The sequence below is a fragment of the Sylvia atricapilla genome, chromosome Z (assembly GCF_009819655.1).
Source record: "Sylvia atricapilla isolate bSylAtr1 chromosome Z, bSylAtr1.pri, whole genome shotgun sequence".
Taxonomy (NCBI): Eukaryota; Metazoa; Chordata; class Aves; order Passeriformes; family Sylviidae; genus Sylvia; species Sylvia atricapilla.
Genome location: NC_089174.1, coordinates 11,499,247 through 11,622,592, shown reverse-complemented (window position 1 = coordinate 11,622,592; position 123,346 = coordinate 11,499,247). Strand labels below are relative to the sequence as shown.

Genomic DNA, 123,346 nt, shown 5'->3' with positions numbered 1-123,346 from the left:
TTTCTTTTTTTCCCCAACTGATTTTCCCCAATTGATTCATGTTGCAGACACGAATCAATTCTGAGATGATGATTGTCAGGGGGCTCAAACAAACTTGAAGCGATTTCTGCTGCCCCTACATTTACCAACCCCCACGTACAGAGTTGTGTCCAGCAGCCAGGAGCTGGAACAAGCACCAGTCACTGTTTCAGTTCTCTTTGAAACTGGAAATTTCAAGCAAAAATCTGGTCTTCTCAAATTTTACTTCTTTTATGCTATGCAGAAATAGGGCCAGAATACTCGAATGTAACTTTCAAGGCATAAGTCAGTCTTCACAATTCTTATTCATTATCTTTGCCTGATCAGGTAAAGCTAATTTCTTCACAGAGCTGAGGTTTTAGAACAGCCTGTAACCACAAGCTTCCCCTGCATCTTTCGTGGTCAACATCAATGAGGGTTGGTTGCTCTCAGATCTATTTGGAGATTCCAGGATGGCTTCCCAGTGCCAGAGGGCAGGGATGGATGGGATATTGGGAAGGAATTGTTCCCTGGGAGGATGGGGAGGCCCTGGCACAGGGTGCCCAGAGAAGCTGTGGCTGCCCCTGGATCCCTGGCAGTGTCCAAGGCCAGGCTGGACACTGGGGCTTGGAGCAGCCTGGGAATGTGCAAGGTGACCTTGCCCATGGCAGGGGTGGGACTGGGTGATATTTAACATCCATCCCAACCTAAACCAGTCTGTAATCCTACAATCATGGCCATAGAATAAAGACGTAAATCAGCCAACTGTTTGGCATAAGTACCATGAATGCTTTAAAGTGTTAGGAAAACAACATGAAATTAAATTATCCTGCAGCACTTTTAAAGAGATCTGCTTGGGAAGTATTATTTTTTTTTTCTTCCATTGGCAGTAGCTGATAGCTTCAAGGGTAAGTTGCTCTCTCAGTTAATTTCAGCTTTTATGTGAAACATCAAAAATGTAAGCAGCATGGAGATGTGGCCACAAGGTCACAAAGTACTGAATAGAAGCTGATTTTATTATGTCACTTACTTTATCTTCTTCTAACACAGACCTGCTGTGCCATTGCTGTTTACCTATTTAAAATGTCAGTTCTTGAAAAAAATTTAAGAGGAATCTTTCTGTTTTCATGAAATTACTGAGTTCAACGTGGAAAAGCTGTAACCAGTGATTAAAGCATGTAACACCAGCTGGAGACCTGGTTTTGTACTCCCAACCTCTGTCCACTATTTTTCTTCAATTTGTAAGTAGTTTTATCTCCATGTGACTTGTTTTCCTATCACAAGGAGAGGGACACGACCTACTTACAAACCACTGTGTTTTCTTCCTTCTCCTGTGTATAAAATGTGCCTTTACTGTTTTTTCTTAAATCAAGGGCAGAATACCAGCGCAGAGAAAGCAAGGGATGTGTAGACACATGTCCAAACCCAATGTCAGTTATTACCAGTGATGCCAATGGCAGCTGCAATGCATCATGAGTCAAAAAGAATACTAAAATGCAGTAATTCAAATAATTTGGGAAAAAATTTCCCCTATTTTTTCCCCTCTTTCATGACTTGCTTTTCTAAGAGACTTTGTAATTCCGAAGGAGCAGATTGAGTTATTCATGATGGGGGGTAAAATAATAAATTCCAGTGAGGACTCTTGAAACTGGGGAAAGAAAAGAATGTTTATTAGCACACAGGCACAACACCTTGCCTGGTATGCCTTACTAACAATACAAAGCAATAACCTCAGGTCAAAACGGAAGTTGCAATACATGCAAAAACATCTGGATTGTGCACTAAGCAACACATTTGATATAGGTACATCTGTCAAATAAACACACATCTACTGCCCTAGGTAACAGAAATTCAGAGATTACCTCAGGGGTAAAGGTACAACAGAACAACCATCACTGAGCAGCATTTTGGACATGAAGCATCCTAGACAGAAACATTTGAACTTTGGAGGCAAAAACTGTAACAGGCAAATAGCTGAGAGCCAGATCCCCAAAGACTTATGAAAAGCTCTCGGTGAAGCCTAAGGTATTATCAGAATGAGGTCTGAAGGGTTTTGCCCTTGGTGAGTAAAATTATGAGTGGGTAAAAACATCTCAATGGGAGAGAGTTTTAAATCATCAAGGTTTAATGTTGTTGTTAGGAGTGAAAGGATGAAAGACTGAATGTCGATACAAGCAAAATAGTGTTTTTGTAAAACCCTTAAAATAAATAATACACATGAAGGAAAATTTGGGATAATTAACATGTCCTGAAATCAAAATCAACATGGTTTAAGTTAATAAATAATTAAAATAATTAAGTTCCTTTTTATCCTACAGAACAATAATCAGTATTAAAAACTAGGAAAGCAGAAAGAGGATGGGGACCTCCTCCTTACTCCAAAATCAGGGTGATCAGTGCCACTTGTCACCTCTCACCAACACGCTAGGTGTCTGTGTGTCAACAGACTAGCCAGAGGAAAGGGACAGAACGAACATACACTGCCACTGTGAATTCTACAGGTTTTCATCTACAGGATGAGCACTCGGGCTCAGTCACGAACAACAACTGCTGGGTTCGGAGGGAGAGGGCTGGGGATGAAGGCTGGGGGTGAAGGCAACTCTAACCCTGTGTCAGCGTGTGACGAGCGCTCTCCGTCGCTGAAGGGGACGTGTCTGTGCTGCTGCCCAGGGTCCCGGGTCACCACGGTCACATCTGGGCTGCTACTGATGCGGTACAAGGTCCTGCGGAGCCGCGGGCGTGGCTGGCAGCGCGCCCACCGCGGAGCAGTGGGTGAAAACGCTTTATCCCCATCGCCGCCAGCGGCTGGCCCCGCCGGGCTGGGAGCAGCCCCTCGCCCGCTGCAGGCAGGCTGGGGGCTCAGAAGGCAAGTGGAGAGGCGCTTCGGCCCTTCTCTGTCCAGGGCATCCTTACTCGCGGGGCTCGCCCAGCTCCCTTTGAGGCCAAGCGAGTCTGTGATGCTCCCGCGGCGAAAAAGCTGCGAGGGACAGGATCCTAAAAGACAGCGAGACCCCAGTGACAGAGTCCTCACCGGGAGCCGTGCTCCCTGAGACACCAGAGGCAAAGAGTGGGTGTGTGATGAATGAGATCTCTCTATGCGATATGGCTGTGATGGGGTGGCACAGGGAGCGAGGAGCTCCGGTCCCCTGTGCCACACAGAGACACCACTGGGCTGAGCTGGTCACACTGGAACTAGGCAAAGCCTCGCACAAAGCAGATTGCTGCTGCCTACTGACTATTGCCATAGCCCAAACATGCAGCAGGGCTGCAGCAGAGGCACTCGGGCCACTCAGAGGTGCAGCACTCAGCGCACAGCCCAGCTGCGAAGGGCTGCAGAAAACCTCCTTTCCAGCTGTGGTCACGGGGCTGCAGCCCTGGCAGGGGCTGTGGGTGACAAAGTGCATCCTCACTTCTTCCTGTGCTTTAACAAAAACATTGTATCCCCAAGCAAAAACACCGGCATTAGCCATCAGCAAGTCAACCATTACTGTGACTATAATTATTTTTAAACAATTTTGTTGTTGCTGCTGCTGTTGCTACGAACGCAGATCAAGCATCCAGCTCTCCTGATTCTGACCTAAACTGGCCACTGGGGCAAGAGGCAACCTTTGGCATATGAGCAGGATGTGCTTTTCCAAAGGGGTTGAACTACCATATTTCCAGTGATTCCCAGCTCAGCCCCTCTGGCAAATCCCAGGTCTGCCCCGTGTTCTCCTCTCGTCACACGAGCACAGCACAGCACAGCCCTGCGAGCCAGCGCCGAAATGCACTGACCAACACACACGTGTGAAGCACAGAACAAGGAACTGTGACAGGAGCACAATGAAGATTTGTACCCTGTAACCCTAAGAGCATCGAGGAGATTTGGTAAAATGGGGTACAGGCAGATAAAGCAGCACTTTAAAGTGTACAACAGAGATGCCCATTTACATTGACAACTGTTACACTTTTTTTTTTTTTTTTTTTTTTTTTTTTTTGTTTTGTTTTGTTTTGTTAACAAAGAAACAATAAAGCCAACGTAACAAATCACTTTTTGGACCAGATTTTCCCTGTTGCTCAATTACTTCAAAGTGTTTTATGAAACTACTGAATGGTAACTGCTTTTGTACAGAAAATATGCAGTCAGTTGGTTTTGTGGTCCAAATAAACCATGCTGTTTTCTTTTTCTCCTCATATCATGCATTGGGATGCAATCAGCTTCTTGTCAATCATTAGTCAAAAGAAACAAACACATTTTTTACAATAAAAAAAAGCTTCTATAAGCAACATTTCTACAGCAATCATTAGCCAGAACTGTTAAAAGTGTTCATAGCATTTCCTTCTCTCCTGCTGTCTGCTTTTCTAATGGAGGAATTTTCCAGTGTCAGTGACACCTCCCCATGCAGTTATTTACAAGGAGATGGTCCTTGTGGAGAAGGACCTTAATGAAATTTACAGTTGCTAAGGTACATTTGCAGATGCTGGTGGTCACACTCAAACAGAATGAATGGAACTCATTGTGCAGCTCTGGGCCAGGCCAGCAATGTAATTAAAGTGCAAATAAAGACAAAAATCACAAGCCAGGCAGGACCATTTTTCATCTCCAGCATTAAGAAGCATCACAACTGTGTAAGATATGTCCGATCAAATAGGCCTAAGTCACAATCTATTTTAAACATCTGTCTCCCTGAGAGGATTTAAGGGAGGTATACGGTGATATAGCCCTATTTCTTCAACTGGCTGAGTATCATTGGAAAAGTAAGGACACTTTTCCAGCCAATTTTTGTTTTCAACAGTGCTAACACCTATGTTTTATACTATGATGATTTTACATCATTTGAGCTCACTTCCCATGCAGCTACAACAGGCCACCCTTGATGAGGAAAATACAAGAAGTACCAACTACTGTAGAAATGACATCATCTACCTGGTACATCACAAAAGCATAGGCTCTGGAAACATTTACAAATAGCACATTTTCTCGAACATATGCAAATGATAATTACAAGCTCAGATAAAAATACATACTTTGTGTTGGCTGGCATTCAATGTTTGCCACTGACATGTTCACATTTACAGCTAAGTCAGTGCCAAATGGCTGAACAAAAAAAAACCCCACAAACAACAAAAGACATTTTTCAAACCATCGATTCCATGTAAAATGAAACTGTCACTCCAGCTCTCAGTGTCCACTGCTGATCACCACCTGCTGCCAGACAGACATGTATTTCTCTCCACAGTGTGTCTAGAAAGTGCTCTGTAGCCTGACTTGTCAGAGAAGCTGCAGGAGGTGCAGGAAAATAAAGTGCCTCTTCCAGGGCTATGTGCAACGTGGCTCTCCATCCTCTGCACCACCCCTCTGGGTCCTCACTTTCCCAGCTGGCAACTATTTACAACTATTGCACCAGTCCATTTGCTCCCCATGCTGTAAATACTCTCACTGATGAAACAGATATTTACAAATCATTTTATAGATACAATCAGTCACCTTAGAAAAGGCTAACAAGACATTTAAAAAAGAAAATGTGTTATAAGGAGTAGCATTAAATGTATAGTACGTGTTTTGCACAACTGCAGATCTGAAGTTACTAGATGCTGTTTTAATATCACTCCAAAGTAGTAGATGAGTGCTAAAATCCAGGTTTTTCAATGAATTTAACAAAATGAGAACACCACAGCCATTACTGCCTCAGTGAACACATAGTTAGCCATCAACCCAGCCACCTCACTTTGCTTATTTATTCTAATATACCTGAGTATATTACTACCATTTAAATCTGTACCCTTGATTTGTCATGTGAGATGGCTGCAATGAGTGCCTGTCCACAGGAAAGTCTCCTGTTTTCCATGAAATCATGGTCCCTAATGCCAAACATGACCTTTGCAAAGCAGAAATCACTTAAGCCAGGTAGGAAGGGTCTTTGTCTTTCACCTCCAACAATTATTTGTGTTGCCTGAGAGGGAAAGGCTGTGAGACTCTGTATCTCTTATTGGAAAAGAGAGCTGGCATTCTTCTCAGGGTTTCTCTTGCTGTCTTTAGGCGGTGGCATGCATGGTTCTGTTCACTGTCCCAGAGCTGTCTGCAGGCGTTGTGCAGAGCGGGCGTGTCAGGCTGGGAGCCGGGGCTCGATCTTCAGGGATAGCTCATACAAGGTGTCCTCGTCGATGATGAGGGTCTTGTCCAGCAGGTAGTGAGTGACCTGGAATGGGGAAACACAGATGGACAGGCTGCATGTAGAGGCCACAGAAGTCTCCCAGATTTCTTTCCCATTCAGCACATTTTGGATTCTGAGATCACCTCGTCTTGTTTTCTTGAGAAACCCAATGGCTGCTGGGAATGCAGCTGGCATAAAGATGCACCTGCAGCACTCTGAGAATTAGGATCAATTCCTCTTAGGAACAGGTATATCCTTTGCCAGGTTACCTCAGCCCAAGCTGTTATTCTGGAGTCTGAGATGAGCCTTCTCTGAAGGCACTGACCAGCTTTGGTAAAGCTGCATCACTCCCAAGAAGGACAAAAGAAAAAAGAATTGTAGGATGCCTCGGCAGGTGCTTGGGGGCACCTCCTGACCCTCATCCCAAGATCTCAGGAGAGGGAGAACATATCTTCCTCCGAAGCCCTCGTACCCTTGAAGGCTGCAATCCCCAGAGACCTTCCAAAGGAGCAAAAAACTTCTTTACAAGGCATCAAACAAAGAGTCCCTGCAGGGTGAGATTCTCACCACCCCAAGGACCCATCCACATGTCTGTCTGTCCTCTCCTCCAAGTGTGGGAGCAGAAGACACCAACTTCAGCTTTCAGTGACAGCTAAATAATCGCTGCCACAGCCTGATTTCAGTAGTAGGCAGAAACCTTACCTTCTGCTGGTGCTCGATGCGGTAGGAGGTCTGCTGGAACTGCCGTATTTCCCTGATAATATGTGAGATCTTTCAAAAGAACACATGGAGGTAAGTGCAACCACAGTTTGACTTTAGCTAAGCCATACAAGGCAAGAATTCTGCAACAAATAATTCCATTTAACTTGGGAGGAGGGAAGGAAAGGGTAATGATCATCTCCCAAAGCTCCCCAGGACTTCACATTCCCAAATCAAACATTTACTCCTCAGCCAGCCCCAAGTGAACCACCCTGTCTCTCCTCTGCCCACAATGAAACCTCCCTGTTCTCTGCCTCGAGTGACTGCTGCAGAGTGCAGCCCTAAAATGGGCATTTAGCTGAGATTAGAGGAGAAATTTTCATGTCTCCCTCTGAGGAGCTGTTACAAAACACCATTACATGGCAGTGGGAGAGACATCAACTTTAAAGTGCTTTTTAGATAGACCAGAGCACATTTTGAAAAGAACGTTGTGATTACTGCTTCCTGGTGAATCACTTCATTCCTGTAATTCTGGCTATTTAAAAAAGCTTTTTCTTGCTCCTTCACGAGCTTCAGGCAGCTGCTTTTGGTCTCCTTTCTGAGAAAGTCAACTGGGTACAAATTCAGCCTGTGAAAATACCCAGCCTGCCAGAAGGTGGTGATAGAAGACCGGGTCAATCACTTGTGCCTATCTTGCACAGCACCAGAGCACCCTCTCCAAAGGTAAATTCAGGGGAGTTACAATGAAATCAATAATTAACTCACACAATTAAACACCTGTTGGAGAAGCATGTAAGAAAATTACCATTCTCATTTTGGAAAAATTGACAAGGCCTTCCTCAGTGAAGTTGGGTGTTCCTTCCTCGATAAATGCCAAGTCAGTCAGGTACATCCCAAGGTAGGGAACAGCAGGTGGGTTACAGCTGTAAACCAACAAATCAGCTTATTTGCCTAAAGCTACACTTGCAAATGCTTTTTTATATAACTTGCACAAACTCTTTATTGCTTTTCCCAATTCTAATCAATGGGTTGCATTCCTTTCCAGGACAAACTGCTCCACTGGCTCTGCTTGAGTCATGTTTGCTCTGCCTGTGATAAATTGAACGCATTCTGCCAGATATCTAATATTAATAGTATTTTTAAAATATATCATTAATTATTCTGGATGTTCAGTTCTCAGCTTCTCTCAGGATCACTTCTCAGCTTCTCTCAAGATCACTTGAGGTAGTTGTGCCACTCAATTCTGAAAAGCCTGCTTCCTATTACAAAACTCACAAGAATTCAGGTTTTTGTACAGCTCGAATCAGTGCATAAATTGTAGAACACTTGACATGGAATATCCTGGATACCAAAATTACAGAATGCCAAACACAATCCTGCAAATCAATTAAAGAAAACAATAATCAAGGACTGCTGCACAAAAGAAGCAGGCTGTTTTCCAGCAGGCTGGGAGGCCACAGGAGAAGAAACATCCCTGTGCCTTTGTTCTATCTCTATATAGGTTCTTCTCATAATTTATTGTCAGAAACATAATTTATTGTCATATGAATGGGTCTGTGCCTGACACATGTTTAGTACCCAAGCCCTAAAATTCTTAACTAGGACAACCCTGTTTTTCATAAAAACTTTAATTTGTAAAGATGGCTTTACACTTACTGAAAATGTTTATCAGTGTAAGTCAAACCCCAACAGGGAATGTTCACACAGAAAAATAGTTTAATTTGTTTCAGTGATTCTCTGGAGCTACTATGTTTACCCATCAGGGTATTAAATCACAGCATATTCAGCAAAACAATAATGCCAGATAGAGCCAACCTAGAATTTAAAAGGTTATTAGGCAAAAAATATTAAATATTAAAGCATAATCAAAACCAATTAATCTTCAACATGAACTATCCACTGTTTATAACAAAACATAATCATATACTGTAGGGAGGCATACTTTTTGAGCATTTCTCTCAGGTTTTTAAATCTTCCTTCAGATGACACAGTCTTCTGAAGCTTGTCCATGAGTGCTTTTGTCTAGGAAGAAAATTCATTACAGATGTCACTGGTGGTACATGTAAATGACTGAAATTAGATTCTATCAAAGGTATAATTCACTTATCATCCCCACCCCAGTTTCAGGAGTAGTACAACAGGCATTAGGAATTTAGCTTTATTGCAGTTCCTCCTGTCTTTCTGAAAATGGAGATTAGGCAGCATTAAAACTTCCTTTGAGTGATACACAGAACCTGTATTTATGTTAATATTATTATCCTGCAAATGGAGGAAAACCCACGCGTTTATTACATTAATGGTCTGGAATTCAGTTTGCTATGCACACAAGAATATAACAGATCCTACATGTTGCTGAGGCTCCTCAGCTGCATTGACTGAGGTTGGTGACAGCAATGGATGGTCACTGCCTTGGAGCTTGCACTGAGCTGATTTTGCCTCCAAGTTCCAGAGAAAAGCTGAGTATGTAAATGAGAATATATTCATGTCTTACACAAAGCAGTGTCAGTGGGCATCACCAGACCCTGGTTCCTTCTTAGGTGAAATAAATTTGATTTTCAGCCTGGTAATGCTACTGGCTTGAGACTTGAGTGTAGAGAATAATGAGAAATTCATCATATTTGATACTGAATTTTCAATTAAGAGAGAGCTGTAGGCAGACAGAGTCACTTTTTTCTACACAACAGTCTGATGGAAAACCCAGACTGCATTCCCAATAGGCACCAGAGGACTGTGCCACAACATCAATCTGCTGTGTGTTTGATTTCTTCTTTTTTAATTGAAAATTTAAAAAATCAAACCAACTCTATCCATAAAACCTTTCGGAGGTAAACTTGCTTATAATGGTTGGTATGGAAAGAATTTTTAACAGATTTTTAAATAGAAGAACATAGCACCAGCTGTGAAACAGTTGAGAAAAAAATGACTGGAGAAGGTGGTACAGTAAAAATGTTTTTAATTGTATTTCTCTGAATCATTTAGAACACAAAACATAAAAGACTGGATTATCTTCATCCTGACAGGCCTTTTTTCATGTGTGTGTCTTGTTTTTTTGGCTGGCAGTCATTCTCATAGTTTTTGCTGATATTCTCAGCAGCCAGGCAAGGGTTCAAGGGAGGTGTTTGCTGCACCTAAACTTGAGCTCCTAAATGAGAAAGAGGACTTTTTATCAACAGTCTCTTTCGGGGCAGAAAAAACTCAGGAATTTGGGCGGTTCTGACCTTCCTAAAGGCTTCCTGCACAGGCAGTTCCTATTTTAGGTACCTAACTGGACTTTAACTATAGCTTGTAACCACCCAGACGTGTCTATCAGAAAATTTAGTTTACTTGAACATTTCAGCAGTTCAGGCCAAATAGTCTTTGGCACCTGCCAATTATGTTGAAAACATTTTGTTCCTGCAGATAAAAAAAATCACATACAAAAGTTCTGAACAGGGAACACCAGTCCCAGGTGGTGGAAAAGCAGAAATATTCACAAGAGGGGTCCTGTCTCAACCACTGGGCATGGCGACTGAGGGAATCTGATTTCTTCTTATCCCGAAGTGATAAGGAGAAATCGGATGGAATCAACAAGTAGGAATTGGATGGAATCTGATGAAAACCACCTGTCGTGGCTGTGTCCCTCTCACCTGTTTGGACACCTTTGCCCAGGTTTTCTTGAGCCTGTAGATGGCACTCCTGTTGAGGGCTGAGGTGATCTCCAGCACACCGTTGTAGTTGTGCAGGCAGCGGCAGATGTCAGCCACTGCCACCCACTTCTCGATGGCGCTGGCCCTCGAGGGCACGTCAGCGTAGCTCATGATCTGCGAGGCCACCAGGTTGCTCATCTGGCCATGGAGAGAGGCAGGGACTCAGGGAACTGAAGCACAATCCTTTCTAACATGTCATGAATTAATGGGAAAGGCAGAAAAACTCCCAACTAAGTATGGCAGAAATGATGGCTCCTCACAAACTCAGGGAAAGGACATTGGAAACAGAGCTCGAGGCAGCTGGAGGGGACGGGGACAGGGAAGAAGGGTTGGGGATGCAGTGGGAAGATCTCCAAGCCATCAGTGATAAACCTGATTGGAAAGTCTCTCAGTAAAATTCAAGGAAAATGGTAAGGGAGAAAAGCAAGTTTAGGGATACAATGGCATTAAACAGAATTTGTGTTACGTTTCTCTGGAGAAATTGCAGTTTCTTCAGTAGTCTGAAAGGCACTGTGCTACACTTTAAAATGTTCTAATCTCTTAAATTACCACTGAAATGCTGAGTACCAATTATTGGAAATAAGAATCTTCATCTGCTTTGATTTAAATGGTTAATTACAAAGAGGCTGCAGCATTCAGTAACTAATAGATAACATATTACATCACATTGCAACAAAATCCAGTATTTTTGTTCCAGAGGTCAGAGACAGTCCATGGGGTTCCTAGAGAGCAAATCAGTATTTGAGAGTACTTACATCATTAAAATGTTGACTGGTTTTCATAATATAGGGCGTTCTCTCATTTTTATCCACTTTCATCCAGCCCTGCCCAAGGAACTCTCTACACATTGATGGGAGAGAAAAAAGCAAACAAAATCTTCATAAACACACTACAGAGTCTGTCTGTAACCAAAACCTAAGCAGATTTCAAGGATACCTCAGTTTGCTGGAAGCTAATAACACAGCTTTACACTAATTCCAGCATCTCACTATACCATTTTTAATGCTGTCTGAAATGATAAATATTGTAAAGAAGATTTATTTTTCTCTTAATCCCCTCTCCCATGTCACCCCATCCTAATTTTGAGTGCTGTGGCCCTATTTAAACCACGTTATCCTTTTATATGTGCAAACCCTTTTGTCAGGGGCTGAGTTGGGGATGTGGTGGCCACCCCAGTCTGATGGCCACTGTCCCCCAAGGGGCACTCTGTAGCAGGACATGTCCTCCCATTCTTTACCACAGACAGTTGGTGCAGATATGGAAGAGGTAACCCAGGGGCTGAAAGGTCATCTCTGGCACCAAAAGGGCTCAGGCCTCAGTTAAAAATCAACATCTTAGTCTGGAGAGCACATGTGGGAAGAGATAAAGCAAATATTTTTGACTATAGAAGACTGATGAGTTATCACAGAGGCAAAGCCTTCTACACCATGAAAGTGCTCAGGACTTCTCCCTGGAGTTTGGATGCAGATTCCATGGTTACTTCCTTGGGAGTTGAGGGAAAGGATGTCCATGTGTGACCACCAACAATGGGATGGTAAGATACATTGAATCCTAAGTTATATTTCTTCAGTAGCTGTAGTATTAATAAGGTACCTTTAACCTCACAGTGATTTATCTAGCAGTAGTTTCTCTTTTAGTCCTTAATCCTGTGTAGTATTAGTTTGTTTTAAGTCTTATGTCTGTTTTCTATTAAATAAATAATGCATTCTGTAACAGACCAAATCGGCCATTACTAAAGAACTTGCAAACAAAGGGGGGGGGGGTTTGGGGTGCTGGCCACTTCAATAAAGCTACTGCCTGCTGCCAGAGGCCTGGGCAAAAGACAGGTACTGAAAATAAACCCCCACATCTATTCATAGCACACTCACTCATAGGGGATGCTGCGGAACACGATGTGGTCCAGCAGGGTGATCTGCTCCGCCAGCTCCATGGCCGACAGCGTCTCGAAGCACTCGGGCTTGGGGCAGTCTGGCTGCAAAAGCAAAGGGAACACTGAGGGGTCTCTCTGTGTGCCACAGGGGTGAGCGGCTTCCTGGGAACCTTCAACACGGGGCTGTAATTAACTTTGGGATAAGGAGAAATCAGGATTAATAACAATTGCAGACAACACATAGAACAGGCACACACCAGCTCAGAAGTATGAATGTAGGTTAATTAGACCCTGCATATTCTGCACTTATAATTACATATATATTAATATCTCCCCCTTTTTTAAAAATCTTGTGATTTTATCCGAATACTAAAGTTTTGACATGTTCATTTTTCATATGGGTTCAAAAATCTCAGAATCTCTAAACTGAAATGGACATTCCTGGTATAAAAGAACAGTATATCTGTCTAGAAATACTTCGCAAGTTGCAGTTGTGTTACTGCACAAACTTGATTTTATTGATTCAAACACACAACATTTCTATAGGAGTATTTTTGTTTAACTCTCAAGATGAACTTACCATCTGAATGATATCCTCTATTTTCAAATGGTTATCATCTTGATCATCCTGAGAAAGAGTCCTGAAAAATAAAGTAGCAGAACATCCTATATAAATAAAATTGTCCATGCTTATGATAAAACCTTGTCATAGATCAGCAAAACAGTTTATCTAAAATAGTTCCTAAGTCTGCAGTTGAGGAAGTAAAGAAAAAAATCTGTAACCTAAAAAGTCATGTCTTGCTTTAAGTAAAACTGTATAAACTGCTACAAGGCCAGAGACATGTAAGGCAAAATTTTTCCATGGAGGTTTAGCATCGCTCACCTAACAAATCCTGGAAATTGTCCTATTCAGTGTCCCACAGTAAAGTCAAAATGTGGAAACTCCAAAAGCAAACTCCAGCTTTTACTTGTAGCAAGGACATTATTTTCTTTCAGTACTAAAAGTGTTAATGAATGTTTCCAATTCTGCTACAGAAAACCTGTGATTATTGTGGTTATTTCAGAGTAATGGGTGAAAAATTAACTAGGCAAAAGTAAGTATTGATCAAACACTACCTACCCTAATGTAGCATATTGCACATAATTACAAGATCTTACCCCTTCATGTGGAAATTACAGACACAAAAAAAAACCTTGAAAGCATTGGATTTATGTATTATAGAAATGAGAAGATTTTGGGAGAAGGAACATGAGTCAGAATGCAAAAGCCTGTCTGAAAGGACACAAGAACGTGCCCAGAAGTCACCGTGCTGGTTCCCATCAGGTTTAGTTTAACATCAGGGTGAAGGTACAGGTACAGGTGGGCCCTGATCAGGCTCTCTGTGGGGGGTCCTGCTCAGCTGAATTCCCCAGGACAGTTCAGGTCACTATCCCAAAATTCTGCTGGTGACTTCAGAAGCACAGCTACAGGTCCCTCCAGTTCCCTGCTACTGCACTCTGCATTGCAGACTCTGCAAGCACCAGGGAAAGAGGTGAGGGGAAAGCATCACTTCTGCAGAGCTCAGTGAGTGTGAGACATGAACTTGTACCAGGTGGATGTGCAGGAAGCTTTAATGCCAGCACACCAAGGTCTTCTGCTGAGGGCTGCTGCTGTTTCCTCTTGGTTTGCTCACCTGAGGGCTAGGCTAAAACTAAATGCAGATACACACAGACAGGATCTCAGAAACCTCTTTCCTTTCATTTACAGCCTTCCAAATCCACACAGAACGCTTCTCTTCTTTTTCTTTTTCTTTGTAAGGGCTGGAAACACCTTGTGTCTGACAGGCAAGGCATGTTTACCTCTCCAGGAGAACCCTAAGCCTCTTGCCCAGATAATAGCAGAGCACAGCTTCAGTCCCTGTAAATAGCCTGGCAATCTGTCCTGCAGAGCAGCTTATTTTGTGCTGTTTCTCATGCCTGGGGCCTGCAGGAAGGTGTTCTGTGACAAGAGCCTCTGGCAATGAAAACCACACAGGCCTTGTCCCTCTGCCCCAGGCATTCTCATCAATCTTGTAAAACCCATCATCTGAGTTGCCTAAATATAGCTTCATGTTGGATCAGGTTCTCACGTTTGATACAGATATCACTGTATTTGCTTAATATGAAATAAAGTATGAAACATGGGATTCTTAAAAGACTGAAAACAGTTAACTTTCCCCAATCTTTGCCTCCTGATACTCTCTATCATGACATCTCATGTTTTATGTAGACTTTCAAACTGTCACTCTAAACGGATGGTTTTTTCCTACCACAGTGGTCTCATTAAAAAAAAAAAAAAAAAATCTCATTTTATTCATAAATATTCTACAGTGAAATCTGCGAAGGCCAACAGAGTGGATAATGGAATTCTTTTTGATAGCATCAATAGCAGCTTCCATTTCAGTCTGTTCTGTTGTCAGCCTTTGGACACCCAGTCTCAACAGAGGACTGGAGACACTCACAGGCTGCCCAGCCCTGCTTGGACAGCTCCCACTGCACTCCCTGGGGAGTGGAAAGAGTCATAAGAGACAGCAAAGGCATAGAGGGGCTCTCGTGAGCAGTGTCACCCTTAGGGAGGACTGAACAGGTGACACCTCCATCTTCAGAATCAAAGGAAGAAAATATAAAAGAAATATCTTTCTAATTCATAGAATCACCAGTTAAGATTCTGTCTCTCTCTGTCTCTCTCTCACTATTCATCATGCCTGACCAGGCCAAATATCAAAATAATTTTCTACTTGAAAATGTTAGCATGTGTCTTGTCCTTTTTTTGTGGTACATAAAACATACTTAAAAATATTTAAAAGCTAGTGCAAGTTAGAAAGCCTGAAATGTGTTATTTGGTTAGATCATACAAGGCAGACAAAAAATTGTTCATCCATCACATTTTGACATCTGCATATCCCTTGATTTCATTTATGTTTAGTCTCAAGAAGGAAGAGCTGTTTCTTGAAGCAACCTGTTTATCTCCAGATAGGATTATCTATCAAAGTTATTCACTGATGTTCAGTCTGAATTTATACCTTCCTGCTCCATTATCAATTAAATTTTTTCTGGATTTCAGGGGTTAGTAAATAAGGCTGATAAAATCTCAAGCAAAGCATACATTGAGAGCTTTGCCTAGCTTTCAGAACAGATACTGAATATAAAAAAAGCTTTTTTACCCTGAAGAGAAACCCTGTCAGTCCACACAACAGAAATCCCATCATGCAAGGAAGACCAGCTGCTTTGTTTGATGACTCAAGGCATGAAGCAGTTCAGCATCTCCCATCAACATTTTCCTTGTCATTCATATTCTAAACAGAGCCTTTCCCAGAGCTGACTGTGATGTATCTTTGGAACACAAACCAACTTTTCCTGCTCCTCTCATCTCTGCCAAGAAGGGGATGGATTTTCAAAGGATGTGCACGCATGCAAAGGTTGGGGCAGTTTGTAAAAAGACATGTTTTTACCCAAAATCCTTCAGGAAGACATAGAAAATATCAGTGTTAAGCCTCAGAAACCATGCCTTTTTTTTTCATCACTGTTTGAAGTTGAATTTTTGACAAGAAATTTCTGTCCTAAGCCCATTCTGCATTTGTCAACCTTTCAGACTTAAGAGCAGGCTACAAAAACTGAGATGTGGGGAAGCCAGGGCCTACAGTGACAGCTGACAGGCAACCCAGAATTCTGATGGAATGTATGTTTTAGATAAAATGCCTGCAGCAAGCACCTCTGCAGAACAACAAATTTTTATAGCACTCACTTAGCAAGTGGGTGAGTGACTATTTTATGAAGGGCACATCAACTGGATTACTCCTTCTTCCCATTTTCAACCCATCCCAGAGAAACCTTTTGAATGAAAGTATCATCAAATCTTCCAGTGACGACAGATCTGTGCTTTCCTATGAAAAGCATGCTGTCAGAAATCTTCAAACAAATTGGTTTGTAACAACAGTTTAAAAAGCCCTTCAGTTCCAGGTGATTTGTATTTCCCCTCTAGGTAGTATTAGATAAAAGGTCTCAGTTCAGAAGGAAACCAGAAAGATGACATCTCTCCAAACAGCAGGGCACAGGCTGAGCAGATTTTCTCCAAGCCAGACACTGAAAAGGAGCCAGGAGAGGAACACAAAGCCTGGGAGCACCTTTGCACGTTCTGCAAGAGGACAGGCCCTGGATGTCTTTAGAGCATCCAGGGGGACTCACAACAAGTCTCTGCCTAGGTTCTGTCATTGTCCATGGAGAAAGAACCAGGATGCCTAAATTCAGAGAATTTTGGTGGAGATGGTCACCTCTGTGGCAGGGAGAGGCTGTGGCAGGAATGCTGCATTCCCTGCCTGCACTCTGTTTTGTGGTTTGGTGCTTCAGGTAAACACAGGGTCCCCCCACAGGGTTCTCTGATAATGAAAACCCTTCATAATGGCCCTTAGACCCTATGGAAGGCTGAAAGAACTCAAGAAATAATTTCTTCCATTGCAGGCCCTCTCTCCACACTCAGAGCATTGGCTGTAACCTGACATGATAGAAAATCCCCACTGCAATGCAGAAAATGGAATGATGCTGTGGGAGGGACCCTGGAGGATGTGAACCACCTTTTCAGGGTGGCTCAGTGGAGCCTTGTCCTGAAGCTGAACAGTTCTGGGTTGGCAGGAGCATGGTTCCTACACTAAACAGTGATCTCTGGAGACCAGAAACAGCCAGAGCTCTCCAGTCTAGGGCAGAGCAGGTTCAGTCCTTGGCCTGACCTACTGAACCAGCCAGAGCACCATGGTGCAGAGAATAAACCCCATGTCATCACACCCCTCTCCTGCACCACAGCCAGCACTTCTGTTTTTAGTGGAAATATAGAAAAAGCTGTGTTCCTCTGGCACTGGAAATCAGTTTGTCCTCTGGGTTTGTGCAGTTGTGTTGTTAGAGAGGACACAGGCAGGTCAATGTCACCTCTCCTGACACTGTCCGTTTCTCACTCTTCACAAAATCAGTTCTTGAATTGTACAACGAAGTTTTTAACCTGCCAGGAAACCTAAACCCCCTGACAGAAGCTATTCCTCCATTTTATATTCTGATTATTGCGAAGTTGAGTTGTCAAAGAGCAGCTGGTTCTGCCTCTGAATCCACCATCACGCTGAGGAGATGGAGGAGCAGAGGGACCCCTAGATGCCCCAGGACTGAGTGCTCACAGTCTCCAAAGAGCAGCAGGTACCTGTTCCCACCAGCAATTCCATCAGGGTTTTTTAAAGCTTATAAATATTTCTATTTTAAGAATGTGCAATAAAAATTAAGGACTGTGGAAGAGCAAAGGAATGTGCACTCTGATGTCAGCATCACAGATGAAGTTACACACAAACAGCTGCAGACTATTCCTTATATCCTGTAATTCCCTTTACTCAGTTAACTGTATATAGTCTTGCTGAGAGTCTGTGTCTCCAGCAGCAATTACAGTGTTTGGTTAAACTCTGGAAATCATTCTTAATTACTAGACATCTCCCTGAGGTGATTGGAACACCTCCCTCCAATGAAAGGGTGAGAAATTGTATTGAAATTTAATTCCCATAGAAGGAGGACTGAATTATTTCACATCAAGTTGTCCAGCATCATATATGCTTAGCAGCACTGCTAGTCTTGAAGAGCAATAAAGGAATTTTTAGCAAAGGCTAAAAGAAAAATCTAGTTTTCCTTTCTTTTTCCTTAGCACAAAAAAACCAAAAAACCCAACCCCTCCAAACAAACAAACAAACAAACAAACAAAAACCCAAACAAAAACCCAAACAAAAACAACAACAAAACCCCAAACAAATAAACAAACAAACAAAAACCCAAAAACCCACAACCACAAAAAAACCCAACCCTATGAAATTTCAGAAAATGGTTAAAAATTCAGTGTAAATTTTTTAAAAACTTGGAAAAATGAAAATATCTGATTAACTGTATTCATTGGTGTATCAGACAGTGTGCTCAGGTACTCAGTAATCAGTTCTAGGAGGGGAGAGAGGACAAACAATAACAATCATTTACTAGAACAGCAGTAAAAAGACAAAAATGGAGTGAATTCATTGTTTACACATAAATACACAGGTTCATTTTTTTATGCAACTGCTAGTGGAAATTGGCTAATTTGAAACTGGGTACAGGGAATTATTGACCAGCTTGTATGGTATAGGCCTATAAATCCATCCATTACTCTGCCAGGAACAGCCAACTCAGGCTTGTTTTCAAAACATTTCCTTGAGAAGCTGAAAGCTTTAAGGTAATTTTACCCACTGTGAGTAGAACCTTTGCTGTCACACACATTATCAAAACCCACATCATCCTCATCCTTCTTGCGCTTTTGACTTGCTGTCTCTTCCAAAGAAACATATAAAACAAATTTAATATTTTTACTTGGAACAGCAGCTCAGACAGTATTATTTAAAGGAGGATTATTTTTGTTTATATAAGAAGGTGCTTTTAGTAGGAACTTAGTTGTATTTCTTATCTTTTGTTTGATATTTGTCCTCACAAGTGAATTTTTCAGTCATTTTTTTCACATATCTGTTGGAAACCTGTCAAATGGTCTTAGAAAATTCAGGCATACTCTATTTATTGCACACTTACTGGCTTACCTGTAGAATACTTACATAAATGTTAACAAAGTACACTGTAGATTTATCTGTGTTTTTCATGATATTTTATTTTAATCACTCCATAGTCTGTAAAATTTTCTATTTATTTATTTATTTATTTATTTAATCATTGCTTGGCCTTCAAAGGTTTACTGCTCCTCAGGATTATAGAACAATATACTTGAAGATCAGTTGCTATAAAATATTCACATTTTGTAGACAGAGCTGTTTTACTCATACTTGAAGGCTGAGCTCATGGCTGTCAGCTGTTCTGCAGCAAAGCTTTCCAATACAGGTATTTTTATGAATGAAACTTAAAACAGGTTCTGTTTTATGGCTCATAAATCACTTAGTAATCCTTCAAAATTAAATACTCTGGAGGAAAACCCAACCCTGTGAATTCTATGATTCACAGTCTATCTCATTCTGTACTACGGTTCCCATGTGAAATAATTAGAAATGCATTTACCTCAGTATGTTTGCAGTAGCTTTTCTTTCTTGTGGCAGAAGGTCAGGGTCTCTTAAAACTTCCTCCAGCAAATTTAACACATTCATTTTCAGTTCATTGTTCAGCTCAAAATCCTGAAAAGGAAAAGAGTTTTACTACCTTTAGTCTTAACAGTATTGATCAAACAACTGAAAGGATATACTTTAATGGGTTTACCCTTTTTTTGTTCAATTAGGTTAGATATATATATATATATATATAATTTTTTTCACTACTATGTTTGAAAATATTTAGAGAAAGCTGTGGTAGCAAAACTGGCCACAAAAGTAGGATCTCCCAGAGGCTGAGATTCTTCTCCTTTTTGGCCTTTGCCTTCTGTGTGGAGATGGGATGATCATGTAACCTTCCTTTTCTTAATTATCCCTTGCATCTGGCCAAGACCCACAACATCCTCTCTCCTTCTCTGTGTTTCATTGCAGTTCTGGCACCTGCAGAAGCAAGCCAGGACCCTCGGCTTCCTCTCACTGCTTTCTGGAGTTTCTCTGTTCATCTGCCTCACCTCTGGTGTTTCTTTCTCATATCCACCCTGTTGGAAACATCTGCTTTTGGTGAAGTACTCAAACGAATAAGTTTACTAAATAATCTGGCCCTGCACTGAAGTGCTTCAGCATTTTAGTTACCTCTGGGGCAGACTGATACCTGATAGAGGACTGCAGTTCAGTGACATGCAGCAACCACTTACACTGATCTCTCAATTTGGAGAAGTCACAATGTAATTAGACATTCTAGAATCACGGAATGTACAAGCTCTGAGGTGGGAATTTACAGGCAAGTCTTGGGGTAGACTCCAAAAATTCTTGTATTTAGCTCAAAGCTAGCATTTGGATAGGAAAACTAAATCCAAACCCTTCAGCTGCCTGGTGCATCACAGATCTTCCCTGATAACCCACAGCTACTTGCAAGCAGGACCATGTGTGTGCAGAGCTCCCTCCTGTTTCCATGGCAACAGCAGGCACAACGTTACTAGAAATGGGGAATATTTGGCACCTTGGCACAAGAGCGTCGTGTTTCATTCCCAAAGAACCCCCAAAGCCCCTCCAGCAGTGAGGGCTCTGGAGACATGTGCCTCTGGGAGCAGCAGAGGCAGCCCAGGTGAGCACACCTGTGGGAGCATCTGAGCACTGCCACAGCCACCCAGACAGGTGGAACCTCATCTGGAAAGGGGAGGGAAGAGTTCAGGCCATGAGGGGAATCAGTGCTCACCACAGGACATGCCATAGCCACCCTTACTGCATTTCTGAGAAAAGTTATTGCCCCAATGTCAGCAATCAGAAATTACCTACCCTGGGCATTTCCCTCCTGTTACAGCACCTCCTCTTCACTCCTCCAGAGTCTCCTCACCTGGGCCTCAGCTAATTAATACTCTGGAAGCAATTAATATCTGTGTCTTATTTTTCTGGAGAAGTTTATCTGTATTTGAGGATGTTGAAGCATAGGAAGCTGCAGCATTAACCTTTGGATGGAGTATATCAAACATTCAGCTCAAAGCCAAGCAAAAATTATTTCTGGGCACTGCACTCTGTTTGTTTTCTAAAACACATTTTGTATAGCTGTGCTCTGAAATGCCTCCCTTAGGAGCTGTTTTAGCCTGCTTGCAAGGAAAGACAAGAGAACCTTTTCAGATATTTGGGGTATGGAAATGGGACTAATTAGAGAAAACATGAGGAATGTAACTAAGCTACAAGACAGTACTGTGCACTCTGGTGATTTCAAAAAGAAAATAATTTGAAATACAAAACTATCAAGATTTAGCGAAAGGAGAAACCTTGAGTCTGCACAAGCCTAAGCAACCAATGTAATTAATGTCAGAGTTTGTCCTGCACCTCAGTGGCAGATACTGCATTAAAGAGGACAGGTATCTCTGCAACCTGTGCTACAGAAATATCCCAAATGCACAGAACGGGTGGCAAGGAAGTGACACATTCCCCATCCTCATTCTGCATTGCTGGGTAAAATCCTTGGGCAGATCACATCATCACGGTCAGGACTCCATCTCCAAGCAGAGCTTTCAAACCACAACTGGTTGATTCTTGATTCTTTTCCTTACAAGGTACTTTCTCTCAAAGTTTTATTTTGTTTTACTGAAATCAAACCTAGGATTTTAAAAGTTCTTTCATTTGCAAATAAAATGAGGAAACCTCTAATTATCAGATTCAGCCAAACCAAAGCATTTCCAGTTTTGCATGTTTCCATGCTAATTCTTATAATAATGGGATTTAATAATTTGGTCATTAATATTAAAATTTGTTTTACTGAGTAATCGCCATAAGATAGTGCTGGAATTACTAGGGAAAATCAAATTTATAGTTTTCTTTTTTAAAGCAATGTCATCTGTTTCTCATAGTGTGATGAGGAAAAAAAACCTATGAAAAAAGGTGAGAATCAGAAGAAAAACAAACTAGTTTCTTTTTCTACTGAAGGTCATTATCTAAATGGTACTGAGATTCCAGTGTGATGAGCGATAGATTACAAAAATAGAGAAAATACTGCGTTTAAGCATGTACATGTACTTAACTTTTGTGGAGAAATGTTGACATAAGACTGACACAAACAAAAAAATACATAGCAACCAATTCTAAATATAATTTTAAAATAACCAAATAGCTCTACATAAATGCAGATTATCTCTATCTGTATTATGGGTGTCACATATGAATATTTATCTGTATATACTATAGGACACTTAGATCTACAGGTAGCCATTTATGGCCCTACATGTGTATGTATCACAGCTCTCTACATAATCTTACACCACTTTTTTGACTTCTAGTTCTAATTTGCATATCAGAGAAGGAATATAGTTGGTCAGATAAGAATCCTTCAATTTTCCAGCAGGCACATTCAATCTGGCAGTGGTTCAGTTCTCCCTGAGAGGGTCACATACCTCTAATACATTTTAGAGTCTACAGTAGCCCTAAAGATTTGTGAGTATTACTTGGATTTGGAATGATTGTCCAGAAGAAAAGAAAGTGCAGCAGAGGCAGCAGAAAGCAAGGAAAAAAACTTTACCATGCTAAGATGCCTTTTTAAACTAAAAACAGTAGATTTACTGTCAGCAGTCTATGCAGAGAATATATTTTCAAGATTTGACATGAGCTCAGTGAAACCCCAGAAACTTTTCCTCTTCCCTTTCTTTAAATGTCCCTCAGTGAGAGGAAACATTCTTCATCTGAACAATGTGGGGAACACTAAAAAATCCAGTGCAGGATTCAAGCTAAAACATGGGAACGTTATTTATGTTTGAGCAGGCCAGTGAGAAGAACTACAAAAGGACAGGAGGGAGGGAAGAAAGAGGAAGGAGGGGAAAGAAATGTACTGGAAGACTTTTTGCAAGGAATTTGGAGTATTTGTAAGTAGGTGGGGATTGCCTGACAATTTTCATGTATCTGTTCTCATGGCAAAAAAGAAAGCAGGTAATTCTTTCAATGGCAGCAGATGAGTGAGTCCTAATCCTGTGCACAACAGATCAAACACTATCAGTGTTAAGTGAAGTTACTCCAGTGCTGCAGTTCTCTACTTCCATTTTGAAGCATAAAAAGACACTTCACCTACCACATACAATTGTGTCAAGCAGAATCTGTGTAAATTCATATGCAACAAAATATTGACACAGGTGGAAGGCAGAGATAAATGGAATTATAACTGGCTTTCAGGAAAACTCATCCCTGAGCTTGATATAAGTGTGATTTACTTTAAGAAACAAGCTGCTTCAAGGCAGGGGGCACAGGTCCTAGAAGTCAATTTGCAATATAGTCAAAATACAGTGTATCTTGCTAAGTGTGGCTTAAGTGTAGTTTGTTCATATTTCTACAAATAACCTAATATAAACTCACCAGATATCTTATTCTTTACTTTATACCATTTAATATGAGCTAAATGGGGCTCATATAAAGGATTTTCTATCTATTTTTTTATTGCAGTGAAATGGAAAGAAATGGAATTGGCCAACTTATGTGACCTAACACTATTTTTAACTAACTGAAATAATCTTTTCTTGGACAACCCTCTGTCTCCAGGTGTTCTCCCCAGCCCCCAAATGCTGTCAGTAACTCCCTGTGGCAATCCTCCTGCTGGAAGCCTGCCACAGCTCTGTGGGGATGGCCAAGAGCACAAGCTGCAGTAGATAATGTCACATCTGGAGCTGGGTAGGCATCGGACACACATCATGACCTATATTCTCAAAACTGAAGCCAAGGTCCTCTGCCCAGGCCTTATGGTTACTCCGTAACTCAGGTACACGGTCTGGCAGCCAAGAGGCTGTGAGAGAACTGTTCCAGCTGAGATCTTCAGAGATGGCAGTGGGAACAAGCCCTCATCTGTCACTCAAAGCTGGGAAGACCGGAGAGGCCAGGTGTGAAAGCTTCCTCCTTCGAGCTCCACTTCAGTCTGTTTGCCACAGGACCAGAAAGAGCTTCACTTTGCAACACAAGTGGTTAGATAAAAGGCAAGGAAATGTTAAATTAAACAAGGCTGCAGGGCCTCACTCAGGTAGTGAAAGTTATACTGAGACTTTCTGCCTCTGGCCCCCTTTTGCCTTCCTAATTTTCCACCTCTGCAGGAGCCAGTGGGAGTTTTATCATCGGGAGCCCTTTCTGTCCCCACCAAGGCTCCTGCTCCCAGTGATCCTCTGCCTCGTCATTTGTGTGTTCATTGTTTACAGCAGGAGAACCCTGCTCTGCTCCTCCCAGTCATGTTTCAAAACCAAAATGTAAACACGAGCATTCTGCTCTTATTAAGGGCAAAAAGAAAGCTTTGCTGGCTGGCAGGTGTCTGAATGAAAGAAAAGAGCAGGGGTATTGAATAAAAAGAACAGAAAAGTAAACAAGACAATCTGGAACACCTAAAGCTACCTTTCATACTGTGCTGGTTTGGGCTGATGAGCAGCACAAGTTTGGCTGCTCTTGCTCAGGGTGGAAAAAACAGGGAGCTATGTGTCTGACCTGGGGATGGCTTGCTCACAAACTTTTATCTATGCCTTGACAGCTACTCAGGACATTCATTAGCTCCTTGTGCCCTCGACAAAGAGCTGCAGATCTGGCACTACCATGTGTACATTTACTTGAAATTTAAGTGAGGCTTCTACAGTGTATGACCCAAGTTTTAACAGCAATTAATTAAAGAATTCTTTAGCATGATTTCAAGATAACAAAACCACTTTATGAAAGCCCATTCTCACTGTATAGGCTGATTTGTTAATTTTAATTATTCTATTTTCTGCTCACAAGCAATTCTACATATTAAATGCTGTCCATGCTTTAATAAATTTAAAAATAATAAAAACAGAGCAATGCTAAACCATCCCCAAGTGTGGTTTTGACACAGCTGCAAGACAGTGGAGGCTAATTGAATTGATTCCATAGCCCAGCACAGACCTTCCAAACCCCAGCCAAGGATTTTCTAGAGCAAAGTGAGCAAATACAAGGACCTGAACCATTTGTTTGGATAATTCCTGAATCCCTCGGTTCATGCACTAACCCTGACCCATGCTCTTACACACATGAGAGCAGCAGGCTGAGCCAGCCAAAGGGTTCTAGAGGGAGGCAGGGAGGGTAGGGAATAGTGAAGTGGGATGATGCGTGTCAGAGCCCTGGAACAGATGGCTGTGTGTGAGTCTTGCACCAGTGCACAAGGCATCGGGACAACAATTTAGGCACTGGTGAGTCAGAGAGCACCAAGACAGAGCTGGTTGTGCTGCAGAATTGCTCACAAGCTGAAGCATTAAAGCAGGTCTGTAGCATCATCTCACAGCCGACAGAGGAATACACACTTTACACATCTAGTTACTGTGATCCTCTTTGCAGCCAGTGATGAGGATGGCATTTTGCCAAAAAAAAAAGGGGGTGTGGTTGGTCACCTTTAGTAGTGGTGTGGGCTGCTGATGACCACAAAGATTTCAGGACACTGCAAGGAGAACAGTCTCTGGACAGAGAGAAATTGCTATTTGGTGCTGGGAGTTTTTGCAGCAAAACTAAATGTGAAAGAGGGAAAACAATCAAAAACGCACTTTTATCTTTGCAAACATCCACTTATTTTCACTTATTTTGTAAGTTGGGTTTTTTGGGGTTTTTTTTGTGGAGCTGTTTTAGAATAAAACCTACTCTTTCTTTGGAGAATCAAACCTGCTCTTGGCTGAGATGAAGGATGAAGGAAGTCACAAACAAGGTTGCCGAGTATCCAGAGAACAATGCAAATACCTTAAAACATATAAAAGTTTTGGGCAAGTCTGTTGTTCTTAAAGAATTTCAATTCTTATATTGTTTTGTCATTTTGGAAATTGAAGAAGGATTTCCTCACTGCACACTGGTGGCTCAGGATCTGCAGTTAGTTAGCGTAAAATAAGCTTGGAGCTACTTCTTACCCAGGAGTCTACATCTTTACTGACAACATTTCACATTGTTTGGCCAGACAATAACTCTTCACTAATCCTCCTTAAAGTAGTTCTGTCCCATATTTTTTAGTCAGTCTTTTCTGGTTTGCTCAGGTCTGTCCTTTCTCTCTCTCTAGTTTCACAAGTAAACAACACAAAAAGCTGATTATATGCTCTGCTGCTGTAGCATTTCTTACTTTTCATGTCAAAGCCCTTGCATTTTAAATTATATTGGAAGAACAATGGACTAGGAGAGCTAAAGAATTAAAATCTGACACCTTTGCCATGGAAAAAATAAATGGCAGTGAGAGACCAGGGATTGCAGTTAACAGCTTCCACTTGGAAAATGCACAATGAATTCTTTTTCATTATCTTTGTCCTCTTCATATTTTGATTGGTATTTTTACAATACCAATTGTAAACATGATGCAAAAGCAACTGCAAGAGTTCAGTGAAACTACTTGTAGACATTGCCTAATGTAGATAAAAGTTTCCACATTTCCACAATCACATAAATTTTAATTAGCATGGAGGATCAACTCATGTCATAGAAAATATTTAATATGAACTGGAACACAATAAGCACCTAGAGTAACACAAAAACTGTAATAACAGTCTGCTGCCACTTCTGTTACAGCTCAATATTTGCTTGATTCTAATTTTAATTTAACAGGGAGTCAAAACTTGGTGTACATAGGCTGCTCCCATTAACTTGAAATGATTAACCACTCCCACGATACCAAGAAAGAATTCTTGTAATCTCTTCTGAGCTGTTCAGCTCTGCAAACAAACCAGTTTTCCCACTTACATCTCTTAATGAGTTAATTCTCTCGCAAACTTAGGCTCTACAAAAATTAGACCCTTTACATGGGAAAAAGGGAATTGATTTCACATAATAGAGTTTGACAGTGCTGCAGTTAGCTTTTGAGATAAAGTATCCTTTATTAGCAGCATGAAGTGACAAAGCAGTCTTTAAGTGCCATGATGCACCATCTGCACAAGGTGTATAAAAAACTCTCATCCCTCCTTTCTTCCTTCCCTTTATTTTCTCTTTCTCTCTTTTTTCTCTCTTTCTCCCTTCCCTTCCCTTCCCTTCCCTTCCCTTCCCTTCCCTTCCCTTCCCTTCCCTTCCCTTCCCTTCCCTTCCCTTCCCTTCCCTTCCCTTCGTTCAATACTCTTCTGCATCCATGTCAAATTCTCCCAGCAGGTTTCCCATCTGTCAGCCCAAAGAATACATTTTTTTCTGTAATATTGCACAAACCACTTGGATTTCTTCCCCACCCATTTCTTCCAACACCATTTTGCCATCACAAACCAGACCCATGGTCCTGCCAGGCCCATGGACGTGTTTTCCCATGTACAGTTCACCACAAATAAATACATGAATGAATGTCTGCATGAAAACACAAGTACTTTAACACAGGCAGAGCAGCTGGGCCAGGCTGCCTGTGGCCCAAACAGTGTAAAATATTGACCCCTGTGTGCCTGAGGGATACCTGTGAGTGTTTGGAGACCCAGTGGCGCAGGACGTTGAGGACGCGGTTGGTGGCGGCCCTGCGGATGATGAACTCCTTGTCACATGTGCGCTCCGAGTTGTTGAACCCTGCAAACACCAAACCCACGCTGGAGTCAATGGGATAGAGAAAATTAAAAATAATAATAAAAAATAAATTAAAATACAATAGAGGTGACTTGGGTAGACTGAAGGCTTACGGGATATTTATGTCCAATAAAAGGAAAGGCTCCCAACAGACAGTGAAATATGAACGTCTAGACCAAAGAAATTCTGCAGTGCCAGTGCAACACAGCCTTGCTCATCACAATACAGACACCTCCTGGCGTCAGCACTCAGCTTTAGAAAGGTGAAGAAAAATTGCCTGTACAATTAAATTTCAAGGCCTTCCTTCAGCGTGGAAGAAATAAAATAAAGTGTATCAAGAAATAAAGTGAATTTAAAAACAAAAAACAAAGAAGGATTTTTTTTTCAGTATGGAAGAAATTTACAGCAAGGAAAAGGACTGGACGAAAGCTAGACCTGTAATTAAGCAGATTTTAAAGGTCAGTATGATTTAGAAAAGGGAAACAGATAAATTTCAGAACTAGTAAAGAATAAGGGGAGGAGAATAGTTTGAACACAGAGGAGAAAAAGGTCAGCACAAGAAATCTTCCTTCACAAGAGCAACATTGTACAGGCTCTACTAATCAACAGTTCAAATAAATTTGGGGGTTTTACCACTGGGATGGCAAGAAAATGGGAATATATATGGAAAATACATTTATAGACTCAGTTACCTGAAAAGTAAGATTTTCCAGATGCAATATTTCCCCACTCATCTTTCATGGACATTTTTTTTTTTTAATTTTAATAACAAACAAGAAACTTTCTCCCTACATTCATATTATTGCTTCTCTTTTCATTCCAGTGTAGCTTTATCAATAATAAAATCCATATGCTAAAATGATTATTTTATTATTTTAATAATAATGAAATCACTACACTAAATCCCTGAATATCTTTTTTAAAATTGTAACTCTGAAGATAGACTTGAGAAGCATGCATTTTTCTAAGTTTTTGTCAGATTTGCTCTTGCACTGTGCTGCTCTCCATTCCACTCAGTGCAGAGTCCAGGAACAGCTGGGAACACCCTCCCATATGACCAGTACTTTACTATTTTTTTGGCATATAAAAGCTGTTCAAAAGCCCATGTTTTTTTATAAATAGCACAGGCAGATTAAACTTCTATTTATTCTCTGATATACCCATTGGAGGGTTTTCTAGAGGCTTGTATTAGTTTTGCGCTATTCTTACAACAGACAATCCAGAAAGTCCAAATTGCTGCTCTGTATTTTTGGTAAGATAAGCAAGACAGGAAGTGTTTAATTGCAGTCTCACATCTTTTACTGCAGGTTACACTCAAATCCCCAAATGTATTTTCTACCTACACCTACATTTCATGAGCATGTGGCATATTACAATGTAGATGGCATGTAAGATTCAATATCAAAGAAAGTTTAATTTTGAACATTTTAAGCAGTTTCATTTGCCCATAAAGTGAAAAACAAAGAAAATCTCTGAGGCTTTTCTCAGCAAAAGGTAACACAGGCAACATTTTGCGTGTTAATTTTCTATGCCTTTCACAGTTAACCTGTTGCAGAAGCAATTAGGAACAGACATTATAAACTGTTCAATTAGCCACTTAATTGCAGTAATGAAAGTCACAATGAAAATTATATATTAAAGCAGCAAAGCCTTTACCAAGGTAACATTAAGGAAAAGAAATTCAGTAAGCTGGGAGGAAAAGAGAGAGAAGCCTACAGAGACAGTTTTCAGTGAGTTACCAAAAAAACCCAAAAAACACAAAAAAACCCCAAAAACCCACCACCACCACCACCACCACCACCACCACCACAACAACAACAACAACAAAAAAAAATAAAAGAGGGAAGGAAAAAATGAAAGCCTCCAGATATAACTTTAGCAAACCCGTATGGTCCTCAAAATTTCATAAATTTTTAAGCAGTAATTAGCTTGTTGCAGAGAATAAGCAACGTGTTTACCCAGATCCACATTCTCTGTACTTAGTGTTGATGTGTTGAAACAACAAATGGAGATCTCCGTTTGTGTGAGAGAAGGACTGAGGTGAGCACAGCGGCCTCCAGGGAGTTGTGCAGAGCCAGAAGGTACCCCCAAGCATCTTTTTCTCCAGGCTGAACCCTCCTGCTCCCTCCACACCTCTACAAATCTGGATGTGTAAACTGACAAATAATTTAATTAGGATTCTGGATGGATCTGCTCACATCCAGACCTCATGGTGAAACAACCTGAAACACTCCTCCATGGTAAATATCTGTTCCTCTCCTGAAGGAAGGAATCTTTCCATCTTTGAAATACCAGCAGTATTTCTAATTATTAATCATCTAAGTGGGCAGCTGCCTCAATGAGTTCTACTTTCAAGCAATGTTTTTCACCATTATCTGTTGAAATTAATATGTACCGGTTCCACAAATAGTATCTTCACATAATGGTGATGCAGAACTTTTACCACAGGCTGTCAAACACAAAGTTAACCTGACAGCATTGCTCGTTTCACTGAATTACTTCTTTCAATATTATTTAATCACTCTGTTCATGTACTTGTCTTCAGACTGTGTTACGCAAAAAATTCAGTCTCACCTTCACATGTTTTCTTTTGTGCACTTCAATAAAAACCTGGTATTTTTATAGCTTCCTCTATTACCTAAGATTAAAAATATAGGTGCTGAATAGACATAAATCTCCACATTAAACACTTTATTAAAAAGGTAATACTTTTATAGCTTCCACTATCACAAAAGATTAAAAAAAGTATGTACTGGATAGAGAGATAAATTATAGTACTGCACCATTAAAATCCACCTCACTTCAGAGGAACATTTGAAACATGATAAATTGTGGACCGTCTACTCTAAAGAAATTAAACATGCACATGTTCTTTTCTGTTTCAGCTAAGATGTCAAAATCTTGACTCCAGTTACAGTATTTCTGCATCTAAGAGGTGCCCCTGTCCATGGCAGGGGGCTGGAACAAAATGTCATTAGGGTTCCTTCCAAACCAAACCATTCTAAGATTATTCTGAGATTAATAAAACAGCACATGATTCCTGACCATAGTAATTAACTTGTCCAAAGTTTTGATGGTATAATAATAATCATCATCATCATCATCACTTTTAAGGGTTTATCTATGCAAAGAGAAATCTGTTCACAAGAACTAGTGCAAGTTTTTCAGAGCCATGAGGTTTCTGGTATCTTTCTCAGCAAAAAAATTCATTTCAGCGACTAATTTGATGTGATTGATTGATTGACTTGATCAATTAACTACCCTGGAGTCTCACACTGAAGGTATGTTAGCATCCAGCAATAGGAGAAAATTGCACTCCAGACTTAGGGGAGATCTCAGCAAGCCCCACAGAGTCCCAGGGATGTGGAAGGAGAACATTCAGGGCCCATCAGGCACATGACAAATAATCAAAACTGATGGATACATCCCAGAGTTGTAGACCAGCTTCACCACTCAGCCTGGCTTGAATCCTGACACCTTAGCAAACATCAGTGCTGCTTTCTGACCTGCATAAAGAACAAACACAAACCCCAGGCTTGGGGCACAGTACTTTTCATCCACAGATTTAAACTGAAAAAGCCTCTCCAACATAAGAAAAGGCTTCCCAATGGTCAAGAAGCCCCCAAAAGGGATTCTATTTTTTTTTTTTTCATCTCAACATACCTAAGAAAGTTTGCATGAGTGTTTATTGATTCTCATCCTTATTGATCATATGCTCTCAAGCAAGTAAATGGGTTTCACACATTTTCACAGAAATATGCCAGAAAGTGAATATTTTAGTGTGGGTAAGAAATCTAAACTGCCAATGATCCTGCCCTCCTCCATTTCTTTATTTATGATATTGGGCTGTCATACATTAGTCAGCCAAAGAATGGCAGAGCTGGAAAAGGAAACCATATGAAGTGTGAAGAAAAGAAGGATGAAGGTGATGAGATCCCATTCATTGTGGAAAATAAAGCATATTTGCTCAATAATACGGTCCTTCCCCCTTTTTTTTTTTCAATTATTATCAAATGATCTTAGACTTCTTTCCCAATCTAAACCATTCTGTGGGTTTTATATGAGCAATCTGAGGCTTAAGAGCACTAACTGTAACATTTAGCAACAGTCTTTTGGCTACCTCAGTTTATAAGAGAATCATTCACTATGCCAGGCTTTGAGTTTGTTCCACAAAGGGTTACAAACTAATTCAGCATCAGAACTGACTGTTAAGAACCAGGAGCAATCCAGGGTCCAATGCATTTCAGGCATTTAATTTCACTTTCAGTGGTCCTTGGAACATATGAAATCATTTTGTTCTAAGAAATATGCCTCTGAAAATCCCTGTTGCAACCACCCACGTCAGAAATAATTCCAAGTATGTATTTGATTCTTCTGCCTAAAGCCTCTGCCACACATACAATCTAACTATCAAATCAAGTCAAGGGATTATGGTTTTAGTAAGGTAAATCCCAGAGATTCACATGGACCAGCTGATGTACAACAGTGTAACATAGATACAGACCTAGTGACTACATTTAATTTCTGCAAAACATTTAAGGGAAAGGTTGGTAAACTATTTTTAAATGACCCTTGATTTAAAAAGGCTTTTTCTAATCAGAGAAATTTAAAAAACTCAGCACTGAGATAAAGCAGTCATGTCAAGATTATGCAGTTAACTTGGACTAAATCCAGAAGTCTAAAAATACATCAGTCCAGTGAAATAATTTTAGTTAATGGATGAAAGAGAAAGGTAAGTGGCTAAAGAATACCTTCAAGATCAAGATAGTATTCTACCTCGTTGTAATAACACTAGGGTTGCTCTGAGAATTATTATAATCTATGAGATTAAATGCTTAAAACATGACTACCACAAAGAATGAAAATATTCCTTTAAGCTCAAAGAAGTGTTCAAATTTGAAGATATGCCCTTCAAAAGTCCTTAAAAACAGGGTTGCTGCTATAGCTGTAATTACCACACGCTCTTAGATTTCAGGGTTTTAAATAGAAATATTCTCTCAGGAGAACACATCAATCTCACTCTTGAAAAAGAAATTTTTTGAAGTTGCTAAACACTGAAAATATACTTCCAGTTATGAGTTACACAATTTATTACTAAAAATCAATAACATCTTAAAGTAAAATACTGTGCATTTTTGTAAGCTAAAACCCAAGAGCAATATGAGATCAACCTGTCCTTTTCTTCTTTCAGCACCAGCAAAGAGAGAGAACAGTATCTGGTTAATGTCATAACAAAAACCACTTGTATATATTTTCAAAATCACATTGTTCACACACAACAAGTGTTCATGTGTGCATCCACAGGTAAACTCACAAGCCCTACTCTTCTGGTGAAGTCCTAGACAAAATCACCCAAATCTTGTGCCTTTGTTTATCTGTAGGAAGGAGCAGATCCAAGCAGATCCCGAATTTCAAATCTGTTGCTGCCAATTGCGTTTTTAGGTTGCTGAATACCAGGATAAATTTGCAATGTGACAGCCCATTTTTTCCTATGACTTACATAAAAAACTATAGGGAACAACTGACAAAAAAGAAAAGCCTTTCTGAACAACCCTTAGCAATTATATTGGCAAATCTTTAGTACATCTTAGACATCTTTTTTTCACTTCAATAATGTTTGAATTATCTCCTCTGAGCAGTGACAAGAATGGCAACACTGCAGCTGATATTTCTTTGCATCTGTCTGTGTTGCTGCTACATCTCTTAACTTTCTGGGAGGAGATTAGCAATTTTTACCTATTGATGCTTTCCTGCATTTCAAATAATCCCTAGCTCTTGACTTCCTTAATAACATCTACACTCATAACTTGCTCTATCATCAATAGGAAGAGTACAGGAGATATTTATTGCATAATGTTCAAGTCTTTTCAAGAACTATTCAAAGGAGGCTTTCAGATGCTTAAAATGCTCAGTGTGCCCTACCACAAAGAAAAGGTTAAAATACAGGCTGTGACAATGTACAGCTAAAAAGAGAAAATCAAATAAAATGGCTTTTGGAATTTTTACCTTTAGTTCATTAAAGTTGAAGGAAGTAGTTTGCGAGATTATTCATATTTTTATAATGCCAATAGGAATAAAGGTTAAATTGAAAGGAGGAGATAATTGCAAGGAGCCAAATGCATCATTTTTCAGACCATCTGTGAACAGAGTGTTTACTGTCACGAAAAACAAAAGCTGGCAGGATGTACACCAGTCACCAAAAAATCTCTGAATAAAATGTCCATCTTTAAGCAGCTTTAAGACCATTTAGGACTGGGTCATAATGGAAGCTTAAACAAACACTAATTATGCATGCAACACTTGGGCGCAGGTGGAATGAAATGAAAGAAAAAGGGCATAAATTACTCCCCAAACTTCTCTCCCCACACCACTGCAGCTGCTCAGGACTTCCTGCAATAGGTGAGGAAACAAATGTTTCACAGCTCTGTAACTCAGGAAATGTCCAATGAAAATACTTATTTCCTAAGTTGCCAGCTCGTCCAATAAACAAGGGTAAGATATTAATTCAAAATAAAGAAACGCATAAGTAAAAGCAGGAGAGCCTAAATTTCTGCAAAACTGGAGGAAAAAATATTAATAGTTTTCTCCTATTTCTTAATTCCCAGAGCAGGGATCATGTGAAGCAAAACTTTCATTTTCAAGCCACTGTCTAAGAAAACTGCAAATAAGATTCCACTGTTTAGCCAATTATTTAAAATTGCAAAGCAAAAATTTTTTGTTAAAAACTGTGAATGGGCAGCCTGGAACAGCGATCCCATTTGCCCCTGCCAGAGCATGGCCACCATCCCCTGATGACCCCAACCCCAAAGAGATCCCATGTCAGGCACAGCCCTGGTCACTCTGCTTTGGTAACAACCCCTGGGCAGCTTGTGACAGCCCTGGAGCCGCAGAAAGGGACACTGCTTGGGGCTAAACTGGCTTTATTTTGTCACACAACCATTTTCAGCAGGGAACAGCGTCAGCTGTGGAGTAACTCAGTGAACATTTCCCACACAGAGTTTTTTCAGTTGAGATGGGAACTTTAAGGAAGTTCAGTGTGCAGGCCTCAGTATCTCTCAGACTTCTGAGAATCTTCACAAATGGGTCTGGGAATCTCATTAACATGTGTCCCCGAGAGGGAACAAGTGCTCACTTCCCCAGTTCCCGCCTAGAGCCATTAGTTACACAAAAATGACACGGAAAAAGGCTTGGTTGTCCTGTGTAAAGGACATGGGGAGGCTAACAGATCCTAGATCTTTATTTTCTGGGAACTAAACATGTTAAATCCCTGACAGAAGAGGGGCACAGGGAGAGTCAGAGCACAAGCAGGACTCATAAACTGGACACAATTTGATGGCATCTTGTCTCTCTGACAAGCAGATGAGGTGCCTCTGGACTCAGTCCTGGAGTTTCACATGAGAATCTATGGCCTGAAGAAGAACAAATAAAATTACAGTCTTCTACTAACTGTTTAGATAAAGTCCCATCTTAATCTTTACTTGGTATATCACTACCAAAATAGTTTTCTTTCATATCTGGAGTCAGAAGAGGAAGTTCCACAAAGCTTTCCCAGTAGAGGAATGAGATGTTACAGAAAATTACTGAAGTGCAGAATTACTATTATAAACAGCAATGTTTATGGCACCACACTGAAAATCAACTACAAAATTACACACATTTTCTGGTTTTGCTTCAGACATGGATACTTTTATACAATTTCAGGAAGAAATATACACCTTTCCAAAGTCAGCATGTAGCCACTGATGCAATTTGAGGCATTTAGCACAGCACAGGACTGGATTACCCAGCCAGCCACATAATGTAGAATCCAGCTTGAAATCACATCAGATATTGTTTGCTTGCCTTTCACGTAATACAGCATAGAAATCTCTCTCTTTCTCCCTGTGTCTCACAATGGAAAAAAAAAAAGACAGAAAATATTTCCCTTACAAGCCTTGCTTAATTCTAATATTTGCCAAATCCCATATTAACTCAGCTGCGTACACCAGAATCTCCATCTCAGGAAACATGATTGTATAATGCCACTTTATTATTCTTGTGTTCAGATTCAGGGAAATTCTCCCTGAACAGGACAGCTGATACCCTTGAAAGCAGAACTATATATGTCTCTGTGTACAAGACAGTGACAGCTAAGGAAATTCTGCATCTGTTTAAAGCATGATGTGTGTTTGTACAGAGTTTTCCATCTCAGGGCCCAGCAGGATCCTGCTGGGAGTGTCTGCATTGTGCTGCTCTTCCAAGTCACATCACTGAGCTGAAGGCTGAGTGCACCTGGCAGCAGCAGGAGCAGCCACCATGCCCCCTCCCAATACACACGGGGCCTGAGCTCCCTGCCATCACTTGGCAGAAGCTCTGTTGTTCCATTACTCCAATTAGTGCTTCTGCCAGAACAAACAAAACAAAAATATTGTTGCACTGGGAGCTGGCAAGTTGTTCAAATAACTGCAGAACAGCTCTGCTGGTCACAACCCAAAATTAGCCAAGCAGCTCTCCTCAAAAACTTTCGTGAAACTTTCTCATGATATTTTGATGTTTTAAAATAAGTAGCCTTAATCAAGCTGTGCCTGATTTATCAGAATGAAAAGATCCCACTGTGGATCTTTATGAAACATGAATTACTACTTCCAGCTGATTTTCATCCCTCTAATATTGCGAGAGTAATCAAGCAGGGCTAAAGTGTGTCAGACTGAGAGCTCACAGGACTCATCTGGCTCAACCTCAGTGCTTATATAGCTTTCTAGAGACTTGTCATGCTGGAAACCACAGCCATAATTTACAGAGGTCCATTTCTATTTGCTATTGCTCTTACAGTTGGGTTATGTTACAGATGACAAACTCCTATGGCACCTCTGAGGAGAGAAGAACTTTCCATGTTAATTCCAGTGACTACTGAAGTTGACGCTTTCACAAAAGTATTTCCACACTGCTTATCTTCAATTATCTTATCTTTGCATTCAGCTGCTCTAAAATTGAGGTTTGGCAGATCTCCATCCCAGCAAGTATTACAAGGGCCTACAGTGTTTAACTCCAGGCAGTGATCAAGAATACAGTAATAGCCACTTCAAAATAAAACAGACATTTACAATGTAAAAGGATTACACACTTCCCTTTGTACATCTCCTTTAACTAATGCACGGGTTATGCATATAGCTAATGCACTAAAAATCAGTGGAATGCATCCTGTAACTACCTTTTCTTACAAAGTTTAAGATTCAGAAAAGAACTTGATCCCTCCATAGACAGTGACATGAGGGAGCACATGGCAGAAGCACGAGGAGGGACTTTTGAGCGCCCAGGTATTGAATTGCCCTGAAGGATGATACCACTTGCATTTAGCACTGCAGCAAATTAACAGAGCAGGTTTTGCACTGGCTGCAGTGAGAATCTGCTGCAGCTAGAAAGGCCTTGTTGCTTCTGCAGGTGGACTGTGAGAGTTATACAAAAGCAGGGGATGCCAAAAAATGGTCTAATCAACAGTCAGATCAGTTTTTCCAGCCTAAAACTGTGGGAAATTTAGATTAAGATTTTTTTCCTTTGTGAAGTGAGAGGAGGTAAGTAACTCAAGCCAAAGGTAATTTAGCACCAGAGATGTGTGCAGTCAGTTAATTGAAAGGGGTTGTATATATGCAATTCATTTTTGTGTAGCAGCTTCAAGCCATCATTTTAATCACTCCTTTAAATCACTGAAATTAGAGAGATTAAACCTAACTATCCTTCTCATTAGTCCAGGGCAGATTTTCCTATATGTAGATCATCATTTGTCAGAGATACTCCCCCAAAGACTTTTTTTCCCTGCATCTTTCTCACCCTCTGCCTCTCATATGTGCTTTTAAAAAAGCTTTTGTGCTTTTACAAAAGCTTGTACTGAGGAAGCCAGGCCCTCCTGCCAACCACAGCTCCCATCCCACTCCCATCCTGTCCCATAATGTCACCTTCTTCTGGTGAGAAATGGGACCTTCTCTGCAGTGTGGTGGGCAGGCTGGAGGAGGAGGAGGAAGACAGCTTTGAGGCACACTGGAAATACAATGTACCAGCTAAAATCGTGTGACAGAGCTGTTGAAACGAAGCTGCTGTGTTCATAAGGGAACAGAGAGTTTGTTTGGGTGGAAGTATTTGCTTCTTCTCTAACATTACTTGTCCAAGTCGGGAGATCTTGACCCTCTAGCTTGAGCTGAGGAAGACATAAGCTTCTCAATGTTCTTTTAACCTATCTGGTACAAATGTTAAAGGAAAAGTACCCTAGATTAGTTTAGATCTTGAATTCAAGTTTTTGTCAAAACAATCTCCTTGAAGCTCATGTTCAGTAGAACTGTTTCAAAATAAAATGACTGATTTTGAAATCAATGACTTTCCATCAAGTTGTGTTAGACATTCTCAGGCAAGAAGAAATCTGTAGGCTTCCTATGCTTATGCAAGTACTTCTTACTCTATTAGTCATTAACAAAAATGGCATTATTTTGCTAACTTGGCTTCATCCATATAAATGTTCAGAGATTTTAAGTAAAACTCAAATCTCCTCAAGTCGCAGAAAACACCTTCATACCTTGTAAGTGTTAACAAGTATGAGGGCCTGCAGAGAGAGTGGTTTTGGTAAATTAACACCAAAAGGTATTTTTTCTTTAAAAATCAGTGCATGATCTCTTACTAATGCTGGGACTGTGCACTAATTTTGCACAGAACAGATGTAAATAAAAAGTTAAGGAGTAGGAAAAAAAAAAACCCCAAACAATAATGTATTTCAAAGAATCATACAAAAATAAACCAGGGAAATTCACAAGTTCTAGAAGGCACAGGTGGAAGAAATAATTCTCCATGTAAATTGTTTTTATCTAGTGCCAGGGTTTGTGTGGGTGCTGTGTAGATTACACTGCTGTTGCTTAACTGCTGTAACATCTGTAGGATTTCTGCAGCAAGACTACAGATGATTGGTGAGTATTTTGGCAAGGAGGTTCCTCTCCCACGTTTCCAGTCCCACTGCTTGTTTTGACACTGGCTGTGTGACAGACTTGGAAAGGGGAGAAATTCACTCTTAAGGAGATGGGCTCCCTGCAGCTGCAGCTCTTCTCCAGGACTATTCATGACAAAGCTGAAACAAGGGATTAGCAGGAAACCTGGTAGGATGCGACCAGTCACAATCAAACTTTTGTAGGGAATTTTCCATATTATAAGGCAGACATGGGAGCAGCTGTAAAGAATTTCTGTGTGGATTTTGGTACTGATCAAAGCAGAAATCAAGAACCAGTTTTATAGAGGTGTACAAATAGAGGGAGAAAAAACTGCTGAAGTCCATTCCTATGCTACAATCTGTTAGTATTGCTACATTATTTTTATAAATTAGGAAAGGAATAAGGTGTGCAACAGCCAATTAATGGTGACAGAGCACTTCAGCTGCAGCAAGCCATAAGCCATCCCTCACATTCCTCAGAAGAGAAATGACATGTAAAAGACAGAACCTACTCTGTTTATCCCCACTGTGAATATTATCATCCATGCAGGCCCCAAGCTATGCACCTGAGGTGCCCTATTTAACTTTCTGTACTTTCACTTCATGTTTCTTTTTATCTTTATCATGCTGTTAAAATAAACAACTAAGATGCAAGTTTTCTCAAACAGAACAGAAAAAATACGTTTATGATAGGTAGAGATTAATATTCGACCAAGCAGATGAATTAAACAATAGGAAATGTAGCACAGCTTGGTTGGCATCATCAGCAAAATATGTGGAAATAATAGCAATGAAATCAGTAAGTTAAAAAAGCACTTGTTAAAAGGCATGAGAACCTGAATCATCCTGATTTAGAGAAAGGTTTCATTCACAGTTTTATTTCACCACCACAAGCAGTACTCCCCTAGGTGCTTATGTAAAGAGAAGTAAAGACAATGCACATCACATGAGAGCTGTCCAGTGCTTTACATATTTATCAGTTTATAAAGTTATCATTGCATGGGGACTGTAATGCTGAAATACTGTGGCCAGAACTCTCCACAGAAGATAACTTCATGTCCTTCATGGCTAGTTCTGAGTGAGTGTGTGAGCACAGGCCCTTGCTGTGAGTCTGGTACGCAGCTTGTTTCAGTGCTTCCTAGTCAGAACTGGGAGATGGAGAATGGAGAACTAAGGCCTTATACCACAGAAAAACAAAATAAACCAATCAGCAATATACCCCAAAGATCCCCAAAATAAAAATAACTAAATAAAACAATACATAAAATTTTTAAAACAACACCAAAATACAAAATGGTCAGAAGGCTTCAGGGAAAAATGAGGACAGAAGACACAGAGGTAACTTGAACCACCTCATATTCCCTCACAACCTCCAACTGATTTCACCTGTTGGTCCTGTTCTATTTTGCCAGCCTGGTAACCTCAAATGATCCCTGCTTACAAGTAACTTTCCACTCTGGAACCCAGGTGAGTCTGTTCGCTTTGGAGTGCCCCTCAGCAAACCTCACTGAGCTTCTACTGACTGCACAAAGAGTCACAAAGTTCTGCTCTTGGCCCCATGAAAACCATCTGGTGTGTCCTGTGTCTTGCATCAGAAAAAGGCAGAAAATCATAGAGTTATGGAAGTGATAGGGTTGGAAAAGGCCTCTTAGAGCACTGAGTCCAATCTTTTACCCACACCACCATGTTCACCACTTTGATAGCCTTCCCTGGCATGCAGCCTTCTACACAATGTTCTCATCAACTCTCCAGCCCTGTCTTTTCTAAACTTCACATGCACAGAAGTCATTTCATACCTCACCTCATCCTTGACTGCAAACTCCCAACCTTTTCCAGCTCTCACTCTCCCACTTCAATCAGGATTGTACATACCCTTGAATATTTGTGCAAATTCTTCATTTGTATGTGGTACCATGTTGCCTCAAGTTTGCCTGCTTTTCACTGTTTGCATTTTGTTCTCATGCAGCTTCAAGTAAACTATGTATATTTTTAGAATTGTTTAAATTCTTCTCCTCTGGGAGGAGAAAGATGATTGATGGTGATGTTCACCAACAAGGTCAAAGAGGTGGCTACCTGTGTAGCCAGAAAAATAAAGTGGAAGCTTTCCTACTTGACCTCCTGCTGCCTGCCTGGTCCTTTTGTGCTCCTAACAGCAGCTGCAAGTGTGATCCTCCGTCACAGCACTGTAATAGTCTTCCCTGCTCCTCTCCACACAATTCCTGATGCCTTCTTTACCTTTCTGGCTCCTGCTGAGCACCAAGATAATTTCAGGAAATTACCTGCTCTCATCCTCAGTCCTGAGCCAGTCTTCTCAGGTGCAGAGCTCAGACTGTTTTGCCTCATGTGCATCACTTGGTATTAATCAACACTGGATTTTATCTGCCACTCTACTCATGTTCCACGTAGGAGTATTGTAAATGACACACGTCGCAGTGTCTGTGGCAGGGAAGCCAAGGAATGACTGAACAGAAAACAAAAAAAAACCCACCAATGTCATTCACTGCCCAGAACTGATTCACTGACTGGTCATGTCCATCCTACGAAACAAATGACACCAGAAACCACCAAGGAAAAGAAAGGCATTCTTTAAAAAAATTCACAATCATGATAACACACATGGAAAATAAATAAAATTTGGTTTAGCCAATTTTGTACTTCATGACTCTATAAGTTTAGTACTATCTCTACCTTGAATAATTGCATCAAGCTACAAAGCAGGTGATTCCATGGTTTAAGATCTGGTTTGTAACCTTCAGTTATTCTACTCCTTACAGGTGGACACTGGATTACTCTAACTTGGTCTCCTGAGACTCAAAACTACACACTTTCTTGTCAAATCTGCTGCACAGCCTTCTGTTTTTTACATCACTTGGGAGAATGACCTTTAATGAAGAACTCTCTTGAAAAGCAACATGAAAAAGAACATATAAATGTTAGGAATGTTGTTTTTCCCTTTCAACATTCCCAAGCTTTGATGTTCCTTCCAATGACTGTAATTGAAGACTGTATTTTCTCTCATACTTCAGGATTATGAATATTGAAATGCAGTGATTTTAACAATACAAACACAGTATTTTTTGATTGAATTAGTTCCTACTGGGAAAACCTAGTACTTTTCATCCTTACTTTGCTTTCTAAACAATCTGTAAATGCACTGGATTAATTCATAAAGCAAATTGTGTCAGCAATTTCATGCAGAGTCTGATTCCAAAGGCAGATAATATTCATCATTCAAATAAAAACTGCTAAATAGAAGTTTGTGAAGGTACGCCACACAGTGTGATCACACAGCACATACAGGACAAGCACAGAGCCAGATCCAGCCAGGAATGTAGGAAAGACAGGCCCAACCTGATCTCTTCCTGTGACCATCTGGAAGGTGAGGGGAAGTTGTGGATGTCACCTGTACTCTCACAGCATCTCCTGGAAAAGCTGCATCCCAGGTCCTGGAGAGGGGCATCTCCCCTGGGATAAGGACTGATGGTGGTGGGCCCAGGGACAGTGGGGACAGTGCTGACCAGCTGGTGTCTGGTCACAGCAGTGACCTCAGGGAGCAATGTTGGGCCAGTCCTGTTCAATACCTTTGCTGATGACCTGGGGGAGGGGATCGAGTGCTCTGTCAGTAGATTCATGGGTGACACCAAGGTGGGTGGGAGTGTGGATCTGCTGGAGAGCAGGAGGCTCTGCAGAGGGGTCCAGACAGGCTGACCATGGGCCAAGGCCATGGCTGTGAGGCTCAAAGAGGGCAAGAGTCAGGCCCTGCACCTTGGCCTCAACAACACCCTGCAATCCTGGCTGGAGCAGAGGGGCTGGACACCTGGGACAGGCCCTGGGGCTCTGGTGATGGCAGCTGACATTAGCCAGGGGAGGCCAGGTGGCCAAGAAGGACAATGGCACCAGGGCTGATCAGGAATAGTGTGGCCAGCAGCCCCAGGGCAGTGACTCCCCTGTGCTGCCACTGCTGAGGCTCCATCTCCAGGGCTGTGTCCAGCTCTGGCCCTCAGCTCAAGCACAACCCTGAGCGGCTGGAGCATGTCCAGGGAAGGGAAGGGGCTGGAGCCCCAGGAGCAGCTGAGGGAGCTGGGAAAGGGGCTCAGCCTGGAGAAAAGGAGTCTTGGGGGGACCTTCTGGATCTGCACAATTCCCTGACAGGAGGGGACAGCCGGGGGATCGGGCTCTGCTCCCAGGGAACAGGGACAGGAGGAGAGGGAACAGCCTCAGGCTGGGCCAGGGGAGGCTCAGGTTGGACACCAGCAGAAATCTTCCCATGGAAAGGGTGGTCAGGAATTGGCAGGGGCTGCCCAGGGAGGTCTGGAGTCCCCATCCCTGGTGGTGTCCAAGGAACGCTTGGATATGGCACTCAGTGGGGGTCAGGCACAAGCTGGACCCTATGATCTGGGAGGGATTTTCCAACCTAAATGATTCTCTGATAAAGTTTCTAACACAGAACATCACTGCCTCAGTACTATCTCTACTATGATCATAGGAAGTACACAAGACTAAGAGAAATAGTGATCCATGCTCATGCAGAAATAATTCTCTTCTCACCCATCAATGACCAGAGCTCTAAACATAGTGGATACAAAATCCACTGAGATCCACAGGGATCATTTTCTATCTTTAACAGATTTTCATGGGTGATTTTGAGATTGGGTCTTCAAAGCAGTTTTTTAACGTTTCAGTGGGAAAGAGGCAAGTGTGAGTTTACAGCCAGTTTGTGCATTGTCACACATAATCAAAATGAACTGTGGATTTAAGCATGTCAAGTCAAAAGGAAATTGATTTTGTAGACTTCAAAAAAATTGTTATTTGCAATATCACCTATGAGGGGACCCTGTTAGTGGAAGATATTAATATGTCAAAGGGTACACAGCAAGATAAGCTGCACATTCAAAACTTAAGTATTTTATGTTGCACTAAATACCTTCAGTCAGTACTCGCTTTCCAAAGAATATACAGTATACACTCACAACAAGTAAAACTGCATGCCACCTTTGGACACAGAAAACTTCATTTTAAAAAATAAAATCTTAAATTATAAGTGAATTTTTAAAAAAATATAAACAAGAAAGGTATTGTATGAATGCTTAGCAGATCACATACATGTCAAATATTAATCTTCCAGTAATAAGTTGGATTAGAAACATAAGGAAATCAAGCAGTAGGTTTGGGAAAGGCCTTAAAAATACCCAGTTCCAGCCCTGCCATGGGCAGGGACACCTTCTTTCCACTAGACCAGGTTGCTCCAAGGCCCATCTGACCTGAGCATTTGCTCAGAAGAAACAGAGGTCTGCTCTTGAGGAATGTTCACCTCCTGGGAACCTGTGGGTCACCTGTCTGCGCAGCACACCGCCTCACCTGGAGGGCTCCCATGCCCGGCTGCAGCTGTGGCAATGGCAAAAGCAGAAGCAGGAGACACTGAGCAGTGGCTGTTGTCAGCAGTCTGCACTGTAAAGGGGAAAGACAGGAAAGATTAACTTCTACAAACTTTTTATCAACCAACAACAAGACTTAGAATCTTCATTAATTTTTGTAACTTTGTGAACACTGTATTTATTAACACTGTCAGAATATTTTCTGTGAAGAACAATAGAAGTATCATAATAATATTTGTGGTTTATATTTCCATATAATTATAATTAATGTTGCTATAGAAAAAACACCTGAGACTGCCAAGGTGAGGAACAAGATATTAACCAAATAAAAGGGCAAAAAAAAAAAGAGATCCAAAAAAACAATGGCATAGAAAATTAACCTAAAAAAAAATTATGTTAGAGAATTAAGCATATTCACCACCTTCTTCTGATAACTGGATTCTCACATTTTCCCTGGTCACTGCTCCCGTTGAGCAGAGTTTCCAGATTTTATCCAACTTTCTCTACAAGGAGTGCTGTGCACATTGTCTCTAACTAGGACTCAGATAATTTGACACTGCCCACAATTTCCAGCCCCCAAATCTTGCCTTCCTGCCAGAAATGTGCCCAATCACAGAAAATTACTATTGGTTTAAATCTGAAGTGTCTAGGCAACTTATTATCCAGAAGACTCTGCTCTGCTTTTGTTTTAGTCCCAGATACGAAACACCTGCCCAGAAACCTGGCCTGCAGGAGCTGGCAGCATTTTAAGTCTTCACGGATGCAGCCCTGCTAATGATTTCAAAGATCCACGTGAAAACTATTTGAGGAGCTCCAGCTCTCTTTTTCCTCTTCAATTGAGCAGCTTTTTCAAATTTTGGAATAAATAATGTGAGACCATCTGTAAATGTTCAGTGTTACACAAAGAAACAGACACAGTCACTCCCCATTGACAACAATGGGTGCTGTGTGTTTCATGATTACAGATGGTGCCCAAAATATGTCCCCTCATCAGCTGAAAAAAATATGTCAGAGTCTTGAGAATTCTGTGAGAACAGGACTGATTCAATATTAGTCTTGAACTTGGGCACATCGTGCTTGCGCTATTTCAGAACAATGAATCATACTGGAGTCTCAACATGCTTCCATTCCTCATTATTGCTGCTCAAATTTAACAGGCACACTTCACATTCTTATGGCTTTATTTATTTTTAACACCTGAGAAACAAGAAAAATACAAGCAAACCAGATGATTCAAACATTATTACTGCTTTCTACTGTCCTGCACAGATCACAGGTACAGTGATTAAACTCTGTTTGAAGTGATTGGCAGAGCCAGGACATGTCAGCTCTCACCTCCTGGCTGACGGTATCGGAGGTGACGCGGCGTCGAAGGGGACCTGCACGGGGACAGCTCTGCAGTGTCCACCACTGAGGTGCTCTCAGGAATGGTCCTGTCCACTGACACAGATTCCAGGACTGCTGCTTTAAAAGAGAATAAATGTCAGTACTGATGATCATGCATAATTCAGTTTACAATGGTTTCAAACAGTACTGCTCCTGTCACTTGCCATGAGATTTTACCATTAACTCAGCAATAATTGTTCTCTAGATAGAGTTGAAGGAGTGGGAAAGTCTTGTACCAATGACACAAAAGCTCAAAAATAAAGAACTTGGTGAAAACCAGCAAGTTGCCAGTTTTAAAGTATGATGGATAAAACTGGATTTCAATCAGGAGAATATGCAGTGACATCCACATATAATAAGGGTACTTGAACTAATAAGTTTTCTATGACCTAGGGAAAATAATCCTTGTTGAATAACAAAGTATAATCAAAATCTGTCCAATAAAATTGCCAAACAGCACTGGAGAGGAGACTAGTCCATGGTGGAGTTCTTTTATCAAAAGAATAAAAAAAGGAATGGGATAAACACTACTTCCAAAATGAGGGAAAACAAGCTGGTAAAATACATCCTGCATTTGATGTGAATGACAGCTCTGCTTGCAGCATAAGCATTGTGTATATAAAGCTACACATAAACAAAAACTTTGGGAAACTAAAACTCTGAAAGCAAACAACTTTGGAAGTAGGCAAAGAAGGTGAAAAATCCCAGCCTGTAAATGGGCAACAGTCATAGAGAACAGCAATCACCATAATAATATTTCCTGGGAAACAGAATTTGTGCAGTTGTACTGGACTTAGAGTAAGCCAGAGCTGATTTTTTGGAACTCTGGCAGTATCAGAGCAACAGGACTACCCAGTTCCATCCCCCTTATGAGATTTCTTTTTAAACTTACTTATGTTCAGCAACATGCTGCATGCCCCTGGGCAACAAAGGACTCTCTATTGGAGGACAAAGCTCTCTACCTGCAAATTCCTCCAGACCAAGCTGTTCAGCAGGAGATCTCCAAAGGGGTGGGAGAATGCACTGACAGCAATTTAGCATTTATATGAGCTTCTGGCCATTTACAAATATTCCTCATGCTGTCCAGGTAATGCTTCCAACTTTGACAGACCATAATTAGGAATGTGCATAACTCTCCAACAGTGCCAACTGCTTACACTTGGGCAGAAGAACCTGTTCTTTACCAGTTCACTTGACAGTGTGTAGAAAAAATGTTACAGCTAAGACAGCAGTTATATGTCTGCAATTAATTTTGATGCACGGCCTATATATGATGTGCTATCATCTCATTGGTTTGAATGTGGCTAAAGTAGTGCACAAGAAGAATTTGCTCAATGTTGCATAGAATAAACTCTAATATAAAGTCTGTTATGCAATTAATGTAAAAATGTCCAGTATACTGTATATATAATATTCATGATTATGTACAACAGCTAATCAGTGTTTTTTGAAAGCATAAAGCATGAGCAAAGATCACAGAATCACAGAATATCCTGAGCTGAAGGGACCCACAGGATCATCAGTCCCACCCCTGTCCCTGCACAGACACCCCAACAATCCCCCCTGTGCATCCCTGGGAGCAGTGTCCAAACACTCCTGGAGCTCTGGGAGCCTCACGGCTGTGCCCATTCCCTGGGGAGCCTGGGCAGTGCCCAGCACCTTCTGGGGGAAGAACCTTTCCCTGACCTCCAGCCTAACCCTGCCCTGACACAGCTTCAGCTGTGGATCCTGTCCCTGGCATAGGGAGCAGAGATGGGAGCTGTCCTTTGGGATGAAGCAGCATCCCCAGCTGAGATCTGCCCTCAGGTTCCTCTGCTCCAGCTGAACACAGCAAGTGCCCTCAGCTGCTCCTTGTGCGGCCCCTCCAGACCCTTTACCATCCCCACGTCTCTCTTTCAGACACACTCTAACAGCTTTAGCTCTTTCTCATATGATGGTGCCCAAAACTGTCCCCAGGACTCAAGGTGAGGCTGCACCAGCAAGCAATGCTAGGTCTGGTACCTCGCAAGACAGGAATGTCCCTCCTGGCTCCAGGCCACTGCTGACTCAGATCAAATTGGACATGGAGCAGGATCCCTGTGTCCCATCCCACAGCTGCTTTCCAGCCCCTTGCTCCCTGGTCCATCCACACAGCCAGGGGTGCCCATCCCAGGTGCAGAATCACTTGTTAAACCCAACACAGTTAGTGATTTCCTATCCCTCATTTGCTAAACTCTCTCTGCAGGTCCTCACTGCCTTCAAGGGAGTTGACAGTTCCTCCCAATTTACTGTCAGCAGCAAACTTACTTAGTACCCCTTAGAGTCCTGTGTCCAGGCTGCTAATGAAGATGTCGAAGAAGACAGGGCTGAGGACAGAATCCTGGAACCCCAGAAGTGAGTAGTGCCAGCCTGCTGTCACCTCAGTCACTGACACCCTCTGTGCCTACCTCATGAGCCCATTGCCCAAAATGTTTTTATCCACCTGTGGGCTGGACAGTTTATCCAAATGGATCCTGGGAGAGTCTGTATCAAAAGCTTTCATGAAGTCCAAAAAGACTACATTACTGCCTCTCCTGGGTCATCCAGGTGTGTCACCCTGTCATAGAAGGAACTCAGGTGTGACCAGCAGGACCTTCTCCTTGTGAAACTGTGCTGACCTGTTGTTGCCAGATGAACACCTGTTTGCTCAGCTGGTAGGGAAAAAGACAACCATTATTTTGTAAAATCACTGGCCTGTGGAACTGCATAATAGGAATCACGTTAAACATCAACCAGAAAGAGGAGTAGGACAAATATACTTTCATCTCCAAAATAAAGAATTACACTAGTTGTGCCAACATGGCTGCAGATTTGGGAAAGTAACACCAAACTCATGGGGTGGTCAAGTGTCACTTCAGGGCTGACAACCACCAGAGACCACTGTACAGACCCCTGAGACAGACAAACTCACGTGAAAAGGGAAGGAACATATGTTGATGACTTAGGGGGAACGATTATCATAGGTATGTTTGTTATGAGAAAATCAGTGAGCATGCACGTAAAATACAGCCTGGGCACAGGAGCCTTTCAGTGATCAGCATACACAGTATTTCAGAGGAGATAGCCCCCCATGCCTCCAGCTGAATGAAGAATGGCTGCTGCTTAATGCTGCACTGGTGTCAAGGAGGGTTTATAGGGCGGTTTTATTTTTCAGTGACACAATGCTTCCAGGTGTTTCTCAACATCTCCCAGAATAATTTTCTCCATTACCTTACCAGGCACTGAAGTGAGACTGATGGGCCTGTAGCTCCCAGTGTCACCTTTCCTGCGCTTTTTGAAAACTGGGACAATGTTAACCAGCTTCCACTCAACTGGGACCTCTCCAGATTCCCAAGACTGTTCAAACATCTAGAGAAGCCTCACAGTGATGTCAGCCAGCTCTTTGAGTATTCTCAGATGAATCCCATCAGGCCCCATAGATTTATAGGGATCAAGGTGGTGCAGCAGATCCCTACAATATCAGGATCAACTTGAGAATGAGTTTATCATTCTCAAGCCATGGTCATTCAGCTCAGGGCACTGGGACTCCCTTAGCCCATGCTGAAGAGAGGTAAGAAAACAACAACAAATATCCCTGTCTTGTCAAAGTCCTTTTTTGTGAGGTGACCACCCTCATTCTGGAATTGGCCAATGTAATTTCTGCACTGGTTTTTGTTGATGTATTTTAAAACCCTATTTTTATCGTCCCCCACAGTTCTGGCAAGTTTCAACTCCAGTTAAGCTTTGGCTGCAAAAACTTTCTCCCTGCAAGCACCATCTCTGTGTTCCTGCCATGTCACTCAGCCCTCTCCTGCTGGGCATACACCTCCCTCTTCTGCTTTACCTCCAAAACAAGATCCTGCTCAGCCAAGCCAGCCTTCTGTCTCATCTGTTTGACTGTCAGCATTTTGGAATTGCCTCTTCCTGTGCCCTTAGGAGGTGATACCTAAAAAGTGACCCACACTGATGAACCCCAGCACCTTTGGAACATTTAACCCAGGGATCTTGATCACTATTTCCCTGAGAAGTCTTAAGTCTTCTTTGCTCATGTCCAAAGGTGAAAATTTTCTGACGTTTTTCCTCCTAGCAACAGAGATTTTAAACTCAATCACTTTGTAGTTGCAGTAGCAAAGATAGCCACCAATCATGTCACTCATGCAACCCTCTCTGTTAACAAGCAACAAATCAAGGAGAGAAATTTTCCTAGTCAGCTCTCCTAATACTTGTATGTGAAGTTGTCATCCAGGCGTTTCAGTAATCTTAAACTCCAGAGAAGGGACTTAACCTGGGAGAGAATTACATCACCATCTGTCCTCCCAACTGGTGTTTTTTATCAATTATCCTAATTTCCTAACACCTATAAAATGCACTCACCCCTGTGGGGATGAGCTTTTGTGGACATCTTTCCATAACTGCCTCTGAAGGCTTTCAAATAAAGATCCATTCTTATATTACCTCCTTACTAAAATTATCCTGAATTTCATTTTCAGGTTGGGAAAAAGGCAACAGTCCAGGCTGGGAGATCTATAGCAGTGATGCCCTGATAACTCCCAGAGACAACTGCATCATTTGACTGCTGCTTGATTCTTACCAAGAGCCTCTCAGTTGTGCCCTCCCTACATTTTAGCCATCCTGTTACATACAATGCCTCCCTCTGCCTCATCTGCCCTGCCTCTTCCTCCTGCAGAGCCTGTAACTGTTCAGTAGGGCACTTCAATGACAGGACTCATCCCAGCAAGGTTTCACTTATGCCAGATGTCAAATTACTGGGACTGGGACAAGGATTCAAGCTCCTCTTGTTTGTTCCTCATGCTGTGTGTGTTGGAACAGAAACACTTCAGCTGTGGTCTGTTGCAGCCAACACCTCCCACCAGTGCTCAGTTCCTCAAGTTTTGGTGCATCACCCCACTGCCTCTCACTACCCAGCCTGGTTTTGTCCCTACCCCCTTCCAAACTACTTTAAAGCTCTATCAATGAGTCCTCCTGGTTCCTATCCTTTTCCCCTCTGAGAAGGTGCATCCCATCAGGTGTCAGCAGATCAGGTGTTGTATAGACTACCCCATGGTCAAAAACCCAATGTTATTCTGATGACACCAGCTCTTGATAGGCAGACTCCTAGAATCCTACAGTGGATAACTTGCCCGTTGAATAGAGATTTTTTTGTTAAACAATAGGCAACATTCTGTAAAACCAATCCCTCAGCATAATGAAACATCTAATTTATTAGCAGGGCACCGATAATTCATCAGTAGGGAGCAGACATAACTTTTCAATCACATTTGTCTTAATTTGTACTTGGTAATCTTTTTATTCTTTCCTCTCATTAATTTTTTGTTATTATAGAACTAGAAACTAAAATTGAACTACATTTTGCTCAGATTTACAGATCAAGTTCCTCAGACTGCAAGCCAGGCCATGTACAATCAGTTTTAAATATTGATTTTAGGAATAAAAAAAGCATTTTTAAATGGCATGGTTTTCTGTTTAGTGTAACAACAATAAAAAAGATTACTGCAAACTTCTATTCCAATTAAGAAGATCATTCCTGTGTCCTCAAAGGAGAAATAATGCTGACTTCTGTTTCCTATGAGACTGGAGCTACTTTCTTGCTTTGCCATCTATAACTACAATGCTCCCTACCCTAGATACTCACACTGAACGGTTTTTATCAACCAACTTCAGGCCTCTGGAAGTAAAACTTATTCTGAGGCGCCTTATAGCATCCACAGAGGAAACAGGCTTTTGCTCAGGAGCAATTAATCTATTTTAGATTTGTACCTTCTGGAGGGATATCCAGGTGACATTCACACCACCTGGTGCAAATGTCACCGATGTACCGAGAACATCACAGGCACTATTTGTTTGCATTATAGATGGAATCTTCATGGAAAACCAGCCCTCTATGCAAACAAGCTAAAGCTGTTAGGTCCTTCTTTTTAACTTATATTTCACTTCCTGTAGTACATGGTACAACTCAAAAATCTCTCACCTCAGGAAACACAACTAGCATAAAATTTTCTCTTATGCCTTTCTCCTTAACACTGCACTGAAGTGAAAACAAGGTGCTGTGGGTTGGAAAGAAATGAGCTTTAAGGCCCCTTCGCACCCAGACCATTCTGTGATCCTACAGCTTTGTCATGCTGCTGTTTCTGGAAAGGAACAGTAAAGCACTGGGAACAGAGAGCACATCATCAGAGAGCTCCTCAACCAGAGGAGCAGCAGTGTGGCAGGACATGTCCTCCCATTCTCTACCACAGACAGCTGGTGCAGATATGGAAGAGATAGCCCAGGGACTGAAAAGCCCAGCAAACGGTCAACTCCAGCACCAAAAGGGCTCAAGCCTCACTTAAGAATCAACATCTTAGTCTGGAGAGCACATGTGGGAAGAGATAAAGCAAATATTCTTGACTGTTTTACAAACAATAAAAGACACATGAGTTATCACAGAGACAGAAGCTTCCTACATCCTGAAAGTGTTCATGACTTCTCCCTGGAAATTGGGCTCAGATTCCATGGTTACTTCCCTGAGGGAAAGGATCTCCATGTGTGCCCCAACAACAATTGGATGGTAAGATATGTTGAATCCTAAGTTATACTATTTCTTCACTAGCTGTAACCTTAATAGGCACTTTTAACCTCACACTATATACATCTACTAGCAGTTTTCTTTTTGTCTTTGTTCCTGTGTAGTATTAGTTTGTTTTAAGTCTTATGTCAGTTAGTTTTCTGTCTAATAAATAAATCATTCATTCTATAATAGACCAAATCAGCCATTATTAAAGAACTTGCAAACAAGGGGCAGTTTTGGGGTACTGGACACTTCAATAAAGCTACTGCCTGCTGCCAGAGGCCTGGGCAAAAGACAGGGGCTTCTCTAAACTCACACATCTATTCATAACAATCAGCGAGCAGCACGCTTGATTCCAGCGCTCTGTGGGTATGGAATACCTCTGCGGATGCTCCTCCTCAGCTTGTTGCAGAGGTCCAGGCGTGGATTCTCCAGGCTGTCCTCGGTCGAGCCTGGGCTCTGCTCGGGAGACGACAGCCCCCGGCTCAGGTCCAGCGGTGCCTTGCTGCCTGTGGGCGGCGGGGACGTGGCCGGGCTGTAGTTTGAGGTAGGACTGCTGGCCACAGAAGAAGCTGAGAGGTCAAGGGCACCGATCCTGGAGTTCAGCGGGGAGGTCAGGGACAGTTTGCGGGTCCTGGCGGGTGAGGAGGTCCTAGAGAGTGACAGGGGAGGAGGAGAGGAAAACTTGCGGCAGAGATGTGGTGATTTCCCGTCAGCCAGGTACTCCCCTCTGTTGTTCTGACTGGTGGCAAAGAACAGCTCCAAGGACCTGAGAGTCAGAAACACGAAAAAAGCAACACAGTAGCAAACACTGAACAAACTTGAGTGAAAACGCTCAAGTTTTGAGCAAATCTCATGACAGTGCCAAAATCTGTGTGACACTTAGTCCTCAAAGCTTGGGCATATAGCTGAGACAGACCCTCCTTAAAACTCCTTCTTTGCTCACTAATAACCTTTTTCTTAGATCATTTACAAGCAGAAAATAATGAGAAAAACACCCACAAAACAAACTACAACCAAGGCCATGGTATCTCTTCCAAAAATCTGTGACAGAAAGGTCCCAGGAAGGTGGGGACCCCTGTGCTCACCTGACAGGAATGGAGGTGAAGGGCCGCCTGTAGATGTCAGAGAGCTTCTCCAGGACCACGGCTGCGGTGGTGAAGATGCGGTATGTGTGCAGGAAGGTGTTGAGGAAGTCGATGCTCAGGAACCGCAGGTCCGTCAGCCGCTCCAAGAGGCGCTCCACACTCGCGTAGCGGATCTGTGGGACTTTGCAGGAATTCAGCGTTTTGCTGAAGCAAATATCAATGTCATCTCTGTGAAGCCGAGCATCAGATCTACACAAAAGTCAAATTTAAAACACTTTATCAACGAGTGATCATGGCTAAGGAGTGGTACACCTTTAGCTGTTCTTGTCAACATAAAAGCAGCAAATATTTCCACATTATTGTGTTTCATCAATGCAGGAAGATTTTTAATTTGTGGTGATACCTGTTACCATAACTAAGGGAGCTTAAATTTTTTCTGGCAAATTAGGGCTTTTCAAAGCCCTAATCATGCTTAGATTTGAAAATCTGAGTCCTGTTGTCCTGAAATGGAACAGGTGGAAGAATTGTCCCCTCTAGTCTCTTTCAGGCTATTAGTGGCCCATAGATCTACATTACTAAAATCTCTGTAGGGAATAATTGTTTGCAATGTTTTTTGCTGGGATCAAGCTTTGTCTAGATTAAAATAATGGACCCTAAAACAACCCAGCAAAATTAACCCCTTAAGCCAGGTTTAAGGCTTCCTGCAAATTAACACCTGCCTTCAGATGCAAGAATTAATTTTTGTTTGAAAAGAAGAAAGCGGGAACAGCATAAAAAAATCTCAAATTTCAAAGCAGAAGCCAAGAAGAATATTTGTTTTAGTGAAAAAAGAAAAACAAAAAACAACCAGTTTTTGTTCAGCAAGAATCATTTATATATCCCTACCCATAATGGGGGGGCTTTCCCTTCAAATTCCGTTTTGCTTGATTTGTAAATAAACAGGATGAATACTAAGTAAAGCATCTCTCAATACACCTCATCTTTTTTCCTTAAAAATTATTGGATTTTCTCGGAAGAAATATCAGGATATTTCACACAATTTTACACTGTATTACGTAAAAGAAAGAACAACAACAGAATCTTGTTTCCTAAACTGGGCCCTTCAAAAAGTGGCAATTTTTTCTATATATCATCCAATGACATCTGACTCTGAAAGTCAAACTGTGCTGCAAATCAGGCAAGTAAAATTTAAGAAGGAGAACATGAAATTTGTGTCTGTTGTGAAGGTCAGTATTTTCTTTAGAATAAATATTCCTTTCTGTTGGCACTGGGACTGAGGTCCTGCTGTACTTTGAAAGGGGACAAATGTACTTTTAAAACTCAGCAGGTGACAGAAGTGTTTATGTACTGGAGAGTTCCTGGAATAAAGCTGAAGACAATAAAATGCATTATTTCCAGGGATCAAAGGTATGTGCCCTAAGAGTGCATTCCCAGATGTTTTCTCTCTCCCATTTCTAAGCACAAAGAGAGGAGAGGAAACACTACAGAAGAGGCATTCAAGAAACCAAGAGATGTGACAAATAATAGTGAGAAGAGAAATGATTTTATGCCTATCCCTGTTTCATTCACTTATATATTCATTATTTCCTAATAAAGAAAACTCATGTAAATTGAGGTATATAGAAGATTCAAGTTGTGTGGAAAATCTGGAATCATATACTGAAAATATCTCACTAGAAACAAAAATTATTTATTATAATTAATAACCGAGAGAATCTAAAGGTAAGAGAAGCAGCCTTATAAACAATGATGCTACTTTGATGTGATCAGTTAAAATCATGAGAGAAAATAATTTTTTAACAGAAATAACAGAAATACAGAAAACAAAACCTTTGGCTAATATAACAAAATACCTTTGATGATTGTACTTGCCTGCAGTCACAGAAATTCTAAAGACATTTTTTGAAATCTCCAATAAATTTACGAGATGACAAAGAAAAGATAACTGAGAACAAAATCATTCATTGGATGCATAACTGAAGCCAACTACTCAAAACCCAGAAAAACCTAGGTTGTGATCCAACACTGTGAATTCAGAGTTCACCACTCTGAGTGATCCCTACAATTCCAAGAAAGGAATTTGAAAATATATGTTTTGGGATATAGAATCAGCTCCATTCAACCTAAAGGTTTGCATTTTCTAAACATATGCTTTATCTTGTTAATTTATTGAAGAAACACAACAATCTGTTTTGTGCTCTGTTGCACTTACTTGATCATATGTGGCACTGTGACTTTGGAGTTTTCTTCAAATACTATTGTCATTAATCCATTGCACCTTATATTATCAATGCACTGTGAAAATAAACATTGAAAACTGTTAAAATCAAAACACAGGGTTAGGAGACTTATTTCCACACTTTCCATATCCCTATAAGCTCGAAGCACAGCTTTTGCAGGGTATGGGCTGATTAAGACAAGGTATTTTCTCAAATGAAAAGCAATGATGCAAGAATTAGAGTCGACATGCTTCTCTAGCCTTTGCCTCTCAGGGTATTCCATTTAGCAACCTTTTTTTTCCACATGATTAAGTATTTTGAGTTGGAAGTGATTTTCCTTTGAAGCTCCTTTGAAAGGGAACAAAACTCATTATTCCTAGTACTTCCTGAAAGAGTGTAAGCTTGTGAAATCAAGACCACAAGAAAGTCAGAATCCTTTATACTCCAAGGGGTATGGTAATACCTCAACCTTTACTCTCTCCAAAAGACCAGAAGGGAATATAAAAAGCTTCCAGAAACACACTTGTAAAAACAAATTCAAGTGCTGCTCCTTGTGAAACACAGCTGCAAGGAAGCTGTCCAAGCTGTTCTCTGCAAACTCTTGTATAAATGTTTCAGGCCTGAAATTAGGAGGTGTTTTATGTAGTTCAGATGAGCTCAAAGAAGGGAACAGAGCTGGGGAAGGGGCTAGACCTGCTACCAAACCCTACAGGGCTCTTGTCTTCATAATACTTTCTACTTTTATATGTATATACATATACATATACATAACATCAGTAAAAAGGAGTCTCAAAAATTATCATACACATTTATCTTGACTTCAAGAATACATGTAGCCTTCAGGCTTTGGAACATTTTATGGCAGAGCATTGATTGATATTGGATTGCTCAAACCTGATAATCACAGGCTTCTTCAGGTTTAGATCACATCTATAGCTATAAATTTAAAATATCATCTATGTAGTTTCATGTGGGTTTCAATTCAGGATTTTAAGACTATTTGGAAAGTGCAGCTACAATAATTCACAGCATGATTTTATCAAATTATTACCTAAAAGCAATGAGAAAGACATATGGTAGAAATACTTACTCCCCTATTTGACCTTGAAATGTTTCAAAGAAGACCTTAGCTCCAATCATGGTATCAGAAGACTTTAAATAATAAATTATTATAATTTAGGCTAAGAATGGACTTACTCATGCTCTTAAATGGTCTTTGCATGTCAGCAAATAACTCAAATAATTTAACATGTCAATGGAAGAACATAATTCTCTGAAAATCTATTTTGTAAAAAATTCTTCTACCAGGTCTGCCCGTAATACAGCAAGTTGCAGCTCATACTGTATTTTGAGATTTTTATTTTCCTATTTTTGTTCTTTCAAAAATGTTAATCCAGCACAAAGTAAGTCAGAACTCTTATTTTTAAGCAATTTCTACTCATTATGATGATGATTCATCTGGAGATGTTGCCAGCAATGATAGCAACTTTGGAAATGCATGACATTCCATGCTGATATTCCTCTAATCAGCTATTTCTCTCTAAATTAATAGAGGATAGGACCTGAATTCAGAACTATGAGAGATCTTTGTTCTTGTTTCTGTGCATAAACAAAACACAAACAGCCTTGATTTAGCTCTGGTTAGCTGGAAGTTCAGGGTTGGTTTTTTTTAATTGCATTCAACTTCTTCCCTCAAATAGAATATGACGAAGTTTGTCTATTATGTTTTTAACTAAAAGTGATTTTAAAAAATCCCAAACTTATTCCTGACATTTAAAAAAATTTAAATACCCTTTTTGTTCATTCACAACATAGGCAGTTCCTGCACACTGTCAGAATGCTCAGCAATTATTTATCATGGTTTGTTAGTACTCATTTTCGGTGGACAAAAGAGTTTATCCCATTTTCTTACTTCATTATTGATGCGATATGATATCATTTTCCAGCTAGGAAAATGATAGATGGTTTTTGATCCGTATGAAAATCATGAACAAACCAGTGCTATCCTTCTTCTTAAATCAAAATATGTATCTGCATGGGCTCTCCTTAAATGCTTACCACTATGTCTGTCCATGGACAATTTTGAAATTTATACCCCATCTGATTTTGAGAAACGTATTTCCCTGGCGACTCAAATGCAATGACAGAATTTTGAGGAGAATGGGCAGCACTAAGAGTTTTTCATACACAACACAGCAAATCAAAGATATTCAGCACCTCTGTGCCAGGCTGGTGTAGAGAAGCACAGAGTGAAGACCTCACTAAAACCAGGTGAGAAAAGCACTGAGGTACCTGACTGATGTCACTTGTCCACGCAGCCTTCTCCTGCCGTGATGGGGCCAAAAGGACAACAGTGAAAGGAGGAGCATCCGTGGGCTCCACAATGAGCTTGAAATCCAGGTGTCCAAACACCTGCCCAGAACCTTTTGCTTTACAGCCAGAGGGAGAGAAAAAAAAGTCACAATGTGAAACATCAGAGTATAAGACAAAGAAAACAGTGGTTTCATTTACAATGGAAATAGCTTTAAAACATCTTCCTGATAAAGAGCAAATCCAATTAGGTATCTAACAACTTATTTTGTGGTTCACACATGCCAAGCACAAAAATACTGGGATTTGCTCTTCAAGATAAAGTTTCTTATAACACTTGTATGCTAATACATCCTCACCCTACTACAAGTATTACTCAAATTAATGAAACGACTTTCACAATTCAAGTGCAAAACTTGACAAACTGCAGGATGGAAGCCAAAAGGAGTAATAATAAAATCAGCCTGAGACTGTATTTTGTAATTCCATTTGAACAAGCTCACGGTCCAGATTTGCGGGGAATCCAAGACAAAAAACTTCCCATTAATTCTTCCAAATCACTCAACCCCTGTGTATTTTAGAAAGTTAATTATCTGCTGCTTACTTAAGGCATTTTTACTTTTTCTTCCATTTTTTTTAAGTTTTTATTTTCCAAGATGCTCTGGGTGAGCTTTAACATGAAAGTCAGCAGATAATTTGTCACATTTCTCCAGTCAATCCTCTTGAAAATCCAGTAAGGGGTGTCAACAGCAGGAACAAATACAACAAACAACTTCCTATCTGAGCCACCATGTCCATTATTGGAACAGCCATTTACTGAATCAGTTTTACACTTTATGCTACTGGTTTCACAAAAACATATCTATTTGCTCTTAAAAAAGAAAAAAAAAAAAAAAGTACTAATTTTAGGAAACTAGAAACTGTACTTACTACTGACAGCTGAATTTAACTTACAATCATCATCACTCGCTTCTGTCTCCTCGACCAGTGTGCACTCTATTAGAGACAGAACACCACCTGTCTGTGGAAACAAAGCACATTTCACACAAGTGTTATTTATTCCCATTTGTCACAGGTGCTTTTAAATGTTGACATGCCTTACTCAAACATTTTACATTACTCAGAGCTCCAAGGAAGATACATCAATTTCATGATGCACATTTTTTCCTTAAAGAACTAAACCCAAACAGATTAAATTAAATGCTTTTCTTAATCCAACAGATCAATAGCACAAAACTTATTTCACTTTAACTAAGCTGTAATTTATGGCACACACAGACTTGTTCACAAGTTCCAAAACAGTTTACTAGAATTTCATCCTCTGAATTTAAGTGAAATACATACAAGGTTTTTTAAAGGTTCCATTAGATTTTATTCATTTAGCATAAGTACTTGAACTATTTTATAGGTGCAAAGTGAGAAAGCACAAGAACCTTAATAACCTCTCGCCATGCTAAATTAAAATTCCATTCAACACAATCCACTCCATGAACTACCCATAAGCCAGCACTATAAAAGCCTGATCCCCAACAAATATAACTAGATTGTTCTTAGATGACATTTTAGTTTAAGAGAACATGCTGTTCAGGAAAACAGAAATGACTTTGAAAATTAATTTTATTAGAGCACTGGAAAATGTTCTTTGGCAATTCTGCAGGGTTGTACTGACTGATTTATGCACTAAAAACTGACTTAAATTCAGTGCTACATACACTGAATTAATTCACTACTTCAAACAAATAGATCCATCAATGCCTTGTTTCTAATGCCCAGTTTACTAGAATTAACTGGGTCTAAAATAAAGAAAATTCTTTTTTTTCTTGCAATTTCATTGCAATTCTATTATTTGCAATGAAAAGACAAAGCATTTAAACATTGTGCACCACTCCACTTTTGTTTATAGCCACTAATGCAAAGCTCAGGTGAAAACCCTAAAACAGTAAAATGTTGACAGCTCACTAAACGTGTGTTTTCATTTTAAATCATAATATAAAGTCCATACCTTAAGAAGATGCAGTTTTCCTCCTGAACTTCTTGTACAAATTAAAAAGTGTTTTGTAAATAAGAAGCATTGTCTTTCTCCTTCTTTCTTCAAAGACAATGAGCCCAGGCGAACCTTACTCAGCTTTCCCCTCTCAACTGAGGGGACTTGGATAAGGGAACCTGGTAATGAAGGTGCAAAATTTACTGTATTACACTAATATTTAGCGGGCAGTGCTCAAGTTGTTTTTTCATTGAACACCATTACGTTAATTAATGCAGCTCTTCATTCCAATATAAATGTGTATCAGCGTCTCTTTTAAGCACAAGTAAATCTCTTTTTTACTGCACAAGTTCCCTTTGTTCTTATCATAAATAGACTCAAGTACAGTCTAAACTAACACTTGTGAACATGGCAGGATTAGATCTAGAGCTGATTAGGCAATTAAACACACTAAGAGGCAATTGATCAGAAAATGTGACTGAACAGCACTTTGTCCACTTTGACAGCCACTACACTTGCAAAAGACAAGGCACTCCCAAACCAAAGAGACAGAATAGAAAGAATATGGAAAAGTTCTTTTTGGTGGAAAAGAGTTTGTGTGTGTGCCCATGTGCAAGAGAGATGGAAATGAAGCACATTTCTTCTTCTTATCTTGTACTGCATAATTGTCAGTGCTCCACAGCTCATGTGAAATGCGTTACCAGTAAAACACTCCCGAACTAAATTGAACCTGCTTACATAAGCCTGAATTTTGCTTTCCAGAGCTCCAGGCTGGGGACAGCTCTGCTTCTTTGCTGTTTCACATCTCAGTCTGTGACCAACTTTTCCAGATTGATCCCACCATGTGTATCACCTCCAAATTTGGAGCAGGAGTTAAATTTGGTGGTGAAGTGCAACTCCTTTGTAGATTAAACAGAAAGATTTCTACCATACAACTTGCTCTTAGCAGACAGGGCAGCCAAGAGACCTCCTAGTCTCATTCCCACACATCTCTCCTCACTATTACCTTTACACTGGCTCTTGCCTTGTTCCAGCATCAGCTAAACCAGCAGGAAAATAATGCTGGGAAGAGGCAGCTGACTTAGCTCCCTGATAGGAGCAAGGTCAAAAAAGCACTGAGAAACTGATGATGCAAACGGAGCTGCACAGCAAAACAAGCAGGAGGAGGTTTTGACCTGCCTCTTCTAGATACGAACTAGCACAGCTGCATCAAAGCCCAAAGTAGTGGCAGCATCCTCACACAATGCCAGCCTGACAGAATTTTCCATGAAATATTAGATTAGCAATTCTTACTCCGTGTTGTCAAAAGAATTATCTTTCTCAAAGTTCACATACACAGTTTTAAATTAACAAACAGAGAAATTGCAGTAACTGAGAAAGCTGCTATTTATCTACATTTTTTTTCTACCCCTCTACCTCTCTCTATATATAAGTAGCCTTAAGTTATTAATATGTAAACTTCTATTGACACGGGAAAATACACAGCAGGAAATTCACCAGAGAACAGTGTTCTCTGACAGACATTTCACATTTACATTGAACATGTATAACACAACTCATGTCACCAAAACAGAACAGTGAAGTTATGCTCTAGAATTTTGCAAAGGAATTTGGAACATTTCAGATTCACTTACATTCTGACTCAAACCCATAAATATTTATTGGCTGCTGTGCATTTCCCCTGGACAAACAGCTAACCTGCCTCAGCTGTAAGAGAGAGGGAAGATACCATTTCCATATGTTAGAACAGTGACTTTTCCATGTTACACTGACTGTCCCTCAAGCCACACTGCAATGCCAGCATGTTCAAAATAACTCCCAGATAAAATTCAAGGGTACTTTTAGTCCTAAAATTTCATCTACACATTTAGGGTAGCAATATTCAATCTGTACATTGTGTTTCTGCTTTGCTGAGTAGAGTAATAGTACCTATAAATATTATATGCTTACTGGACCAAATTTACAGTTAACTTCTGTTTATTTATTTGTTTTTATTTTCATTAGAATTCTTTCAGGACTAACATACTCTGTTCTGCCATAATGGGCTGAAGGTTAAACAATGTTCTTGCATGGAGCTGAAATACTGTTTAATAAGGTACAAGAGAGCAAACCTCTCTCTGAAAGCAGAAAACAGAGACTGCATTTTCTCTCTTTCAAATCTGTGGAGAGGAGCACACTTACACATTCTGCATGGCTCATACCAAGCAAGGACCCTGGGCATTTTCATGAGGCTTTAGTGGTTAACAAAACTGGTCATTGGCTCTACCACAGATTTCCCCTTAAGGAAAAAAATGGTCACAGTTGGCCGACATACAGATGCAATGAGCAAGTGAAGCTAATTTTAGAACATTAACTAACAGTATAGTTTGGATAATAGTGTAAACCCATGATTTTTTATCCAGCCACAGTCCTAAGCACTTTCAGCCCTTCAATGCTTCAGCAGTCACTCTCTCAGCCTTTGCTCAATCCAAGGAACATAAAAGGGTGTATTTTTAAACAAACCCAAACATTCAGAAGTCTACATTGAAGTGTCTGATTTTCCAACTCAGTCTGGTTTTCCCCACACTGGAGGTTTTGGGGCTTTTTGCACTTTTTTTGTTGTTTGTTTTTACTGCTCAGAGGGTTAAATACCGAATACTTCATTAAGTGAGGCTGTGCAGCCTCTGTCTTTGGAAACAACAAAATACTGACTGGACACAGCAGAAAGCAATCTCCTCCAGCTGGTGCTGCTTTGAGGCTGGAATGGATAATTTCCAAAGTCCCTTCCAACTTCAGCTATTGTATGATTTTGTGGTTATGGTACCTTTATCAGCAGAGGTAAATTCACAGCAGCTGATGGCAGAAACATCAGAGCGTTTGAAGGCATCAGAGGAGCTCAAGGTGCTCAGTTGTTTGGATGTCAACAGATTTGAGACTCCACGAGTGTCCTTTAGCCTCACAAAGAAAATATTCCTCACTTGTTTGCGTGATTGACTATAAAATCTCTACCTAAGTAAGAGGCAGGGGAAATCAGACCCCAAGAAACTCAAATGAGAATTCACAATCTGCATTGCAAAACCCTGCCAGGGACAGTTCCTATGGTCTAAACATGTACAACTCAACAGAATAAATCTCTTCATAAAAATGTAAAGTCTGTAACACACACAAAAAAAGAAGTTGTTATTAACATACATGAAAAAAACAAAGGTAGTGGCACCTCTCTCCTGTTTTAAGCTGAAGAGGTTCCTGTGCCCATCTACACTAATCAACACAGCAAACAGAAGCCTAGCTGAAATCAGAGGAGGTGAACATCACCTCTGCCAAAGTGACCCCACTGTCAGATATAAAAGGGAAAGAGGCTCCATTACTTCATTTGCTTTATTCAGATTTCTGCCCTTGCAGAGAATCACATGCAGTGGATATTCTACCAAATAAACTGATACAACCTTGTTTAACACACACTCCTGTTCACTATCCTCTGACTGTGCGCCTAGAAATAGATCTGAATTTAATTTACTGACAGGGTTTGGCCTGGGCCTAACACACCAACAGTAATTTGTCCAGACTGATTCCAATAGAAAAAAATTCTAAGTTTTACTGATCAATCAGTGCATACACAGACAAAACTTTATCAGTCAGTCTTAATGGGAAAACCCCAATTTAAAAAAATACATATTTGTATTACATATTGTAATAATACTGAAAAAAATCTTAAATTTAATTAGTTTTCATGGTACAAGTCAATCTAGGATAATCACAGCATTATAATTTTTTGGTGGTGGGTACAAAACAACTTGTTTTCTTTCTTAAAACCATATTCATAACTCTTAAAACACCTCAAATACAACAAATGCATACATTTAATGAAGAATCAAGTAATTCAATAGCATTTGCAAAAACAATGTTGTTTGTGTATTGTAAAAAAAAATATTGGAAGATACTACAGAAAATTTAATAGTTTGGCCACATAACTAGAGAAGCAGCACAAAATGCATTTTAAAATGTACAGAAATTATTAATTACCAGGTGCAATATGGCCTCATCAAATACCAGATGTTCTGCTGAGGTTATCTGGAAAAGGTTTTGTGAAGGGATGCACCTAAATTATATTCCTAACCTTTCCTTAGTATATTTCATGCTTTTCAAGACAAAGGCACAAAACCTGTCAAAATCCTGCACTACAGAGCTGTTGTTACTGTGTACAAACCCAGTAACTTGCTTTAAGAGATCCACAGGTAAAATATTCTATCAATGGGAGAAAGGTAAGCAGTTAAAGTAAACACCACCAAGTAAGAACTGTAACTAATTTGCAGTTCCTGGCAAAAAACTGTCCCTTATTTAAAAAGGAAATATGATTCTAGCATAGTTTTTTGAACTTAACAAATTCCACCTCTGCTATTAAGTAATTTTCAACAGAAAGAGTTTCCAAAGCTAACATCAATAGACAGAAAGAAAGGAGTGCTGCTCTTCCCCTGCTCCATCCCCTTGGGACCAAAGTCCAGGCAGAATGTGAATTACAGTCCCATGGGGGCTTTGCCACTCACATGCTGGTGCTTTTCATGGTTCCTGAAGAAAAGAGAACTGAGTCACCTGTTCTCTGAGCATTTTGTGACTTGCCCTGCAGGGACCAGGGGCAGGCTCAGGATGCTGACAAATGCCCAGTGCAGTACCCAGCCCAACGATGGCTGTGTGAGCCCTGCAGCCTTTAGTCCCATTTTTTTCATACTTTTTGGGCAGTTTTGCAGAGGAATGTCTTACCTTGGCGTATAAAGGTTTGGCTGGTATCTAGCAATATGTCACAGCCCTCCACTATGGTCCTCTCTATGGCCAGGTTCTTTCGGATGTTCTCTGTGTCACTCACCTCGTCGTGCATCACTCTGGTGGGGACAAAGCAAAATGCACTTTATCTCCCCAAAACGTGCCTCACACCTGCTGTGTCTGTGAAGACACACAGTGCATGCCCTTCACCACCTGCTACAGACCAGATCAACCCACCCAGTGCCTCATCACTCCAGAGCAGGTCTCTTCCCTTTTTTCCTCATCTTTTCAAATCATTCTTGTGATCATTTTGATTTTTCAGCAGTGGAGCCAATTTTGTGACTCCTTAGTGACTGTTCCTGAACACATCTGACAGATGCCACCGAGCTACAAACACTTCACAGTTGATAGAAGAGAACCTGATCCTTAATATAGGCTGGGCTGCCATAAACAGGGAAGTCTTGCCTAGAATTGTGTGAGGAACATGGTAGATTTCCTCTCGATGACTTTAGGGTCCCACTCTGTCCCTTCATCTTTACATCTCAATGTGTCAATTCCTTTCCTTTCTCCTCTCCTTTCCTCTCTTTTCTTTTTTCTTTTTTTCTTTTTTTTTTTTTTCTCCTTTTTTTCAGTGCTGAGACCAACCCAGGAGTTTATATGATCTTGAAATTGTATTTTCCTAAAGTGGGACTGGACTGCACTTTCTAGAATCTCCTCCTCCCTCAGAGTCACATTCAAGGAATAGAAATGACCCATTTTATTTTATATTTACAGTCTATACTGACTTCATGAGCAGAGAGGATCAGTCAGTCTCAGACTCTAGTTCCAAATATTCAGTGATGAATCAGCTGGACTAGCAATGAACTCTGACTTATGAGATGAAGCCAGCCCAAAGCTGATTTATCTGCTTATGCAGAGCTCTTACAACTAACTATTCTCCAAGCCCATCTTTAGTGAATACTCCAGACACTGAATATTTATATCCTGGAGTTCACTCATGGTCTCTGTTCACAGCAGAAAACTGTCTTTCCCAGAGAAGAGAACCACATTTCTCACTGGGCTGATGAGAGGAACATCTGAGAAAGGTCTAGGGGTTCAGGGAAGAGCTTTATTTTTCAGGTTTCCACAGGGAGCATCAGTTCTCAGAATATATCTTTAGTTCCTGCTTATCTGGCATTATTTGAAGCATATATGAAAGTCGATTTTCACATTAGCACAAAAATTATAACACAGATAGAGAACTAAGTACTTTCCAAGACCAGGATTATTTAAAATGCCCTTCTCTCTTTAAATTAAGAAAAATAAAATTCCTTTATGCAGAGAAAACGGCTCTGTTCATAACCCAGGAGTAGGTGGTTTCTATAGTGATTTTGATTCTCCTCATACAAAAATAAAAGAAGACACTTGTAGATTTAAATTTGCCAAAAAAAATAGAACAGACAAAATATTACACTGACATATTTTTGTTATTTTTCATTATCTTCTGTTTTGGGTTTTATCCTTTTCTTCAAAATACAAATCTTTTTTAAAGGAGCAAAACCAAAGAAAAATAAAGAAAATTTTGAAAACCTTTAATTCAAAATTATCAGACACAAGGTAGAAAAATCTTACCTTGAAAGTTCTTCTAGTTTAGATTTAGCAAATTCAAGGCTTTTTCTCTCAACGTGTTCGTGTGGTGTGTGAGCCAAAAGTTCATGAAGTGTTATAATATATCTGGGAATCTTGAAACCAATAAGGTATAATATCAGTAAATCCATATATACCTTCCCTCAATTTTAATAGATTATGAGCATGTAAATTTCTTTTGACATTGAAAATACCAGGTGACCTGTTTGCATTCAGATAAAATTCACATTGCACAAAAGGAGATTGAAGAATGTCCAGTATTTGACTGTGAAAGGCTACAGGGTAACAAGGACCCTTCAGAGCTTTTAACCACAGAAAGAAGGACCCTTCAGAGCTTTTAACCAGAACCAAGTGATGGTGCAGCATAACTCGTCTGACACAACAAGATTTATGTAGGAGGAGAGGCAACATTATGCTCAAGTGGAAAGTCATCAGCAATGACATAACAACATTCCTCATCACACAGGAACAGGACCATCTCTTTCCCTCCCTTGACCTGATTTCAACTCAACCCAAAAAAACCCCAAACCCATAAAAACTTTAAAGTCTACCACTTCAAAAGTTAAAAAACTATTGTTGCAGGTGTTAAGGGTTCCTTAGCCTAATATGAATAACTACCACTAACATCGTCAGTGATGCCCCTTTTAAATTTTTTTTCTCTATCTGGCTGGCCAATAACTACACAATCTGAGGGGGTTCACTATTCCTTTGATGAGTAAAATGTCAGGTTAAATTTATAAAGACACAAAATTCTCAGGCCAGTGCTTCACAGACATCCTAAAACAGATGCAAATGTCTATTCCAGGCAGATCACAGTAAAATATGAGGAGGGTAAGTACAGTTTTCAAAACTTTTGCCCTTTTTTTTTCATTTTCTGAAGACCAAATCGCTCGGGAACAAAGCAGGGAGAAAGATACAAAACGTATTCCCAGTAAGGTGCTTACAGCTGCTCTAAGTTACTGAATATCATCTCTCTATGGACTTTATAATCAGGGGTACTAAGTCAAGGAACTGCTCCTTAACAATTTTCTTTGGTGCCATCCTCATTCCACACTCCCCCTCAACATTCTTAAGACTGAACAAAGATGACCCAGAATAGCTGGGGAAGACATCTTCTACAGGCAGAATCTTGGTGAAGCAACAAAATAAATTAAACTGAACTAATTTGCAGGAGAGTATTTCTAGTTAAGCAAGAAGAACCTTCAATCAATTTCAATGTCAGTAATATAAAATGAATGAACCAAACAGTAAAACCAAATATACACAAAAAGTACAGAGGGAGTACCTGAAACATGGGGTAGGTAAGGAAAGTTTCCAGCATTCGGCCCTCACATGCTGGGTTGGCTTCATATTGCTTCAAGAGTTTGTCAAAATCTCTGTTTTGCTTACAGTTTGCCAGCACTTGTAGGCTATACTGATGATTCCGAACAAATTCTTGATATATGTTCAGCATTGGCAGCAGAATGTCAAATAAGTCAGCTAGAAAAAGAAGAGAAATGCCTTTTTTTTTCCCCAGCTACCCATGGATTGAAACGTATTTTTAAAGAAAGCAGTGTTTTCTCTGGAAGTGAATTACTATAATCAGCTCTGTTTCCAATATACTGACAATTTAGAAACATTAAACATAGCTCTTTCACCTGCCCTGTGATGGTTATTCTGATTACCTAATGGTCAGATAGTATTACCAAAAATACAAGTCTAATCAATGCTTAGGGCAGAGGAATTCTCATATACAGACCATTACTGCCCATATGGGATTCCTACTACACCTGACCTTGTGGTTTTAATGCTGCAAATGCATCCCCTTCAAAAAGGACTTTTAAGAAGTCAAGTCTTTAGGAAAAAAATAATCTCCACTGAATTTCCAAAAATAAATATGAAAGTTATACCCCTACAGAAAATAAAGTAACTTACCTAGAATTAAGGTAGGCCAGTTAGCTATTCTTGCTTTTAAGCCTTGGTGAAATATCTCATGAAGAAACATGATTGTTTCACTGAAAAACAAGTATTAAAACAATCAAAAAGACAACTCTGGTTTTGTTTTCTAATTAATAATTCACAGAGAAACATCTATTCCTCTTTCACACTTTGTTAGAAAAAGACCAGAAGACAGTTATTGTTATGGAAATAAGTGCTTCTTTTTATTGCATTGTTTAAAAATACTAGCTCAGTGCTTCTAAAAAATGCGTAGTATTCAATATAAATATTCCAACATTATATTCATATTCTAACAAGGGAAAGGAAACCTGCCTCATGACTAAAGGAACATATTCTATTTCTCAGAGGTTTGGGGCAGGCTTGGATGCAATCCCAATCCTGTATCTAATGTTAGATGCCTCCTGGGCTACTTGAACATGCTCATTACAGCAGTACTTGGATGCCTAATGAAAGAACAATTCTTTTTTTGCAGGATATGAAAAGACAAGTGAGAGGGAAGGAGGCTCCTTAGGCAGGACAACAGAAAATAGAAGCTTTGACGTTCTCATCCTTGGGGTCTTAATCGGGATCATATGAGGCCACTAAGTCCAGTTTTGCTCTCTTTAAAGAAAAAAAGAAACAGGAAAGGTGACAGAAAATTAGGAGAACTGCCCCAAGAGGCACCATCTGTCCTTTTTTCCCTCTAGCAGAGGAAGACACAGAATGCAGGAAGGCAAAGAGGTCATGCTGGTTTCTGACAGCATCACCTGCAGAACCTTTGCCTTATAGTCCTGGAAACATGTCTGGGTCAGTGATACCACCTGCACCAGTGATAAAACAAGGGCCAGGATTCTGCCTTCAGCTGAACCAGAATGGGAACAAGTAGTCAGGGAAATCCACAAAAAAAAAAGAAAGAAAAAAAGCCGCAAAACCCTCCCAAAACAAACAAAAAATCCCAAATAAATCCCCTATACCTGTTGAGGAAAATGCTACTGACGTCGTCATGGCTGATGGGTGGCTTCTTGGAGCTCGCTGCCATCCTCAGGGGCCGCAGGAAACAGTTCACCAGGACATAAAGCTGGTGCACATACTCAGACTCAGCCTCCACCATGTTGAAAACTATCTGGTTCCTCTTCCTCATGCTTTCTGCATGAGGAGAACAAATATAATCTTGGACAATGGTTTTCCATTTTCTTCTGCACAACCAGCCCCGCATGAAGCTCTGAACCTAAAAAGGGATCATGTAGAAAATGAAAGTAAGAAAAAACACATTACATGACTTATCATAAGCTCTTCACTGTAGAAATAACCGTCAAAAATAAAAGTGTTTGCTCAAAAATAAAAACGTTCCCTTATTGATATATAATTGTTCTGTAATTAAATGCATTTTACATTTCTGTTTGTTAAGGGTCATAATTGTTGCCAGGAAACAGACTGTAAAAACATGGCATACATAGAATGAGAATTTTATACTGCAAGTTGGAGTGTTGTTCTCTTCCCTTCAGCATGAGTGCAGTTCCTTCTTCCTCTCCCAAAACATTTCTCCTATACCCCAAAGGTATCCTGCAATGCCTTCAGGTAACACATTCCAACACAGACTCAATATCATTATTATCAATATAATTTAAGAATTCTCAAATTATTTTTTAAGCTCAGTTTGCTTTTCATTTTGAACAGATAACACTTGGTATGTGTATTTAGAGATATGTATCAATACATTGCTTGGTATCAGACACCAAGGCAACAAACATGGTATTCAAAAAGACAGATTTTTGGCATTCTTAAAAAGCACCCCCATGCCATGGAAAAATCTAACTAAGAACAATATCTATTGAAGCTGCAAGTGGATTAAAGATTAGGGAGGAGGTCTACATCTGATCACTGGAAATTTTATTATGTCTGTGCCCTGACCTTGATATGAAGATCATTCACCTTGAAAGAGAAGTGCAAAATTTCATTGGTATCAGTTTACTTTGAAAAAATAACTTAAAAAAAAAAGGGAGGCCAAGTGTCAAAATGACCAAGATGCAGAATGCAATTAATTACATACAGATTCAAAGCTCTCTTGCTACTAAAAGGGGCTCCCAGCTTCTGTAAGAATGGTTAATCTACATGAAAAGAAAAACTCACACCAAGTTACCAGCTCAGTGCTGACCCTGGGTCAAACTGCACACCCCAGAAAAAGACAGAAACTTGACATGTTCCATGAAGGATTTTATGCTAATACATCACAAGATTATTGTAGCATTAAAATATAAACAATTGAAGAGATTTAAGTAGGAGCAGGGCAAAGGAAGACATGCTATTTGACTATACTTAAAGAGCAAATAAATAAAACCAGACTGATCAAAATACAGAAGTACACCCCTCATCCCACCCTCTTCCCTTTAAGCACAAAAGACTTCATGTTTACCTTCTTAATTTTTTTAATATCTGGATCTTCATCTTCCAGGTTGCCTTGATAAGGTCGCATTTTTTCCTTTGTTTTATTCAGTGCTACAATCTGACAAAACCAAACACTCATTAAATGCTTCCTCGAATTAATGAAACTCTTGGTTGAACAACAATTTCTGCTTCCCCCAGCCCAAGGACCAGTACACATTTGGGGACAGGGACTGGAGCACTTCAGGCCAGTATAGATCCCTGTCCAGCTGGAATGGGGAACCCAGAACAAGCAGGTTCTGCCCCCAAAAATAACTGTGTCTTTTGGGCTTTACAGCCTGGGACTACAAGGTTTTTAACAACATCCAGGGAATCAGAGCAGTCTGGAACAGTCTGTAACACCATCACTCAAATCCAAACCTGAAGGCTGGGAGGAAACAATGCAATCAGTGGCAGCCACTCTGCAAAGCAGTGTGACATCTTAAACATCCTGACAGGAAAAGTAACCCAACAGGCCCAAATATTTCAAATAAAATTATTTATCTAAGGAGTCATTGGAGTGACTGTTACATTAACCTCACCAGGTTCTGGCATTTTCACAGAATACTACAGAAATACTGAACATCAGTGGATGCCTTAAGTTTTAGCTTTCATAATTTCCAGATTCTGTGCTGCATTGGTATGTAACTCTAAACTTCATATAAAGTGTTAGCAAGTTCTCTTCGCAGCTTAGTTGGACAAAACAATCCTTTTCCAGCCCCAGAACCAAGGACACCATTGCAGCTTCAGGCCCCACAAGGTGTAAACAACAGCAAACTGAGGAGAGCAATCTGGGAGCAAACTTCATAACCTGAAGCTGTAATTGGACAATTAACCCAATATGTAAATGGACCAAAACTTATAAAACTGTGAAACCTCATGAGCCAGCATCCATCTCGCATCCAACTTGGGTGTCGCCTTCGCCGGGCTCATGTGCAACCCAAGGTATATTCTGTGAAGGTCTTTGAATAAATACCCACTTTATTCCTTTAACACTGTCTAGCCTCTGTTCTAAGTAGCCTCTCAAGGCATCACCAGAGCCATGTACCCAGCAGAATGCTCTAATCAGTGATTGCTTGGTGGGCCTGGCACACACCTCTGACTTGAGCCTCTCAATTTCCGTGTCCTGGTCCTCCAGCTGGTGCCGGAGCTGGTTGGCCGCCACCTTCTCAGTCTCCACGATCTGCACCAGGTGGATGTACTTCTGCATCAGCACCTCCCGCTCAATCAGGATGTCTGAGTAGCTGCCAGAGAAAACTCAGGTAACTAAAAACAGCCAGATACTGGGTTTTAGTGGTTTTAGTATAAGAAGGCTTCTGCTCCTGAAACAACTGAAAAAACAGACGAAAATGTTTTGAATTATTCCTCTTCTGTGCCTAAAGAACTGTTCATAATAATCATTATTCTTAGCATGACAGCTGACTGTGCAAAACATTACTACTGTTAGATACTTATTATTGTTAGATATTTACTGTTGTTAGATACTTACCTATTATTAAATACCTATTATTAGTAGATATTCAGAATAGAGACTTGACAAGATAGAGGCCTTGTCTAGCCTCTAAAGGAGGGGAATGATGCCTTAAGTTTTAGCTTTCCAGATTCTGTGCTGCAGTAGTATATAACTCTGAACTTCACATAAAATATTAGGAAGTTCTCCCCACAGTGTAGCTGGACAAAACAATCCTTTTCCAGCCCCAGAACCAAGGACATCATTCCAGCTTCAGGCCCCAAAAGGTGTAAACAACAGTGAACTGAGGAGAGCAATCTGGGAGGATGGGACTTCATAACCTGAAGCTGTAATTGGACAATTAACCCAATATGTAAATGGACCAAAACTTATAAAACTGTGAAACCTCATGAGCCAGCATCCATCTTGGGTGTAGCCTTCACCGGGCTCTTGTGCTGCCCAAGGTGTATCCTTGGAAGGGTTATTATACTTAATAAATACCCATTTTATTTCTGTAGCTCTGTCTAGCCTCTGTTCCAGGTAGCCTCTCAGGGCATCACAACTCCCTCATGGGACACGGACAGATAACACAGCCTCAGTGGCAATAAGTTTGCAAAGCCACATTTGTTTGGCTTAAATTATAATGTAGCCTGATCATAAACCACCCAAATCATAACCACCAAATCATCCAGACTGAGAGAGTTTAACATCCTTTTTTAGACACAAGTGCAACACTACCCAGTTTCACAGTATCCAGATACTGAGAACAAGATAACCGCACTTTTTATGAGCTTCTAATTCTCACGCTAATCCAAAGAATTCAGTAAATTAAAATTTTTTTATTTAATTTAAGGTCCTGATATTTTCCCATCTTTTGGGAGGACTTGGGGGAGCATGTAGCACTTCATCAGAACTATTTCTCTCCATCTGCCAGATCTGTTTATGGACGAATTCCCATCAAAACTGTCATTTTAGAGTGCTAACACATGTTTTTATCCTTTAGGCCATTTTAACATTACTGAAATAAATGCCTTTAATCTAATCAGTATCAGGAACGACGGTATCAGTCTTTCTTTTAGCTCTTGGGCAGCTTTTCCCTGAAAAGGGTCAATATCCCTAGTGCAATTAGATGCCACAATCAGAGCACCACACCAGAAATGTTTCTCAGCTTCAGATAGAGGAGAAATCAGTTTCTCCCTGTGCAGAATCTTCACCAGACTGATCCTGAAGCAGCAAAATCAAGACACTTTGCTGCCTCTTAACCTAGGTTTTAGGAAGGCTGTTCGTCCTAGAGTTACATAAATTTACAAGACAAAGACCAAACAAAACACAGCAGAATGGAGGCCCTAAATCATTGACAAAGGATCCCTTGCTATTTGATATCGTGTCTTTTTCCGTTGTTGAATTTGAGCACAGGATTCAACAGAAGGAACTTCTGGATTGCAAATCTCCTTCTTTTAAATGTCTTCCTGCTTGTTATAGCACTCATAAAACAATGAACATTTGCTATTAAAAACTGTGAGGTTCTTAAAATTGCAGCAATGTGCATCCTCTATAGTGTGTTTTTTCTATAAATATTTACTTGTATCTCAATCTGTGTTAGTGCACTTACACACTGGAGGGGGGCAATATTAAGCACCGCACAACACGTAACCTGGAAAACAAGCTTGGATTTAAAATAATTAGAATAAGTTCCTAAAGCTATCATATAAAGTAAAAGTTTTTCCTCCTTGTACAGATTATAAAAAGAATAAGAAGCAAATTTAATTCTATTACATTTGCTGTTATATTTTGACCACTGCAGAATTAAACAATACACTGGAAAAAGAAAGGTCAGGGCACCTCTTCCAAGAAGTAAAAAACGTACATAAATAAATCTGTCATGAAGCAATCCACTTATCACTCAGTTGTGCAGAAAACAGCAGCAAAGTATGATATAGGTTCTTTAAAATTTTTCAATAATAATCTGTTCAGTTTTGCAAGAATTCTGGGCTTTTTTTCAGAAACCAGAGTACTTCATCTCTTTGCACCCTGAAAAGGCATTTGTACATTCTAAAAAGTGTCTTAATAAAAAGCACTAATCATGTCTGAGTTAGCAGTAATTGTTTTACAACGTCATTAAGATAAAAATGTTTGTAACATATGTAAATAAAATTCCTGGATTTACATTTAATAAAAATAGTCTTTCCTACCAAAACCCAAATCCAGACAGGTGAAACATCCTCTTTTTCTGTTTATTCTTTTCAAAGTGTTCTAGAAGTTTTACTACCAATTGTTTTCAACACAGAATTTGACAGGCTTCACTTGGGTTTTGTACAAACTGATGAAAACAGCAGGAAAATAGTAGGACACGGACTCACAAAGGATGAACTGCCGATGTATGACTCAAGATATTGCTATAGTGCTTTTCTTTCACTTCTTTGTTTCCTCCTTTCAAGGAAGAAATTTATTTATGTATCTTGGATTCTTTAAATACATTAAGCTGGACTTCCACAGCTTTGTTTTACTGGGGAACACACAACTTTGCTCTGGAGGATTGAAGTTTTTTTCCTTTGAGATGCTCTTAGAATAATTCAAAGGGGTGGCTTTGGTTGCCTAAAATGTCAGGCTCATTTTAGGAAATGAAACAACATCTGGAAACCAAACAACATCTTCACTCCCATAATCAGCATTACAAAGAAGAGTTAATTAGGAAAGCCTGCGTAAACCTACGCTAATTTATAATAGGCTTAAATCAATTTTCCTTCTCAAAACTACTCCTGGAAAGGAAAAATCAAAGGCTTTTTGAATAAACTTCATGTTCTTTCAACCATCCAGGAGCCCTTTCCATCCATCTCTCTGCATGCCTGAGTAGAGATCACCATGCCCAAAAGTGTTAATCTGAATATCCAGAGTAATCACAGGAGCCTTACAAGAGGACAGGGTATGAATATTGACATTAACACACATGTATAAAAAATCTTTGTCAGAGAAAATTGCACAAAAATGTTCAGCTGTCAAAGGAACTCTGAAAAATATATGAAACAACTTGTAAGCAGCCAGCCTAGGTCTGGTTTTCTGTCTGGGTTTAATAGAAAGAAACAACTGCTGCAAACCACAGCGTATATGAATTTGAATTAATATTTTATTGAGGGAATCTATTCCTTAATGTCTAGTACAGATAAATGAAAGCTGAGGCTGAACCTGTCTACTACCATCACCTGTAGAGACAGAGCTCAAACCAGGTATTTCAAGAAGTTCTGATCGACCACCACCTACCTCCTGGACAGAGGAAGAAATTAATAAAGCCCTGAGAAAAACTGCTTCACCATTTACACTGGTAGGAAAGCTGGAAAAATTTTAACCGTAGCCTCATTATTAAAGTCTCCTTGCTCTGGCAGCAAGCCAGGATAGAAGTTCCAGTAGTGCTACCAGCAAATTTCTTTGAGTTTTGTCCCAAAATGAGGCCAGGGTTATGGTTCATTGGAGCACTCCATGCTAAATGCACTAAAGCTGCTCAGGCTGCTGGGAGAACCAGGCACTTGGTCTGGCTACATGAAACCACCCTCTTGAAAAGCATAAAGCACAGCCTAATTCACTTGTTATGAAAACCAGACTCTGGCTGTCTGGAGTGCAGAAGAAATTGCTTGCATCTGTCCCCACACCCACCTTGAGCAGCTGCAGGACTCCTAAACAGAGGACAAAGACCCTCCAGACAGGTTTTAAAGCCTGATGGCACAGTCACAGCCACAGCAGGGAGGGAACACTAAAAGCTGCACTAGAACATAACCAACCCACCCCTGTGACTAAGCAAGGTGCCTTGGTGTGTGATCCAGGATTCTGAGGGATCCTGGTGCCAGCCAGAGCTATAGGGCACCATGAGACCTCCACCACCCCAAGTGATTTTTGCTACATGATTTTTTTTTAACTGAGAGGAGTAAATACCAGCTGGAAGACAGAGCCTTTGGAATAATGGACTCAACAACCAAAGCACCTAAACTGTGTCCATGGGGAATGGCTCACTCAGGAGCAGGGGTGAAAGGAGAGGGAAGGTCACCCTGTCATGTGGGATGGAGACTGTGGTGGAAGCACTTCTCATCAGCCAGCGCGCTATCCACTAGACTCACACCAAAACCAGCTATTCCCATCGTCCTGGCATTCCAGCCAGAAAAATCTGACTATAGAAATTTAGCCACAAACTGGAGGAGAATGGCACCCCACCCCATCATGCAGAACTGAGACAAAACTCAGAGCATAAGCAGCCATGAATCACAGAATTGTGACATTGGTTGGGTTGAAGGGACATTAAAGATCACCCAGTGCCACCCCTGCCATGGGCAGGGACACCTTCCACTGTCCCACGCTGCTCCAAGCCCCAGTGTCCAGCCTGGCCTTGGTCACTGCCAGGGATCCAGGGGCAGCCACAGCTTCTCTGGGGACCCTGTGCCAGGGCCTCCCCACCCTCCCAGGGAACAATTCCTTCCTAACATCAATTTTATCTCCCTCTTTTAGTTTAAAACTATTCCCCCTCATCCTCTTGCTATCTTCCCATGTAAAACATCATTCTCCCTCTTTTTCCTGAGCCTCCTTTAAAAGGGAAGCTCTTAAAATGCTGCCATTAGGTGTGCCCAGAGTGTGTGGAAAGGCTCTCCACGTCTCCTGTCAGGCTGAGAACAGCCACCAATCATACGGGTGTGAAACTTTTCATGGGCTACAGGGAAGAGCATTTTGGAATTATACAAGTCTTGTTATGGAAGTGCAGGAAGCAAAGGGAGGGAAAGGGAGGCATGGAATAGGTTTGAGGAGCAGCAAGTTTTGGAAAATACAGAGATTAGGGGATAAAAGGGTATAAAGCATCACAGGTAACCAGAGTGATTAATGCACTTGTTGGCCATGATCTGCACATCACCACCACTACCCATCCTGCCTTCTCATCAAACCATTCTCATTCTTCTCATTGGTGAGGGGACTCTGTGTGTACATCCATGGAGCTGTCAGTGCCATTCTCTGGAGCTGGGACCAAGAGGCCACAGGTCCCTGCAGTGTCAGGGACAACAGGAGAGGTGTGAGCCCAGCCTTGGTGTGTGACCACCAGCCACGGCTGAGCCGGGCGAGCCCAGCGCTGGGGACGCACCAAGGCCAGGCTGGAACAACAGGGACTTTGTGGTTTGGCTGCTGGAGGGCACCAGAGACCCAGCCCAGTTTCTGGGAACACCACGGGGTGGGGTAGCCGGCAGAGAGATGACCCTGCAGACCAGAATGTGCCAGCTGGAGCCAAGAGCAGCACGGGCACTTCCAGCAGCTGGGTGATGCCTTAGGATTTTAGCTTTCCTATTTTTCAAATCCTGTACTACATTAGTGCATAACACTAAACACCCTATAGAGTGTCAGCTATTGTCTTTACATTTTGGTCAGGAAAATCAATCCATCTGGTTCTGAAATTCAAGGACACTCTACTGTTTCAGGCCCCAAAAAGTAGAAACAAAATTTTTGGGGGGAATTGAGAGGGAGCAAACTGCGGCTAAATCACTTCATTACCTGAAGCTGCAGTTGCAGGATTAACCCCTGATATGTAAATGGACCAAACTTATAATCGTCTGAAAAACTCATGACCATCATCCCATCTCAGTGGAGCACTTTGGAGGCTTTTGACTGCCCAGAGTGAATCTATCAAAATCTATCAAAATCTATCTAATAAATACCCAGTTTATTCTCTCTATCTTGTCTAGCCTCTGTTCTAGGTGGCCACTCCAAGGCATCATGGGGATGGAGGTCCAGGAGCAGCTTCCCGGCAGCCTGCACATCTCAGTGATTTCTGGGGGCCCACACTGGGCATATGTACTGGATGCGCCCCTCTGCCTCACTTCCAGTCCACCAGAACCCACAAAATTGTGGTTATTAAAGCACAAGGACTCAACTAATACAGCTTCATTGACAGCAAACCATCAGTACAAGGCAGCTCTGAGCTGCTGCACTGAGCCTACAACCACCTGCAAAATATTGTGTAAAATACGCAGCAAAGAGTGCCTACAAATCTGAAAGAAAGTCTTTTTGCTTCTGTTTGTTATTAATTTTAAATTTTAGATTTAATTTTAAATTGTGAGAGGATAGTAGTTCCTCATACACTTTAAACAGCAACTGAGGTAAAAAAAGCATTCCCATTTTCCTCCCTGCTCTTCTCCCACATCACCTGTGCAGTGACCTGGAGGAATGAGATTGATTAAAACTAAGCTGGCAATAAATTAAAAAAGCCTATTTCCTTTTCAAATCAGTTTCCCAATTAATTTTACACTTGTGCCTGCATGAAAGAAGGGTTTTCATTCCCACACATGGTAAATTTAAGACTTTGGAATAAGTTAAAGCAGAGAAGTCCAATAAATTTTATTAATATTGCATCCATAAGGAAAAAAAAAAAAAGGCAAAAGAGTTTTGAGCTAAATGCAAAAAACCTTAAAATATAGAAGATTTTGTAAGAGAGTGCACCTCAGTCTATTCAGGATGAGAGAGATTTTTTCATAAGAGAACAAGTTCTAGAAAAAAGCCAAAAACAGGACTTCCAGATGCAGTCACTGACAGAGGAATTAGGATTTGCCAGGAATAAATCGTCCTGCCCAAAAAATGTAGCTCAGACCAAGCAAACCACACCCTGCCACCCTGGATATTATTGAGAAACCAAAACAGTGAAAATTCAAATAAAATGGAAGGAGAAGAAAAGTAAGTACATACGTGGAACTGATCATGAGAGCCCATTAAAATGTACTGGATTAAATATCCCACTTCCTGCCCTAAAGCCAAACAATCCCCCATGTGAGGAGAGGGCTCTGTGGACAGAAACAATGGATGACATCACAGCAGAAAAGGTCCTTAAATTATGTACTGGCACCCAAATAACTTCTTATTTACCCAGTGTGGATCATGGGGTACACTGAGATTGGAGCATCCTTTATTCAACACTGTTTATAACTGACAAAGTAAATAAGACAAGAAAGAAATTTTGATGGCTATAAACATGTACTGGGAAACAAAAAGGCAGTCCAAAATTAGATTTTCTATATGTCAATCTAAGAAAACAAAAAGCCTCAACTACCTCAGTTGCATTTTCTCAGCTAACACAGGGATTACCACAGCTCTTCATGAGGATAAGACCCTCTGGAAAGCAATTAAATATTTCCCTTTCTCAAATGCCAGCATACTCATATAGAAGAAGATGTTCCCAGGTCTGTTTTCAATATAAGAGTAGTGGCAATCTCCTCAATGGCTCCTACAATTTGTAACTAAGACACCTGAGATAGTACAAAAAAGTATCTTTAAAATGCTGCATAAAATGCCATTCAGGAATTCCTAACAAAAACCTTAGGTTAGGATCAAATCAACAGTGGCACTTAAGAAACTGCCAAAACTTCTCCCATTTGTCAGAAATATAGATAAACTCAAGGGACAAGGTCTAGATCATGACACAGGCAAAAAATTCTCTCTCTAGAGAAAATCTGTGCTATTTTGTTCAATTAAGTTGGCAAGAAAAGTCTTACACAATACGCTAAAACTATTACTTTAGCCTCTTTTTTATGTATCCTCAGCAAAAAACCCAATGGTTTAGTAACTAATTAGAAATTCCAGGTTGTTTTGCTTGACATAAGGCAAAGCAAACAAAAGCAGCTTCCAGTGAAGTAGAAAATCATCAGAGCAAGGAGGTAACCCACAATAGGGAATAACATTCCACACCTACCTACTAGATTTTACAATTTTTTTTGTCACTTGTTGGAATTTTGTCCAAGAAAACACAAGAAAAGCATGTCCGTATTCCTGGGAAACTTCCCCAAGGAATTTGGATACCCATGCAGAAAAGGTGATTAAGAAAATCCCACAAATATCATAGGACAATGAGACTGTCTGTCCCAAAGGCATCCATATAGTTCAGTATCATCAGGAGATAGGCCCAAATAAAGTAGTCAAATAGAAAAGGCATGGAGATAAAAATACTGATCTTAGTGGCCTCAGAGACCCAGCTGTCCTGTAAAACCTGCAATTACAACTTCCTGGTGGAGTCAAAAGTCAACCACCCCTGACTCTGAACGTCACAACCAACTTCTTCCCAAGTTCTCAATGTTTTCAGCTGTGTATTGTTTATCACTGCCTTCATTTCGTGTCAGTTTCTACCTTGAAAATTCCTCTGTGACACACTAACAGACTGAACCATAAGGACAAAAAATTTACCTCTTGTTATGAAGCTCTTCTTGTTTACACGCCTTTTACACCAGGCAACGGACAAGAATCCCAGAATCCCAAGATCACTGAGATTGGAAAAGCCCTTCCAGCCCATCGTGTCCCAGCTGTGCCAGATCCCCATTTTGTCCCCAGCCCAGAGCACTGAGGGCCACCTCCAGCCTTTCCTTGGACACCACCAGGGATGGGGACTCCAGACCTCCCTGGGCAGCCCCAGACAAGGCCTGACCACCCTTTCCATGGGAAGATTCCTGCTGGTGTCCAACCTGAGCCTCCCCTGGCCCAGCCTGAGGCTGTTCCCTCTCCTCCTGTCCCTGTTCCCTGGGAGCAGAGCCCGATCCCCGGCTGTTCCCTCCTGTCAGGGAAAGGTTGTGGCAAAACTAAACTGATGCTGCAAAGAGGGAACCCCAGAATACTGCTGTCCCTGAATGCCACAAGCATGAGGCAAAACGCCCTGCTTCCTTCTTCACTCAGTGTCAGTAGGATGCCTCAGGATTTTATCTTTCCTATTTTTCAAATCCTGTAACTGCATTAGTGTATAACTCTAAACTCCATATAGAGTGTCAGCTATTGTCTTCACATTTTGGTCAGGAAAATCAATCCATCTGGGCCTGAAATTCAAGGACACCCTATTGTTTCACATAGAACAGGCCCCAAAAAGTAGAAATAAAAGTAAATTGGGAGGGAGCAAACTGGGCATAAATAACTTCATTATCTGAAGCTGTAATTGGAGGATTATGCCCTGATATGTAAATATCAGGACCAAGCTTATAATTGTCTTAAAAACTCACGAGCATTGTCCATTTTGGATGTAACTTCTAGGAGGCTTCTGACTGCCCAAAGTTAATCTATAGAAGGCCTTTAATAAATACCTGCTTCGTTTTCTCAGTCTTGTCTAGTCTCTGTTCTAGGTAGCCACTCCAAGGCACCAAGTACTCTACAGCAAAAGACCACGGACAAGCCCTGCAGCAGCACAGGGCTATGGCTGTGACACACAGGGGACATCCCAAGCCTGAGCCCCAGGGACCACAGAGGCATGGAATGATGTGGTCACCCCGAGGGCACCAGGCTAAAGCTGCTGCCACCCCACAGGGCTCTCCTGGGAGAGGACAGGGCCCTGCTCAGCAGTCACCAGCACCAAGAGGAGGATGCAGATCCCAGGGATGGATGCCCAGGTAATGATGCCTTAAGTTTTAGCTTTCATATTTTCCAGATTCTGTGCTGCATTGGTATGTAACTCTAAACTTCATATATAGTGTTAGCAAGTTCTCCTCACAGCTTAGTTGGACAAAACAATCCTTTTTCAGCCCCAGAACCAAGGACACCATTGCAGCTTCAGGCCCAAAAAAGTGCAAACAGCAAACTGAGGAGAGCAATCTGGGAGCAAACTTCATAACCTGAAGCTGTAATTAGACAATTAACCCAATGTGTACATGGACCAAAACTTATAAAAGTGTGAAACCTCATGAGTCAGCATCCATCTTCCATCCATCTTGGGTGGAGCAACAACCAGGCTCTTGCACTGCCCAGGGTGTATCCTGTGAAGGGCTTTCAATGAATACCCGTTTTATTCCTTTGACACTGTCTAGCCTCTCGAGACATCAGCAGCACAAGGCCTGTGGCCTCAGGGCCTCATTTCACAAGATCTAAATTAAAAAACTACGAGCCGCTTGTGTTCAATTTTAGTTCTGAAGCAGAATCACTTCTGTTTACATGGCTCATGTCCTAAGCAATTCGGGAGCTGCCTGGCTCCTTGTGCGTTACCATGGCACTGCAGATTAGCTGAGGTGAGTGTGGATGGGAGGAGGCTGCAGAAAGTGCATTTCAGCAGTGGCTTTGCCTCCGCACACCATTCCTCAGCCTTCCAGTGAGAAGACTTTCATTTAGATTACACATAAACCATGGCCACTTGCCACACAGACCTCTCCTCAGGCACAGACTACTGCATGGCTCAAGGTCCTACCACATCCCTTTTCACAAAACTGTGGGTCAGGTGGTTCAGAATTTCAGTTTTGAAGTCAAAATTTTATTTGTCACACTTCATCATCTTAATGGCTTGGCCTCCTCTTTCTTCCATTTATTTCTCTATAAGAGTATTTAAGAAAAAAATCATTTATTCATCTGTCATATAATTAATTTCCTCATTCACATGACACACTTGTCTCTAACAGAGGACTAATCCTAGGGATTGTTTCTAATAAAATTATATCCTTCCTGAACTAATTTCAACTGCAACACAATTGCTTGTGAAAGATAAAAGACTGTGAAATAAGCGTTGAACATTAAAAGTGATTTTTTCCTATTACATACTCATGAATTGCAAACAACACACAACATGTTAACATTTATTTCTGCTTGGAAGGTGGGTCTAGATTTTCAAAGTATTATCCATTTATCATCTGTAATAAAATGGATCAGAGGGTCACAAATCAAGTTTCATACCTTGCTTGGTGAATAGCTTCTACCCACTCATCTCCATCAACCTCATCCTCACAACGCAGCTCCAGTGGCTTCTGCCCCTCATGGCCAAAGAGAACAGTAAAGTAATGCTGCAAATGAGAACAAAGGAAAAAAAAGGTTCAGAAACTCTTAAATGAAAAAGATACATCAAATTTTAAAAAGGAACAAAGAACAACCAAACAAAAACCAAAAAACATACCACCCAACCAATAAAACACACCAGAAGATTTTTTTATACTCATCCCAGTGCTCTACCAGCCCAAGGAATATGTGTTTTTAGTCTTGAAACATGGGTTGAAGTTAAAACTACCCTGAAAATATTGCCCTGTGAATCAAGGTAATAGCTTTAATGTACTTATTGCTAAGTAACTGTTCTTAAACTTCCACATCGAAGACAACAAAATACAATTCCCTAAAGAGCTCCTACAGCCAAGTACAATAACAGAACTGCAGTGGGACATCAGCAGTTATCTCTCTCATTTTTTAACCTAAAACTTCCCTCACAAGCCAGCATGGGGTCCCAGGCCTGGAACCATCATCACCTCCTACTGAGAATGCCTCCAGCTTATTTCCCACCCTTACAGAAGTACAGGGACCCTTCTAATCCATCACACTCCCCAAACACATTTGTCCCCCTCTCCAGAAGCCTCACCCATACCTGTATCACAGCTACCTTTTGTTTTCACAAGAAAATGCTATTCACCCAAAACCTGTCATATTCTCACTGGCATTCCCTGCATGAAGGGCATTGCCCAGATATGTTCCACAGAGCTTCCAGGGAGGTTTTTGCTATTTTCAGAATGTGGCATTAAGAGATTTAGCTAACGGGGAGGGGACAGCCACCAGGTATCTACTTTAGCTCCCATTTCACAGGGATGGTTATTTACAACCTTATTTGGCCCAGGCTGGTTATTGTGAACCAACCTGCAGCCAGGCAGCAAATAGACTTCTTCCAGCTCAGATGAAAGCAGGCCAGAAAACATTCTACCTAAACACATTTTATTTAATTTCCATAAGTGCCCTAAATGCACCTTTAGAAATTCAGATGCTTCATAGGCAGCAGGACCAGTGAGGGTCATAAAAACGTCTGGGTTTGGGTCTGAGGTCGTCCAGGAGCAATTATGACTGAACTTCTCTGGTTCCCTCCTTTCTCCTCACTGCCCAGAACTCCCCCATCCCTTGCTCAGCTCCACACCTGTGCACAAGGAACAGAAATTCCTGTCTGGAGTCCAACAGCCAAACTCAAGCACTTGTACATTTACCCTCCTTAAGGGCAACATAAACACAAAAAAAAGTCATTCTAGGAGGAGAAATAATTCATTTGTGCATTATATTAATTTGTTAAACATCACTACACATATATAAAACACTCCTCATGCAGCAGACCACCAGAACTGCAGGATTACAGACAATCACAACAGAAATCAGGCCAAATCAGAAGCAGTATTGACATTTACAGGCTTTAAATAAAGGAAGTTCAGGCTCAGATCTGTTAAGAAATTAAACAGCTCCAGAGCCCAAATGAGGATTAACAAATGAGTAAAAGACAATCTTATAACCTGTGGGGTTTGTACAGAGCATATAATTTAAACCTGAATGCCATGAATAGGAAAGAAAAAAAAAAAACACCAAACATTGAACCAGGTCCATAGGATTCTCCATAGCAGCGAAAGATAAAACTTTTACAATACAGTGCAGTTGGAAATAACCTACAGCACACTGAAAAGTGCAGCAAGATTACACACAAATGAGCTCTGTTTATAGGGTGGAATAGTCTATTTTAAAAAGCATATTTAAAGATAAATCACACTGTTCAGCACTGCATATTATGTAACAAGTTATTTGCGTTTCATAAAGCTGTTACATATAAAATTAGAATAAAGACACAAGTGCAGACAAGCACTGGATTTGATCCCATTGTGTGGGGATTCAAGTTAGAGACAATATCAGAGCCCTCCCTACTTATGAAGTGCAGCCACTCAAACCTCTTTAAAGCAAGACTTGAAGTGATCTCATGTCACAGAATTTAAACTCAGAGGTGTGCAGTCACCATGGTGACAGGCACGCCAGAAACACTCAGTTAGACCAAGAAAATGCATACATTTAAATTAGAGGGCAACCACAGTAGGTCTGGATCCTACTAATGGCAACTAAAACTAAATTACAGAAAGCATTTGTTTTGAAATCAGCTATATCTGTCAGCCCCTCAAAGAGGAATATTGCATTCAAACATCAGCATCAACTCTCACATCATTTATCAAGAAATAGTCAACCCTAGACCAAGCAAAGTGCAATAAAAATATCATAACATGCCTCTAAAAAGAATCACAAAGTCATCTTTGAATTCTCTTTTCAAAATAAATGCTTCCCATTTAAAAAACTGATTTACTACAAGAAAATAAGATGTTATTTGTGATGCACTATTAAATTCTCCAGTAAACGGTGTATGTGAGTGGGCCTGTATATATAATCACACGGAGACAATATAATTTTAGCACTGCCATTCAATGCCAAACAGTTCAGCTTGCACATCACAGTAGCACAGTACAGGTGAAAAACACACTTCTTCACATACACCATCCTTTTCCTGAAGAGATAACAGTAGATATTTAAGCACTGTAGTACATATTTACATCAACTATCCTCATCACCATCATTATCCCACCTGCTGGATACCAGGAATGCACTTGTGTTTCAAGTTCCACTGAATAATTTTGTTGTTTATGTTTATTCTGAAAATCATTGGACTCATAGAAGGTAATATGAACAACCTGTATTTCGACATAAAGCAAATTAGGCCATTTCATTTCAAGATGTCTTTTCAGTATTCAGGTGCACACAAGTGACATGGCAAGGCTTCATTTGCACAAAAACACTTATGGCAGAGTTCTTCAAGGTAAAGCCTGAGAAAAAAGAGGAGGAAAAGCTTCAGGTATCTGGTACAGGTATGAAAGCATGACTGACAGCCAAGGAGAGAGTTAAGGGACATCAGGAGCACTGCTGTGTGTCACTCCTCTGACTGTATCTGGGGCTAACCAGAGTTTCCCCCTGCAGTGAAAGGAGAAATGAGGAAGGAGCTGATGGGTGCCTGCAGCAGAGACAAGACTAGAGCCAGGCTCAGACTCTGGGTGAAGAAGTCTTGCACCAGAGCTGGACTGCCCAGCAGCTCACAGCACAACTCTGCCCTTATGAAACTGCCCAAGTGATGGCAGTGCTCAAAAGGATGCAGCAAAACCTCCACAGCTGCCAACATTTCCCCCTCACAGGGGAAAAAAACATGGTTCTGATTACAAAAAAAAATCAATCAAATTCTCACAAAAAACCCTGATGAAAGTGTAAAACAAAAAACACAGCAAACAAACAAACAACACACACACAAAACAACCACACAGAAACCAAAATCCAAAAGCCAATCCAAAACAACAACAACAATAACAAAACAAAAATTCACCCAAACTATACATGCCCTATAACAGAAATACTGCTTTTAAGACCACTGAGGTCAATTAGTGGTGATGCCCCAAACAACCCCATGACTGAAACACCGAGGGACACAGAGGAAGAAGGATTCCCACAGAGGTGCTAGCACAGGTGAGGACAGCTGCTGCCCCAGGGAATGCCACCTGGCAATTCCACTGTGAGCTCCTGCCTTCAGCTCCTCGTAAATTTGGTCAGCTTTGACTGTGCAGGAGGCAAATGGGGAAATTATGCAAGTGTCAGCAGTGCTTTTGATCTCCCACCCACCCATCAGCGAGTCAACAGGTAAATCATGTTCCAAGGGGCACCAGGTGACACCAAATTGTCCTATGAACTTTCAAATTGTGTATGTGGTCTGGCAATAGATACCTGCCCATGGTCTGCTCTTCCCTAAGCTTTCCTTACAAAACATAAAACTGATTTATAATAATGCACTGTAAAATTGTCATTTAAAACTTAGTTGTGCCATGACCTCACTAGATGCTCTTTCCCAATTTTTCACCAATTCATTGCAGTCCTGGTATAGCTGTTCAAGCCAGGACATTGAGAGTTAGGTAAAAGGAAATTACAGGTGTCAATATTGGTAAGAATGGAAGACACAGATGAAAAAAAAATGGTGGAAAATTTGCCTGTGTACTACCAAACTTGCTACCAAAACATTTAAGAGCTCTAACAAAAGCCTATCTCAATGTGAGGCATGAGGAAGCTTCATCATTTGCCGTGTTTTTAAGGCTTATATTCACTGCATAATGTTTGCAAGGGTGTGTTGCACACCTTTGATGCTGAAAAAGGTGGCAGAGGTGATTAATTAAAATTTAACATGACAAGTTAAAATATTTCTTGTTCTTGACTTCTGAAGACATTTTCATTTCAAAATCTAGAAGTCTGTGCAACCTGAAATGCAAGTAAATTACTGAGCAAAAGAGAACAATCACTGCAGCAACTGAAAACTCCTCAGTAATCCCAGAAGGAAAAGCACCAAATTGCAGTTTAAATCAAAGCAGCTTATGCTATCCAAGGACACATTAACTCGTGAAGTTTTCAGATGTGTTCTACTGACAGTATTTTGCCCTGCTTCTGAAACACAAAGCAAAATGTGTATTCTGTATTTCTCACATCCTGGGGAAAGGGAAGGAAAAGAAGGGGAAATACTGGGAAGAAGGCAGCACCTCTAGAAGGGATTAAGCAGACAAGGATGCATGTATGGAGATGAGGCAAATGTTTGAGGGAGAAGGCAGCAATCCCTCACTGGGATTGAGATGATCTATAACAGTGTCAGGACAAGGGGAATGGTTTCAACGAGAGGAGGGTGAGATGGGATATTGGGAAGGAATTGTTCCCTGGGAGGGTGGGGAGGCGCTGGGATGGCATTCCCAGAGAAGCTGTGGCTGCCCCTGGATCCCTGGCAGTGTTCAAGGCCGGGCTGGAGCACCCCAGGACAGTGCAAGATGTCCCTCCCATGGCAGAGAGTGAGATGTAGGGGATTTAAGGTCCCATCCAACCCAAACCATCCTGTAATCCCATGGCTTTGCCAGCAGCAGGCTGGTGGGCAGGAGAGTGTTCCCCTCTGCCAGGGAAGATTCCCCCATGCTGGGACTTGCTGTGCCACCACTCCTGGCAGGAAATCCATATCCCATTGCTGTTAAATTAGCATGAGAATGGAATAATGACAGGACTAAGAACTCATTTTAAAGCTTCCAGGGAGATCTACTGAGGCAACCCATTTCATGTTTGTATCACACCAATTAGTAGAAGCTATAATGAGAACAGTGGATTAGTGGACATCAGAATTAACACAATATACTCAGGAAGAGTCAGATGGTTTTTGTACAAGAATGGCATCTCCTGTAAACCCAGAGGAGCTTTCAGAAGGGTCAACAGGTATTTGCAACAAAAACAATCTTCACGGTAACTTTGAGAGGTATTTAGGGAAATGCTTAAGCATCTAGGACTTAAAAGAAAAGCAGCACTTCACAGATTAAAAAAAAATTCAATCAAAAGTTAGGAAGCAGTTGGAATATTGGGCCATCTGTTAGTTCTTATAATGAAACAAAGTCATCACAGGACTTCCTCAGGGAATTCTGTTGAGGACTGGGACAGGCATTACACAGGATGATAAAGTTTGTTAATTATTTGAGATAGTAATGATGAAAACGTATTATTAAGAACTTCAACGGGCCTGAGTTACTGGACAGCAAGATGGCAGACAGAAATTGTCACAAATGCAAAGCGACACGTGGGGAAAAACATTCCAAGCTTCACATGTGGAAAGATGGACTCCATGCTTGGTACCACCACTCAGGGGCAAGATCCCAGGAAAAAATCCGTAAAAATACCATCCCAATGTTCAGCAATGCCAAAAGAAGCAAATCAAGAGTACAAGGATGACTGGGAAAGAAACAACAAAGTGAACAAGGCAGGTACACTATGAAACATCTTGAATACCATGGGTACTTTTGGACTTTTCACACAGACATATATTGGGAAAGGTTCAGAAAAAGAAGTGGCGTGGAAAAGGTTGAGCTTGTCTCAGCTAGTTAGGTAAAAACTTAATCTGGGACTCCTCAGCACAAAGAAAAAACCAGGGATGATGGTTTTGAGACAAAGAATTTAGACTGGATATAAGGAAGGAGTGTTTTACCATGAGGATGGTGAGGCTCTGGCACAGGCTGCCCAGGAGGAGGTGGGTGCCCCATCCCTGGAGATATTCACAGGCTGGACAGGTCTCTGACCCACCTGATCAAGGGGAAGATGCCATAGCTCATTGCAGGGAGGGTTGTATTAGGAAACTCTGACAAGGCTCCTTCCAACCAAAATGTTCTGTAGTTGTGTGGAATTAACAATTTTGGGGATACAAGAAGAGTCTGTAAAACCAGGAGGTGTACAAAGTGGATTAATAGGGTGTCACAGGTCTATTTCTTTTCCAATTAAAAATAAAAAATCCATTAAACAAAGGTCAGAGAAAACAGCTTCAAAACAAACAGAAGAAATCGGTTCTTCACAGAGCTGGTGATAGTCTGGTGTTGCTCTGTGACAAAGGAAGTGGTAAATGCAGTCACAGTGATGTGCAGGGAGAGCACAGGGTTCACTGTGCAGAATTTCTGGGCTAGCAAATACACAGAATTCACATATTTGGAACGCAAACAGTCCTGCAGCTGAAAATAACTGGAAAGTTGTTTCAGAGGAGAGGGACGGGAAAAGTAACATAAGTATTATGTTGCTGCCTTCCCCCGCATGTCCTTATCCTGTCCATGAGGGACAGGTAATTAGAGCAGTTGGACCTTTGGTTGAAGCTTTTCTCATAGTCCTAAAGGGGCTAATTAAAACTTCCCTTGCTGGCATGAGAGTCCTCTACAGCCTTCAGATTGCTTTGCACCTGATTACAAATGAGATGCGTTGGTACCTTCATGAAGTGCTGGCTCTTACAAGCTTCCTGGTGTTTTTCTTGCTGATTTTGGGCTTGATTTTGATTTTCTAAAAAAACAAAAGAAGTAATTTGCAAACCTGGTAGAGAGATACTGGCAAATTTCAGGTTCTGTGTTTCTTTCTGGTGACACCTGGGGATTAAGGAGTATTTTTTACCATTTTAATATTACTTCATCATCCCTGATAGGTAGACATCTGATACTGAACAGAACTACAGAGGGAAAAATTCAAGAGATAAATGAGAACAGGGCTTTTATCTGCCAAGAGCACATTAGAAGCTAGTGATTTGGATCTCTCACACTAAGGATATTCAGAGTTGGACTGTGGTATCCCCTCCAGGTTTAGCTTCAAACTGGACGACTACAAAATACCTTGTGGGGGATGGAATGGCTTGATATCTACTTTCTTCAATCAATATTGAATTAATCTAGTGCCAGTCTGCTTCACAAAATCTATTCTGACATCTGACAGTGAATTGCCTTCCTGAGCCATCCTGCAAATATTGTCTGGCCAAGAACAACTGAGATAATTATATGTAATTATGCAATCAACAGTTTTCCAATTAGGGAGATTACACATAAATGCACCCTGTGTTATAAACTCTTGCTCTGTCAATTAGAATATACCCTGCCCAACTTGCACGCAAAACAGAAGTCAAGGAATACACAAAGGTCACTGAGGACCTAAATTCTCCTGCAATTCTGTTGACCTGCATTGAAATTACACCAAATTACAGTGGTTATAGCATTTGTTTTCATGGATGAGAGAACCAGGCTAATATGGCCCCATCTGCTCTATTTTCAATGCAGACCGTTTGTACTTCAGCAGCAGCTTATGAACAGGGAAAAACTCTGCCACATAAAAGGAAATTTTAACAAGTAAAACCTACAGGAATCCATACAAGAAGTAGGTGAAGCTGAATTATTCACTAATAATAAGCTGAACAAGGGTAACTTCTTCCCAAAGTGCATTTGACACAGTCCAGTGGGAATTTCCTGCCAGAAACCACAAGCCACTTGCTTCCCAGGGACCTGAGAGCTGCCTTGCAGGGACAGCACAGTCTCTAGTAAACACTCACAGCCCTGCCAGGGCTGCTGCCTCCCCTCCCACGTGCACCAGGGCTCCTGGGGCTGCCTCTGACACATCTCTGCATCTCATTTCCCCAGGTGACTGATGCTGTGGCTGTGCCCTGAGAATACTCCTACAGGCTGAGTTCCTGGAAAGTGGAGAGTGATTCCTACAAAGCACGGCCAAACCCAACCTGCCCAAGCCCAGAGTCAGACAGAACTGCTCCAAAGACCTGCTGGTGGACACAGCCAGCCCTCTGCTCACCCTCAGCCGCATTCCCAGGATTCTAATCCTCCCAAGTACGGGGGAAAGGACACTGCAGTCAGAGCTGCAGCTCACACTTGAACACATTTAGCCACCACTTGTTGCCTCTGACCCCTCCCAGTCTTCGGTTTCTCTGTAATATATTTCTTACACTGGCAAAGGAGCAACCACTTTTTTGGGAAGTGTTGGCTGTAGTGGCAATTTGAGACGCTTTTAGGACAGATCCATTCATGTGGAAAGTTCAACAAATGGGCAGGCACCTACCTGTGAGAGCAGTGAAACTTTTGCAGTGCAAGTGGATGGAGAAGGAGCACAGAAATCCCATTTTCCCTACTGATGACCTACCCAGCAGGTGGGCTGGGGGCACAGCCCCTCACTCCTTATCCTTGCCCCCATTCCAGGGTTTCAGCAGCTTCCATCTGGGCCAAACTTTAGCCATCTCGGTCCAAGTTTTGGTCCCTCTTCAAGCATGGCACAGCTGAAGTGAACTAAAACTACAGCCCTACCACATAACTAAGCATGATACAATTAAATTAGTATAAATCCAACTAAATTAGTAGAAATAGAGCTGTATCGGTAGGAATGTAGCTGTATTAGTAGAAAAATGTGATGTTCAAACTTATACAAAATGGACAGACGGAGAAAACAGATAGAAACAGACCAAAGGCAGTACTGTAATCACTTGCAGTGTTAAACATTTTTCAGGACTCAAAGCTTTCTGTGTTTTGCTTTTTTTTCACTCTGTCTCATTTGTTCACCAGTTGTCTCAACCTTAACCTTTCCTCATGTACTGACAGCCTTCCCCTCCTTGTCCAAATGGCAGCCAGAGCTCTGCAGCCCTTTCCTCTGAAACCTGACAGTGCTAAAAGCTCCTCCACACCAATTCTGACACAAACCTCACCATTTGGTTTGCCCTGCAGAAGACATCCCTGTATTTTAATTAAAAGATCAGACTTTAAAGGCCAGAAGAAACATTTGTAACCTTCTATTTTGATTACTTATGTAATATGGACCAGAAAAATCTCTCCAGAGAGCGCCAAACATACAGGATCAAGATGAGACACACACCCTCCTTCATCAACCCTAACACAGAAAATAATGAAAAATTCTCCTGAGCCCAAGTTAAATTTTTCTAGGTAATAAATTACCCTCACTGCTGAAAACACACAGCTTTGTTTTAAAGAATTAGCAGGCAGGTAAATAATAAAATTATACCAAGTGCCTGGATTTTGAAGATTGCATTCCCACAGAGTGCACTGCAAGAATGAAAACTAGCTTCCTCAGCAAACACTGTCACGTATGTACCAAAAATAAAAAGAAAAAAAGATAAATCCACCCCGAAGCATTCACACAAACAATTTCTATACAGCAAACAATTTTGATGTATTAATTTACAGGAAGTGGATTAATTGACTGTCTTCTAATTATATTCTGAAACTATGCAAACACAGGATTTGACATTTTCAAAGCTCTTTACAGACAGTAACTAATCTTCGAACTCCTCTACAAGGTAAGAATTATGAGCCCATTTTAAACACAAGGATATGTGCAAAGATGGCCAAATATAGATCTGCTGTAAAAGAGTTCAACTCAAGATTGCTATAAACAGAGCTTCTCTCCCTGAAGTGAGCCAACACACGATAGGGAGGCAAGAATAAGAAGTCAGCACATCTCAGACCTTGTTACACCCCTGTTATATATAATAATTTCTATCTATAAACATTTTCAGAAAAAAAAAAACCAAACACTTGAAATTTCAAGCAACTGCAGTTTTCTATGAGATGAGGGACAAGACTAGTACAGTCATACACCAACACCAAGGGACTGACAGGGCTCTGATGGAAAATTAAAGACCACTGCAAAGAGCTAAATACAAGGTTTTCATGACACATGAATGATTTTATGGCATGGGAAAACATCCTTTTGTTGGCACCATGCTCTCTGACAGCCACATTCTGTGGGTAAGTAGCCCTGAAGGATTGGAGCCTCATTATAACCTCCTAGAAAAATTGGCAAGAAAAGTGACAGACTGTGGTTTTGAGCAAGAGAAGGTAATTGCAACACCAGAGCATCAACCTCCACCTTCCATTTACTCACAGTCCACTAGAGAAGCACTGGCTGGTCTGGCCACCTGGATGAAACCCAGGAGGGCAGGGAATGACATTCCAGAAGCCACAGAGAAGAACACAGAGCTGCTCTAACCATAGCTCTCAGGAAAACAGGTTCTTCATTAAAATTACACTACCCAACCTCACCCCCCAAGGAAAGTGAGTAGAAAAGTTCTCATTTAGGGAACCTGTAACTGCCTCCCTCAGCAAAACTGGACATTCCAGACTCCCAATGGATGGTCTGGACTGTTGCACCAACCCCCCAGGCAGATGGAGTTCACTCAGATATACAGGGAGATAACACATCAGGACATCAAAGATCCAGTGATTGAGTCTTATCCTGTCTCACCCACCAAGAAATTTAGATGAAATTTCCATGACATTTCTGCACATATTTTTCAATATACTGTCCTTTGAATTCTCCAAGTTTCAATGAAAGAAAAAAACAACAAACCAACCAAAACTAACCCCCACCCCACCCCCCCAAAAAAAAAAACCAAAAAAAAAACCCACTAAGAAAACAAACAAAAAAACCCCAAACAAACACACACCAGTGCACCTCACCTTGGCCAAGCAACAATGAAGTTGATCCCATCATATGACAAGCCTTCCCTAATCCCCACGACTTCTGACTGTCCATTTTCAATTTTTGGTTTTGCACAAAGATTGTTGGAAATTTCCTTAACTGTTGACATTATTTGGACATGCTGTAACAGTAAATACTCCACCTTGAAAATATGGGAAAAAATCTTACACTGACAAGGGTCACAGCCACCAGCATTTTATAAGAAGGCTAAGAACTGAGTTGCACTACACCAACTGTGAGCCGAAAATTAAGTTTTCAAAATTTGGCTGGAGATTGTTAAAATGTGTTCAGGCTTTATGTGAAACAAAATTATGTTCAGGCTACAAAACCAATAGCATTACAGAGAGAATCCACATTTTATGATATTTACTGTCAAAGACCCACTTAAGCCTACATTCAGATTTCAACAATTTACCCAAACGGAACTACAGCACATGTTTTCTTTTCAGGTTTTAACTAATGTGTCCCATATTAACTCCCATTATGTCCCATAATCATATTAACTGTGCTACACGCAATAGCTTAGTAACAGAGATTTTGGAGTTGATTCAGTTTGAAGGTTTTTCAGTGTGAGATACTTTAAACACAGAGACAATATACCTAATATTCACCCAAATTAGTGTCATGATATAGCAAAGGACATGTTGAAGTTTGCTTTTTAAGTAATTCAACAATTACTCATATTCTCCAATAACAGCATAGAAACTTTTCACATCTTATAGAGAATTCCTGGATCTCTGTTCTCCCACAAACTGGCTGCGAATGCTCTGGTTTCAGCCGCACTTGTCATTCCAGCACTATTCATCAAACAGCAACCTTTGTACAAGACGTAAATTACTCATGGTGGAAACTATAATCCCTTTCTCACTCACTTCACTCATTTTGCCGGACCACTGTCCTCACCCAGTGGCAGAACTCGCACCCACACAAACAGCCTCCCTGAACCTCCAGAAAGAAAGGGGCTTAAACCATACAGACCACAAGGAGTTACAGAATCACAGTAACCGAATCATGGAATTGTTTAGGTCAGAAAAGCCCTCAAAGATGTCAGCCCAACCCTTCCCCAGCACTGCCACAGCCACCACTGCCCCTTGTCTCCAAGTGCCACATCAACACAGCTTTGAAATCCCTCCAGGGATGGAGACTCCACCCCTGCCCTGGGCAGCTCTGCTAGGGCTGGACACCCCATTCCAGGAAGGAGTTCTCCCAATACCCACTCTGACCCTCCCCTGGCCCAGCCTGAGGCTGTTCCCTCTCCTGCTGTCCCTGTTCCCTGGGAGCAGAGCCCGATCCCCCGGCTGAACCCTCCTGTCAGGGAGTTGTGCAGAGACAGCAGGTCCTGCTCCTGGGCTCCCCTGCTGAGCTCCTTTCAAACAGCCAGTAGCTGAGGATACACTTCCATCACCTCCCTCTCCCCGGAGCTGCAGCAATTCCGGGTGTCGAGCAAAGAGGTGCTGGTTTTTGCACAGAATTTACAGAAGGACTTGTGATAGAAAAGCTGAAGAGCTTCTTTATCGATGCATTAGCTTCCTTTCCATCTGACAAGTCTATTCTGGCACTGTTAGTTAATCCTGATCCCTGGAAGCACCTTTCTAATAACAGGCTTCCAGATGTTCCACAATTCCTGTGTGACAGCAGTGTCTGAGCTCTTGTCACTGTCAGTTCTTCTGAGGTCATGCTGTGCTCTGTCACTGAGGACTAGGTGTCTCTCAGCAATGCAGTTCACTGGCACATTTCATATCACATGCATTTAAATAATGCTGTTAGATTGCTGTTATTTAATGCCATTTTCTTTCACAGATTTTCTGGAATACTTTCTGCAATGCACCAGCCACTTCCAGTGCAGACCCACTACGGAGCTGACCAGAGCTCTGTGTCCAAGGGCCTTGGGTACACCCCGGCTCAGTGACCATGCTCCTGTCACCTCACAGGCCACCCAGGCTGCCCTGGGCAGAGCAGAGCCTGACCCTGCTGTGCACACACAGGGGATTTGGGAATCTTAAATCTCACCAATTTGAGAACTTTAGAACTCATTTGAGAATGTCTCCTCCCTGCAAGGCACCGGTAGCAGTGACAATCAAAAGCAATCCTAAGTGGGCAGTACCATTATGGAGAGGACAGAGTTACAGAAGGGTTGAAAACTGGGGGCAGAAAAGCACAGGCATCACTTTCTGTCTCCCAGAAGAGAGTAAATTGTATGCAGAACAATGGGATTTGCTGTTCATTTTCCACAAAGAGAATATTTTATGTTCCTCCTTCTTATGCAACCTCAAATTTTGCTTTCTATGTCAATACATATCCCCAGCAGCAAGAGCTTTCTCAAGCTAACCTGAATAAATACAGAGATTTTGGGCTCCCAGGGGACATAATCTTTGAGCAGGAAAGCCTTCCTATTGTTGCTCTTCCACAATAAATCCTGTGAAGCCCTGGCTCGAGAAGTGCAGAACAGCATCCTCATCTCTCCTCTGTGGCAGGAAAAACACCAAATTTACTATTTCTTGCCAGCTTGACAGTTGTATTTAATAGCTGCAGTTCATCAAGTCTTGAACTTTCCATACAATGGAAGAAACTTTAAAGTAAAGCTCTTATTTCCACTATGTTTGCTTTTCATAACAAATTGCTGAAAAATCTGGGACAGCAAATGAAGCAGAGTGGCAAAACCAGCTTCAGCTTGGATACAAACAGAATTATTTTGAGGGATGTTATTACACTTTCTTTTAGTGCTGCCAATACCAAGTTTTAGAAGTTGTGATTTCTTTCCTTCTACTGGAGTTTCAATAATCTATTCTAAATATTCACATATCTTATATCATGTAATAGTACAGCCTGAATGATCAAAGAAGTATTCACATGGCAAATGTTGAAATTTAATTTGTTTCACATTTTTTTTTCCATTTCCACATAGAAGTCTCATTTCAGAGACCGAATCCTTGAAATCCCCCTTCCTGTCAAGCAAAGTACACTGCCTGTTTTTTCTTTTAATTTTAACCAAAACTGATCTCTTTTTTTCCTTAAATACAAAAAGTCCCATCTTTAAGCCATCAGTTTCCATCAAAATGTCTGAGAAGCAGTTTATCACTCAGAGCTGTTTATAAATACAGTTTCTGTTGTTTTTTGTTCTTAACTCACTGGAATGTATTGTGGGAAGACTATGTCAGAAATTCAATTTCTCTTCTCAAAATCCTCTCATTTTTCAGAGCTTTGTAGCCTACATGAATATTGCCCTTTTCAAAGGCAGAGAAACACAGCAGTGTGTAAGGATGGAGAAGCCATCCAGTTTTGCTGCTGATAACAAGAAAGGGAAACCATAAAGAACTTAATTTTCTGCATTAGTAGGCATACAGGGCATAATGTAAAAAATACAGTAGGAATTCAGCTACAGCTTTCAGGCCAGTTAAATGCCTTGATCACTTTCTTGCTGAAAACATTTTTTTTTTCTTCAGCAACAGAAAGTCATCTTTTCTTGAAGACTATTTTTAACAAAAAGAAAATTACTACTGAAAAATACTCTCTTCTGCTTTGATTTACACCAGAGTTGGGCCAGGGAGGGGTGGGGGGGTGGCAACAGGTGAAAAAACCCCATACCTTGCTATCCTGAAGGAAATTTAAATGCTTCTCTGTATCAAGAATTGTTTAGAAACATAAAATCCAAGCAAAAAAAAAGGCACTTTGTGTTGATTGAACCAATTGTGATGGACCAACCTGTCCCACAAGGACTTCAGTGTGCCTCAGAGTGTTTGTGATGCAGCTCCAGGTGTCCTCACCCCATGTAAGGCTCTGTGATGGGCAGGAGCACCAAGGAGCCAAGAGGAGGTGAGAGACAGCATATCTGTGTTCTCTGAACCCCACAGCACACAGACCAGTGACCCTTAATGAAGTCCAGTTCAAAGCCAGGCTCAGGGAATGGATATTTTGATTTACTAAGTCACACCAAGTACTCAACCACACATGGGGGAAAAAATGCACTGAATTCAATGAGGGTGCTTTTTTTTTTTTTTTTTTTTTTTCCCCAAGGCTTTTGAAACTCCTTTTTTCATGCAAAATATTTCTAACAAAAAGGTTAAGAGGAGAAAGCAAGGACACCCCCTCTGGAATTCCCCCCCTTCTTGCCTTCATTCTTAGAATTCTCCTTCTGACACCTCCTCTCTAACTTTTGTAATGTAAAACATTAATAAATTTCTTTGTTCTTACAGTTGCATAAAATGGGATACTACTTCTACTACTGCAGGAGTTGTAGTAATTATGGAGATTGCCATCCTACTGCCTGACATGGTGTCAGAAAGATAACCTCGTTCAGGTTTCTTAGAGTGGAAAAAGAAACCCACAAAGTAATCTCTATCAAGCCCTTAAAATTATCTTTTCCAAAGACAAAACAATGCAGAAGTGCTTTTGATAACTAAAGAAAGAAGTTTCAAAGATCACATTTTGAACACAACTAGGGAAACATACTGTCTTGTAACATCCCAGTTTTGTATCTCCATGTGAAAAATAAAAGGCATAAAAAGTACATTAGTTTATTTGCCTGCTGTAAAAACACAACTGATGTAGCCAGATGCAATAAGGAAGAAAAATGAGAAGAGGAAGAATACTGTTCAAGCTGTAGCTGCAAAGTGACATTCCCATTACTGTCATCATATGCAGACAAATTTCCATCAAGAAGTTTGAGGGGGTAATTCTGTGGGATCCAGCCACAGAGAACCGACCCAGAGCAAAGGTGCTGCTCCGAATTTGGCAATTTGGGAGTGAAACCTTTAGTTATGCAGCAGTTCCTGGCTGCTGTGGAGGAGGCAGGGGGAATGCACAGAGAACCACAGAACCAACAGGGCTCCCCGGATCCTCAAACCCAACCTTTAACCCAAACTCTGGGTGCAGACCCAGTGTCCCAAGCCTTGTGTGACCCTGGGAACGAGGTGCTCCAAGCATACAGCTCCAGAGTCACTGTGACATGTGAGGGCTTCTTTCTCATCCTCCACCTCAGAGGAACTCCAAATACAATCAAAAAGCACAAAACCCACTTTAAACTCAGTTGACAAGACCCACGGGATCATTTTTATTCTCCTCCCACACCTTTTCTTTACAATGGAACATTGTTGGCTCTATGAACACAAGCTACAGTTGTCTTAAGAGCTGCTGAGTAAATCCACACATATAACAGTGTTATAAAATAATTTGTGAACAAACAGAATACAATACAAAGGCTTGACAGGTAGCCACAAGCTATGGTTACAGGTTTTGCTATCCTGGCTCAAATTAGCCACCTGCTATCATCTCAGTGACCACAGCCACTTGCTAGTCCTTAAATGATCCAGAGAATGGGGGAAGAGTAGAATGTTCCCAAAAATGGGCCATAAAATCACGAAAACACAATTTTTAGGGGCTGCTTTCAGTAGCTATTCCACGATTGAGATGCCAGAGTTATTATCTTTCTAATAATTTTAAAATTAAGGCATTAAAAACACCACAGGCAAATGCTTTATTTGCACTATCAGTGCTGCAAGGAGCTTATTCCTTTCGTGAGAGATATGAACCTAATTTTGTCTTGCAGTACAACTAACCAAGTTTAGTTTTCCAAAACATGATGGTTTTCTAGTACAACAGCATCTTGAATAGAACAAATCTTAACACTAAGAGACGTGTCGCAGCTCTCTACATTTTTACAGGTTTGCCTTTTAGATATTTCAAGTTACCAGGGAAACCCATATCTTGTAAATATTTATATCATATAATTCTTTAAATTCCCACAAGTGCTGATCTATGCCATTGCTCCAGCTAAATGACTACCATTTAAATGTGACACACTGAACAGCAACTTGCTCACAATTCTCCTGAAGCACACAGCAGTGCAGTGATAATGTCATTCAGCTAAAGGGGTTATGCAGCAGAGTCCTAATAAAACCAGCTGCAGGCAATTCTGCAGCCTAACAAAGTGACAGATGTCCCAGTATAATTTGGGGCCTGTGTACAGGAAAAACATCATGTCCTGCTAAGAAGGTCAGTCATCCAAATACAGCAATTTACACTGCTGGATGGAGAGCTGGGATGAAGATTTTCAGTGTGCTTCTGTCAACCAACAGCACCAGAATAATTAAGGATAGTGGGTGTTTAACTACCAGTAATGTGTCCTCTGATTTAGCTGGCTGAATTAGGACCACCATACTGAAACCTTACAATCACCAAAATAAATGCAAACCTTCAAGTAAATGCAGAGAACTCTGGGGCCTTCATTTCTGACTGATTCCACCGAGGTTAAAAAGGTGCAATTCCATTCTGCATCACCCATTATTCCCAGCACTTTTCCCTCTGCACTCTCTCCCAAACAAGTTTCTAGGCACTGAAAATATACCACATGCTGAAGGTCCTTACAGAAATTAATGATTCTTTTTGCTCGGTCCCTCCTGTGTTCTACCCCCACTGCTCACTTCACAGTTTTCACTGTCCTGTGTGCAGATGTGAGGAGCAGCAGTTCATATCACCTGCTCACTTGCAAAAACTCAACAGAGACAACCAAAACATACCATCCGTTATTTATTCAGTACAAAGAAGCGAAAACACATTATTAAAATGTACTAAAGTTTTTATCTGTTACCTGTGAAAAAAAAGAAACCAGAAAGCATAAACCAGAAGCAAACACAGATCAACAAACATGTTATCATTATGATGCATGTACCTTAGGAATAGAAAATTTGCATTTTCTGTCTGCTATCCTAATTCTTTTCCATCCTTGAATATTAAAGAAAATAAATACTATATGCTACATATGAGACAGACTAATAAATCAAAGATTTTGGGGGAAAATATCTTTTTAAAGATTTTTATAAGCAAAAAAGTATTAGAAATTTATTTTTAATTCAATGTGGGAAATACCCACAAGCCAAGAAAACCAAAAGTGTTTCTGGACCATAGGCATTTTTTGTAATGCTGATGGGGCAAAACCATCTCTCTCCACCTTCACACCCAAAGGCAGGCTGGAAAAGAACTCATTTCAGGTGAGCAGAGCATAAAATTCTTAAAGCAAGTAATTGAAGCAACAACAAAAACAATCTGGTCTGAGGAGGCTACTAAGCTATCTCATACCTTGAACACTAGGGCTGCACATTGCCCAGGTTCCTCACTATTCACCCCAGAAAGGGTTTTGCTGCCCCTGTGCTGAGATGCACAAGTGACCTACACATAGCTACATGTGAGAATCAAAGCTGCAGTGACACAGGAAAAGGTTTTCCAATGATTTCTGCAAGTCAGATTCAATTTTAGAGAGCTGTTCATAGCCATATTCCTCCTCACACCTTGCAAATGCTTTTTTTTTTTTTTTTTGACATCCTTACCAACCAACTTCAGAAATCCCCCGTGGCTGTTGCCAGCAGTTAGACAGCTCACAACATGCTATTGATGCCTTTTTGGGCTACCTAAAAACAGAGGCCAGACAAAATTAAGATACCAACAAATCAGATATATTAATGAAGGGCTTTCAGGCACATTTCAGGCTGAGTCCTTCCCTAGGGACTACACCCAAAAATGCAAAATGGGTCACAGGTTTTCACACTTTCATAAGTTTGGTCCATTTGCATATTGGGGGTTATTGTTCCAGTTACAGCTTCAGGTAATGAAGTCATTTAGCCCAAGTTTGCTCCCCCCAACTCACTTTTCTCAGGGCCTGAGACAGTGAAGTGTGCCTGATTCCCAGGCCTAGAGAGGAACTGTTCTGTTTGACCAAAATGGGAACGCAGTAGCTGACACTGTATATGGAGTTGAAAGTTATACACTAAGGAATTGCAGGATTACAAATATATGAAAAATATAAAAGCTAAAATAGTAAGGCATCACTGTCACAAAGAAACACCTTTTGGTTTTTGATCAGCACCTCAATGTTGGGCTGCTCAGGCTGATCAGTGTCCTGCACCTCAGAGCTCAGGACAAGGACAGGACCCACTGTGGTGATCACACACCTGGACAGGCAGATACATGAACCAGACCGGTCTCTTTAATTAGCTTATCCCATTATTTTTCCATGTGTAATCATCCCTTTTCCTGCCTTAGGATCCTCCTGGAGTCATCCACAGCAATTCCTATGCAGTCCCAAAAGCTCTTCCCCACTTTCCATAACCAGCGCCCTGTTCCCACAGGCACCATGCTCAGCCTCCAGGTGACCTCAAGCCCTTTTCCTGACTTCTCCTGCTAATTCTAGTTCATGTGGAAATCCAGTCAAAAAATCACTTGATTTTGTGTGACTAACTGCCTGGGAGGTCATTCATTGCCAGTTTATACTTTCTTACTTTTATTATAGGTGGCCATTCCAACTAATTCCTCTATGTAAGGCATATAACAAAATTTGGCAGAAGTCCAATGAGAAAATTTCCTGAGCCACAAAAGAAAGCTCTCACTGCTAAATAGAAAGGCTGCTACCATATAGTTTCACACAGATTTTTTAAGTAAAAGAAAGGCTAAATGTATTGTACACATACACAGAGAAACTGATTTTTCCCAAAATGGTTGTCTTCTTTTGTTGTGAAATTATTGTTTATATTTAAGGCAGGGACAATAATTGCTTATAAAACCAGCATAATTCCATCACGTGAAATGTCTCCAATTCATGTAATCCCCTGGAAAACCCTACCTAGCCATCACTTGCTGAGCACAGGATAGAGGGGACATCAAACTCTTGGTCTGTGGTGGTGAAGCTTGCTTTGACATAATCCACATTCAATCTGCTGCAAGAACCAGGTTGGAATTGTCTCACACAAATTACATAACAATTATGAATGGCACATAATTAATGAATTACAGCTCAGGGCTGACACTCCAAGTGCTTGTGGCACCTCTGCAGAAGTTGTCTTGTGGTCTCTGTCCCTAAACATTCTCTCAGAGGTGCTCTGTGCCCCACCACACCAGCCCACAGCCCTCAGCCAGGCCAAGGTGTTTTTCCAGGGGCTGTGCAAACACAACTGAGCTTTTTGGCCTCAAAAACTGAGGTATTTTTGGCCTCACTCATATCTCAGGGCCGGATGTCAGGAGACAAACATTGTCGGCTAGTAAAAAGCCGCAATGAGTGGCATTACTACAGGAGCACTGCAATCCCTTTTTCTTTTATTCAACCAAAAAATGCCCTAAATGAAAGGTCTACAACCATATGCAAGTGTTTAGAGGCTCTCAAACAAATTGCAGACTCAAACCTCTGTGTCCTGGACATCAGCACTGCCCCCAGGAAACAGCCAGAGCTCACACTGAACTAAGGAAAGGCAACAGAGCTCCTCCACAGAAAGACAAGGGTGCAGCACTGGAACACAGCAATTTAGAAAAAATAAATCAGAGATTTATTGTTCATGGTGAAATGCTGAGAGAGGCAACAGCACCGTAATTGTCAGTGATCTCATGTTCTGCAGTCACCAGAACAACTCAAACCAGACACCAGACATCAGTTTGCAGATCTGAATGTAGGTATCTGACTAGGAGATCAATTGTAGTGCTAGTTTTCAATAGCGGTTTTTTTGGTTGTTTTTTTTTTTTTTTTCTCTTTAAATAAACTGGATGACAGTATATACTTAAAACAAAGATATTATTCCTGCTGGTTGTAAACTGATCCTGGAAAACCAGAATGCCCTGCTGGTGATGTGGCTAACCCTACAGGAGATGTGTAAGCACTGCTTTTAAAATACAGCCCATGTTAGGGACAGGAAAGCTATACAAAAATTTTTAAAAGACAGGGGAACACTAGGAGTGTGATAGGTGCCAAGTACAGTAGGAAAGAATTATTCCTGCCACAGTCAGAGGATCTTGATGATAGGAGTTATGGAGGCACACACCATAAAATACATTTAATTAAGTACATTCAGGAAGTACAATTCAGGACTGCAAGAAGGAGCTCTTCCAGGTGATGAGAGAGGGTTAAATAGGCTTACTTTGGAAACCTAACTTCCAAATTTCTAAACCTATATTTTCCAATGTTTTGGGATACTCTGCCACGCTCTAAAAGTTAATAAATTTAATATTTGCTCACACAAAATATATTAAATTTTATGTAATATTTAATGCTATAAAAATATCATTTTTAGACCATTTGTATTCACCTACAGATCCCAGCATGTTCCAGCTCCAGAAACAACCAACAGTGAGTGTCAGCAAACCCTTCCAAAAATTGAGCAAATGTAGCTTATCCAGCACACAAGAAAACATTCAACATAAGCTTTTAAGACAAATATTTCAACTGCTAAGCTTAAAGACATCCTCAGAGCAGTTTTCAGTATCAACATCAACAACAGAAAATGTGCATCTCTCCATCCTCCTAAAGTCCGTATTGCATATTCCGTGTTAGTGATCACAGGGACTTTTGCTGTCTGCTCCGTGTTTGTTATGCTAACAGGTGCCAACACTTCCATTTAATCCAATCTGGAATGTCTGCTGCATCTCCCTGTGCCTTCCTGTGTCTATGTATGGCAAGCTAAGCATGCCCAGCTCCGAGACGCCCACAGCCACACGGCTTTGGCTCCTCCACAAGCTGCTGCACAAGCAGCATCTTCTAATTTAGCCTCCCTGAGTGTTTAGCAGGGGGCACTGAGATGGATTAAGCCTTTCCGTGCACCCAAATGGCTGCTACGGGTTTGAACACACCCAGCCTGCTGGATAGATTTGCTACTACCATGTGGCTGGTGTGAGAAACAAGGCACACTCCTCAAAATTTTCAAAAGTTCAATAAGGGATACAAAGGACAGTAAACAGTGCGCTGGGTGCTTGGCAACTGCTAGAGACACACCAGTTAGCCTGAAACAATTTTCTTAAACACTTTCTCATTACATTGGTCAAATGCATGTATCCATCCGTGAAGATTATATATATTCAAACACTGCTTTGAGTTTACATGTTCCAGGAATTCTTTTGCTTGGTTCGACCCCAGCTGGACCCATCTTCTTAAAGTACTGCAGATGAAATTTATGTATTTTATTTGTTTACAAGGCCCCCCTGTTCTGTGGTTTGACAGTTCTTAAAAGCTCAAGGGTCAGTGGTAAATTCCTCCTTGAATTCTTTCTCCCGATATTATTTACCTGGTTCTTTTCGATGTTATCTTATCATACAGATAAGATACTCCACAATTACATTAAATCAACATTAGCGATTTCACAAAATTGCCTGAGTTATTCTCACCATGGTCAGTTAGTTACACAAACAAAGGCATTAGCTACTACTCCAACAGTTAATGTTATGATACACAGCACATAGTCTCTAATTTAGTATTTTGTGAGAGCCTAAACTATAATATATTTATCACAGTAACATATATAATCTACACAGGGATTAGGGTAAAAAGACTGACAAATTATATAAAAAGCAGTTTAAAAGTGATTACAAACTGCATTATATCAAAATAATTTGCAAAAGCCAATATAATAGTGTTTTTAAACTATTGAGAGCCAATAGTTTAAACTAGTGAGAGCCAATGACCACACAGTTATTTATAATAGCTGGGAGAGGTTTGCTGCTGGGGGTTGGTGCCGGGGTGGTTTTGGTGACACAAATAAATACCAACAGCAGCCCTGTGTCAGCAGCAGGGCTGAGCTCACAAGTGCCCAGAGGGACATCAGGGTGGCCCAGCTGTGACCCACACAGGGACCCACTCACTGCAGGGAGGAGTTCACAACACTCCGAATTTCCTCTCTCGCTGGTCCAGGCAGCTCCAGCTGCATAATTAAAACCTACAGCTACTCCTGCCTGTGAAGGAGGACTTTATCAAGGCAGGGAGAGACCAAAGATTTCCAGCACAGACACCTGACAGAGGATGAGGGAAGGAAAGGAAAATAGGAGAGGTTTTGAGGCTCTTTGCTGGTAGAGGTTATTGTAGCCTACTGACAGTTACAGCAATAAAAACACATTCTATGAGACAGCTCTTGTTCAATATAAACACTGTCAACAACTAAGCCCGCCCTCACTGACAAAGAGAGTTTCCAGTATCTCATTAAATTAGTTGTTCCCCTTCAAGTCCTTACTTTAAAAAAACCCATCCATGAAACAATGTTATGACATACTCTACTGTGCCACATTGTAATCCCAACGTTGAAAACAAGACAGAGTGCCAATAATTCCAGGCTGAAACTTTCCATAATTTCACTTTAGCAGCCCTCTGCTTGTCTCAAGTAGTTCATGGAAACTGCTGGTGCTCTAAGCACATTTAACACACTCCAGTTTCCCAAATAACAACTAAAAATGAACATACACGGACATTTTCATGACATGAGTAATCTACAACAGAAGCTGCAGGTTATACATCAAATACATGCAGAACTGCATACTATTATTGATATATAAGTATTACTCAGTAATAATTAATTTTATGGGTTCATGATTCAGGAGTTTTTAAGAGGGAAAAGGGAGAAGCCTGAATCTAATAAGTGTTTTTAATCAAATGAGTCAATTACATTTGAATACTGTTCTTTGGAAGCTCTCAAAACTCCCTTTCAAATATGTTTTCCATTAATTATCCACACTTCCCTCAGCACTCCACCCCACTCATATCCTTCCTGACCTGGGTGACTTAAAAATAACTTTGAATCAAGAAAGAACACCAGGAAATATAAATGGAAATGGCAGCTGATCAACCCTTAATAAAAGGTACATGGTAAAGCAGATCAGGCACCTGGTCCCACTTGATATATTTAGAAAAGTCTACTGAAGTCACTTAGATTAAATAATCCACCGCTGTGAAATTACATCAGGTAAAGGACAGACATTTAATTTATGTCTTTGCTGTAAGAAATACCATTTATGAATTTTTATGAAAGTAAGTAGAGTAAGAATAAGCAAACCTTCACAATGCTGAACTGTGCTAGGGAGTGTCCCAGCTTTATAAGTGACGCATCTTCAGTACCAGGTAGGGATTCCCCAAATATACCCCAGGGGCAGGAGATAAAATAAAAAGTCACCTGAGTGAACAGCAGGGACAAAGAAAGGGTAAGGGAAAAATCAGAAAGAAAATGGGTAAAGAAGTGACAGACACTGGAGCCAAGGTGAGTCCTGACAATGTCTGGAACATCATGAAGCTGAACAACCACGTCCTCCTCTGTGCTTCTGCCCCTGTAATAACATAGCCTAAAGAATTTATTTTACATTTCTCAGGGCAGCAGAACTAAGTCTTTTTAAAATACTGTGACTGCTCAGCACAAGCAGAATACAAAAGGCAGAAAAACACTGAATTACAGATATATTCCAAGTAACTCAAGATAAGGAAAAAAGGCTTCAGCTTGAGTTCGCAGCAGTTATATCACATTCTGTTCATTAGCACAAAAAAGTTTAAAGTTAAGTTTATTCTAGTTGCACAATTTTTTCCTGCAACAATTTAAACGTGAGCCAAAGCAGAATGATGCTTCAAATTTAAATCAGATGGGAAGCGATTAAAAAGAAAACAACCTTTTTCACTCCTCCAGCAAAAAAAAAGAAGTAAAATAGAAAATATATGCCACATACTTGGTGCACTAACATGTGCATTTAAAGGGAAAAAGCATTTCAAAAGCACAAAAAGACAGAAAGAGTTTTTATATTTTTATTTTCAATAAATTCTGAAGAATTCTGATTTTTGTGTTATGGTTCTGAGCCAATAGTAAATTTCTTCCAGAAAGAAGACAAGACTCTACAGCAACTTGAAACAATGTCCTGGCATATATATTTCTTTTCACACGTGATTCCACTTCCTGACAACAAGCAGAGAGGAAAATTTAAGAAAGCAGAGTGGGAAGCCTTGCTGGTTTTCCTTATAAAAAAAAAGATTCCTACTGCTTGGGCCAACAGTCCCATCTTAGAACTAAATGTCCTGGGTGAAGGTTCAGTGTCGTCTTTCACTTGTCCTCAGGGCCTGGTCATTCAGAGAGTTTCAGTCCACATCACTGTTGAAGGCTCTCTCAGGCTGGTCAAGCATGATTTTCCCTCTGTGGATCCCCATTGACCACTCCAAATCACCTCCTTGCCCTCATGTCTGTGGAAATGCTTTCCAGGACGATTTTCTTCATCACCTTCCCAGGGACTAGAGCGAGACTGTGCTGTCCTTTACTGTCCTGGCTCTCCCTTGTGGCCATCCCTGAAGATATGAGGGATATCTGCTCTCTCACAGTCTTCAGGAACTTCTCACAATCACTGTGACCACTCTACAGTTTTCAAGGTTCACTCAAGCAAAAAGTCTGGGTGCCACTGGACTGCATTAGGATATCATTGAGGGATATGGATGGATTCAAAGTCAAAAAAGTTTGTGTTCCTGAGTCACTGAAGAATTTAGAAAATTTCAAATTTTTGTGTTACACTACAGAAATTTTATTGAAAAAATTATATTTTTACTGCATGTAACTGTCAAATGCTGACATTATTGTAAGGTGGGAAAGTATAAATATTAAAATGTATTAGGAAAGATGAAAAAACACAATTCAAAAAGATGAGGTGCCTTACAATGCACAGAGTAAGAGGACTTAGTTGCTTACACTTCTCCACCCACATTAAAAATGGCAACAGAAAATCAGGATCTCTCAGCCAGGGGAGGAAGAGATGCTCACAGCAAGAAATAAAATGTGGCTGCTCTGGAAGCTGCTAAAGCAGCTTCAGAAGTAGGGCACAATGAGTTGGAGAATCCATGAGAAAGGACACAAATGATGAACCAAGTCCTACACAGGTTCCTGTTCTGTTCCTGATCACACCTGGAGTCATTTTCTGTCCTAGTCCTGGTGAGAGCAGCACAAAGACTGACCAAGCTCACCCAGAGCTCCCAACACTGCACACCAGGCAGCCTGGAACCACATTAACATCTGTGGGGCAGAAACCAGGCAAGGAATATGAATCAAAAGCAGTTTGAAATTTGCATGAGGTAAAACAAATGCAGGAGGGACAGGGCCAGAGAGGGGGACACAACAAATAGGGAGCAAATGTGTGGACAAATATTTGATATCACCCTGGCAATGAATGTCAATTATTAAAAAACTCATACGTTCACCCTTCTAATGTAAGTGGTATTAAGGGGACCTGCTGCAACTACAAATAACCTACTCAAAAAAGAAATATTAGGAATAAATTCTAGCCAAGTGCATCAAAGCCCAGCTGCCTGAAACAATATGCAACTGAGATCAGCAGGACTAGGGAGAACCCTTTGCCTGGAAGGACGAACCTGTAAGGGCCACCCAACAGTCCCAGAGGGAAATGAAGCCTTGGATTAGTGGAGGAAGAGCCCAGACACAGGACTGGGGAGCTCTCTTCTCAGGTCTTGCTGTGTGCAGAGACTTGCAGGTGACACCTCATGACAACTCGTGGGAGCCACTCCTGCGTCACCCATGCAGCCACAGCTGAACACCCGAAAAGGCTGCAAGGATAAACAAACATCCTCATGCAGATGGTGTCACCCATATGCCAGCAGATGGGATGGAATTCCACATATTAGGCTGGTTTGTGTCTGCAGAAGTCATAGCAGACAGGAAACTGATTCATCAGGAGGCCATGGCATGAGAAGGGCTCAAGAGGCAAGTAGCTCAGGACACATAACCCAGACAAGCATCCTTCTGCTCTGTATCACCCAGGTATTAAATACACATGAGATATACATTCAAACATCCTCAAAAAAAGTAAAAGTCAAATAAAAAAATTGAAGACACATTTGCAGAAAGTCAATGATCTCTGAGAAAACCTGTTCAAAAGCGGTGCTGGGAAAACGCTTTATTTTTTTTCCCTCTCCATTTCTTGGGAGGTAAATACATTCATTTGTCTCACACAGAACCACCAGGAATCACACTCAGTTTGTCAGACTGATGCCTTTTTGGACTACCTAAAAACAGAGGCCAGACAAAATTAGGAAAACAAAAACCAGTTATATTTATTGAAGGGCCTTCAGGTACGAAGCCCTCCCAGGGGTTACACCCAAAAATGGGTCACACACACTTTCATAAGTTTGGTCCATTTACATATTGGGGGTTAATGTTCCAATTACAGCTTCAGGTAATGAAGTCATTTAGCTCAAATTTGCTCCCCCCAACTCACTTTAGTTTAGATGTCTCAGGGCCTGAGACAAGTGACACTCACCTGAGTGAGGTGCCCCTGATTCCCAGGCCTAGAGAGGAACTGTTGTGTCTGACCAAAATGGGAAAGCAGCAGCTAACACTGTATATGGAGTTTAGAGTTGTACACCAAAGAACTGCAGGATTACAAATATATGAAAAATATAAAAACTAAAATCCTAAGGCAGCAAGGTGTCTCAGAGTGGCTGCCATGCTTTACTCTCTTCACTAGCCTATGGCCACAGGGATGCAGGACAGCATCCAGGCAAGAGCCTCTCTCTAAATCATTTCAGCATCATCCCACCACCTCTGGCAGGTCTGCAGCCCCTCTGGCCCTGCTGACAGCAGAGCTCTCTCAGGTCACTGCGCATTCAGGGCTTGAAGCAGTGGACACCAGTGAGCCCAGGCTGCCCTCGGGCCAGTAATGCTCTTATGAAACTCCCATCTGCAGCAGGGAGCAAAGATATGAGCAAAAACCCTCACTTAGGGCCCGCACGCTTGCACCCATCACAGCAGGATATCTGCACCCAGACAAATTGTCTCTCTGTGGTTGCTTCCAAAGCCGTGGGTCAAAAGGCTCCATTTCTCACAAGCTTTTGTATGTCCATTTCATGTTTAGCTTGGGTTTTTTAGTGGATTGGTTTTTTGGTTTTGTATTTGGGGATCTTTTTTTCGTTTTTGGCATTAGGTTGCAAAGCTAGAGAGGTGAGGAGAAACACTGTGTTTGAGTCCCAAGTGCACAAACATAGTGACTCCAACCCTTTTCCAGAGCATTCCTCTCTCAGCAGATCCTGGTTCAGTCACCACACATAAGTGAGACATGTTCTGATGCTTGCATGCACATCTCCCAGCACACTGATCAGCAGAGTTCAGAAACTTCTTACACCATGTCCTGTGACATCTATCATTACATCATTCAGATGCTTCCCTACAATTAGCACATTTATTTTCACAACAGCAAGTGAGATAAGAAGGAATTACTGCAACAGTGGTCAGCACAAACCCCAGCAGGTGTGATGCAACTCAATTTAGATGCCTGGTGAGATAAAACCACTGACCTTTGGTGTTTAAGTGGCACTTTATTTTTTTAACCACTACATTCACAGAGATTGGTTCTGCCTCCCAGCATGTCCACGTCCTGAACCAAGCTGGGTCCCCAAATCGAGGATTAATTACATTATTAATAACAATCACAGTTCTTTTCTGAGTACTTTATGGAAAAGGAGGCCCTGCTATTTCTCTCAGCCATCACTTGTTGGCCCAAGAAAGCACTACTGCAAGACCTCAGTGACAAAAACCAACATAAAAATCTGGAAAATCACACACACAGGGCTCAGTTCCACCCCAGTAGTCCTCCCTTGCCTGATGCTCCTGATCAAGGAACAGGAAACAATGCTTCAGATATCAAATGCAATTGATTATATATTGGTTATCACCCCAGGGCCATTAGCACTGCTTTTCCCTTCACCTGCACACACAAACACCTGCATGACAGTATGATTCTGCACAGGTGTCTCTGCTGGCACCTTCCACTCCTCCATCTCCACTTCCTCCACTTCTCCCACCATTTCTCAAGAGAGCTTTGCAGTTGGCCTACACATTTTTATTTATTCTCGACAGATTAGGAGGAAGCATTTTTAATAGTTCATTAAAATTGTTCTGTGAATGCCAAATTGCAGACAACACGATTAGTGCGAAAGAGGGTTGCAAATTTCTTGTTATGCCTGATCCTCCATGACTGCACAGGGTTAAAAATAAATTCTGATTCCATTCAGGAGGACATCAGAAATATCCTGTCAAAGGTGTTGAACATGATCCCTACAATTCCAGAGAAGAATGTAAAATCTTTGGCATTTGCTGAAACAGGAGAAACAACTTGTGTAAGCCAGAGGAAGTGAAGGGAAAGCAGAATGAAACAGAAACAGTGGTCACATGCAGCCATCCAAAATTTCCCACAGGTCCCTGAGACATGGGAGAGAAAACACCAACAGCACGGTGTGTTTTAGGATCCAACATGGAAATGTCAGAACCGATGCAAACACCCAGTCTGCGATGGGGTGACCAATTTCCCAGACTTCCCTGGTCCCACTGGCCAGGACTTCCCCATCTGCCCCAGGATCCAGCTCAGGTGGGGCTCCTAAAATCCTGCCAGCAGCACCTGTCCTGGATCCCACTTCTGCACATGTACAGACATCTACAGACAGCTCATAATTTACTTAATCACAGAATGCCAAATAGAGGCACGGCATCTTAAAAAAGCAACATAATGAACTAAATATAATGAATTAAAACATTTCAATGAGCTTGCTGATTTTGAACGATTGCAAAGGGCACACTGCAGTGCGATGGAAATCTTGCAGTAATTCAAGAACTTGACTCACACTAGTTCAAGCCTGCAGAGTAATTAATCAGATAATTTTTGTTACTCAGACATTATATCACACTCAAAAATCTCAGAAGGGAAAAAAATGGACAAAAATCACAGGTCCACAGCACCATGACAAAAAATGAGATAATATAATTCTAGATCTTTTGCAACAGGTACAGCATTTACCTCTTAAACCCCAAGCCTTTTTTTTTTTTTTTTTTTTTTTAGATGTAGTGGAGCTGATCAGATCTAACACACACACCCCAAAAAACAAAACAAACCACCACCACCACTCCCAGAGGTCAAATTAAAAATTATAATATTGCTCAGTTCAGAATAGGCAGTTTATAAACACCTCCTAAAAAAAACCAGTTGGTTCCGAGCTCATGGCAAACACCAGAAGATACTGAAATGGCTGGACTGACTTGGGGAAGCCTCTGCTTCTATAAATACTGATTCTGTAGCTGAAACAGAAAATCTTACAGGATTGGTAAATTTAAAAAAAAAAAAAAAATGGAAGCTCAATTGGAAACATATGTTCTTACACTTTTAGTGCAGAGGCACAGTGTTAAAAAAACCCATCCCTCAATCAGTAATGACTGGTACACAGAAAGAACTGGGAAGGGGTGCTGCCAAAAATCCCATGTTCCTACAGCGACAGGGACAGCCAGTGGCAGACTCACAGCCCCACCAACACCATCACTGTTCTCCACCCAGACCAAACCCTGCCCACCCAACTGGCCATCAGCCCAAAAAACAGTGAAAAAAATTAAAACAAAATCATGTTTAAAAGTTAAATCGAGATAAATTAAGATAAATGAAGTACAAATATTCAGTAAATTAGGGACTGAGTTTCTGTTTTCTGACCTCAGAATTTGCTTTCCATAGATCTCCCTGAGCATTTGAGGAACTAAACAGATAAGGCCAAATCAATGCAACTGCATCAGTAAGGGAGACAAAATGAAATGAGCAGTAGCACTAGCTGTAAGACAGGTGGAAGGATGAAATTCATGTTAAATTGTTACACTGCTTTATACGAAATTTATTTTGACTGTTCTCATCACCACCATGAGCTGCCCTGCAGCGGGGAGGTTCTGGTCACCTCACATGTGGACATTAAAAGTTGGAACTGTGGCACAAATCATTTTTACATGGTAAGTGATTAAGTGACATTTTTGGTCTTTAGGCTCTGGGATTTTGCATTTCCAAATGAGGTCTAACCTCTCCTTCCACTTAGTCATTGACATTTCACCTGTTGGCTAAAAGCATTTCCCAGCCACTCCACAAACAAGCCCTTGCCAAATGTCATTTGCCTTGGGATCTAATTATCATCCAATAACTTAATTAAAGATTATGCACTTCTATTAGCGCACATTGTGATATTTTGGGATCTTACGATGCCTGGCATTGTAAGAAAAGCTGAGGACTTCAGTCCATGGTTTCTATCCAATAAAACTTTGTCTCACCAAAATCTGGTCTCATTACCTTCAGTCCTTTTAATTACCCTCTCAGACATTCAGATGGGGTCTCTTGTTGCCTTTCACCCTCAAGAGTGACGAAAAACCGAGAACAGAAAACAAAATGGATCATGCTCATGTTCCTGACCAAAGCCACTTGATGTGGATGAAGGTTGCCAAAGGTTAAAATACAAACTATTAAATGTCATCAATATTCTCCAAGCTATGTCTGTGTGGATGCAACTTTCAGGAGGAAGACCTGTCAAAAATAAAGCACACCTACCTGTAACTCAATTATCAGCTGTGTAGGTTGCCCATACATGCACAGTTACAAACAACCCATTTGGTAACATGACAGAAGAAACATACATTTTCAAGAGTTAGGAGAAAATGCCTAAATTTTGGCAAAACTGCAATAATTATGGCTGTGAGATTTTTCTGTTCTTCTCTTTATTCACAAAATGTGCTCACTACTAAGCAAACACAAAACATTTATCAGAGAGCAGAGCTCAGTCCCTGGAGAGATTGCAGGGGGCTTTTTCTTGTTTGCTTGGTTGTCATTTTGGGTTGGGTTCTTGTTTGTTTGTGAGTTTTATTAATTTTTGTATTTATTTTCCACCTGTTGCCTTAGGTCACAGGGGACACTGTAAATTCACTTTCAATTTCTTCACAGGGAAAAAAAGAGGCAACCCCGTGGCTGCAGCCTGCATAAAGCCCAGCGCAAATTACTCATTTTCTGCTACCCCTTAAACACAAATCTGAAGAGTTTGAAGTATTTGAGGAATGTGTCCACAAATTGTGTTGTCCCATGACAGTGACTGAGGGACAGCAGAGGGACAGAGACAACCTGGGAAAGTGACGAAGAGCAGGTTACCCCAAAACTGTCTTCCCACAAGAACCATTCAGAGACTCTGCCATGAGAAGATCTTATAAAAAATTAACCCTATGAGCACTAATAGCTATCTTTTTTTAATTAACTCCTGTTGAAGGTAGCCCATTTAAAAAAAATAGTTCGGAGAAAACAAAAGCACAACACATCTTTTTATTTCTTGTCAGAGGCACAGAAGAAAAATTCATCTTTTTTTTTAATTTTCTCCTGAAAATTTCTAAAACATGGTGGCCTCTGGACTACCTTTTACTGGAACATCACAGGGAGTTCCCTGCTCACATGCAAGCAGTAAGATGGACAGTACTAACCCTGAAGATTGCCAAAAAAAACCCAACACTCCTCAGCCATATACAACATTAAACAGGCAGAGGATGCTGAACAATGCTGGGGGGTTGCCCAAAAAAGCGAGTAACTTTTAATCAATCTCATCTTCATTAAAAAACGCTCTTTAAGTGTTGTTGCTAGGTTAAACAAACATTAAAGTACCTGAGAGATACAGCAAAAGTTGTTGGTGGCATGTGCCAAAAAATAAGTGTAAAACAGAGAGGCTCCAAACAGCACAAAATCACCATGTTCTCTACAAAACCAGAGCTCCAGTAGGGACAAAAAAATTTCAAATTATTGGATTCTGTTAATCTGTGGGGACATGGACTTAATACTGCATTTTTATTTTGCCAAGTGGGAGGAAGATTATTGCAAGCAAGATACAAAGAATATCTCTGCTCCAACCATGTAACATTTACAACCTTAAATACTCTGAGACAGTTATTAATTACAGTATCAGAACATTTCCATGTATTCAATGCACAGTTATGAAAGAAACTAAACATTCCTCCCAATGAGGACAATAATAATAATGCTAATATTTACATTCCTTTAATCACTTGTTTCCAGTAGTATTAACAAAAGTATCTTTGAACTTGCTGGATAACAAGTGCCAGTCTTTTGTTAAGCACTACAAGAAGCATGACTTGGGACTTTTGCTTTACTTTTGAAAGAGAATAACCTCTCACTGAGACAGAGCCAGCCATTCTCTTTCCAGAGTTTTTGATGGAAAAGCTGAAATGTATTCTCATCAAGAACCTCAGTGCCACAGTGAAGGACTTGTTGGGAGCTTCACTTGTTTACAACGTTGCCTTAATTCCCCTGGGAAGAAGCAGTTTAACTAAAATCAGAAGCTTTCTGCATGTGGTATTTACATGTCCTAATTTGCTGTTTTGAAACTCAGCATCTTCCATATTATTGTCCTTTCAATAAATCTATGTCTTCTTGGGGTTTTTTTGTCTGAAATGTGAAATCAGAGTGTACAGCAACACCTGTTTGGTGTTCATGAAAACTCTTCTAAAATCTCGAGGAGAACAAAACAGTTTTCTTTAAAAATAAGAATTCCCTCTGCGGATCATTTAGTATCTGCAGCATACTCAATTTGATCACACATTTCCAGAATATCAGTTGATTCACTCTTTATGCAGTCATTATTAAGGCAGATCCTGTATTTTACTAGACTTTTCTTTGAAGCAAGTATCTCTCTGAAGGAAAAAACCCCATACGAATATGTTAATGGAAAAGGCAAAATAAGTGCATTCTGCCAAGGGATTTGTTTTTCAAGCCCTTACTGCTGCAATATTACAGCAAATCTTATGAAGGCATTTGGCATCTTCCAGAGAATGGTGGTTCCTGTAGCACCTTAACATCCCCAGCAGCCCCAGCAGGGGTGAAACATGTCACTAACCAGCTCTTGGGATGGCTGGGAGATAGGCACCAAACCTGGACACATCAGGTGACCAAAATTCTGTCCTGTGCAGGACAGCTCAGCTCAGCACTCGTCCCACTCAGCTGTGACAATCTACAGAGTTTCAGATGCCACATGACCTGACAACCAATGCCCAAACAACTGAAAACCAACATTGAAAGCATCTGCAAGCTAAGGAAAACGAAATCTATTTGTCCTACAAGAATTTTCCATAATCTTTATTATGTAACTTGGAGAAAATGCATTGCTTTTTCAAACATCCACTCAAGGTATCCTGATTAAGCTCTCTCATGTGATAAATTCCTCTTTCTCTCCCTCATTTGTGTAATTCTATAGCACATACCACTCCAATGTCAACAAAACACAGACTATAACAGATAACTTTTGTCTTTTGTCCTTCCGTTGGAGAAGAGAGATCTGATTCTTCAAAAACTGCCATAGAGCTTCTCTCTCTCTTTTTTTTTTCTTTTTTTTTCTTTTTTTGCCCATTAATATATTTGTGTAGTGAAATCAAAGCAAATTAAATACATTCATTTTTCACTGCCAGGTGTTAGCATGTGCAATATTGACTTCATTATCATCTGATTAATGTAAGTTTGCCTGCCTCTGTTAATAAGCTGAAGGTTCATGGCTTATTGCTTTACAACTTTAAGAACACGAGCACAGTTTCTAAATTAAAAAGACTGCTTAATTTTCAATTTTTTTTTTCTTGCAATGGATCAATTTTAGTCACTTGGTGAATTTCCTGTACACCTTAGCTATGATTTGTGTCTATATGTGTATATACAAACACGGGTGCACTTTAATGAGTAAACATCTGTAGAAGCTACTAACACTCAAAAGCTTTGAAAAAAGCTTGGGATCAAGCAAAAGGTGAACAGAAAAGGATATTTCCTGATCATCTCTCTTGTAAATTCAAATTAGCATGCCATGAAAAAAAAAAAATTAAGCATTCTTCTGCCTCTTTAATAGCAGTCTGCTATTCTTGAAAACACAAACATAGCTGATGTCTGAAGCAATAAAAGCTCAGCTTCCTGCCCTGTAATTATTACTAGATGTAATTATGAACAAGTCATTCATCACTATAAAAGCACAACTTAAGGCTCCCAAAGAACAGATATGGAAGGGATTTGTTTTCAGGCAGTTCCCTTGTCAAGCTGTAATTTAACAACACCACTGATAAACAAGTTTAGTAAGCCAATGTAAAGCAGGCAGGGCAACATCCATGTTTAATATCATCTGGGAATCCTCCAATATTCTATTTATAACGCTATAAAAACATGCCTCAAAGCAATAAGCAAGAATTGGAGGGTGAATATGACTTAACTACAACCATCCCGGCTCCCCAAAGTTCACTCGCTTTACCCTGAAACATCCCGAGGCTGCCTAAGCACACCGGATTATTTATAGGTGGGAAAAACCAGCAAAAATATAAGAAAAGGCTCTGAGCTCTCCTTGCAAAGTTACTACTCCAGGAAAGCTCAGAGATGTGCTGGGTTTCAGAATGTGGCTTTGGTCTGTGTCACTTTCTGACAAGCGTGAGGAAACACCTGCAGCCAGCCCGAAACCACGCTCCTACAGCCACCCAAACTTCGCCAAACCAGTCCGACACCTGCTGAGCTGCTCCCGTTCAGGGAGGAAGGCAGCCGGGCACGCCAGGACCAGATTCGAACATATTTCAAACAAGATCAAGAATTCAGATGAGGCAACAGGAGATGTGTGGTTAAGATACCCGATCTCTATCCACGCCGAACAACTACAGCGCCCTTTTCTTCCCGGTTATGTAATACAGGAGAGTATTTAAGCACTCACTGGTCTGACACATGCATGTCAAACAGATCAGCTTTGGGGAGGATCAGCTGGGGCCGGCAGTGCCAAGGGGGGAATTTGGCAGTTCACGCGCCGTGAGTGGTCACCTCTCCGGGGAAGGAAAGAAACCCACCAAAGCCTTGGCGGTCCTTGTCCCATGACAGCCGGGCACGAGCCCGGGCGTGGTGCCACCATTTCTATCTCAGGCGCGATCGGCCTCGCAACACCTGCCTGGCAAGGAACCTTCCCACTCCCGTGGGAATGTCGCAGGCTGCAAATCAGGGCACGGGCTCACCCCAGCCGCCCAGCCACCTGCCCAAGGGGGAACTGAGAGCCTGTTTCCCCCCAGAGCATCGCTGGGAGAGAGGCAGCCCCACAGGGAAGGGCTCAGTGACTCCTCAGAGTTGTCCCCGTGCTGCTTTGGGACTTTGGCCCCTCACAGGCTCTATGTGCCGAGTTTGTTGAGAAATGTATAGTTGCGTGGCAGAAGTGTTGGCATCGAGATGACTGAACACCTGGTTTGTGAGATGCTGCTCTCCGGGCAGCTCACTGAAATTCGGCGTGCTGTCACTGGGAGTGGAAACAGAAGAGTCAGGGAGGAACGAAGAGTCATCACTGAGGTCTCAAAATGCACCAGCTTCGCCACTTAATGAGCGCCCGCGGCTCTTGCCCGCGCCCCGGCAGCCACCGGCACTCCCGGCGGGGCCGGACCGGGGGCGGCACCGCCGGGGGAGCGAGGGGGCGGCCCGAGCGCCCGGCTGTCCCTCCCCGCCTGCCCTCCACCCGCGGGGCGCGGGGCGGTACCTGCTTGTCCAGCGCGGCATCCTTGGCGCTGCCCGCGGCGCATCCCTTGGGAGCGGGCACCCGCTCGCAGTTGCAGCCCTCCAGCATGTACATGCCGGCGGGGCGGGCGCTCTGCTCGCCCTCGAAGTAGAAAAGCACGTTTTGGTAGAGGGCGAACCACTTCTCGTGCCAGCGGTTGGTCTCCGCCGTCTTCTTGCTGAGGTAGCCGCGCTTGGTGCCCTCCTTGCGGGCCAGCAGCGCCAGGTACAGGGCGTGCCCCTCGTTGTACCGCACGCTCTTCTGCATCGTGCCCGGAGCCCGCGGCCGCGGCGCAGCCTCGCCGGGCGCTCACGGAGCAATTCATGGGCTTCGGCACGCACCGACGGGGCGGCCCCGGACCCGCGCCCCGCCCGAGTGTCCCCCGGCCCCCGCCCCGCCCCGCCCCGCGCCGCCTCCCACCGCCCCAGGCACCGGCGGCGGCGGCGAGCGGCCCCCCGGGCGCTGACGTGGGGGATCAGCCGTAAATCCGCTTTGGAGAGCGATTTAAAGAGCAAAGTCGCCGCCGCCGCAGCGCCCGGGTCCCTGCCCCCCTCCACCCTTCCCCCCATCCTCGCATCCCTCCGCTCTTCATCCCTCCATCCCTCCGCTCTCCTTCCCCCCCAGTCCCTCCATTCCTCCGCTTTCCATCCCTCCATCCCTCCATCCCTCCACCCCTCCATCCTTCCGGGGCCGCGGGCAGCGCAGCGCTCCCCGGGCCGGGCCGGGGGCCGCGGGGTGTTTTGGGGCTGCCCCCTGGTTTTTGGTAGTTTCCGCCTTTTCCATTCTTCGAGCGAAAATCTTGGAAAGCGGCAGGGCCGGGCGAGCGCGGCCGCCGGAGCCGGTAACTTCGCTCTCGAGCTGTGGCGAAAGAATTAAAGCAAAAGGCAGCACAAAACCACAAGAGAAATACCAGAAACCCGGCACTTTTAACCCGTTATTCACGCTGATAAAGGGCGCGGGGGAGCGTCTCAGGTCTCACCCCGGGGAACCCCAACCCCGCACGTCCTCGGGCAGCGCGGTGCCGCAGAGACCACCCCGGCACGGGCTGCGGGGGCTGTGCCGTGTGCCGGGGCTCGCCCGCCGCAAACGGGACCATTTATAGATCCCGAGTGGCGGCTGCAGCACGAGGCACCGCGGGCGGGCACCGCCGAGGAGAGGGCGGCTGGCACACGCCGAAAAGAAGATCTGCCGGGAGTGAGGCGGGTGTGCTCTCCCGCTGGGGTGACGAGGATGGCAGCGGGTGCAGCCTGGTTGCTGCGCTCGGCACAGTGGTACCTGTACACCTTAGTTATAGTAAATAAACTTCGGCGAGGGAGCTGGCATCCAGAATTGTTTTACGTAAAACACACCAATATGGAAATTTCGACCAACTACAGGACACCGCACCTTTAATTTAGCAACTCAAACTTCCTCTTAGAGTTCCTTCAGGAAAAGCCTTGGAACTCTTTCATTTGGTAACATATTTTGCATATGTAGCTTTTGCTCTCTTTTGCTTTGCTGCGTCCAATGAGTAAAAGAGAAAAAAGAATAAAAATGTGGAAGTTACAATATTCAGTATTGCTCTATAATGCACAGAATGAGAAATATTAGAAAATATTTCCTGTGTGATCTGAGTCAGCACCTGTTGTTTTTGCATATTATTTGCAGAAACTACAGGCCCCATGCAGGGTTGCAAGGCTCTCATCTTGTCAACAGACAATTTTGTATCAGAAAAAAACAAACAGATACTGAAATCCTGCTGGAACTGGCTTCGTTTGCCTTGCTTCTTCACATAGTGAAATTTGAGCCTAGCACGTAATGCCCAGGGAAGTCCAGGCTTTGGGCAGGGCTTGGACAGCACCTGGGTGGCTGGAATGTGGGACAGGACTCGTGCCCATCCATCCATCCCAAGCACTGCACCTGCCTCTGTCGGTGCTCCCCTGCCTGGGTTCCTCCCAGCCAGTGCTGAGTCAGTGAACCAGTCCCATGTTTAAAATTCCAAGGAATCTCGTGTCCCTCGGTGGAAGCAAAAGGCAAGGCAGTCAAACCAGGGAGAGCAGCAAACTGCCACTCAGAGTACCATTCAGACATTTGACACTCAGTGAAGAGCTGAAGCTGTCCAGAACAAGCACATCGTACATCATGACGAAACCCTATAACAAGAACTCATCTTTGCCAAGATAGAGTTGCAGGCTTTTGTCCCAGCTTATGTAATTTGTACTTCAATAAAGCTTTTACATAAACCACGAATGATCGCACATCATCTGTTTCACCAGGTCACCTGAGACACATAGAAAAAATAAATGACAGGAGTTAAATTTTATTTATATAAAGAGAAAGAAAGAGTTTTCTTTGAGTAGATCATTTTCTCCTAGACATGCAGGCATTTTTCCTAAGCTGAAAATGTTGCATATGTCATGGCACAGCAGTCTATAGGAACTAAAAGCAGTCTAATACTCCTGTTCACTGCAGTGAATGCTGTTTGTGTAACCATCTGCTTGTCCTTTATTGTTCAAGTATAATTTAGTTCTGTCCATGGTATTATCTTTGTTACTGATCATTCGCATATAAGGACAACCTCCCTTTTCTTGCTTTAAATGTATACATTATACAGATGAATCTATATACTATCTAATATGTCTAAATGTATCTATATATCTAAATGGGATTATTTAAAAAAAAAAATTCATTATCAACATTAAAGAAGAACTTGCTTGTGCTTTTTAAAAAAAGAATTCTAGCCCAAATTAATATGTATGAATACAATCAATATGTGCAAACAGATGTAAAGGAATCCATGGATGTAATTTATCCCATAGGGCTCTGAGGAAAAGAATATACAGATGAGCACACTATTTTACTTTTTTAATATCCTAATTTTCATTTTATTGTATTTTAATTCTGGAGGATTCATTTATAAAATCACATTCCCAAGTGTTGCCATGATACGCTTGGAGGACCTTGCTGCAGAACTACAGTGGAAAGTTCTGGTCCTGTATCAGCAGAGATAATTTTACCCAATTAGCCTACATTTAACTTGGAATTTCCTTTGGGAACTAGTCCGGTGCAAGGTGTTCAAAGATGTCATAAACAGGGAAATACATAGTGTTGTGTGCCTCAACATGGAATCGCTGAATCCAACACCCGGAAGTGACCCTGGCAATCTGGGGGGCACGGCAGCAAGTTGTCAATCCTCTAGGTGACAGGAAAATCTAGTTTAGAAATTGTATAGAATTTAGGCCTCTATTTTAAAAAAACACTTTGGAAAAGATACTGTTGATGTTAAGGTAATAAAAACTGACTAAAGCAATAGAGGAAAAGTTGTTACACTACTGTTTTTATGTCTGGTTTTGTATATATATGCTCTGTGTTTTTATATGTTTATTTGTCACTAAATCACTATTTTCATTTTCATATCAAAGTAATGTATCAAATACAAAATAATTTAGTAAAGCTGTTGAGGAACTGCTGCAAAAGACAGTTTCACTAAGAATGCACTTCTGTGTCTCCTCTTGCAGATTGTTTGTGAAGCAGAACTAAGCCAACCTCTTCTCTGTGATTTTACTCATTTTTGCTGGTCTAATTGTTTACTCTTCAAGGCAGAGTATAACCTGGCTATTTGAAAGGTATTTGCAATATTCAGCTAACTTTCAGTTATCTGATAAAGCAGGAAAATTTTGAAATACACAATATACATCACTGCCATTCTAAGTCCAGAATATCTTGCAAAAACTGTGGGTTTAATACAGCTGATGACGTCATTTGAGATTTACTGTTCCTGTTCAGTAAAGACATTTTGGGGGGGGAATGTTCTTGTTAAATCAATTTTATATGACTGAGTATACCACACTGGTAGTTCATTCATTGGTAGAACCACAGTGGTAGTTCATTCCTCATGGATTTACTTGTGGCTGCTCAGTGGTGTGAGAAAGGTGATGACACAGGTGTCTATGACATTCCCTCCTTCAGGAATCTTAGACCAATACTCAGTGGGAAGTCCAGTAGAAGGCAGTCAACAATTGTGCAAGTCACCTGTTATGCTGATGAGGATATCATCATCATCATCATTATCATCATTGTTTTTTATGATCATGCGTTAACCTCTTAGTGCAAAATGTTGCAAAAACCACAGGAAAACCATCCAAACCAGAAGCCATTTAATATAAGCACAAGATCAGATCCCTAGAGGCAAGAAAGAAGTACAGGGACTACACACTGCCCTTTGTGACAGGCAGCATCCGCAGGGCACAGCTGGCATATTTGCTGCTGGTATTTTGTTAAAACAATAGCTAAATAAGGTTATAGAGCAACTTTTGAAAGAAACAGTTTGGTGTGTCTGCAGAGTCCATTGGTGAGTTCTTGCCTGTGGTCAAGGACAGCATGAGAAAATACAAAGAACTGTAGAACAGAAATGAGAAAAATAAATTCGTGGCAGAAGGTGTCTCACAGTCAGGCTGGAGAAAATCAAAAGCAGAAGCAAAAAATAAAAAAAAAAGAGAGAAAAGCTGGAATCAAGGGACTCAATTAAACCAGAGAAATACCACTAGTTAGGCAGGAGGCAAAGGCAAGTGGGCTGAGGGAGAGTTCAGCCTGGCTGGAAGAGTGATAGTAATGAGAGCACAGTGGGCAAAGAGCAGAGGGAAAGAATGTGAGTTGGGGGCCAGAGGAGACAGAACAAGGGCAGAGCAGGGTACATCATTGTGGCAATGCCAGCAGGGAATTGTAGAGAAAACAAAGCAGCAATGGCACGAGCATCCTGGGTGCTTGGTGTGGCTGGACATGGGGTAGAAAAGAGCTGGAAAACACCCACTGAGATGCTGGGGGTGAGAAGCAGGACTGTGGAACAGAGCAAGAAGAGGCCAACACATGAGCAAAGTGAGGAGGTTGGTGGGTGAAAAATGAGAGAGAAAGAGGAGAGTCATGTAGGGTCAGTGAAACAGTTCATCAAGCGAAAGGATTAGGTTGAGGGTAATGCTGGGAAAGAAAGTGGCATTTCAAATGTGGAAATGCTGATAGTCCAAATCAGCACTAAAATCACATGGGGAAGGAAAGACAGCAGCTCTTCTCCTTAAGCCTGTTTTCAGCTGGTTCCTTTTCAGGAAAGGTTTGCCAGCTGGGATTAAAAGGGAAGAGCCAGGATTCAGCTTGTTGACCAGACATGTTAATTAAAAGTTCCAGGACTATTTTACTT

General features: G+C 41.3%; 1 protein-coding gene across 1 annotated transcript; it reads right to left on the bottom strand.

Moving 5' to 3' along the window:
* Positions 1–5,079: 5,079 nt before the first annotated feature.
* RASGRF2 (Ras protein specific guanine nucleotide releasing factor 2) lies at positions 5,080–118,473 on the bottom strand. The gene is made up of 27 exons (XM_066339950.1): positions 118,159–118,473; positions 82,128–82,234; positions 71,130–71,277; positions 70,026–70,115; positions 68,587–68,840; positions 67,610–67,689; positions 66,981–67,174; positions 65,681–65,790; positions 64,070–64,188; positions 59,351–59,511; positions 58,279–58,369; positions 57,331–57,467; positions 55,032–55,114; positions 52,820–53,068; positions 52,112–52,500; positions 45,116–45,244; positions 43,764–43,853; positions 27,357–27,463; positions 19,455–19,567; positions 12,967–13,027; positions 12,385–12,488; positions 11,272–11,356; positions 10,457–10,654; positions 8,773–8,852; positions 7,636–7,753; positions 6,834–6,902; positions 5,080–6,176 (listed from the first exon to the last, which is right to left on the bottom strand). Exons 1-27 carry the CDS (start codon positions 118,441–118,443, stop codon positions 6,084–6,086), a joined length of 3,744 nt encoding a protein of 1,247 aa, XP_066196047.1. The 5' UTR covers positions 118,444–118,473; the 3' UTR covers positions 5,080–6,083.
* Between the last annotated feature and the right edge of the window lie 4,873 nt (positions 118,474–123,346).

What these genes read in the sequence shown, in the direction of transcription:
- RASGRF2 (XM_066339950.1), bottom strand. Translation starts at nt 118,443, where the DNA reads ATGCAGAAGAGCGTGCGGTACAACGAGGGGCACGCCCTGTACCTGGCG. An exon ending in ATGCCGCGCTGGACAAGCAG is followed by an intron (nt 82,235 to 118,158) that starts GTACCGCCCCGC and finishes TCTCATTTGCAG; the next exon opens with CATTACTTTACTGTTCTCTT. An exon ending in TAGAGGATATCATTCAGATG is followed by an intron (nt 12,489 to 12,966) that starts GTAAGTTCATCT and finishes TTGCTTTTGCAG; the next exon opens with CCAGACTGCCCCAAGCCCGA.